Consider the following 144,179-nt stretch of genomic DNA (forward strand, 5'->3'; position numbering starts at 1 on the left):
CCATCCCTTCCACACTGAAGACAAATCCAATCTGTCCCCTGTCCAGCTCCCTGGTTTTGCTGCTTTCAGGTCGTTCCATGATGGAATGAAAGGCACTGTAGTTTTTGACGGCTCTCAGATCCCTTTGACATCCGAAGCGGAGTGAAACAGGGCTGTGTCCTCGCACTTTTTTGCTGTCATGCTGAAGCATTCCTTTGGAACTGCAACAGAAGGTGTCTATCTCTGGACTAGATCAGATGGAAAGCTCTTTAATCTCTCTAGATTGAGAGCAAAGACCAAAGTCCAACTGAAATGCATGCAGGACTTCCTCTTCGCAGATGATGCAGCCATTGTTGCCCACTCTGCTGAAGACCTCCAACAACACATGAATCGTTTTAGCAAGGCCTGCCAGGACTTTGGATTAAGTCAACCTGAAGAAAACACACGTCATGGGCCAGGGCGTGGACTCACCTCCCTCTATTACCATCTCCACACAAGAATTGGAGGTTGTTCATGACTTTGTGTACCTTGGCTCAACCATCTCTGACACCCTCTCTCTAGATGTCGAGCTGGATAAACGCATTGGCAAAGCAGCTACCATGTTCTGTATGATTACATTTCAGTTATTTGAAAAGTGCTATCACATGAACTCCCCTCAGTCTTCTTTGCTCAAGGCCCAATAAGAAAGTTAAAGAAACTACTGGGGAGGCAGGGGGTTCAATTAAAAAAATACTCTGGGACAACCACAGGCTGTTCCTTGTTAAGATTTCTTCTTAATGCTATTTTTCTTTTAACAATTTTGCTTGACGCAAGAGGTGATGTGCTCCCCACTTAGCTAGGTGAGCCGAATGAGTGATTTGAGAAACTTCATAAGGGATAGTTCTATTCTCTTGGCGTTCTAGTGTTTGTCAGGCACAACACAGACAGTTAATTTTGATTAAGATGGGAGCTCCATCTGTCTTGTTCAAAGTACCAGCAGTATAGCGTGCCGTTTCAGACAGCATGGACGTGGCTGAGATATGTGCTCAGCTCCGTATCTCTCAGTATTTTCTGCAGAACACCAAATGATTACAAATGCTGAGAAAGAAGAGGAATAAGGAAGCACTTCAAAAGAATCTTGCCACACTGTGTGGATGAAGAACAAGGTGCCAAATGCAGGTTTAGCTAAGTAAATGTGAAGTGGGAGAGGCAAAACATGGCCTCCAGGGCCTGGTTCAGCCCCCAAACAACCTACACACTGCCCAACACCCTCCCATATCTAAGATTTTTCCCCAAAACAAAATGGTAGACTTCGTTTTTTGACTCCCCGTTTACAAAAAAGTCATACAGAACCAGAGATAGGGACTCACCTTGTGGGAATTGCTGTAAAGTTGGACTTAGGTCACACCTTGCTGATAAAGATCCACATAGTCAAAGCTATAGTTTTTCCTGTCATGATGTATGGAAGGAAGAGCTGGACCATAAAGAATGCTGACTGCCGAAGAATTGATATTTTTGAATTGTGGTGCTGGAGGAGACTCTTGAGAGTCCCCTGGACTGCAAGGAGAACAAACCTATCCATTCTGAAGGAAATCAACCCTGAGTGCTCACTGGAAGGACAGATCCTGAAGCTCAGGCTCCAATATTTTGGCCATCTCATGAGAAGACAAGACTCCCTGGAAAAGCCCCTGATGTTGTGAGTGAAAGCAAGAGGAGAAGGGGACAACAGAGGATGAGATGGTTGGATGAGAGTCATCGAAGTGACCAACATGAATTTGACCCAACTCCGGGAGGCAGTGGAAGACAGGAGGGCCTGGCATGCTCTAGTCCATGGGTTCACGAAGAATTGGACACGACTTAACGACTAAACAACATACCTGTGACTCGGCTCAGAGTTGACTTGGTTTTTTCCCCCCAATGACTTGCACTCAACGTGACTCAGAACCCAGCCACTCGCTCCCTTTTTTTCTTGGGGGGGGGAAGAAACTTCTTTTTAAGATGGACTTGAACTTTGGGGATAGGGACTTGGTACCAAAAACTCAGACTTATGACTTGGTACCACAGACTCATACTCAGATTTGGGACTCAGACCCAAAGATTTACCAACATCCCTGTGCAGAACTAGAACTGCTTAGTGGTGGTGGTGAAGGTGGCAAGCTTGTCTTTCCTTTGCCCTAGAGGGCAGACCAGAACTTTTTCACTGAAGAATTGAATACTTCGGGGGTAAGAGGGGAGAGAATGGCTTTCTGAGTTTGGAGGGGAGGCAGACTTGTGAAAGCTGCCCGCCTTGATATTGAGAGATGGACCTTGAAGCCAAATATTCACATTCTACGCAGAGAAGGTCTGCCCCATAAAGCAGCGAATGGCCAGGAAAGTGAGCTTGTGAAAGAAAAGCATTGATGCCTCATGTGACAGCTGTGAGAATGATGGATTTGATATGCAGGACAATTAGGAAAGGGATTAAAAATAAAAGTGCCAACATTCTAATACCGCTGCATAAATCTGTTTTACAAGCACACTCTGAAAACTAGGCTCTGTTCTGCCCAGTGCACCACAGACAAGATAAATGCGGAGCTGGAAAAGATGTAAGAAAATTGGAGCAAAACAATCATGGAGCTGGAATAACTTTCTAGAAGGCAAGCTTACCAGATCTCCAAATCCATTTGGAGAAAAAAAAGGGACAATATAATAGAGGACACATTTAAAATGTGTGTGGTATTCTGAAAGTGGATAGGGTGATTTTTCTCTCAGGCTTATCATTCAAAAAGCTGGACTCACGCCACGAAGTTGAAAGGTGGAAATTCAGGACAGATGTATCCATGCACTTTTTCACACAGTACATCATTAAAGATGGAGGATTTGCTAGTATCAAAAAGCAAGGACGGCTGCCAAGTTGGACTGCTTTAAAGAAGGATTGGACAAATTCAGGGATGATAAAGCTATCAAGGGCTATTAGGTCACATTGGCCATCATCCGACAGTGAAATGCCATGTGTAGGAGAAATAGCACAAACAGTGTTGCTTGAGCCCATTATTATGTGACCTGCACTCACGGAAGACCGAGAACAGTTCCTGCCCCTCCTTTGTACGACTACATTTCAGGTATTTGAAAAGTACTATCCTATCTCCCCATAGTCTTCTTTTCTCAAGGCCAAACGTGAAAATCAAGGAAACTACTTGGGAGGCAGAGGGTTCAGCTAAAAAATACTCTGGAACAACCATTGGCGATTCCTTGTTTAGATTTCTTCCTAATGCTATTTTTCTTTTAATGATTTTGCTTGATCTGGAAGTTGACTCATGGCAACTGGATTCTTTCTTGTTAGGTTGAAACGTTTCGCTACTCATCCAGGAGATTCCTGATATATCCTCCAGGTTGGTTTCACTTCCCCCTGGTCTGAATAAGCTCATTAGAAGGACTGCACACATCAGAAAGACCACTGTTAATTATCGTTAACGAGCCATGACTATGGGTGGAGGACTGCAGAAGTGGGGTTATCACTCATCCTCAGTCCTTTGTCCTTCTAAGGACCCTATTCAGACCAGGGGGAAGTGAAACCAATGTGGAGGAGATATATCAAAGCTCTCCTACCAACTCTTCTCAGACTGAAGAAGCTGCTTTGATGAGTAGAAAAACGTTTCAGCCTAACAAGAACAGTTGCCATGACTCAACTTCCAGATAACCATACCTGGATGACTGAGAATCTTCACAGATAAATTTTGCTTGATGCAGGTGGTAATGTGCTCCCCACTTAGCTGAGTGAGCTGACCGGGAGACATCATAATAGCTATAGTTCCATTATCTCCAATTAACAGTTTTGCATTTTTCCTGGGTACGCGTTGGGTGGCCAGGCATGTAACTTGAGTGCAATACCGGAACATGTTCCCATGCATGTGTGGAAGCTGGAATTATTGTGCACATCAAGTTATACAGTCTGGGGTTTACACTGTGCAGATCTAATGGGCTTCTGGCCACTGGTTATATGTGACTTAACAATGCTTAGTAGGAAATGACAGCGAGAGAGGGCTCCTTGTTTCCACGTTTTGAGAGGCATCTTTTTGGCCACTGTGAGAAACTCAACAGAATGGACTTGCCTCTGCTTCTTCCAAAGTTCTTCATGTGTCCTGCCTAATTAATTAATTACAATTTTATAGCACCCCACATAGTGAAAACCCACCACTTCGATTTGTTTCCATACAAAGAGAAATCACCCCCACTACCTATCCCCCAACTTTTTTTTAAATGAAATCAATAACCCCTCAAAGGTAAAAGTTCCCCTTCACATTTAATCTCGTTTTCTAACTTCACTATTGTTCACTGACTAGGGGTTGATGAAGCTGATGAGACCTCCTTCACACAAACCTTCAGGGCCTATGGATGGGGAGAGCACATATCTTGTGATGAGATCAGGTCACTTACACAGAAATGGAGCACAAGGCAGTATACTATGGCTAATCACAACTACAACAGACCCGTTGACTCCATGGCCAGCATCTTACTGGTGTGTACATCTGTGTAACCTGCAGCAGCTAATTGCCGCTACTGGGACACATCTTGTTCCTGTTCCTGTGTCCAACGATGCAATCAAGGTGCCCGTCAATTAACTGCAATTAGTGGTGGCAAGTTTCCAATCTTCCGCCAACCCCAAGAGAATTCCGGCCCATGGGATTTACTTAAGGGTTGACCTACTGTTCAGCTGTTGATTTTAAGGCTCTATAGTTTTCATGGTAGTTAAGTTTATCCACACCAAGGAAGAGAGGCTGGGTCCACTGGTTGCGATGCTGCAAATGAGACGCCACACACACACAGACCCAAGTTGTGGCCATTAGTTCAACCCAAATACTGCAGGAAGCCTTTTTTTAAAAAAAGAGCTGCTATCCAAGGTCTTGAAATAACCTTCTTCCAGGCGTATAAATCCACTATTGTTTTCTTCAACAAAGAAGATGGTCTGTTTGCCTTTGTGTCATCCTAATATTCTCTAGTTCAAAAAGGGAACTATGGAGGAAATTGGAAATCCTAAAATTAGCTTGTTCTCCTGGGCTATACAGAGCTATACTGCAACAATCATTGTTGTCTACAAAGGAGGGAAACTGGGTCTTTTGATTAAGAAGGCTACTCTGTTCACAGGGAGCTGCTTTGTTCTTGACTGGTTTTTATCATTGCAATAACCTGGCATGGGGGGAAGACGGAGCCTCCTGCACAGTCGGAACCACAACTGAGTCAGAGGCCTCCATACTGGTGCAAGCTGCTGCGGAAAACAGCAATATTGCTCTTTATAGCCCAGGAGGATAAACTAATTTTAGCATTTCTAGTTTCTGCAAAAAAGACAATACAATCTTTAAAAGTTAAAAAAAGAGAAAAGGTCAGGATGGTCCAGAAGCAACAGAAGCATTTAGAGACGAGTGGCAGGGGGTCAATTGTAGAAGACAGCAGGTTTAGCATGGGATGGTGTTTCAAGATGGATGGGTATGTGATCTCCTAAATGGAAGCTCTATCATGGTAGTAAAGTTTATCCACACCAAGAAAGAGAGGCTGGGTCCACTGGTTGCGGTGCTGCAAATTAGATGCCACATACACACACATACCCAAGTTGTGGCCATTAGTTCAACCCAAATACTGCAGGAAGCCTTTTTTTTTTTAAGAGCTGCTATCCAAGGTCCTGAAATAAACTTCTTCCAGGCGTATAAATCTGCTATTGTTTTCTTCAACAAAGAAGATGGTCTGTTTGCCTTTGTGCCATCCTTATATTCTCTAGTTCAAAAAGGGAACTATGGAGGAAATTGGAAATCCTAAAATTAGCTTGTTCTCCTGGGCTATACAGAGCTATACTGCAGCAATCATTGTTGTCTACAAAGGAGGGAAACTGGGTCTTTTGATTAAGAAGGCTGCTTTGTTCTTGACTGGTTTTTATCATTTCAATAACCTGGCGTGTGGGGAAGACGGAGGCTCCTGCACAGTCAGAAACACAACTGAGTCAGAGGCCTCCATACTGGTGCCAGCTGCTGCGGAAAACAGCAATATTGCTCTTTATAGCCCAGGAGGATAAACTAATTTTAGCATTTCTAATTTCTGCAAAAAGACAACACAATCTTTAAAAAAGTTTTTTAAAAAAGGTCAGGATGGTCCAGAAGCAACAGAAGCATTTAGAGACGAGCGGCAGGGGGTCAATTGTAGAAGACAGTAGGTTTAGCATGGGATGGTGTTTCAAGATGGGTGGGTATGTGATCTCCTAAATGGAAGCTCTATCACGTGCCCCCTGTTAATATCCAGTTCCATTTCTCTCAGATCATACTCCACTTACAACAGTATAGTGTCCATCTCATTATCTATTGTGATGGAATCGAGTAGATGCTCAGAATAATGTTACTACCATAGTAAAGCAAAGTGAGCTGTTTTATAAACCACTATATGGTGCTTAAAGCACACTCTGTCTGATTTACAATTTAAGTCTGCAGGCCACACATTGCTGCCTCCCCACATGAGCTGGGTAATCCATTTACCAACCTTGGAAGGATGGAAGGCTGAGTGAACCTCAAGGTTCCTGAGATTGACCCCAGGTTGTTAGCAGAGTTTTGGTCTCAGTACTGCAGTTTAACCGCTGGGCAATGAAGCGAACCCCCTTCCCCTAAAAATTAATATACAGTAGTAGCTCAGTTTATGAATTTAATGCGTTCTATGGGACGTTACGTAAAGCGAAAAATTCGTAAACCGAAATGCAGATTGCCATAGGAATGGGGGCAGTGCTAGAAAACTCCAAGCACAGTGTATCCTGGGGGAACTTCTTTCGTACTGCAGAAAAAAACCCTAAACGGAGGCGTTATTTTCAATGGATTGTTATTCGTAAATCGAAGCCAAGGCATTCGTAAACCGAGGTACTACTGTAAACCGATTGCATTGATTTCCCCCCCCCCCCCGACTTTACTATTTTGTCACATGGGGAACATCTTTACCATGAAGTAATTATGGGAACATTTCAGGACAGGGTGGATTTTATGTAAATCAGATTAGATTTAAAAAAATCACAATTTAAATTTAAAAATCAGTTCTTTATGATTTAAATTTAAAAATCATTAAAAAATAAATCATGATTTAAATCATGATGCGAACCAATTTGATTTTTTAAAATCACTGATTTTTATCCACCCTGTTTCAAGATTTTCCCATCCTGTAGAATTATCTACCTGCAACAGATGTTATTATACGGCTATGGAACAGAGATTGTAAGGCAAAAATTAGGAATGCAGAGTGAGTAAGACAAATGAAAGGCTAAAAGAAAACATAATTGCACCAGAATAATTTTTATTAAACTTTGAATCTATCGCCATTGCACATTATTCCTTATTGGGAGAGCGAGGTTGCACCTTCTCTCTCTTTTTACAGCCTTTTAAAGGCCATCAGTAATAGATTTTAATTTTATTTCATCCTAGACGGGTTTTTTTTTCTAGCACTCAGTAGAAACATGTCTTTAAACGAGCTGGACATGCATTTGCTTCCTCCTAAGTGGCAATTTTAATGCGTCCTATAAATATATCCAAAATGGCCACTTCAAGTCCATGAAAGAGCAATACTTTTTTTTCCTATAGGTGAAAATGTAAAGTCTGTAATTTATATTTCTACAGGCAGCCCCCAGGCAGTGGTAGGCTTCAGTTTCTTTTCAGCATTAGGCATATAGATATATCACTGAAAACTCTAAGACTTTTTTTCCTCCTCCTCTTCCTCTTTGACTTTGGCAGATGTTGCTCTTGTTTTCCAACTTCACGGTAAAATAGCTAGATGGGGGACGCACTCTGGAACTAATGTGAGTAGAAACTCTTGATGAGGTTTGCTGTTCAGAGCTGCTAGAAGAGTCAACACAATCCGTTGGGTGCCATCTGAAGTAGCTGAAAGAGAGCGTTCTGCGTGGATTCTTGTCTACCGTAGATGCCGACTTTCATTTTCTCCAGTACTAGTTGAGTAGTAAATGAAAACAGAGAGAGAGAGAGAGAATGAACATGAATCATTATCACCATCATCAACATCATCACCATCATTATCATCTTTACTGCACCAGTCAAACTCCATGGCAAGATAGAACAGTTACAATCAGTCAGACTGACATAACAGTAAAAACTGCTAAAACCGGGGCAGGAGACATAATAAATATGCATGCACGTTAGCTACCTTTTCGAACAGTACTTTAGGTACTTTGGAAACAATACTTATGAGATAGATCAATCAGTTACAGGTGCATAAGTTACATAGCAGAGATGGGCACCAACTGCGGTTTCGCCCGGTTCGGCGCCCACATGGGTGTTCTGCATGCTTCTGCCCCCCTCCTCTGAGGGAACTGCCCACCCTCTGGCAGCAGGAGGCGCTTCCATCCTCTGCCTCCTCTGGGTGGTTGCCTGCCCAAAGCAAGTGTTGCAGGCTTCCCTGCCCTGTCTTCTGTGTCTGAGCGGGCAGCCGCTGGAGGAAGTGGAGGATAGGCTGCGGCCAGTGGTGGCCTAGAGGAGGCATGGGGAGGGAAGCAAGCAGCGCCCACGGGACACCTGGGGAGGCCCTGCAGTGATTCGGGCCGGACCGCCCTTTTTTTGCACTTCTTGACACAAAAGCACCAAACTACGGCCTTTTCCCAAATTTCAGGCTGAAGTTGTTCCGGAACTATAGATCTCAGCGGTCCTAGATGGGACAATGGATGCTCATGGTTTCTGGAGCGCCACCTCTGGGATCCACAGGTAAACAACACATCTGTCAAAGATGTGTACCTTAATTTTATTACCATACACGTGACCGCCTGGGGCTGAAGGGCAGATTGCCTAAGGGCACAGAGGGAGTGTGGGGTGCACGTGCGATTCAGACTTGCAACTCCTGGACTTCCTTCTCTCTCACAAAGCTAATAATAATAATAATAATAATAATAATAATAATAATAATAATAATAATAATAATAATAATAATAATAATAATAATAATAATAATAATAATAATAATAATAATAATAATAGAGGTGGGACCTATTTATCTACTTGCTATTTATTTACATGCTTTCGAACTGCTAGGTTGGCAGGAGCTGGGACAAGCAACGGGAGCTCACTCCGTTCCGTGGATTCGATCTTACGATGGCTGGTCTTCCGACCTTGCAGCACAGATGCTTCTGTGGTTTAACCCGCAGTGCCACCATGTCCCTATCAGATACAATACCCTGAGCTAATTCTTACAGAGCTGCAGAGGTTGGCCATACTTATTATGACCCTTGTGAAGACGGGAATATGAGACCAAGTTCTGCAGGCCACCCATGTATTTCTGCACACCACTCAAAGTATTCAAGACACCTTCCAAAGCCCTTTGCAGCCTGGGGAGAAGTGAACAAATTCTCAGCCCAATCTTCCCATGTACTGTATGTCTGCTCATGTCTCCATATTTTTCCAGAGGAAACTTCCAATCCCGTCACACTCACAGGAACATCTGTTGAAGTTTGGCTTGTTTATTTGGTACCTGCTTCCACATAGTGGAACAACCTCCCTAGTAAGGCTGGGCGGTCACCTTCCTTTCTATCTTTCTGCTGACATTGTTATTCAGACATGCCTTTGGCCACTGACTGAAGGTGGAGAAAAATGTTTTAATGCTCCTTGGTATATTCTTTCCCTTTCTTTTCATATTTTTACTTGTTTTCTAAATTGTTTAACTCAGCACTTGTGGAACCCTTGTGAAACATTGGTTCGGCTCAATATCAAAGGGACTAAGAAAGAGAAGGGCTATGAGTAAGAGGTTTGAATCTCAGAAAGAGCGGGAGAGCTGAAGAGGGCGGAGCTGCTGTTGCCAGTTGGACTACTGAAGCCCTTGCCAACTTGGTTTATTTATATGAATACAATTACAAAGAGACTTGTTTTGTGAAATCCTGTTTGAAAGATTTATCAAAAGTAAGCAAATAGCCCTATCAAACTTTAATACATTACATTTGCTTTGAATAGGCTAATCTATTGCCATTTTATATAGTTGTATCTGTGTGTTTTGTTTTTTTTTCCATTTCCCACGCTAGCAAGGTTATGCTCAAAATCCTCCAAGGTAGGCTTCAGCAGTATGTGCACCGAGAACTCCCAGAAGTACAAGCTGAATTTCGAAGGGGCAGAGGAACTCGAGACCAAATTGCTAACTTGCGCTGGATTATGGAGAAAGCCAGAGAGTTCCAGAAAAATATCTACTTCTACTTCATTGACTATGCGAAAGCCTTTGACTGTGTGGACCACAGCAAACTACGGCAAGTCCTTAAAGAAATGGGAGTGCCTGACCACCTTATGAGAAATCTATACGTGGGACAGAAAGCAAGAGTTAAAACTGGATATGGAACAACTGATTGGTTCAAAATTGGGAAAGGAGTAGGACAAGGCTGTATATTGCCTCCTGGCTTCTTTAATTTATATGCAGGATACGACTAAACAACAACAAAAATTTTTTTTTTTACTGTATGTCCTGAGCCGTCTTGAATCCTATACCAGAAGGAAGGTGAGATCTTGGCCAGAATCCTGTTGCCTGACTACACAAAATGTGTAACTCTTAGGAGTGAACTGCTGTAAGCGAAGAAATCTCCAGAGACATTATTTATTTATTTATTTATTTATTTATTTATTTATTTATGTATGTATGTATGTATGTATTTATTTATTTATTTATTTATTTATTTATTTATTTATTTATTTATTTATATCCCGCCTATCTGATCGGGTCAGGACCACTCTATGCGGCTAGAGTGGCATGCTAAGTTGTTTGATTCGGTATGCAACAGACAACGCTTGAAGAACTTTTTTTTTTTTTTAATTTCATGTCAATTTGCCTCTCAAAAGCGATGCCTTTCATATAACTGCACAACAAGATTTTGGCGACGCACACCCCAGTCACTTAACAGGAGTAAGTGAATTCCCAACAAAGATTATGATTAGAATTCCTGATTTGTAACTTCAGCCCTGTTTGTAACGTTCCTGCACTGCCAATTGAAATGACTTCGTCTGAAGCAACTCAGTGTGACTTCTGTTTTTTCCCCCTCCTTGTGCAGAAATCTGCTGGCAGGTTTTTAATTTAGATCATGTTGCAATCCTGAAGTGTAAAACTAGATCGAGAGGACAACCTGAATGTACTTCTTTCCTGCCGCATTTAACCTAATCATCTAGAGAGGCAATACGTTCGGTTCTTGTATTATATATGTTGGTAAATCAGTTCTAGATTAGTTCATTTGGAATGGAAATACTACGGGCTTCAGGTGAGCTGATTCCCGTTTTCCCCCGCTGGTCACATGGCAAAACAGGAAATATGAATCTGCCTGGAGGGTGGCCTGGAACAACAAGGTGGTCATTTGCACCCATGCAGAATGTTCTCCCTTTGAAACTTGGTTCACGCCTCTGTCTGCCTCATTTTCTACTAATCTGCATTAAAGGAGTGTCACTCGGCCAGCTGCCTCCTCCGATACATGGCAATTCTCTCTCATACCACTAGCTCTAGCACAGGCTTTAACAATTCAAAGCATGTTTCTTCCAAACACAGCATCTGGCCCGGAGTGCCAATCTGATTAAAACACAAACACATGCAGACAGAGGAACACACAGCTTTTCTTTCTTTTCTTAAGCGACACGATCGTGCGGACGGGTCCCCAATGGGAATCCGCCTAGTGTTGCTGGAACATTTTTCTAAGGAAAGCACCAAAAACCCACCTGCAAAAACAGAGCTAAGAGGCTTCTGTCGGCAGTTCCTAGTTAATTAAACTCGATATCCATCAGTAATAATATATATTTACTTTTGCAAAAAGAGGCTCATAAACTGTGGTAGGAAAATAATCGGGGCGACGGCGCACACTTGTTGAGATAAGAGGTTTTAATAATGCCAGCTGCTGGTAGAAACCCTTGCATTTCATTAGCTTCACATGTCAGTTTGTGCAGGAGTTGGAGCAGCAATTAATTCTGCTCCTAATTAAAAGATGACCCAAAAGAATAACAAGAAGGAAAAAAAACCATGAGCTTTAGGCAATGTATTACAGCAGGGGTGGGCAATTAATTTCTATGAGGGGCCACATGAAAAATCTGATCTGTGTTCGGGGGCCCGAACCAACTTTACTTAAAAATAAAATGAAACAGTGATGTTATGATTGTTTTTATTTTAAACTTGTTAGGTAAAAGGTAAAGGTTCCCCTTGAAAATTTTTGTCCAGTCGTGTTCGACTCTAGGGGGCGGTGCTCATCCCCGTTTCCAAGCCGTAGAGCCAGCGTTTTGTCCGAAGACAATCTTCCGTGGTCACATGGCCAGTGCGACTTAGACACGGAACACTGTTACCTTCCCACCGAGGTGGTCCCTATTAATCTACTTGCATTTGCATGCTTTCAAACCGCTAGGTTGGCGGGAGCTGGGACAAGCAACGGGCGCTCACTCCGTCACGTGGATTCGATCTTACGACTGCTTGGTCTTCTGACCCTGCAGCACAGGCTTCTGTGGTTTAGCCCGCAGCACCACCACGTCCCTTTTAACTTGTTAATCTTCACAAATACTAAAGAGTTTTTTTGCGGTATGTTAAAGGTAAGCAACTGATCAACTTTAGACAAAAAGCTATAAATGGTCTTGATGTTCAAAACTGTCCGCGGACCGGACAGGAGTGGCTTGCGGGCCGTATGTGGCCCTCGGGCTGCACTTCGCCCAGGTCTGCATTATAGCCTCTGGGTTTGTCTCCAACATGGGTGGCCAACGGCCAAAGTTCCTGGGGGTGGGGGGCCACACAGTCTAGACTTTGTAGAGGGCTGTACATGCTTCTGCCTCTCCGATCCTTTTGATATTTTGACTGGGAGGGGGAGGGAGCCCCATGTGCCCTCTAGTGAGATTGATTTTTAAAAATTAATTTGGAGGCATGGAGGCGGGCCCTCAGGAGTTCTGGGGTTCTGTGCGCTTAAAGATGGCACAATTGCTCCTCCTCCCTCCAAAGGGCAGATCCCCCCCCCCATGTTGGGAGTGTATGGAAGTGCTAGAGACTCTCATTTGGGCCCTTGGGGCTGTGCGGTGTCCACCCCAAGGTACACACTTAGAGGGGGAACACTTAACCTCTGTCCATTCATCCTTGCTTCAGCCACACAAACAGCAACGAGTCTGAAGAGAAAGATCCTGCCCACAGCACAGGTCGACACTTGAGCAAAAAGACATGAGATTTCAGCCCTGTCTTTCTATTCATCCAAACACCCCCTCTCAAAATGGCCACTGATCACAGCCACAGGAGAATTCCATTCCCGGGGGGGGGGGCTCTGTGATTCAAGTTTCCATTGGGGTGGGGTGGGAGGATTCACTGGCAGTTAACCTGTCAATTCCCCCGATGCTCTGAGCTTCTTAGTTCCAGGGATTTAGCAATTGGGAGTCTCCAGGAGAGCTTGGGTCTTTCATTGGCACTGGAACTAGCAATCTCCTTCTCCTTGAGTTGTTCTAGCTCCGTCAGAGTATTACTACCATTATATCCTGTGTTTTGGACAGCTGTGATTTGATTAGTCTAAAGTGCTACTTCTGTTCTTTTACTTTGGACTTGTTCAGGATTGGGCCAAATGCCCAAAATTTGCTTCAGATTCCAAATACTTCTTGAACCTGAAGCAAACCCTCCCTTGAAGGAATGTTTAGCTTGACGCTTACACCCCATTCAGGTGTTTTCTTCCATAACCATGCAGAGGGAATTGGGGGTGCACCTGCCAGCCCTGCCTTCTTTGTTCCTGTCTTCTGAAAAAGCTAAAAAGGAGCTGTGGCCATGTTTTGCTGAACACAAATGCACACTTCACATGGCCTCAAGGCCAGACCTCTCTGATCCCATGGATCTCTGCAACTACATCCCCTTGAACACTGGGTTATAATATCTTTTCAGACCTTACCTGGAAATACAGGAACATGCATGCAAAATGTATTACAAGGCAACATATAACAGGAGTTCAGTCACCAGATCACTACCTTACAGGTTTCACTGCCATAAAAGCAAAGCTTAGAAAAGTTACTCTTTCAAACCCCAGAATTTCCCACATGCCTTCAATGACAGCTAAAGTTCTCTGAAGTTGAAGGTTGGATCAAAACCACTCTGTATCTGAGCTGACGGGACCAGTAAGGCTTCCCGGAGATTCTTACCTGAGCAAACTTGTGTATCTGTTCTACCATGGCTGCAAAGAGTGCATGGACGCTTTCATCGATCAGACTTTGCATGTAATGGACCGCTTCTTCATCAGAAAGATCCAGGCGGAACTTGTCCTGCACCTGGGGAGGAAAAATAAAAGACAAGGAAAAAAGGTAGGAGCCTCTTCCTGGGTATATGTTCCACCTTGATGAACAATAAAATCAGAGCTGGACACATCTGGAATGTGGTGCCGTGGAGAGAGCTTTAAGACTATCTAAAGCTTTCATGGGCTACAAGTCAATGGCACTGGCATCAAATAAGTCCGAACTTCCTCTTTAAAAAATGGCAAAACTGAGGTTGTCGTCATGAAAAGAGACACTGGAAAAGGTCCGGAAAAGCTGAAGGCAGAAGGAGGAATGAATGAATGTGAGATGAAACCACTCAATAAAAGAAGCCACCGCTATTAATGAAATTAATACAGTGGTGCCTCGTATTACAACATTAATTTGTTCCAGCAAAACCGCTGTAGAATGAAAACGTCGTAATGCAAAATAAAAAAGCCCATAGAAATGCATTAAAACCCGATTAATGCATTCCTATGGGCTTGAAACTCACCGTCCAGCGAAGATCCTCCATAGTGCAGCCTTTTTCGCTGCCTGTGCAGTGAGGAATCCATCCCAGAAAAGAGCGGGGAGCCATGTTTTTTTACCCAGCGGCCATTTTTAAACCGCCAATCAGCTGGCCAAAAATCATCGCTTTGCGAGAATTGGTTTCCGAAGCAAGGAACCAATCATCGCAAAGCAAAATTCCCTCAAAGGAAACATCGTTTTGTGATCGCTTTGGTGTGAGATGAATGCCTCACACAAAGAAAAACTCGCAAGATGAGTGTTTTGCGATTTTTTTTGTGACTTGCAAGATGAATTTTCCCCCTTTTTTGGGTTTGTTTTAAATCGCACAACCGTTAGTACCGCGCTTCACAAGATGAAATTTTCGCAATACGACACGACTCGCGGAACAAATTAATTTAGTATTGCGAGGCATCACAGTATTAATGAATGAAAGCTCCCTTTGGAGGTCATTCATTCAAAGGGTTACCACATGTTGGAAGGGACTCAGTAGCATGTAACGACACAAGCACTCCTGCATTCTAGCAGCTGCTAGGATCAGCGACACACTGAGACCCAGACAATGTGGGAGCTTTTACTCCCCCATATAAGCTTTCACCCTGAGTGGCACCTTGACTGAACCAACATCCAGCTAGAGAAAGCCAAAAGAAATGAATGCAAGGATTGTTTTACATGTTCTTTGGCTATGTTTCAGGTGCAAGTGGAAAATAATGTGTCAAACCAGTACGTGAGACAGAGAATGAGAGAGACAGAACGGAAGGGGGGGCAATGATGCTGAAAACAGAGTGGCGCTGCTTAATGTTTAGCAAAAAGTGCCTTTCAGAAAACCTGAAGGCAATTTAAGGAAGGGAACGAGGAAGCAGCAGAACAGATGACAACAGTGGTCTCGCTGTACGGTAGGGAAGAATTAGATTAGCTGGGATTACATTTTTCATCCGTGAATTAGTTAGCTGGAGAGGATGCTATGCTCGTTTCGCCTCTTCTGTCGACAGCCAGGTGGTTTAAATGCAGCGCTGAAAAACTGTCATGCTGGGCTCAGACGGCGTGCAAAGCGAAACAGCCAAAGTCTCACAGACAAAGAGGGAAGGAGACCACCACTTCCAAAGAGGCTGCCTTCTCCCCCCACTCAAGCAACACTACAGCTGATCTATACAGGGGAAAAATATCGCTCAAGGTTTTCTGAATCTCAATGTCCAAGAAAAAATGTTCAGCGCTCAGTGACCTGAACAACCACATAGAAGGATATGGGAGGGAGTCATCAGAAGCAGGTTCGGCCCACATCAAGAAATGTAGTTCATAAAATTGATCTTAAAAACCTGCGTTGACTTATACACAAGTGTATATGGTATATGTAGTCACAAACTTGCTCTTATAGCAACTGATGAAACAAGAAGCTCAGCAGCAGAGAGTGGAGCCTGAGAGACTGTGCCAACTTGCCCCCACATCTAACCTCCTGCCACTTGTCCCACCATGCTCTACTGACTCACTCCACACACATACGCAAACCACTACATAACATACACACTTGCACATTCTGAGCTGCACGGGGTGTTCTTTTGCATCAACACCAACCTGTGTAGGTTGAAGGGAAGGAAGCTCGGTATAGAGTGGAACACTCCATTCTATTGCAGAAGTTTCAAGTGTGTTTGCAGCAACACCAGCCTGGCAGGGATGTGCAGGCAGGGGCGGCACAGCCTCGCCAGACCCAACAAGTTAAAAAAGGACAAAGACACAAGTGAAAAGAAAAACTAACTTGCCTTTTTGCAGCTCTCCTTTCTTCTCCAACACAGTCAGTGAGTTAAGCTTAAAACACACACACACACACACACACACACACAGAGAGAGAGAGAGAGAGAGAGAGAGAGAGAGAGAGAGAGAGAGAGAGAGAGAATGCAATACAGAGAGAAGCAGCTGGCAGCCAATTCACTGCATCCATGGCTGACTTCCAATAAAATCAGGCAATCGCTGGGGAGGGACCTGGCAGAACTACCTCAGCAGATTAGGTTGCCATCACAGCTGGCTTCCAATGAAAAGCTAGTCGGGTGCCTGTGTCAGCAACTGCTGGGGAGGTAGCAGGCAGAGTTGCCTCAAATAGGCTGCAATCATGACTGGCTTCCAATCAAAAACAGGTAGGGTGACTGGCTTCCAATCAAAAAAGTCAAGGTGCCTGCATCAGCAATCACTTGGGAGGCAGCAGGCAGAGTTACCTCTGCTGTGTTCCACATAAGCCATCAAAGCAGCAGAGAAATGCTGCAAAGGGTCAGGCTCATGCAGCTTGGATAGTTCATTGATTCAGTTATCACAAACCCTTGAGGCTTCCCTTCTCATAGATTTCAGTCTGTAGCTCCTTTCAAATGTGCTGAGAATGGCTGGTCTAGATTAAACAACCTGAAGCTGCAGTGAATTAGGTGGGGAAAAGTGTACGTACATGAAATTGACACTCCTGTGCATAGTCCCCCCTCCCGTTCCCACACACAGAGATTTAAAATGCTATAGTTAAATTTTATTGAAGGATCTTATAAATCCTTTAAAATAAAACATGAATTACTTTCCTATGAGAGGTTTGTACAACTCCCTCCCTGAAACACACACACTGACAGCAGGAAAATAACTTTTATATTTATATTTACTTATTTATTTTTTTTGCCCCTAGGAGGCTTAGAACGAACTGGTTGATTAATTTTACTGCTGCAGCTGGTGATTTCTTTCTTTTTAAAAAATTAGCCCTATATTTCCAATGTTCTCATGAAATACCATTTAGAAATGTTTAAAACAAAGAGAAAGCCGCAAGTCCCCATACGGTGGCTCACCTCCTCCGATCCTTCTGGAGGAAGCGCAATTATAAATGGAGAGGGAAAGGGTTGACAAACACATGTGTGCGCCCAGGCCCAGAATGGAAGAAACCTTGGCAAGGTGACAATTTATATCCTGGGAGTCATAATAGGACCAAGATTAATGAACAAAGAATTCCACTTACAAAAGGAATCCATAAAGACAGGTAAGATTTCAGAATAGATTGTGGGCTAGGAGAGGAGGTGGAAGTGAAGCTAATTTAGTCCTCTGTCTTTGAACACCTGTAAAGTCATTTTATCTGAAACAAAGACTATTACAGCCAAGGGACAATGCCCTGCCTCTGGGTACACTCTGCATCCATGTTATTTGAATGTGGTTTTTTTTGCCCTGCTAATTTCTATTAGAACACCCTTTGTTTGCATGGTTATTAAAATTATTAATGCCTTCCTAGCTCACTGTATCTTGCAGGCAGAAGATGGGAAAGCAATTGAGATATAATTCCTCTGTATCTTCCACAGAGGCTGTTACAATTATCTCTCCTACAGCATCTAATTAAATATGGATTTTAGACCATTCATAAGTCCTGATGCTAAAGTGGAAAGAAGAACGAGTAAAGAATTCATAAGAATTCAAGCCGTCGGTCCAACATGGGTGCAAGAATTAACAGATCAGAATTCAGTGTCTTTTATGGGCCAAATTCTGTATGTAGAATTATTATTATTATTATTATTATTATTATTATTATTATTATTATTATTATTATTATTATTATTATTATTATTATTATTATTATTATTACTACTACTACTACTACTACTACTACTACTACTACTACTACTACTACTACAGTGGAGCCCCGCATAATGAGCACTTCGTTTAACGACGAATCCGCATAGCGATGTGTTTTTTGCGATCGCATTGCAATGTTTTAGATGGGAAAACATCACTTTGAGATGATCAGTAAGCATTTTGCTTACTGATTATCACATAATGATGTTTTTTAAACAGCTGATCGGCAGTTCCAAAATGGCCGCCGGGTAAAGAAAATGGTCGCCCGCTGTGTTTTCGCACCCTTTCCTTGCTTACCGGGCAGCGAAAATGGCGGTCGCATGGAGGATTTTCGCAGAACCGTGAGTTTTTTGCCCATAGGAACGCATTAAACGCATTAAAGGCAGGCATCCAAATCTAGGCAGATCTGACACAGGGTTGCCCAATTTTCTCTTGAATTCCTCCAGCATAGAAGTGCTCACCACTTCTCAAGGTCATGGGTTCCATTGCTGTACTGCTTTAACAGTTAAGAAGTTTTTTCCTGATATTCAACCGAAATCTCGCTTTCTGTAACTTGAGCTCATGGTTGCAGGTCCTGCACTCTGGGAAGATTGAAAACAGATCCTGTCCTTCTTTTGTAGAACAGCCTTTCAAGTATTTGAAAAGTGCTGTATTATCTCCCCACAGGCTAAACAGGCCCAATTCTTTCAGTCTTTCCTCGGGGCTTGGTTTCAAGTCCGCTGATCATTCTTGACCTCCTCTGAACTTCTTCCAATTGGCCACCATCCTTCTTGAATTGTTGTGTCTAGAGCTGAATGCAGTACTCTTGTTGTTTAGTCATTAAGTCGTGGCCGACTCTTGTTGACCCCATGGACCAGAGCACGCCAGGCCCTCCTGTCTTCCACTGCCTCCCGGAGTTTGGTCAAATTCATGTTGGTCGCTTCGATGACACTGTCCAACCATCTCGTCCAGTACTCAAGAAGAGGCCTAACCAGCATCAAATAGAGGGAAACTAGTACCTCACGTGATTTGGAGACTATAATTCTGTTTTAGTCCAAAGCATAGACCAGATGTTTCCTTCCTCAACATCTCTGGATCAACAGGTGGACCAAGTTGTGACGAAAGACCTCTCACAACCTTCTGCAATGCACAAATTAAGCCCCACAATGTGTTCTTGCTTGTCCACCAAACTGAAACTATAACTGGCCGACTTAACAATTGCAGCACACATTCGTGAGAGGTATATCTTAAAAAAACAAAGCACACACACTTCTTTTCCTGTGCATTGAAAAATACAAGAACGGTGAAGGCAGTTCTCCCTGATACACATCAAAGCTCCTTAGGCTGCATTCCATCAGAGTCAGATAAAACCACAGATTCCTTTCAGCAGCTTAGGAGATCACAGATAAAAAAGCTACCTTCTTGGTAAGAAAAATATTTTTCCAGCACTTTTAAAAAAACTTTTAGCACAAAATGAACCTTTGGCCAAACGGTGTGACGTGTTGCTTTTCTCCTCAGAGGAAAAAAAAAACAATTCAGGGCTGGCATGGAACGACTGACATGAATGAAACTTTCTGCCTGCTGTTCAAACGCTGGGGGTGTAAACAGAAGTGAACCACGCTCTGTAAAAGCCCAAGCTTGAGGCTTGCTCCACAGAAGGGGGTGAATGCACCAGTCACCTATTCAGCCAGTTGCTGGAATATTTTAATTGCCCACTCATTAACATTTTAATGATACTTCTCGGATCTAAAGCTGAGTCTTGTTCTTTTTTTAAGCATCACGCGGCACTTTGCTGGAAAAGGCAATCCAGCCAAGGAAAAATTGAAGGCAGGAAGAAAAGAGGAAGACGACCAAAATGGGGTGAATTGACTCCGTCAAGTGAACTGGGTTTGCAAGAACAGGGCAGGGTTGGTAATGGGAAGACATTTTGGAGAATTCTTTCAAAAGGCCAACAGGCACGTGCATGTGGTCGAACCAGTGGATATTGTCTATCTGGATTTTCAGAAGGCATTTGATGCGGTCCCTTACCAAAGGCTGCTGAGAAAACTCCACCGTCAGGGGATAAGAGGGCAGGTCCTCTTATGGATTGAGAATTGGTTGAGAAACAGGAAACAGAGAGTAGGTGTCAATGGACAATTTTCACAATGGAGAGAGATGAAAAGTGGTGTGCCCCTGGGATCTATACTAGGACCAATGCTTTTCAACCTGTTCATAAATGACCTAGAGACAGGGATAAGCAGTGAGGTGGCTAAGTTTGCAGATGACACTAAACTTTTCTGGGTGGTGAAGGGATTGTGAAGAGCTCCAGAAGGATATCTCCAAACTGGGAGAATGGGAGGCAAAATGACAAATGTATTTCAATATAAGAACATGTAAAGTAATGCACATTAAGGCAAAAAAAAATTCAAAACTTTACTTAGTAGCTAATGGGTTCTAAACTGTCCGTGATGGATCATGAAAGAAATCTTGGTGTGCTGGTGGACAGTTCAATGAAAGGGTCAACCCAGTGTGCGGTGGCAGTGAAGAAGGCCAATTCTATGCTAGGGATCATTAAAAAAGGGGACTGAAAATAAAACAGCCAACGTTATAAGGCCACGGTACAAAACACAGGTAAGGCTGCACCTGGAGTATTGCATACAGTTCTGGTCACCGCACCCAAAAAAGACACAGTGGAACTGGAAAAGATGTAGAAGAGAGTGACTAAAATGATGACTGGGCTGGGTCATCTCCCTTATGAGGAAAGGCTACAGCGTTTGGGGTTTTTTAGTCTAGAGAAAAGACGCCTGAGGGGGGACTTGTTTGAGACGTCTAAAATGATGAAGAGGATGGATATACGCAATACCAGAACCAGGGGACATTCACTCTAATTGAGTGTTGGGAGAGTGACAACAGACCAAATAAAATATTTTTCTACCCAACATGTTGTTAGCCTAATTTTTGCCACAGGAAGTGGTGATGGCATCTGGCCTAGATGCCTTTAAAAGGAGATTGGACAGATTTCTGCAGGAAAAGTCCATCACAGATTACCAGCCATGAAGGGGAGGAATAATCTCCAGGCTTCAAAGTGAAGGTTGTCTAGCGAAATTTGGTTTGCGAAGCAGGGACCAAACATTGTCCAGCGAAATTCCCCCATAGGAATCACTGTTTTGCAAATCGCTATAGCGATTGCAAAAAGCCAACGTCTAGCGAAAAAACTGTCATGCGGGGTAACTGTCTAGCGAGGCACCACTGTAAATGGTCCCCTCCCTTCACAAGCAGCAGCAACAGAAACAAAGAAAACAGAAGGGAACAAACAGATACAGTAATCTTTATCCTGATGTATCTACCAGCTCAGCAGAAGCAAAATGAATTTCTAGCGGTCACTGAAACAAATGGGGGCAAAGACCCCCCCTATCTTTTGCCTTCAGGCATAAGGCTGCTCGTAAAGTAATAACTTGCCTCAAAGGAGCAATAGATTAAGAAAGGAGGGTTACATGTTCAGGCTCCGTCCTTTCAAGACGAAGGCAAACAGTGCTTGCATCAGCTCCACAAAGCAATTTGGTATCAATGTTTAATGCTCGCTTGTCATGGACTCAGAGTTACGCACCAAAAGGCAAGAGAGCAGTCACACCAAGTCTGCAGCTTGTTGGCCACACCTGCTCTGCCACACATGCCCTCCCACCTCCCGTCATACTTCATTCATAAGACTAATTGCAAGGTAGTCATTCTGAAAGTTACCTGTTGCCACAGCAATCTACTTCCAGCAAGGTTAATAGGCACCGCAGGGTCTTGCTACGAGGAACAAATTTCTTAATAGAAATTTCATTATCACTGCATGAAAGTGCAGGGATGTTACTGTGCAGCAAATCAACATTCTGTGTTGGGATGTTACTGTGCAGCAAACCAACATTCAAAGCAGAGACATCACCTTGCCGACAAAGGTCCACAAAGTCAAAGCTATGGTTTTTCCAGTAGCGATGTATGGAAGCGAGAGCTGGACCATAAAGAAGGCTAACCACCCAAGAATTGATGCTTTTGAATTTTGTGGTGCTGGAGGAGACTCTTGAGAGTCCCCTGGATTGCAAGGAGAGCAAACCTATCCATTCTGAAGGAAATCAACCCTGAGTGCTCGCTGGAAGGACAGATCCTGAAGCCGAGGCTCCAATACTTTGGCCATCTCATGAGAAGAGAAGACTCCCTGGAAAAGACGATGTTGGGAAAGTGTGACGGCAAGAGAAGAAGGGGACGACAGAGGAGGAGATGGTTGGACAGTGTCATTGAAGCGACCAACATGAATTTGATCAAACTACGGGAGGCAGTGGAAGACAGGAGGGCCTGGCGTGCTCTGGTCCATAGGCTTACGAAGAGTCGCACATGACCTAACGACTAAACAATAACAACAAATGAGGCAGTCCCAAGAAAACACTATAACTTTGAAACTTGAGTCTGGATCAGCACCAAGTGTGGCTCAGACAATCTCCTCTTGTTCTGTGCCAAATTTGTGGAATTTTGAGTAAAGGGTTTTTGAGGTATGATTTTCAAAATGTAAAACTGGATCCACCCAGACCATGCTCCTCTGGGTAGCCACTCCAAGAGAGGCCCATAAGACTTTCACAAGCGTTTGGGTCTTCTTTGCAGTGGCACCAACTTTATGGAACCAGTTCCCAGTGGAGCTATCTATGCCTGGGCCCCTCCCTGTAAACATTCAGAAGGCACTTTGAAAAATTGCTCTTCAGGGAGGCTTCCACACCAACCCACCTCGATTTTGTGCCTTCAGTCCTGCTGTCTCCTTGAGAGCCTGTCATTAGCACCAAGTGTTTTGTTTACTAATTGTTTTTGATTTCTTAGTGGTGTATTAGTAGTTTGAACAACAGATGTGTTAGTTATTCTTGTTGTAAACCACACAGAATAGTGCACAGCACTAATGGGCAGTCTGCCTGCCTGCCTGCCTGCCTGCCTGCCTCTCTCTCTCTCTCTCTCTCTCTCTCTCTCTCTCTCTATCTACAAAAATAGTTTTTAAAAAATAATACAAGAAAAGCAGAAAGGAAAAAAAGGAACACACTAGAGAACATAAATGTTTGTACAGGGACTTATCCACCTAAAAGTGTAGTAAGTGCCACAAGCCCGGTTACATTGTGTGAGAAGAAACTCCCAGGTCTGCTGGGACCACTTGAACCTGGCCGTTGCCTTCTGTCTCAGAGATGGATGCTTTCAATACTTGAAATAGAGTTCCTTCGGCCAGACACGGCTGGGTTAGAAGAAAGTAAAGACATGCCCTTAGCAATGTCTGGCCTCCTGATTAAAAAATGAGGCAGCAGCGGCCCCTGCCGTGTGGGATCAGGGAGGTTTTCGAGCTGAACGCCGAGCCAGTCAAGAGCGTTGCGTCGGCGAGAATGCTGGCTGGATCTCTTTTGTCTGGCGAGGAATTGTACCGACCCCGGCTGCTTTCTCAGGGAAAGGTCATGTCGGCTGTGAAAGAGACCTTTGCTGATCTGTATGGCGGTGGAGCTCAAATCGGGAATGAGAGGAAGAGGGAAAAGCGTGAGAGAGTTAAACTCAGTGGTGGGCAAAGCTCCCTGAACCCTGGTAATAAATAACTTGAGGGCAACAGGACAAAGAACCTGAATATATTCACCAACTGATATATGTTTTTAAAATGGTTGTGGAGTTCTGTCTCAAAAGATGGGGAGAAGCCTCACTAATCAAAGACAAGAAGGGCGGGCGGATGTAAACACTGCTTTCCCTCTCAGGGAAGACTAGGTAAAAAAGATGATGATGCAGAAATATCCTGTTCACTTCCCCTGCTAAAGTGGATGGTCACCAAGGCAATATAATAAGCTGATGCCACCACGGAGACGGTCCACATTTTATTACCCCCAGGCCAGCAATGGGGAACCTACGGCACGTGTGCCATAGCTGGCACACAGAGCTCTTTTTGCGGGCACACGAGCCATAAGTCGCCAGATCGCTACTCCGCTGCCCCCCTGGCAGCCAAACTCAGGAGGCAGCTGCCGCTGCGGTGCTGACGCCCCGACAGGTGATGGGCCAAAATCCGGAGCAGCTGGCGTGGGTGGCAGATCTGGAGTGAGGTCCCAAGGCACCTCCATGCTGCCACTTCTGGTTCTGCCGCAGCCCGCTGTTCCCCTCCCCGCCTCCCCCCCATTTGGACACTCGGGCCAAAAAAGGTTCGCTGCCATGGCCCTAGGCCAACGGGAGCATCCACTAGAGGCCAGAGAGCCAGCCTTGAAAACAACTCCTGCAACTCCCATCTGCCCCCCTTTTTGATTAAAAAATAATAACTGGGGATTTTTGCTGTTGTCTAGTGGCCATTTTGAAAGAAAAAAACAAAATTCTGTTGGGGGTTCGAGGATGGGCTGAGTGCCCCCCCAAAAAATCACAAACAAACCAACCAACCAAAAGCAGTATGAATTCTTTTACGCACATCCAAGCAGGCACAAATTTGCAGAGCAATTTTTTTCTCTCCCAAAAACAAAACAAACCCTTGGGGATGCAGTGAGATGCTGGGGCCTCACAGATGTCAAAGGGCCACACACAGGCCCCTGGAAGGCCAGGTTTCCTACCAGCACCGTGTAAGGATCGACAGCCTGGCCTAAGCCGGCCATCGTGGGCTTGACGTTCCTCTGACCGCCCAACTGATCACGTGATCGATCACATCACAGGCCCTGACGGGCCAAAAGAAAACAACAGGGCTTCGGCCAAAGAGTTTAACACATGGGTGTAGCCTGGCATCATACGCTCCCCACCCCCCGTAGGCTGTAGCTCCCAGTTCCTGCATTCTTGGCAACCTGTCCCAGAAGAACATGGCCCACATTATGCGATGGGAGATGATGCTTTGTAGAATTCCGCCTCAAGTTCTTAAAGGATAGCCTGGTTGTTCTCTACTAAGATCAGCCTGCTGTTTGCTCTGGAGACGCTTCCCTCAAATATCAAACCCAGGGAGCAAAATACATCCTGGAAAGTTGAAACAGAACTCCTGGATGGGGCACCCTGAGGTGTTCAGAGATACAAAAAGATGGACCCTCGCCAAGAGAGTATGAAGCCATGAAATGCTGCTTCATGAAACTGGGGAAAAAGCAATGGGAGATTCGGAAGAGCGAAAGGCATGGTCTACTACACCTTCTAATATGCCGTTGGACGACTTCAACAGCCCCATCGGCCTAACCCTTCCACAGGCTGTACCAGTTTCTCCCTATAAATCTAGTTCTACTTATTTTCTTCTCTTGGAAAATGTAGCTGTACAATACAGCATGTGTATGCATGTTTCTATTGGAAGGACTGGCGTGTGATAGTTCAATAGTGACACATTCCAACCAAACAGAATCTGTCTGGTATTAGTCAAGAGATGTTAGGAGCCAGATAGATCTTTAAAGAAAGCAGCAGTTAGCAGTCACATTATATAGGTTTTAGCTGAGCAACAGAAGGTCAAACATGTGATAGTGTTAGGATGGGACCGATAGGTTTAGCTGTTAAATGGCTAGTTGTTTGTTAGAGGAACTATCTCTCTCAAAATTTAATGGATGACATAACTGAGTCCGGCACATGTTGATGTAACAATTACCAAATGTCAAAGCATTTTGATTTTATTCTATTCTACATCTGTTTTAAACAGTAAAAGTTAAAGTTTTTAATAAAGACCAAGTGATCATTTTATGTACTGTACTTTCAACTACTGGCGTATTCACACATACAAGGGAGAATACCAATTTTTGTGGCTTTTCATCACAACAAATGCTTTAAACGACTGTGTGCAAACTATGTCACTGATAAGATTCTGGCCACAGTATCGTGGAGAAAAAATATAGGTGGTTGCAACCTTGCAAAACAGTTAAGGAAGTGAAGATACACTGTGACGTCTTCTGGTAGGTCCACCTTTTTTTTTACTGGTAGACTAGAAAGAACTGACTGAAAGGTTGAATGTTGGTGTGGTTAGGGAAAGTGAAAAAAGAAAGTGCCAAGGGAGGACTGCCTCTGAATGTTAAGACAAAAATCCAGACTCCTGAAGAATTACACAACTTTAACACTGACAATGTTATGTCTCCAAGCCATAGAACCAGCATTTGTCTGTAGACCATATCCATGGTCATGTGGCCAGCGTGACTAGACACAGAACGCCGTGACCTTCCCACCAAGGTGGTACCTATTTATTGACTCGCATATTTACATGCTTTCAAACGGTTAGGTTGTCAGGAGCTGGGATAAGCGATGGGAGCTCACTCCGTCGCGTGGATTCGATCTTACGATGGCTGGTCTTTGACCCTGCAGCACCAAGGCTTCTGCCGTTTAACCCGCAGCACCACCATGTCCCATTATAATTTTGTATACCTTGGTTCAATTATCAATCCAAAGGAAGACTGCACCCAAGAAATCAGGAGAAGACTAAGACTTAGAATGGCAGCAATGAAGAAATTAGAAAATATCATCAAGTGTAAATATCATCAAGTGTAAGGATGTGTCACTAGAGAGGAAGGCCAAGATCATCCATGCTCTTGTATTTCCTATTGCCTTGTATGGATCTGAAACCTGGAGAGTTAAGAAATCTGATAAGAAAAATACAGTGGTGCCTCGCATAGCGAAGTTAATCGGTGCAGCAAAAATCGCTGCAAAGCAATTTTGTCGCTATGCGGTTTTGAAAAGCCCATAGGAATGCATTGAAACCCCTTCAATGCGTTCCTATGGGCTTAAAACTGATCTTTAAGCGAAGATCCTCCATACAGGAAGCGAGGAATCTGTCCCTAAACACAGCGGCGACCATTTTTTTTAACCTGGTGGCCATTTTGGAACCGCCAATCAGCTGGGGGAAAATCATCGCTTTGCGATAATCAGTAAGCGAAACGGTACGATCATCGCAAAGCGATTTTTGCCCATTTTAAACATCGCAATGCGATCGCAAAAAGTTCGTTGATATACGATTTCGTCGTTAAATGGGGCGCCCGTTAAACGACGCACCACTGTAATGGATTCATTTGAAATATGATGCTGGAGGAGAGCTTTGCAGATATACCTGGACTACCAGAGAACTAAACTAGTGGGTCCTAGATGAAATCAAGTCTGAACGATCTCTGAAGGCAAAAATGTTGAAGCTGAGGATGTTCTACTTTGGGCACATCATGAGAAGGCAGGATTCTTTGGAAGACAAAATGTGAGATTGACTGACTCCCTAAAGGAAGCCACAGGCTTGAGTCTACAAGAGTTGAGCAGAGCTGTTGAGGAGAAGACATTCTGGAGTTTGTTCATTCATAGGGTTGCCAAAAGTCGGACACGACTTGATGGAACTTAACAACAACATCATTATCTTTTAAAGCCACAATCCTGCGGCTCTTACTATCATAACCAGGGTCATGTACAGGTCCCCCCAAATTCAAACTGGAGCCCAACTCAGAGGAGACTGGAAGGTTTTCCCACAATAAACTCTTCATCAGCCACTTGCTCCTGAAGTCATGTATGTAAAATGGGTATAAAGATGAGCAACGAGTCTTGCAGGTTTCTCGTGAAGGTGAAAGAGACGCAAGTCTTAAGTCTACCATAAAATGTAAATGTGGCCTAACCAACCCCATTAGAGCATCAAACAACGTTAAGGCTGGTTATTATTCAAGTCCCTGCAGCAGTATAAAAGCACGTATTCTGTCTGTGGTCGTGATGGAACATGGGAGGCTAAGAATGGCAACGTATTCATAATTTTTTTCTCTGCTGGATAATTTTAAATGCTTGGAGCACAAAAAAATATTCCTCATAATTTCTGTGAGTGCGAATGTGTGTTTGTGTGTCATTCTTCAGCCTTTGTCTATTTAAACAGACCAATTTACACCCACTGATATTTAAGAGTGACGCGGGGTTCTGTCTGGCAAAATATTTCTCCTCGCTGGATCACTATAGCAACTGCACACTCCATTAAAAATCATCAAAACTCATAACAATCAGTCTTTTTTTGTTGTTTTTTTTACAACTTTTTTTTAAAATAAAGGAGTGCAACAAAACTCCATACTTCCATCTTTTTCTTCTATACTCCTCAGTATTATTTTCTTCCAATATATCTATTTATCTAAAGGAGGTCATCTGTGAGGGAGGAAAGGAAGGACTCCTGCCTTTGAATTTAAACACGTCTGCTCAGTTGGTATTTGTTGTCACAAACCAGAAGAACCTCCATGGGCAGAGGTAGTATACCTTTGTATACAAGGTGGAAGAGATAAGCAGTTATTGCCTTTTTTAAAAAAATGCCCCCGCATGTAGGATGCACGGAACATTTGGCCGAACTCGGATGGAAAGAGGAAGATGGTGCCCATGGACCTGTAGTCTGAGCTGGCAAGGCTCCCGCGTCCATCCTGCTGCTCATGCCTTCTAGTAGACCTCCATGAAATTAAACTGACGACTTAATAAAGTGACAATGGCCACAAGCTCGGTAAATCCTGTAGTTATTGGCAAAGCTCTCTGGAAATTGGTGTGCTTCTGCTGCTGTAGAATAAGCAGTATCCACAGACCATGGACGGGGGTCTATGTCCCAGCAAGAGGGAACACAGAGACCCTCCAAGCTACTGAGAGCAGCACTACCACCTCTAACATTCAGCGACTGCCGCTCAGATTCCTCCAAAGCGACTGCTTTGGTTCTTTCTTATGCAGGAGGGTTTTCCTGCACCACAGAAGCCTATGAAGAGGCAGGGCAGAACTTCTCCTTCCCTTCTGGAAAGGACACATGAAAGGAACCCATGTTATGGGATGGGAAATGGTGCTTCAGTGGTGGTGGCAGCAGTGGTTAAGTGGAGACAATGGGTCCTGCAAGAATAGCCTGAGACGGAGGGGGGGGATGTCTCCCAATGGACGTGTGCACTCACCCTGTTGGATTCTGTGTTTCTTGGGTAAGGAGACAGTAAAGTGGTGCATATTTCCAAGGGCCATCCATTCACTCCATTAGCAGTGAAAGAAGAACATAGTATAGTGGTGTCTCGCTTAACGATTACCTTGTTAAACGACAAAACCGCTGTACGATGACTGTTTTACAATCACTTTTGCGATTGCAAAACAATGTTTTAATGGCCAAAATTCACTTCCCAACAATCGGTTCCCTGCTTCGGGAACTGATTTTTCGCTAGATGACGTTTTTAAAACAGCTGATCGGCGGCTCTAAAATGGCCACCCGCTGTGCAAAATGGCTTCCCGCTGTGTTTTTGGATGGATTCCTCACTTTACAAGCACCGAAAATGGCTGCCCCTATGGAGGATCTTCGCTGGACAGTGAGTTCTTCAGCCTATTGGAATGCATTGAACAGGTTTTCAATGCGTTTCAATGGGATTTTTTATTGCACTTAACGAGGATTCCGCTCTACAGCGATTTCGCTGGAACGGATTAACCTTGTTAAGCGAGGCACCACTGTATAGCAAGTTATTTCCCAAAGGCAATTTCTAGTATGAGTGGTGATGGCAAGGAGGGTTTTCTCTTGCTACTATCATCCTCATCGTCTTGGAACCGCAAAGCTAGAAGACCTAGCCTGGCATACAGAGACTTTCTAGCCATTATGAGAGTTGTGCTCAGGGAGAACTTGAAATTGGCTGACCTCTTATGCTGGCATTTCTACAGTTGGATGCAAGATCTTCTGTGTTTGTTTCAGTTCTAGGTGATGATAGCAACGGATGTTAGAATTTCCTGCCATGGTTCCCTAACAAGTAAAAACAGAAGCCAGTAGGAAACAAGACACCCGCATCATGGTAATGGGCGCAACACCAGCTTACAAAACGGAGCCTCCAACAAAGCCTTGGAGAAGGCCCGTTGGCTTGCGAGCAAGAGAAGAACAGTTCAGGAATAGCATGGGGATGCAGAGACTTCAACTGGAACTAGAAAAAGACTCGGAAATACAATTGGAATCCAAGATAGGATGTGAATAATCAGGCTCACACAATTGCGGATCAGTGGGAAGGCCCCTTGATCACACCAGCCAGACCTTCACACCAACGGAAGTTCCCAAACGCCTTCAAAGCCATTAAAATCGCAATATAGACCTAAAAATAGTGTTGGCTGCCAGGTACGTTCTCTTCTCTGTCGCCCTCCCTCACTCTGCCCTGTTGGGACCACTTGCATCACGAGAAGAGAAAATCGACTTAAAACGGCCACCTGCATAAAGCAAACCCGTCACATCTGCCTGGTTGCTGGGCAACTGCCGTGTACTTTACCAGACTTTACCCTCAAGCCTCCCTTACCTGAAAGTGGCATTATGGTTGAAAATGGGCTATTGACTTAATTCAAGCACAGACGGGTAATTTAATTTTACAGGTCAAGGCAAAAAGGGATCCTTATCTTGTTCGTTCGAGTTTCTCGAATATATATACTGTATATGGATTTCTTGTTCAGAGAGTCTAAGGGGGGGGGGGGAGAAAATCAATCAAGAGAGCAAAAACATCCCTTTAAATTCTTCTCAATACAACGTACGGTGATATCTTGTTTAAACGAGCTTGATAAAGTTCACCTCTTAAGCCAAAAGGTAGGGAAAAGGACTCCTCAACTCTCAACAACAACAACAACAACAACATGCCATCAAGTCAATTCTGAATGATGGTGATCCCTTCCAGGGTTTTCCCAGTATAGAATAACCAGAAGTGGTTTACTTGCTCCTTTCGTCTAGGGGGAGCCCTGGGACTGTGCCACTGGCCCAAGGCTACACAGGCTTCCCTTTCTGGGGTGCATAGCATGGAACTGAACTCCCAACCTATGGCTCTGTAGGCAGATACAGTGGTGCCTCGCATAACGAGCACACCATTTAACGATGAATCCGCATACCGATGAGGATTTTGCGATCGCTAATGTGATCACATACCGATGTTTCTTCGCATTGCGAGGGGGAACAGCTATTCAGCGGTGGCCGGAACACCCAAAATGGCCGCCGGAACCACCCAAAATGGCCGCCGGAACCACCCAAAATAGACGCCGGAACACCCAAAATGGCCGCCGGATCATGGGGGAGCATCGCAGAACGGTGAGTTTTAGCCCATTTGGGCCCAATGGGTTTTTTTTTTGATCCGTATAGCGATGTTTCCCCATAGCGAAGGTTAATCCGGAACAGATTAACCTCGCTATGCGGGGCACCACTGTACCTAACCACTGAGCTGTCTAACCAGCATAATAATAAGAATCATGTCCCGTCAAGCCAATTCTGACTTACAGCAATCCTTTCCAGAGTTCTCCAGGTCAAGAGTCCTCAGAACTGGTGTAACCTTCTTCTGGAGGGAGCCCTGGGACTGTGAAGCTTCGCCCGACACCACACAAGCCGGCTCTACTCGCAGGAGACACAGTGGGGGAATCAAACTCTCAACCTCTTGGTCTGCAGTCAGAGACCTCCCTAACTCCACTTATAGGTTTGGCAAGTGTAAAGGGGCTCAGCATCTTCTCTAGTAAGATTCATGCATGAAAATAAGTATCTCTTGAATGATTACACTCTAAAACAAGTATCTGCATGGCACGTGATTTACAAAAAAAGAAAGAAAACAAGAGTTTGTTAAGACATGGACCTCAGTCAGCAAAATACAGCCCCCTTTCTTCACGCCACAGGTGGAAACTAGAAAGCTACTTTACACTTGTTCTATCTAGCCCTATATTCCCAACACTGACTGGCAGCAGCTTTCTCCACCGATTACAGGGATCGTGACCAGAAGAGCCACAGCAATAACTCTTGCTTCACCTCACTTGCAGAAAACAGAATTCTGCAGGGCTTGAAAATTTTTGGCCGATACAAGAGTCTTTCAGTGGTGGCCGGGAGTGCCTTTGCACATTTAAAACTAGTGCGCCAGCTGCATCCATCCCTGGAGAGCTCTGATCTGGCCATGACGGTGAATGCCTTAGTTACATCCTGTCGGATTGGTTACTAGGGCTGATCTCAGGGATCATATAACCTCCCTGTTTACAGCAGCTCCACTGGCTGCTGATCCTTTTCAAGACTGAATTCAAAGAACAGTGGTGCCCCGCATAGTGACGTTAATCTGTTCCAGGATTAACGTCGCTATCCAGATTCGTCGCTATGTGGGGGGGAAAACCCATAGGAACACATTAAACTCCCTTTAATGTGTTCCTATTGGGGAAAAACTCACCGGTAAGCGAAGATTCCCCCATCCGGCTGCCATTTTCGCTGCCCGGTAAGCGAGGGCAGTGTGCGAAAATGCTGCGGGCGGCCATTTTCTGCACCCGGCGGCCATTTTGGACCCCCCGATCAGCTGTTTTCTAAACATCGCTATGTAGATTCGGCGTTAAACGGTGCGCTTGTTAAGCGAGGCACCACTATATCGGTTCTATCCTATTCAGCTCTAAACAGCTTGGGCTCAAACTATCTCAAGGAACACATCTTGCCCTATGAGCCTCCATAGGGGTGGAGATCATCAAGAGAGGCCTTTTTCTTATTCCCAACACCTTCACAGGTGGGGACACAGGAGAAGCCCTTCTCTTGTCGCTGCTGCCAGACTCTGGAACTCCCTCCCACCGGAGGCCAGACTTTGCTGTCCTTCTGCAAGCAGGCAAAGACTTTTCTCCTCAGGAAGGCTTTACCTGAATCACGGGTGGCCTGAGAGGGGATTGTTTTTAAATGGATTGTTGCACCTTACTGCTTTGAATGTGTTTTGGACTTGCTTATATTTTTTTAGTATGTTATTTGTTTGATCCTTTTTACTATTTGTAGGACATGGTGGTGCTGCGGGTTAAACTGCAGAAGCCTTTGTGCTGCAAGGTCAGAAGATCATCCGTCATAAGATTGAATCCACACGACGGAGTGAGCACCCGTCGCTTGTCCCAGCTCCTGCCAACCTAGCAGTTCGAAAGCATGTAAATATGAGTAGATATATAGGTACCACCACAGTGGGGAGGTCACGGAGTTCCGTGTCTAGTCACGCTGGCCACGTGACCACGGAAAACTGTCTTCGGACAAACGCTAACTCTATGGGTTGGAAACGGGGATGAGCACCGCGCCTTAGAGTCAGACACAACTGGACTAAATGTCAAGGGGAACCTTTACCTTTCTATTTGTGTACTCACCATTAGCTTTGGATACTTTAAATGCTGTCTTTTAATATCATAAGCTGCCTTGGGTCTTTTTTAAAGAGAAAGGTGGGATTAAAATATTTTAAATCAATCAATCAATCAATCAATCAATCAACAAAAACAAAAAAAAATCATAAAAGGGCATTCTTTACATCCCCAACTACGAGGCACACATTTGAAATGGCGCTATTTTGTACTTTCCAGGAATATATTTCTGTGCATCGTTGGGTAAACCCATAAGGTGTGATTTTCGGCTGTATTTCTTTTCTGAAGTGTTCGGCTGACAATATAAATTAAATCATCACAACAAAGTCAACCAAAAGCCGCTCTCGATTTTTCCAGTCTTTCAATCTTTTGATATTAAGAAAACATTTTGTCACATAAGATGAAGAGCAACTCATTCTTCCACAGATAGATATTGATTACTATATTTAAACAGGCATCATAAAATGTACCACACAAAACGATCCCCCCCCTCCCCGTCTCTCCAACGCTCTGGATTGTTATTCTTTCACACTTTTTTTTAAAAAAAGGGTAGACTTTAAGAAATACAATAGAGATTACCTCTTCTCAGCCCGGTTATTAAAACAGAAAAGTGTGTGACGTGCAACGAAGAGAAACCAGAGGCAGAAACATCGTAATTATGAAATGAGAAAATTCTTTACCCAAAATCAGCAAAACTCAAACAAGCTGCTCCATTCAAACAATCTCACGGCAGTTTATATTTTTAATATAAAATTATATATTTTTTGCCCTGAAGGCAAAGGAGGAGTCCTTAAGAGGGACGGATCTCTTTCAACTCGTGGATGGACAGGCATGGAGTTCAACCAACCCTAAAACATGTACGGTGTTGCCCCTGCATTAAACAGGGAGTCAATTTCAGTTGCAACTTAATTGGCTTGAAAACACAAACAAGGAGATCCTGTTTGATCAGAGAAGGATGTCAGACTCCTGGCAAAGACAGTGTCCGAGATGAACACAAATACCATCACGTCAAGGAACAGTGAACTCCTGACAGAGACGAATGGGATTAAGCTAAATAGAAAGACAGCAGGCAAGCTGAATATGGGGGTTGGGGGTGAAAAAAAGAGAAGAAACGAGACTGAATTCTGAAGTGATTGCCATTTCTGTTCTTTGATGGCCACGTTTCAACCAATTATATATCTCTGACGACCGCCTGAAACATGAACCTCTGCAGGAGAAATCACATAGCCTCCTTCAGAAGTGGCTCATTATTATCGTCTCCCCCAGTAAATTAAAACTGATGTGACTGAATCACGATGAGTTTCTGAATTATCAGAAGACAGTGATGGGACTGTTCTTATTGGACAGGGTGCCCCTTTTTACATTTATAGATTTGTTTTCAAAATATCCAGGGCCACCGCCAATGTGATATTTCTATCTTTGCAATAATCTCTAGTGGCAATGCACACCCCTGGATTTCTCCCATTGGCTGGTACATTCAGCCTGTCCTGGTTATATTTTGTAGACTGTGCAGACAAAGGAAACTGGAGTCACAACTGGGCGTCACAACTGGATGGACACGGACACTAGGGATGCAAAGGGTAATTGCAAGATTTCTTCTTCTTGAGAGCTTTCGTGCTGTTCTCTTTGCCAAGATTCTCCCATAAGCCAGCAAGAATTTTTGGCTTCCTCCAACTTTTTTTTTTTGGCAATACATTGTCAAATTCTGGGCAGCTCAATGTTTGTTCCAAAGAACTTTACATAGGACGCCATTTCATTCGGGAACTGTAACGAATTTGCACAGATCCAGGTTTCTTCCGAGAAAGGAAACGGCGACCCAAAATTCCAAGAAATCCCCATGAGATTTCCCGCAAGATTTATCAGAGAAAAACACACCTTGAACAGATTAACCTTTCATCAAGGAGAAAAGAGACATGCACCCCTTCTCAGTTTCTTGCAAACAGAGATAGAGATGTTGCAAGATTCATACTCCAAATGTACACTATAGAGCTCAATGGACGTAGACCAGAGGTTCCCAACCTTGGGTCCCCGGGTGTCCTTGAACTAAAACTCCCAGAAGCCTTTTCACCACTTCCAGTGCTGGCCAGGATTTCTGGGAGTTGTAGTCCGAGAACCCCCAAGGCTTGGAACTACTGGTGTAGACAGAGCAGATCTATTCTCTCCACCAGAAAAACACAACATAAATATGCTTCTCTTCTAAATATCAAGCCTCATATATGTTAGTGTTCATCTAGCGCATTTCCCAAAGCACAGAGGATGGCATTTTGAAGAGGAACGTTACCTAACCAGATAGGCTAAATCTTCAACCGCTCTGCCATGCCTTTTGTAAAATATTGCCATGGCACTTGCCAGCCAAGATAGATGCTATATTATTTGATTCCAGATGCTAGGAAAGCTCTATGTATTTCCACGTACAGTGGACCCTCGACTTACAGACGGCTCGACTTACAGACTTTTCTAGTTACAGACTTCTCTGACTGCAAAATTTAGATTCGACTTGCAGCCAGAGAATCGACTTACAGACTAGAAAAAAAACAAAATGGGACAAAAATAGAATAAAAACCGCTGGTTATGGGATTAATCGGTTTTAAATGCATTGTAGGTCAATGGAGATTCAACCTACAGACTTTTTGACTTGCAGCCACCATTCCAATACGGATTAATTCCTTAAGTAGAGGGTCCACTGTATACATTTCATCCTTATTTATACTATATATGCTAAGCTTTTGCCAATAGGTTGTAGCTGCTGTGTATAATGTACAGTGGGCCCTCAACTTACAGACGGCTCCACTTACAGACTTTTCGAGTTACAGACTTCTCTGGCTGCAAAATTTAGGTTCGACTTGCAGCCGGAGAATCAACCTACCTACCGGGAAAAAAAAATCAAAATGGAACAAAAACGGCCGGTTACTGATTAATCGGTTTTCAATGCACTGTAGGTCAATGGAGCCTCGACATACAGACTTTTCGACCTGCAGCCACTGTTCCAATACGGATTAATTCCGTAAATGGAGGGTCTACTGTATTTCGCCTCTATGTTAGCTTGACCAATCCGTTCCCTTTTCTCCAGCACTCTTAAGAGCAATGGACAACCACAGAAAATATAAATTCCTTTTTTTAAAAAAAAAATCAGATTGGAACGCAAATGTTCAAAAGGCATTTCTGCAAGCTGATATTCTTTAATCTTAGATATCCTTAATGAATAGAAACAATGATGTTGAGCATCAAGGTAGCTTTCAATGTAGTTTTGATGACCTGCTGGGATGTTTTCAGGAACCACATAAATGTGCCCTCTATCCTAACCCAAGCCTCCATCTCCTGGTATATTGTTTTGATTGTTCAGGATTTTATTTTCTCAATGTTTAACTCAAAAAGTCCTTTTCTACCTGCTAGGAGGTATGGGGGCAATGTTGCTGCATTCTGGCTGCCCAAGAATATTTTACAAGACATACATTGGGACCACAAACAGTGTCATGTAGTAGATAAGAGGGGTGGGCTAGGACTCAGGCGACCTGAGTTCAAATCCCTCCTCAGGCCATGGAAACTCAGAGGGGTGCATGGAACTGGCAGAATTACTCTTTATGTCACTCCTCTGGAAAGGTCTATTAGGGTCACTAGAAGGAGGTTCCAACTTAGCAGCACATGTCGTAGAGGATGCAAAAAGACTGCAAAGCAACCAGCCTGACCACATGTGGAATGGAGTTCTTCAATGCAGCAACTGTTGCTATGCAGAAAGGTCTGTCTCTATTTACACAAACATCTGGTCACTGGAGGAACCATGCGTGATGTCAACCGGGACTCACATGTGGCCAATAATGGGACGGCCGCATGGGGGAATGGCTTCCACGGCCCTCCAGGAATGTGAGAAAGGACCCAAACAAGCAGATAGTCCCACAGTTCTTCCCCACACACAACATCACACATGGCTTCACTTGACCTTTACCCCAACCCTAAAGCGAGCCACATCTGGGTCATTCAAAACGAGGGGAAGGCACCTTCCACAACATGGAGGAGAAAGTTTTGTGTTTGTTAGAACCACTGGAGATAGACACACAGATGCTAGTAGGATGGCATTAATCGGGTGGCCAAGGGTTTGAGCAAGGAGCAGAAAATATGGCAATTCTGGGTCCTCCACAGACTAACAAAGATTCCCCAAAGGGCAAACCCTCCTCTCAAACTGGAAGTGCCTGGAGGTCAACCACTGGTTCTGACACATGGGCATTTGGGAATGTTCAACAGTGCTGGTGAAGAACCTGAGGCCTTCCTGAAAGGAGAATGACTTTTTCTGAAGACTTCTATGTGGAGAAGAGAATGGTGAGACAGCTCAGTGAGTTAGATCTCTAGCTGTGGGACCCGAGGTTGGGAGTTCGATTCCCCACCATGCCTCCTTGACAAGGAGATGGACTCAATGATCCGCAGGGTCTTTTCCAGCTCTGCAGTTCTAAGATTATTTATTAATTAATTTTTTAAAGGAAAACAGGAAAAAGAAGCTTCAAGAGATGGCTACAACAAAGTTACTTCAGGGTTGCATCTCTTTCCAGGACTGTCCTTGGCCCACTTCTGGAACAGAGGAATTAAAATGCTTCCATCATCATCACCATCACCACCACCACCACCATCATCATCATCATCATCATCATCACCACCACCACCACCTACGGAGCAAATCAATATTCCTCCTTTGATATGCCAGGGTTTTCTCAAGAAAAGAATAAATATTTAGATGTGTCATTATCCTTACCAGTAAAACTGGGACCATTTTTGGATTACGGGTTGCCCAAAACTAAGCAGAATAATGGGGTGCAGTGAGGCCAAGACCATGTTAAGGGGATTCCAGGAGTGGTGACCCCATTCTGTAGTCTAGCAATGAGTGAACTCAGAACAGAACTCACGGCATCTGCCTTTCCAAAAGGACAAGAACTCCATCCCTACCTTTTTCACGGTCTTGTCCGGTTCAAGAGCAATGTCCGGAATGTTGGCGTCCACCATGAGGGAGAACAAGTTCAAAATCAAGTTGGAATACCTACAGAAAGGAAGAGGCGATGGGGGGGGGGGGGGGGAAACAACAGGAGACAATATTGGAAAATTATTTTTGTGACAGAAGAGAGGGAACAGGAGACATGCCGGCTGGGTAAATAAACCCCTTGGAGCCTTCCAAATGAACCCGCAGCAACATTCTTTTCTTCACGCAGGGAAACGAGCAGCCCTAACTTGCACAAAATAGGCAAGCTTTTGAGCACCACAGAATTCTTCACCAGGCTAGATGATAAAAATGTGCGAAGGGGAGGAAACCAATGGACTCCTACCTTCCACGCTTCACTGTCCCCTCTCCTCAGCTTTATTTGTTTTTACCGTCTAGCTTGACAAACAGTCAAAACATTGCACCCTCTGCGCATTTACAGTTGGTCTTCATGAAGGTATTTCTTCACTGGTGGGTTGGGCAGTTTGGATTTTGTCCTGCCCCAATGGATCGATGTGGACATATCAGGTTTTTGGACTCGAGAGGAAAACAAGTGACTTCACTGGTGCAATGTTCTTCTAATTATTGTGTTAACATTATTTTTAAAGGGCCCTTTTAGGCCAATTTTGGATGGAAATTATTCACCCTTCATGCCACTTTCTTGTCATTCCTCAAGTCTGTAAAAGTGAGGAACCCTACCAGCTGTTTTCATCAATCAGTCAAGACAACAACTTACTTCCCAAACACAGTAAATAAATGATCATAATTCTTTAAAAAATCTTTCAAAAAGTATGTTTCTAAGCTCTAGATCTTCCACTATTCAAAATAACGAGCAGAGGACTTGAGGAGTTTTTCTCCCATTGGAATAATTTGCATGTGCAGAAGGATGAAGGTGAAGACAGATATCTCTAGTACATGCTCACATCAATCTTTCAATCAATCAATCACAGAATCATTAAGTTGGAAGGGGCCTATAAGGCCATCAAGTCCAACCCCCTGCTCAAGGCAGGGATCCCAATCAAAGTAGATCTGAAAGATGGTTGCCCTATTTACTCCTGAATGCCTCCAGAGCTGGAGAGCTTACCTCCTCTTGAGGATATTGCTTCCACGGTCATACTAATCTAATAGTTAAAAAGTTTTTTCCCCCAACTATTCAACCTAAATCTGGCTTCCTGTATTATGAGCCCATTCTTACATGTCCTGCACTCAGGGATGATCAAGAACAGATTCTCCCTCTCTTCTGTAGAAAAACCTTTCGATTCTTTGAAAAGTGCTATCACCTTTCTCCCTCACTCTTCTTTTCTCGACGCTAAACATGCCCAGTTCTTTCAGTCTTTCCTCAGAGGGCTTGGTTTAGCCGCCCCGAGTAGACCTGGTCTAGAAGGTAAAGGTAAAGGTAAAGGTAAAGGTTCCCCTTGACAATTTTTGTCCAGTCATGTTCGACTCTAGGGGGCGGTGCTCATCCCCGTTTCCAAGCCATAGAGCCAGCGTTTGTCCGAAGACAGTCTCCCATGGTCACATGGCCAGTGCGACATAGACATGGAACGCTGTTACCTTCCCACCAAGGTGGTCCCTATTAATCTACTTGCATTTGCATGCTTTCGAACCGCTAGGTTGGCGGGAGGTGGGACAAGCGACGGGAGCTCACTCCGTTGCATGGATTCGATCTTATGACTGCTTGGTCTTCTGACCCTGCAGCACAGGCTTCTGCGGTTTAGCCCACAGCGCCACCACGTCCCTAGAAGGGCAGGGTATAAATCTAATTAAAGTAAAGTAAAGTAAAGTTACAGTATCAGCCCCCGGATCCTCCTTCTTGCCCTCTTCTGAACTTGCTCCAGTGTGCTGGCATCCTTCTTAAAATGTGGTGTCCAGAACTGGACACAAGACTCCAGATGAGGCCTAACTAGTGCTGAATAGAGAACTATTACTGACGCCTTGCAAATGTAGGCAGAAATCTGCACCTGAGTTACTACAGATCAGTTTCTAAAACACAGTGTTCTAATACGGGGCAACCAGGACAAAGGCAAAGAATTCTTATTCTTATTTCACATCATAGAATCGTCATAGGGTGGGAAGGGACCTTGGAGGTCTTCTAGTCCAACCCGCTGCCCAAGGCAGGAGACCTCGTACTATCCTGGACCTCATACCATCCCAGACACATGGCTGTCCAATCTTTTCTTGAAAACCTCCAGTGATGGGAAACCCACAACATCAGCAGGCAAGCTGTTCCACTGCTTAACGGTTCTCACCAGCGGGAAATTCATCCTTATGTCCAGGCTGAAATCTCCCTCTGATGAGTTTCCATCCCTTGGTTCTTGTCCAACCCTCAGGTGCTGTGGAGAATAAATTGATGCCCTCTTCCCTGTGGCAACCCTTCAGATCTTGGAAGACTGCTATCACGTCTCCCCTCAGTCTTCTCTTCGTTAAGTTAAACATACCTAGCTCTTTGAATTGTGGTGCTGGAGGAGGCTCTTGAGAGTCCCCTGGAATGCAAGGAGAACAAACCTATCTGTTCTGAAGGAAATCAACCCTGAGTGCTCACTGGAAGGACAGATCCTGAAGCTGAGGCTCCAATACTTTGGCCATCTCATGAGAAGAGAAGACTCCCTGGAAAAGACCCTGATGTTAGGAAAGTGTGAAGGCAAGAGGAGAAGGGGACGACAGAGGACAAGATGGTTGGACAGTGTCATTGAAGCGACCAGCATGAATTTGACGGAACTCCGGGAGGCAGTGGAAGGCAGGAGGGCCTGGCATGCTCTGGTCCATGGGGTCACGAAGAGTCGGACATGACTTAACAACTAAACAACAACAACAATAACTGAATATCAGCTGACCAACAAGTCATCTTGTGATTGCCCAGGTACATCCATTTTGCCACCAGGATTAGGTAAAGCCTGGACTCCTGGAGTGGTCCACCAGGGTTGACCTTATTTTCTCAAGGTTTTCAAGTGTTCACTTACATGAACATGACTACCTTCAACTGTTGCACTTCTTGCCTCTCCAGCGTATGCCAGCACGGCCAACAGTGAGGGAGGCTAGGAGCTATGGTCCACCAACATCTTGCCAGGGAGAGGGGGCACCCTCTGCCCACTCCTAGCTTATCCAACAGCCCTCAAAAAAGCTAAGAAAACACAGCTTTCAGTATGAATAGCATTTAAGCTGCATATGTTAAGAAGCATTTATCATTCTTTTGTATTGGACACAAAGGTAATCCAGAAAGCATGGAGCTTTATCATGGTGGGGGGGGGACTTTTTCCCCAGCCTTGCTAAGGGTGGCGGCCAGTGCTTCTAAACCAAAATGCAGTTAATTAGCTCATGGAGAAAAGAGAGCATCACTGTTAAACACTTGACAGTTTCCTGTGACGGGGAAAGAAAAAAATATCATCTCCCCTAAAGACAGAAGATAAAACAGACAGACAAAAAAGGGAGGGGGATGAATAAGAAAAAAGAATAGCTCTTTGAATAAATTCCTTCTTTTCTTTATTTCTAACCATCCATCACCCCCTGCCACTGCTTTCTGTACCTTGCTCATATATTTAAACAACCATTCAAAATTACTCGAGAGACACTACAAAATGCATGCTGGATTTTAAATTAGATAATCTTTTTTTTTTGTTCCTGAATCTTCTCAAATGCTTTGAGCACCAATTTAAAAAAAAAAAAGCCAAGGAGGGGCAGGGTTCACCTTTTCACCAAACTCCTTCCATCTCCTCCCCACCCTTAAAACAAAATCAGCAGGTGTGAATTTTCAAGTGCGTTCCTTTCCTACTATTACGTTTCATATTCCTCACTTGCATGCATTTTATTCCACATAAATCATAAATATCCAATCAAGATGTCTAGGCATTTACATTCCGGCTGCCGAGAGACAAGGGCTACATTTCTAACATGATATTGCACATTAGCGGGAGTGTTTCAAAGGCGTTCGTGTTGTAAATGTAAGATCTGAAAAGTTCTTCACCTTTTAATCTCAGCCCTCCTTTTCCACAAATTTCAAGGACCTGAATGAAGGAGGATGGAATTTTTCCAACACTCGCCGATGGATCATAAGAATTGCCAATTCAAAACTGGCTCTGCTATTGCATCTCATATTGGTCCATGTTCCATTAAGCCACAAAGGCTGACGTCTCAACAAAGATGCTCCATTGCCAGAAACTGTGATGGACCAACTTGTGGTCATTAACAACGTATCCTCCATGCATTCATGCCTGTCTTCTCCTTGGACTTCTCTGGCCTTAATCCAGATGTGGAGGATGGAGTGGCTGTGACCAGCAAATAGTATCAGAGATCCAGAGGTGTCTCTGTGATGACATGACTTTTAGCAAATCACTTTCATTTTAAAGGTACAGTAATGCCTCGCTTAACGATTGCCCCGCATTACGATTAATCTGCTTTACGGCGATCTTTTTGCAATCGCAATTGCGATCGCAAAATGATGGTCTAAATGGGGGAATTTCGCTTAGCGATGATTGGTTCCCTGCTTCGGGAACCGATTTTCGCTTTACGATGATCAAAAACAGCTGATCGTCAGTTTTTCAAAATGGCCGCCGGGTGCTTAAAATGGCTCCCCGCTGTGTTTAGGGATGGATTCCTCGCTATACAGACAGCGAAAATGGCCGCCGTATGGAGGATCTTTGCTGGACGGTGAGTTTTTACCCCATTGGAACGCAATGAACGGGTTTTAATGTGTTTCAATGGGGTTTTTAATTTGGCTTTATGATGTTTTCGCTTAATGGCGATTTTCCTGGAATGCAAGGCACCACTGTAGTGCCAGTGGTTTCGTTATCTAGCTACAGAGCTAGAGTTTGGGAGCTCAATTCCCCACTGTGCCTCTCAAGGGTAGAGCCAACCTGTGTGGCCTTGGGCCAGCTGCACAGTCCCAGCGTGTCCCCAGAAGAAGGGAATCATCAATGACTTCTGAGTATTCTCTACCTGGAAAACCCTGAAAAGGGTCACCATACGTCAGAATTAATTGGACGGGACACGATGATGAGCCTGTCCTTTCAACATAGGTGACAAACACATCCTCCATTTAAAGTACTGCTGCTAAGGATTTTTTTTTTTTTAAATGTAACCCGTGGAACTTGGCCAATGCTCAATGGAAAGAAATCAACCCCAACACGGGGAAGACAACGAGAAAAGAAATCTCTGTGCGGTGCGAGATACACACAGCCACACAGGCTACGTTCCACATAACAAAGTATATATAATTGATTCTCTGAATGTCACCTGCACAAGTTAATCCCTTTGTAATGATTCTCTGGAGAGAATGGGAGTTACTGCAATCTCCGATTAATAACTCAACTTTGTTTCCACGTTCCGCGGAATTGCTGCTAATGCATTATCAACGACAGTTTATAAAAGACAGTTCTTTCTTCTTCCCCACCTCGGATTTCAAAAAGGCAGAGGATCTTGTCCGTTTTCCCCAGACAAGGCTTCTCCATTCTCCCTGCCTTCAAAGATCACCATCTGCTCGGTACGTGTTCCTTTATAGACACTGGACTCTATTCGTACAAGCCAGAGAGCTTCTAGAGTTCACCATTAGCAAAGCGACAGCTGCCACTGGGGCACTCAGCCTGAGAACTATTTTATTCCACCTTGGACTTCCCGTGGTGAGCCTAGGTTCTAACCTTGGTTGGTTCAACACCAGGTATTTGTTCAGTTGGACTTGCTGTCGGGTTGCTGTGCCATCCAGATGAAGGAAGGAAAAACACATAAAAATACCTAGAGATGGGCACGAATTTTGGTTCAAAGGTTCATGCTGGCAGGTACGCATGACGCCACAGGTAGTGCAGGTCCCCTTCCCCCACCTCCCCAGCTGTATCTCACACTGACCAGCTGGCAGATGCTCCTCTCCTCCTCCTCAGCTGTTCGACCAGTCTCCGGCAGGAGCATGGGACTTCCCTGCCCCGCCTCCTCAGCTGATTGCCCACTCAGAGAAGGCTTCCCTGCCCCGCCTCCTCAGCTGATTGCCCACTCAGAGAAGGCTTCCCTGCCCCGCCTCCTCAGCTGATTGCCCACTCAGAGAAGGCTTCCCTGCCCCGCCTCCTCAGCTGATTGCCCACTCAGAGAAGGCTTCCCTGCCCCGCCTCCTCAGCTGATCGCCCACTCAGAGAAGGCTTCCCTGCCCCGCCTCCTCAACTGATTGCCCACTCAGGACAGGCAACCCTGTGCTCCTGTCTGGGACTGGTTGAATTGCTGAAGAAGAGGAGTGTAATCCAAATGATGAGTTGGTCTTTGTCCGGGGAGGGAAGGGAAGGGAACCTGTGTTGCTGTACTTACGAACCGGAACAAATCTCCAAACTGAGCTTTATGCCCATCTCTACAGTGGACCCTCGACATACAGATGGCTCCACTTACAGACTTTTCGAGTTATAGACTTCTCTGGCTGCAAAATTTAGGTTTGACTTGCAGCCGGAAAATCGACCTACAGACCGGAAAAAAACCCAAAATGGAACAAAAACAGCCGGTTACGGGATTAATCGGTTTTCAATGCATTGTAGGTCAATGGAGCCTCGACCTACAGACTTTTTGACCTGCAGCCACCGTTCGAATACAGATTAATTCCATAAGTCGAGGGTCCACTGTACCTAGGAGCCTCGTGGCATAGTGGTCACACTGCAGTACTGCAGTCAAGACTCTGTTCATGACCTGAGTTTGTTCCTAACAACTCCGAGTTGAGTCAGCCTTCCATCCTTCTGAGGTCATCAAACACCCAAGCTTAATTGGGGGGGGGGGCTGAGCATGTGCAGACTGCCTGATTATATTGTAAACCACCTAGGGAGTGCTTTAAGTGCTATGGGGTGGTATATAAGCAGCACACTTTGCTTTATCCCATTGTGACCCACTCGGCTACCCCGGATCCCCATGAGATCCTCCACAGAATACAGTTCATTTTTCACCTATAAGCATGTACAGAGATTTACAGCAATGGTCTTCAACAGGGTAGACCTGACTGATTTCAATCAGATTGATTTAAATCACCATTTATTCATTTTTATTTTGGATTTGTTTATGATTTAAATATTGAAAATTGATTAAAAAAATAAACTGTGATTTAAATCAATTTGATTTAAAAAAAAAAGAAACATTGATTTTTACCCTCCCTAGTCTTTAATACATTCTCTGGGCAATGCATTCAGAGGAGTCTCAAATTCCAAGCTGAATTGGCCTAAATTGGATCGATACAAACCTAATGAACTGGATGGCTGGGACAGGGAGAGTGTTCTAAAATTAAAAAAAATAAAGGTGCGCAGGCATGTGTTTCTTGGACTATGACTCCCAGGATTCCCCAGGCAGCCCTGATTAAGAGCAATGTCTCAGCTCTCAGAAGAATCTGACTACCAGCAACAGCCGACCCAAACAACAGAGAAGGACAAGATACAACCAGTAAGATAATACGCTGCCCAAATCGAACAGTGCCCGTGAAGGCCCTTTTCCACCAGAAAGATGGAGCCCCCCCCCCCTCTCTTCGAAGAAGATTTGCTGTTTAGTCCAGCAGACCAAGTGGAAAAAACAAAATGGTGCAGGATGTGACCTACCTGCGGAGGTGAAGGAAAGCAGTGTAGCACTGCTTGCGAAACTCTTGGTACTGCTCGCTCTGCGTCCCTCCCATGCCTTCCACCATCTCTTTATTCAGCTTCATCGGGGGAGGAAGAGGCTTCGGATCGCGGCCCAGAATGTAGCCGAAATCAATGTGGAAAAGCTTGCCTGCAAGGAAAGGAGAAGAGGAGGACGGGGGAAGAGACCTTTCAGAGAGTTATAGCCAAGAGTGTGAACAGGGTTTGTTGAGTTCCTCTGTATGCCATACATAGCGGGCAAACCGGGAGCCCAAAAAAAAAAAAAAAAAAAAAAAAAAAAAAAAAATAAGGTCCCCTAAGCTGCGTCAAAACATGGCCAGGGAACCCAACCCTGCAGAGGAAGGAACAACGGCCTGCAAGATAATCTGTGCTACAGCTATAGGGCACAGAGGCCCCTCAGGGGACTCCCCAGGAACAGAAGTGGCCTTCTATGGACGCAAGACCATAGGTCCATCATGTAGTCCGACTGCAATGGGGCCATCTCTTCTAGCTTCCACACAGAAGTCTTCCTGGCCCTATTCGGAGGTCCTAACATTCCCTTCTAGTCTCCCACCCAGATAGGACCCAGGTTTGGGCCTCCTTAATGGCTGAAAGCAGAGAGGACAGGGCACGTTCAGGGTGGTATGATGGCCCCTCAGAGCAACCACAGAGCTAACAATGACGGGTTGATATTAATCGGGACCTCCGTGGCTATAAAGAGGAAACCAATAGATTGTTCTTGGGACTGGAGACACAACGCTAACAGCAATGTGCATTAATGAGAGAGATTTTGCAAGAGAGAAAGGCAGACGATAAATTAAATATTTATTTATTTATTTATATTAGATTTATCTACCACCCCATCTAGACCGGGACTAGATTCTTATTATTCTAAATAATAAGAATCTTAGAACTGCAGAGCTGGAAGAAGGGACCCTATAGATCAGCGAGTCCAGGAGGCTCAGTGGGGAATCGAACTCTCAAACTCCGCCTCCACAGCCAGAGGCCTAAACCACTGAAGTATACCAATAAAAACGTTATTTTTAATTCCCTGTTTGACAGCCAATGTCAGATTAGAAGCCAGGAGACCTGGGTTCAAATTGCTGCTCAGTCTCCTCTTCTCTTGAAGGCCTCCAGCACTGGAGCGCTCACCACCTTCCAAAGTCATGGGGGTTCCATTGTTGTACTGCTCTAACAGTTAAGACATTTTTTTCCTGATCTTCAGCCTAAATTTGGCTCCCTGTCACTGGAGCCCATTGTTGGGTGTCCTGCACTCTGGGATGATCGAGGACAGATCCCAACCCTCTTCTGTAGGACTGCCTTTCAAGTATTCAAGAAGTGATGTCAGACCTCCTCTCGGTCTCCTTTTCTCAAGGCTAAACATGCCCAGTTCCTTCCGTCTTTCTTTACAAGGCTTGGCTTCCAGATCCCTAATCATCCTCATTGCCTTTCTCAGGTAGCATGAGATAAGGCAGGCCTCTGCTTCAAACACCACCCAGCCAGAGTTGATAATATGGGGCTAGATGGAGACATGATCTGGTTTGGTTATATGGGTGCTACCTACATAATAACAGAATGATGCTGTGGAAACGTGAAACGAAGCGCAACGAACACATGCGTCAATTGTTCTCAGTTCCCTGTTCTTGGGGGTCTGGGAGGTCCTTTGCCCAAACTAGAGGAGCACCTTGTATGCAGAGGTTTTGTATAAGTATGAGACAACGTCGGAATGGATGTTGATCTTTGGTGGTCTTTTATTCTGGAGGCTAAGGTCTAAGCAGGCAGACTGTTACTGGGAAAATGAACGGAGGTCTCAGGAACTCAAGCGACCGAATTCACTCAAGCATGGTTATGAAAGCTTCTTGGAATGAAAATTCCCATGTCCTGTCATTTTGATAAAGAAACGCTTAGGGAGACACTCCGGGCTTTCATTCCCCTCTGCCAGTCCTCTCTGTTTCCCCCCCCACACACACACTCCGTTGCATTCTTGCACTCCTTTATTTTAAGGCTATTTTCAGGCATTGTCATGTCTGTTGACTCTGACAAATTCGAAATAAGAAATGCACCGAAGAGCAGCCGTCTTTGGGAGGAAACAGTTGATTAAACTGACAGGGACAAATAGCTAAGAGGCATTTCGGCTGGCCCTCCTTAACCCCTTTCTCTACAAATATGCATTGGGGACAACCGTTAAGAAAAAAAGGGGGGGCTCAAGAAGACTTTCATTACGGGAAGGTTGCAGTCCCTGAAGACTGGAAACTCTGAAATATGGAACGTTGATTGTTTGAAACTCATAATCCTATAGGGATGTTCCCTTCACTGGGCTGTGATATTTCTCTTGGTGTGATGACTGGATGAATGTTTCAAAAGGGGGCAATTGAGACTACGTCCCCTATAATATCATCTGGAGGAGGACTGAGTAAATGTTCAAGCTCTACACTGCATGGTTATTATCATCTTATAAATATATCTTAACATTTGTTTGCTTGTTTGCTGGCTGCTTCTTCTGTTTGTCCTGAAACATCTCCGGAAGGGGAAAAACTAAGAACACGAAATTTAGCACAGATGCCACTGACTGCCTGTGTTTTCTTGCTTTGTTTATTTGCTCGGAAAATCTCTGAAACAGAGGCTCCAATCTACTGATGTTTATGTAAGATTGGTGTTAACGACCCATAGCTAATTGACAAGGTGCAAGAATGCACCCAGGCTTGGCCATGAAATCAAGGGCATGGGAGTTTCAGAAATCATGGACTTCAGAAGTCTGTAGAAATTCTCCTAGTCTGGCTTCGGCCAAAACAACAACATCAAAAAGTCATTTCAGGTGTCTGCAATCTGTTTCAATTGAGAAATAATGGTTTCTCTCTGTTTTCATGAAGCTGGAGGAAGTAACGGGGCAAGGCTAAGCTCTGTGGGAACTGCAAGGCATTATGGGCCTGGGAGTCTCCCTGTCTGTTATGCTCCATAAAAGCAAAAAGAAAAGTGTGCTGTTTATACAGGATATTGTCTCATGATGCCTAAAACACTCTCTGGGCAGTTTACAATTTAATCTGGCAATGGACACATTGCCCCCCACCCCCAGTGAGCTGGGTACTCAATTTACCGACCTCAGGAATATGAGAAGCTGAGTCCATCAGGATTGAACTCATGAGTAGAGTTTTGACTGCAGTACTGCAGTTTAGCCAATGTGCCATGAGGATTCTTAAACTGACAAGGTCAAATAGCTAAGAAGCTTGAAAGCCTGGAAATGAGAATATAAATCAATGTCCTGTTTTGGTTTTTTAACATGGTAGCATGCTGATCTGAGTGAGTTCCGTACAGCTAAAAACACCAGCATGGAAGAAACATCGACAGTGCCTCTCAGATAACTACCAGGCCCATAATGCCTTGGATCTCCTAGAGAGCTTAATCTGCCAAGCTACTTCCTCCATTTTCATCATGGCAGAGAGAAGCCATTATTTATCTGCTGGAAATGATGACAGATACCTGAAAGAATACGGTGTGGGTTTGTTTGTGTTAGGGTTTTGTTTTTGTTTTTTTTGCTAAAAAACTGTGACAGTATGGCTGGGAGAATTCCTGCAGACTTCCAGGGAGTGACATAGTCCATGAATTCTGAAACTCCTATGTTTAACCAAGACACAACCCAACACCTTGCCAATCAGCTGTGGCAAGTTAAGCACACCTTACATGAACATCAATAAGATTCTGCCCAATAAGAGCTAGAAACCCATTTTTGACACAAACATCCCAATGCCCTCTCTCACTTCTTCCCCATCCTGAATATTTCTCCCATGCTGGCCTTTTCGCGCTACTACTTTGATACTCTCTCATACCAGCGTTCAACTGTGTTAAAAAAACAAAACAGAACCACCATTTTTAACTACACTCCTCGGCCCTCTTTCTTCACCCTCTTTCTCATGTTCTGTTCCCTTCTGCCTCACAGTACTCCACATTCAACTTCTGCCATCATGGCAAAAAAGTCCAGCAAACGTCTATGATTAAGGGGGACTCAAATCTAATCTCTTAATGGGCCCGGTTGAAACTTGAAGGGGCAGATTTCGAGAGATACCCTGTCCAGTTGTTTAAATCAGGAATTCTGTATCGTGGAATCTTTGTGTTTTTAACTTGGGCAAAAAGCCAAGTATATCCACTAGCTATTACAATTGTTATAAACCCAAGGCCCACTGTTAAGATCCAGGGTGGATCTTAATGGTGGACCTTGGGTTTATAGCAATAGTAATAACTAGTGAACGTACCTGGCCTTTTGCCTGAGGGGATACAGAGGAGAAAAGGCACATTTTAAATTGTTCAGAAGGACAGAAAGCATTATTATAAGAACATCAGAGTTCTTTTAATAACCTAGAATATACCGGAAAGGAAGGCCGGTGGCCATGTTAGATGAGGGACTGCTGCAGTTATAACCCAACAATGATTTTCTTCATCTCTGGTTGTTCACAGGAGAAGCCCATCTATATCCTGCATGAGATGATCCACAGATTAAGATGGCATGCATGCATAAGCTCAACTCTATCCCAAATTTAATGCCAATCAGGATTCTCTAATTTATTTGTGGAGGGGATAACAACAGCCCTTTTGCGGCTGTGGTTATCAGGAAGCCAGTCTGATCTATTGCAAACTGTTCTGGTCCATTTTCTGCTCCTCCATGGTGTTAGAAAGCAGGCTTATAAGTCTCCTGGGTATAGGGCAAAACTCTGTGATCAGGGCTCACCAGTGAACTCTCTAGCCCATTGCTACTAGTGCAACTTTCTCTCCTCTTCCAGATTCCCAGACGTGACTCTTTCCACCACTGCAATTGCTTCGGAGAGGTGTGCTGAATGGCATTTCAGAATGTGACAGAAGCCGCCGCTATACAGATGGAGACTTCTCTTTGTGAAGAAGGTGTCAGGGATATCCCAGTTCCTGCTGGTGGGCCATTTGGCCAACACCTATGAAGAGTTTCCTCATTTCTAATTCAAAGGTGGACGTAAGAGGAGCAACGTCAGAGCCCAAAGAGAAAGAACAATGAGAAACAGAGAGGACAGGGAAAGATCTAGAAAAAGGAGGAGTCTTCAAACAGGAGGGAGGAGAAGAGGGTGAAAGGAAGGAAGAGGAAGAAAAAAGACAGCAGAAGAGATCAACTGGAAGAACACAGAGGAGGAAACAGATTGGGAAGTCTATCAAGTTGAAGTGGAGGGGTGTTGAGAGTGTCTGATCTTCATGATGACTGGGAGTTTGTAGAAGAAAAGGACCTCTGGACCAGGGAAAACTGGGAGTGCCCAAAGCAGAGGCTAAGAGGTTGTGTTGAGTTAAGCTAACTAGAATGCTGTTCTTTCGGGGGGGAACGAGAGAGAAGAGAAAGAAAGAGAGTGAAAGAAATGGGAGACAATCTACTGTCAGAGCTCCGACATCCCAGCCCAGCTCACGGGACAGTCTGCCAAACCCTTTGACTAGGTGAAAAGAAAGGGAAAGATGGGGAAAGTCCCTTCTAGAGGCGTATGTCTTGCCATAAGGAATCCCTGCTGTGCCTGAGGGGGGGGGGGAGCCGTCTTCCAGGTCTTGGTGGAGCAGGAGTTGCCCCCTCTGAAGTCATAAAAAGAGAGGTGGTGGAAATGAAGGCTGGGTTACATGTCTATAAATACATTTGAGTTTTTTGTTAACATTCCTGTTCATAAAATCATTGAATCATGGAGTTGAAAGGGCCCTATAAGGCCACCGAGTCAAACCAAGGCAGGAATCCCGATCAGAGCAGATCTGACAGATGGTTTTCTCCTGAACGTCTCCAGCCTTGGAGCACTCACCACCTCCCAAGGTCATGGGTTTCCTGTTGTATCTCCTAGTTCGAGTTTAATAAACCCGGTTGTTTTAAAGCACCTGCTACTTCCAGTCATGGAGCAAAGTATGGAAGGCAGCAACGGTGGAGATGCATGGGATTTGAGCTGCAACGATTAGGAGGGACCCAGCCGGCTACTTCTCCTCCAAGGTGCACCAAATAAGGGCCTTCTCCTTTTGTCTTGTCCCCACACCACCACCACCACTACGTAGCTCATCATTCTCAGAACAGGACTATTAGACAACATAGGTTGGGAGACAGGTGACCCGCCGGTGAGCTTCCCAGCTCCCAAGGTCGCGAGCTTCTGCTGCAAAATTCTCCCCAAGAATGTTGATCTTCTCAAGTCTATGTGTATAGGTGGGAGAGAGGGTATGGGAGGGCCACCCAGAAGAGTAGGTAGGTACATGTGGCTGCCAGGATAATCGCTGTTGTTTTCTTCAGAACTACTTTTGCAGCTATAAAAAAGGGCAGCCTTGTGGCAGGACACCACGATTTGAAAAAAAATAGCTCTAAAATAAGAGGCAGAGAGTGGGTGAGAGAGAAATACACTGGGATCACAGAATTTCTAATGGGAAAACCATAATTGCTGTGGGTTCGCAACCAACACGTAGATCCTGTAGCATGGGAAGGACCTTAAATTTTAAATAGAAATGGGTTCAAGCCAAACTAAATGAGTTGTATTTTTAAGTTTTCTTGAGATCAATGCAAGACGTTAGGTAAGGTTACGCGAGTTCCCTTTGAAATCAATAGGGATTAAGTGCAAATAGCTTGGATCCAGCCAGACTAGAGAGAAATAAAGAAGCTCTTCTAAATACAAACACGAAAAGTTTCTAGATTATCAACTAACTTTCTGCTATGCCTTCTGATGATGATGTTGTTGTTGTTGTCGTTTAGTCGTGTCCGACTCTTCATGATGCCATGGACCAGAGCACGCCAGGTCCTCCTGTCTTCATTTGATAATGTAGCTCCAGCTAAAATCCTGTTGCACCTTATGTAGTGTAAAAATACACCTCCAAAGGTTCGCAGGGAGTTACACCCAAGCAGTCTGCCCTGCATATCTGATGGTGCAATTACTTGTGCAAAGAACCTGTGGAACTGCTTGCTGGTGAATTTCACAACCCCCTGTGCAACGTACGAGTTACGCACCAGATCTATTGACCCACATAAATTGCAGCACTGTGACCTGTATTGGGGAAGTGTGGATATTTTCTCTACTTCACACAGGTTTTGCATTTTTGTTTTCACATAAATGATACCGTGGCATTCTTGGTTTTGGGAGATGCAGTGACATAGGGGTTCAAATCCCAGGTAGCCGGCTCAAGGTTGACTCAGCCTTCCATCCTTCCGAGGTCGGTAAAATGAGTACCCAGCTTGCTGGGGGGGCAATGTGTAGCCTGTATAATTAAAAAAAAATTGTAAACCGCCCGGAGAGTGCTTGTAGCGCTATGGGGCGGTATATAAGTCCAATAAAATAAATAAATAAATAAATAAATAAATAAGTAAATAAGTAAGTAAATAAGTAAATAAGTAAATAAGTAAATAAGTAAATAAGTAAGTAAGTAAGTAAGTAAGTAAGTAAGTGAGTAAGTAAGTAAGTAAGTAAGTAAATAAATAAATAAATAAATAAATAAATAAATAAATAAATAGAAGACCAGCACTCTAACTACTACTTGTCTAACTCAGGAATTAATGACTGGCTTCTGAGATTTCAATTTGCTTTGCTTTATGAGCTAAGAACTCAACTGGAAGGAAGGAAGGAAGGAAGGAAGGAAGGAAGGAAGGAAGGAAGGAAGGAAGGAAGGAAGGAAGGAAGGAAGGAAGGAAGGAAGGAAGGAAGGAAGGAAGGAAGGAAGGAGCAAGCTAATGATGGATGGATGGATGGATGGATGGATGGATGGATGGATGGAAGGAAGGAAGGAAGGAAGGAAGGAAGGAAGAAGCAAGCTAATGGATGGAAGGAAGGAGCATCCCAGGACACTGAATTCTGCATCAGCTGTCCTATTTTGATCTCTTCTCTGCACAGAATCACATCCTGAGAAACATTTGTAAATTACCATCTATGTATAGAAATTATCTTACAACTTGCAGTGACCCTCTCCAGGATTTTCCAGGCCCTTAATAGCTGCATGGTTTAGGTGTCTGGCTGTGGAGCCAGAGGTTGGGAGTCTGATTCCCCCACTGGGCTTCCTGTGAGGGGATGAGGACTCGAGCCACGAGACTTGATGTCAAGTTGGACTTAAGTCGCATTGGTGACTTGACTCGGACTGTTCCGTCCCCCCAATAACTCAGACTCAACTTAGAACCTATTTGTCCCCTCCTTTCTTTTCCGGGGGGGGAGGGGAAAGAGCTTGTTTTTAAAAGGGACTTAGACTTGGGACTTGGTACCAAAGGCTCGGACATGGATGCGGGACTTGATACCAAAGCTGCACAGTCCGAGGACATCCTCCGAAGAAGGGACTGGTATTCTCTGTGTAGAAAAAACCCTGAAAAGGGGTCATCATAAGTCAGAATGGACTTTATACCACACAATTGTTATTACAGAACTTATCACTTTTTCAGCAAATCCATGCCATCTTTCCCTCCTCCTTCCGGGACCTGAATGAAGTTCTTTTCGGAAACATGCAAGTGGCCATCCTACGCCTGATTTTATTTTACTTTAGCTTTCTTTCTTTCTGGTTATTGTGAATGAGTTCTTGGTTTCCTGAATTTTTAATTCTCAGCTACTCAACTGTGAGATACGGAAGGGGGCACAAACATTCTGAACCAATGGATGGTTTGTATTTGGCTGTTTGCCAAAGGACAACATGCTTTCAAGGGACGGTCCTATCCTGGTTCCCACATCTCCATTTTTTAGTAAGATTCGGCCACTAGAGGGTGGCATTGGCGACTTTAAAAATAAATCAACAATAATCATGTGACAGCCACCACCACCACCCCAAAGTCGATTGTAACTTTACGGCAATCCTTTTCAGAGTTTTCTGAAACTCTGTACAGCTTACCCAAAACAACACAGGCTGGCTTTTCCCCTGGGCACAAGGGGAAATCAAACTTCCAACCACTGGCTCTGAACTAGCTATCCATCAGATTAATCATGTCCTGTGAAGTTAAATCTGATTCATAATTACCCTTTTCAGGGTTTCCCAGTTAGAGAATACCCAAAAGTGGTTTACTTGCTCCCTTCTTCTGTAGGTGTGTTAGGACTGTACAGCTTGCCCAAGGCCACCCAGGCTGGCTCTACTTTGAAGGAGGCCCAAGTAGGGGAATCGAACTCCCAACCTCTGGCTCCACATCCCGATACCTAAACCCCCCGAGATATAGTGCAAGAAAAACTTGTGTAAGGTCTAGGAAAATGAGTGTACACCTAACTCTAGTCTGCACAATTCAGCTTGATAGGAAACTTGATTTCATCTGCCATGTTGCAGTGTTGTGTTCTTTTTTGTAATCAGCTTTTAGAACTGCTTTTATCTACTAGTTTTAATATTTTATTTGTTTAATTCTTTATACTGCAATAATTTATTGTTCCTCAGCTTTTAGCACTGTTTGTTTTTTCAATACTATAAGCACCTTGGGTCCTTTACAGGAGAAAAGTGGGATATACATATTTCAAATAAATCAATATTATAGTCCCTGGGACTTAAGACATGAGGGGCTATTATATCAAGGTGCAGAAACTGGTTGATGTGACTTTTGGTTCTAAATTTTGCTACGAATATTGTTACGAATATGAGCCATTATAACGAATATAATGGCTTCCTTTTCAAGTTCCTCAAACAAACAGCGTATGTAAATGGAGGGCCCTCATTAATTTTTGCTATCTTGTGCCAGTCATTCCTCTTGATGTGACGACAGCTTCTGAAATGCATGAAAGAGAGAAACTGCACAACCATACTGGCTACATATGCAAATGAGGCTGAGATTAATTAACACCTCTTATTCCCTGTGTACAGAACGGGATGCAAAATGTAATTACAAGCAGAAGACAGAGGCTCCTGTCTCTCTTTTCCTGCACTCTTCGCCACAAGTATCTCTAGACTCATCATTACGACGAGCTGAGGGGAAAAAAAATAGGAGCAGACAAAAAAAAACCCATCTAAATGTTCTTAATTAAATAACAAGTGCAAGTTTGCAACACAGATCAGAGCCAAATGGTTTGAAATGTTTCTCACATGCATTTTTTTAACAACAAGTGTGAAATAATCAAATTTACCGTTTGGAGGTGGGAAAGTAACACGGGATTTTATATGATACCGTAAACCTATCTGGTTGTGGGAAAATGAGTTGCTTTGATCATATCCTTAAACTGGCACAATGAAATAGACGGTGGGGTGAGAGGGGTACCTTTGACTGTGGCGATAGAGCATAGTGAAATCAGCACCTCTTGGAGAATGCTTGAGAAGTCACTGATGACGGGCAGTACAAAGGATGAATTTGGAGGTGCTCTGATAATCTCGGACGTGGTGGCGCTGCGGGTTAAACCGCAAAAGCCTCTGTGCTGCAAGGTCAGAAGGCCAGCCGTCATAAGATCGAATCCACACAACGGAGGGAGCTCCCATCACTTATCCCAGCTCCTGCTAACCTAGCAGTTCAAAAGCATGTAAAAACGCGAGTAGATAAATAGGTACCACCTCGATGGGAAGGTCACGGCATTCTGTATCTAGTCACGCTGGCCACGTGACCACGGAAACGGTCTACAGACAAACGCTGGCTCTACGGCTTGGAGACAGGGATGAGCACAGCGCCAAAGAGTCAGACATGACTGACTAAATGTCAAGGGGAACCTTCACCTGATAATCTCAGTGACTGATGTGGAACAGAGCTAAATTGGTATGAAAGCAGACAAATGAAACTCCTACAAGAGTAGGTGAGTGAACACAGAACACAAGTCACCGTATACTGGCTGTGCTGAAATTAATCTGTCCTAGCTTTACTTCCCTTCAAAACATCATTATCATTAAAAAAAATTGTATAGAGAGGAACTACATATTATTGGAAAATTTTAATGTCAAACATTGTAATAAAAAGTTTTGAAATAAAGTCTTGAATTTACTTAAATGTAACTTTTAGACATCATTAAGTGTGTTTTGTTCTCCCTCATCAAATATTTTAGTTCAAATACTTACAGGTTGTTGAGTCCTTAATTTTTTTTGTTTTGTTTAGTATATCTAACTCAAGTAACTAGATTCAGTTAGATCATACTTTCCTTAGGGATACTGGGGAATTTTTAAGAAATGTTTTCCTCTCTGCTGGTTCCCAAAAAACTCTAATCCCTGAAAGGTGGTGATCCTAAAATTTAATTAACCACTCGTCGTGGCACATTCAGAGGACCATCTTATTTTATTGATTGATTGATTAATTGATTGATTGATTGAATTTGTACCCCACCCATTTAGTCAACTGACTACTCTGGGCAGCTAACAACATATAAAATAAACTTTCATATGTGAGAACTTGAGGGTGGCAACTAAACTCGGGGACCCCTTTGTCTCTTTCTTGCTTTCCTTCTTATAGCGAGTGAAGATCTTTCCACATAAGCGGGCATTCAACAATTAATAGGCTCCAATGATAAGATCTCAGCTCATGTTCTGATTTTCATTATTTTAAGATGCGTTGTCAGGAGGCTGTACTGCAATGGGTACAGGAGAATGGGATGAGGCTGACCCCGGACAAGACGGAGGTCTTGAGGGTGGGTGGCCCCTTCATTGGTGGCTTGGGAAACTCCCTCTCCTTCAGGGGGGTGACTCTCGCCGCGAAGAGTGACGTTCGCAGCTTTGGCGTATATCTGGACCTGACGCTCACCATGAAAACCCAGGTGGCGTCCGTGGTCCGCTCCGCCTATTTCCATCTGTGGCGGATTGCCCAGCTGCATCACTATTTTGATGGCGGGGCCCTCACCACTCTGGTCCATGCGCTTGTAATCTCGAGATTAGACCACTGTAATGCACTCTACATGGGGATACCTTTGAGATTGATGCGGAAGCTCCAAATGGTACAGAATGCGGCGGCCAGACTTCTCAGTGGGGTGGCAAAACACCAGCATATCTCTCCCTCTCTGGCTGCCTTGCATTGGCTGCCCATTCATTTCTGCATTGATTTCAAAGTGTTAATGATGACTTATAAAGCCCTAAACGGACTAGGACCTCGATATCTAGCAGAACGCCTTCTCCCACCTAGATCTACCCGAATTACTCGGCATAGCCAGGAGGGTCGGCTGACGGGCCCAACGCTGAGAAAAGCCCAGAAAGAAAGAACTAGAAACCGGGCCTTCTCGGCAGTGGCCCCTCGACTTTGGAATAGCTGGCCATCAGAGATCTGCCTGGCTCCCTCGCTGGCTGTCTTTAAGAGCCAATTAAAGCTCTTTAGGCAGGCCTTCCCTCCTGTCAATACTTGACTCTAACTTTTACTTAGTTCTTTGTTCTATTTTCCTTCTTGATCAATATTAACACTATCAATATAATTCATGGTTTTAATTGTTTTATGAATAATGTTATTGTGAGCCGCCCTGAGTAGACATAGCCTAGAAGGGCGGGATTAAAAAATGTAATAAAAATAAATAAATAAATAAATAAATAAATAAATAAATAAATAAATAAATAAATAAATAAATAAGCTACCCGATAGATTTGTTGCAACACCCACTACCAAAAAACTTGCAGAGGAAGTCTCAGGTACAGAAGAAACCCATAATATTCGATCTTTTCTCAAAAAATGTTTTTTTTCTTAAAAAAAAATATGAAAGATTCCGGATCTCAGTGATTTAAATCATCTCCGTGCTCCACTGTGGCCCCAAAATATTTGCAGATACCTGACAAAAGATTCAGTGTCATGACAGAAAACCGGCTAGAATCCTTTAACAAACGAGCACCACAGGCCCACTCATGGACTCAGAAGTAATTCCCACTGTGTTCAAATGAAATGGCTTTCTATGAGAGTGTGCAGAATTTTGTAGCATATTATCAGATGTTATGCGCTTCCCCACAGCGCTTGAATCTGATGAAGGCAAATAGCAAAAATTATATATATGTATGGTGTGTGTGTGTGTGCGTGCGTGTTTGTACTAATCTTTTAATTCTCACAGCTTTCCCTGGGTCTCTTTTTGCTGCTGCAAAAATATACCGTTCGTGTGCTTTGCAGGAAGAAGCCGAAAGCAGTTCAGCTCTGCTTAACATGCTCAAATACTGCCCCCTACAGCATTCTTGGGGTCACGAAGAGTCGGACACAACTAAACAACTAAACAACAACAGCAGCATCTTTAGGGTATCTCAGTGAAAAACAGGTGTTTGTGTGGGTTCGGATGGAGGTTTGAAATTGTTTGCTCCCTACACTTGCAACTATGAACATAGGAAACTGCCTTCTTCGGCCGCCTTCCTCCTAATCCATTTCGGGGTTCTGCCACTAGCACTATGTCTCTAGAGACTGTGAAAATCTGGTCTTCTCTGCTGCCCACTCCCTGACCTTCTAAAGCAAAGATGCTGTCTATGTGCCATCAAATCCTTTATGATTTATTGCAACCTTATGGATGAATTAATGACATCCCATCATTAGCAGCCCTGACTGTTTCAAATAGAGCTAAGCATCTGGTTAAAGGAAAAATCAGTCTCTACTCTAAGAGGGCAGGACCTCCATGCCATTTCAGAAATGTCCTATTCCTGTTGGTTCCCCTTGTATAAAACATCATTTTGTTGAGAGGACTATTTTGTTAATTTAACCTCAGCCCCTCTAAGAAAAGCGTCCGCAGCTCTGTGCTTTCCATATATGCCAACAGCCATATGGGTAGGAAGATATGAAAATGTCCCTTTTGATCAAAGACTTTGTATCTGTGGATCAGGAGGAGTTGGAAGATATTTCTCGTTATTTGTTAAGATGTCCTCTTATAGAATCACCCCAAGGAGCAAATTCCTTGCAGGCAGACATAGCACTTTGTGTGAAAGCCCTCCCTTGGCTCAACTTTGTATGCTTACTTATGGGTAGGGATGTAATGACTACCCATCAAGTAGCAAAGAAGATTTGTGTCAAGCTTCAAAAATCCTAAAGAAGAGCAGAAGTCATACTTTAAAAAAAAAATTGTGATATGACAGTGTTACATATGTTTGATGCTGTCATTGATATATTGTGATGACCTATATGGTTTAAAACAATCAACCAATACAGTAAAGAAACAGCCCTGATCAGGCCTTCCAAATACAGCCCCTTCATCAACCAGATCAAGTACAGTTTACCTCAGTATTCCCAAAGGCCATTCAAATTACCTAACAGTAAGCTAGAATCTGGAAAATTCTGACCTTTCCTTGTAAGGACTACCCGTTTGGTTCACTTGCACAATATCACTTCAAGAAAAGGAGGGTGAGAGTGTCTTGTAAATGAATGGGCTTCAAAAAACAAAACAAACGTAAATCCTCTGGAGATCGGTTGGAGAGGGCTGTTAACTTTTCCAAAATACAGTGGTGCCTCGCTTAACGAGGATAATCCATTCCAGCGAAATCGCTGAACAGCGAAATCCTCGTTAAGCGAAATAAAAAATCCCATTGAAACGCATTGAAAACCTGTTCAGGGAAGCAGGGAACCGATCGTTGGAAGGCAGATTTTGCCTATTAAAACGTCGTTTTGCAGTCATCGTAGAGCGGTTTTGTTGTTTAACGAAGCAATCGTTAAGCGAGGCACCAATGTAGATGTATTTTTGGATGTAACCCAAAGTTCTGTTTAGCTCTCCTTTTCCTTACAGAGGGTGACTAAACTTTGCCAAACATACCCAATCTTATCTGCTTCAGAAGCTAAAGAAGGTCAGGCTTGGAGGAGATTTGAATAGGACTCCAACGGGACCACTTGGTGTTGCTCTGGGAAGGAAACATAGCTTTGTAGCAGAGAATCTCCATTGCGTTAGAAGGTGGCAATATCTCAAGCTAGGGGTAGGAGAAGAACCTACATGGAGCCTTCAAGCGCTACTACTACCAGCCAGGGTTGGCAAATTTAGGCTAGGCAGAATAATGGTAAGACTCCGTGGCCAAAATCCCACTGCTTAGTGTATTGAGTTGCACTAGAGTAGGCCCACTGGATCAATGAGCATTGAGCAAGTCAACTCTTCCATAAGTTGAATTGAGTCAAATGGACCTACTCTTTGATTTACAATGCTAAAGAAAGAGGCCCATTTGAACCAATGGAGGCTATGGCGGAGGAGGTGAGTAGGTCAAATGGGCCTACTCTAGTAGAATTTACTACACTAAGCAATGGGATTTTGGCTAGTATACAACAGGATTCTATGTTCTTTCAACACAAACAATGAGTAATTAGTCTTGCTACAAGACAATTAATGCTTAGAAAGGTCACCGGAGGCCAGAGAAAAGGACTTTGGGGACCCGATCCATCCCCTCTTGGCCACCAGTTAAACATTCTTGCCTTTTACTGCAAGACTAAATTCTTAAATGCTAAGATTCAGCACTATATATTTATAGGACTTTAAACCCAGCTGCATTAGGGTCTGATTAATGCCATAATTGAGGACCCAACGAGAAGGAAAGAATCTCTTTGTTCAATATGAACGCGATTATGGCCAATATCAATCTAATTAACTAGTACTAATAAATGTTTTTAAATACGCACTGTATTTGGAATGCAGTTGAGTGTATAATAGCTACTAAATCTGACAAAAGTCTTTGGAAAAGCACGACACAGGCATATAATTAACAGATCTTGAAATTGCTTTTGTGATGTGTCTGTGTTATGCACCTGAAAAGTGCCAATTAGCTACATTATTTCATAAAAGAACAAATTAGGAGGTTTGGAAATACTAGCCTTACTTCATTCATTTTGTGCGCCTTATTTTCTCACCCTCATCTGCCAACTTCTCGGCAAGTTAAAACTCCGGAAAAGTTGGCTTGAATTAACGAGCAGCAATCAGATTGTCACACAAATGTTTTCTCAATTTTTGATACACAGTATAATTAGCCACTCAATTTTATCTTTCTGTGTGTTTAGGTTACGTATACAATATGGCTATGTTGATGCATATTTCAGTGATTAAACCAATTAATTAAAAAAATTAAGGTGGACATTTTTTTCAACGTTACTGAGCAATTTAATTGATCTTTAACTCAACTTTGGGGGGAGGATGCATTAAGTTTTCTCCAGCTAGGTATGGGAGAGGGTAGGGAAAGAAAGCTGTTGCTAGGCGACAGGATCACCAAGGAATTGCACAATAAAGACCCAATTTCTCCTCCTCCTCCTCCAAGATCTGTGTTGCTGAAGCTGATGGAGAGTTCTGAAGAAAGGGCATGAGTAAGGATAAGGAGATAAGATTATGAAGGACGGAGAAAGGAAAAGCAAGAGAAGGGTTTAGGGTTGGGGTGGAGAAGAAATGAGATTTTCAAAAATTCTTGCAATTCTTTCCTTCTTCCCAAAGTTCATAATGGGATGGAGTGGGGAGTAAAATTAGGAATAAGACTTTTCACTTTCATTCTCATTAGTACAAGAATGTAATGCAAATCTAAGCCCTAATTCAAATCTTCTGTTTTTTTATGCAAATGCAATCTGGTTAGATTTTGTTTAGTTTATTAACAACTAATTTAAAGTGCAACTGTATTTAACTTTCCAATCTTGCTGGTTAAAACAAAAAAATGGGAGAAAACGTCAACACATTATCCCAGATAATATAAAACAGTATCTCTGTCACTCAGGAAAAGAGAGCCTTCCAGAAATGTTTGGGGCTTTTAGAGAAGATGTCAGGTGCTTACACAGGAAGAAAAGGCAATGACTTTTCCTTTCCAGGATTCTGAAATCTTCCTTCACTATACTACAGAAACACTAAAAGGCTCAATAACAGGCTGGCCATTGAAACCTGATCTTTTATTGCTGCACAGAAGATTCATAAGAGATGGCCGTTAAGTCAGAGACACATAACCAGAACCAGACAGAAGAGGGGAGGAGACGGACGATCAGAAGAGATGGACACTCTTTCCAAGATATGTATAAGAAAGGGGTAGTTTCCTTTTCTGTGCAAAATCATGATCAATCCTAGCCACTCCAGAAATGGTCACATGCATTACAGAGAGTTATTGGCTTTTTATGCATGCTTTGGAGGATGGCACCCATATTTTGACAGGAGGACTCAGTTTTTCCTGCTTGAGATCACTGTATATCCATATTTCCAAAATCGTATTTTCATACTGGAATTGCCCAACTATTAATAGTGGTATATTTCCCTTCCTGTTCTGAGTTTTGACTTTTGAGTATCAAAGTACTTGCCTTCCCTGTGGTTTATACTGAAATTTTCTTGGAATCCTAGATATTTATAAGTTTTCTGCCCTTCTAAACATTGCCATTAGTGACCTTATTGTGGTTGCTGTTGTCATTTATGTTAACTATTATGCCTTGCTAATTATACCTATGTAGAATACATTGCTGTTCTTTGTGCCATGCAGGCCATCACATCGAAAACTGTTGGTTCTCCTGGACCTCTCAGTGGCTTTCGACACCATCGACCACGGTGTCCTTCTGGACAGATTGGCTGGCATGGGAATGGGAGACACCATTTTACGGTGGTTTTGCTCCTGCCTGGCTGATCAGGTCCAGAAGGTGGTGCTGGGGGACAGTAGCTCTGACCCATGGCGGTTGTGTCATGGGGTTCCTCCGGGCTCTATACTGACCCCCATGCTGTTCAATATCTACATGAAACTGCTGGGGGAGGTCAGGTCGTTAGGAGGTTTGGGCTGAGGAGTCAGCAATATGCTGACGGCACCCTGCTCTACCTCTCATTCTCTACCAATCCAGGTATGGCAGTCGCCGTTCTGAACTTGTTCCTGGACCCGATAATGGACTGGATGAGGGTCAATAAACTGAGGCTCAATCCAGACAAGTGCTGTTGGTAGGTGCTCCGCCAGATAGGTTAAAGGGCCATCTCCCTGCCTTAGATGGGGTTACACTCCCCCTAAAGGACAGGGTCCGTAGCTTGGGGGTGCTCCTTGACCCGGGTCTGACCTTGGAAGCTCAGGTGGACTTGGTGTCCAGGGGTGCCTTCTTACAGATGCGGAGAATATATCAACTTCGCCCATAGATGAGTGCTGCCTGGCAACAGTCACTCATGCACTGGTAACAACCAGACTGGACTACTGCAATGCGCTATACATGGGGCAGCCTTTGAAGACGGTCTGGTAACTGCAACTGGCAGAGAACTGGATTGTGCGGCTGGCAATGTTGCCATCACGCAGACTCATATCAAGGCAGTTCTAAATATTTTACACTGGCTGCCGATTGCTGCTCGGGCCCAATTCAAAGTGCTTACTTTGGCATATAAAGCCCTAAACGGCTTAGGACCTGGTTACCTAAAGGACCGCCTTCTTCCATAGGAGCCTGGCCATCCTCTAAAATCAGGCCTGGAGGCCCTTCTGAAGGTGCCATCTCTGAAAGAGGTGAGGGGGATGGCATGTCAAAATAGGGCCTTCTCAGCTGTTGCCCCCCAACTTTGGAACGCCCTCCCTATAGAGATCTGCCTGGCTCCAACACTCTTGGCTTTTCGGCACCAGGCAAAGAGCTTTCTGTTTAGCCAGCATTTTAATTAAATAGTATCCTTTAGCTGGACATATGAGCAGCAGGATTTATTGATATTAATGTTTTAATAACTGTTTTTAATATAGGGTCTTATAATATTGGCTGTTTTTAATGTTTTTAATATTGTTGTATGCCACTCAGAGACCATTGGTAAAGGCACGGCTAAAAAATCTTGTAAATAAATAAATATTTTGCGGTTATTTTAGGGGACAATATTACTGAATGTTCAAAATTGCTGTTATAGGAAGGTAATGGTAGAAAAGGTTTTTAGTCCAAGGCGCAGACACCATACTAGACAATCTTACCTGTTTTGGTGAGCAAAAGGTTATCCAAATGTCTGTCTCCAACACCAAGGATATATGTTATTACACAGTAGCCAGCTGGAAATGAAACAGTAACAGTCACTATCAAAAGTGTTGTCTCTCTTCATCTTAGTTGCACACAGTAAGATTGTGGTATCTGAGGGATCGGTATCTGTGGTTTCACTTATTTGTGGTCTGGAAATATTAAAAATATCAAAGGAAAAAAAGAGAAATATATATTTCCTTAACGTAATTATCAGAACTGGTCACTAGAGGGATCCAGAGACCATTTATGTATAGAATTCACTAATATCCATGGTTTTCGGTTATCCACACTTCGGGGAGCTTGAAACCAATCCCCTGCAGATATGGGGGTCTTACCATACAGAGAATGAAATGAGAAAAGCTCCATTTTTCTCCTTATGGTTATGTATCTATTATGGGGTTCAACTCAGCAACTGGACCGAGAAAGGAAGTACAGCAAGCTTCCAGGTCTGCATTTTTCTTAATTCATTTTATCTGTATCCCACATTTCCGGCAAGAACACGGGACTCCAAGCGACAGACAAAATCAAACCACCAAATGAAAACCATTAAAACCAATGCAATTTAAAATGGCTAAATTAAATCTTAAGCCCAGTCTTTTGAAAAATACAGTGGACTCTTGACTTACAGATGGCTTGATTTACAGACTTTTTGAGTTACAGACTTCTCTGGCCGCAAAATTTAGGTTTGACTTGCAGATTGAGATTTGACTTACAGACCAGAAAAAAACCAAAATGGAACAAAAACAGCCTGTTACGGGATTAATCGGTTTTCAATGCACTGTCGGTCAATGGAGACTTGACCTACAGACTTTTTGACTTGAGAACCGCCTTCCAATGTGGATTAAGTTCTCAAGTCAAGACCCCACTGTATATAAATCAAAGCTCATAAATAGAGGAGGTGAAACTGCCAAGCCTTATATGTCTTGGGTGCAGGCTATTTGAAGGACTGCATCACCCCATATCAGCCTTCTTGGCTTTAAAAATCTTCTAGCTTGTTTGGTGAGGATACGAGAGAGGGCCTCCTCTGTGGCGGCTCCCAGGCTTTGGGACACACTGCCTCAAGAAGACAGTTGCCCCCCCCTCCCTTTTGACCTTCTGTCGCCAAGCAGGCTTTTAGTCCATAAACATATACGGAATGCAACATTTTTTAAAAACACTAGATATTTCAAATTTTAAAAAATTCAAAATTGTTTTTTATCCTGACTATTGTTTAGAGGGACGTGGTGGCACAGCAGGTTAAACTGCAGAAGCCTCTGGGCTGCAAGGTCAGAAGACCAGCCATCGTAAGATCGAATCCACGTGACGGAGGGAGCTCCTGTCGCTCGTCCCAGCTCCTGCCAACCTAGCCGTTCGAAAGCATGTAAAAATGTGAGTAGATAAATGGGTACCACCGTGGTGGGAGCGTCACGGCGTTCCGTGTCTAGTCGCACTGGCTACATGACCACGGAAACTTCTTCGGGCAAACGCTGGCTCTACAGCTTGGAAACAGGGATGAGCACCGTGCCCTAGAATCGGACACAACTGGACTAAATGTCAAGGGGAACCTTTACCTTATGTTTAATTGTTGTTAATATATACTGTATGATTTTAATTGTGAGCTGTTTTGGGTCCTTTATGGGGTTGCAAAAGGGGCACATAAACAAAACCCGTAAACCAACAAACCTCACTGAAATATATTTCTCGAGCCAACCAACTTGATGCTAATTGGGTGATTAAGTAAAATAACTTCATCTGCTGAAGGAAAGACTATAAGGAGAGGCAATCCCAGTCTCTCTTGAGAAGGCTTTCAAGAGTCCAGGACTGGTCCCACCCTAGAACAAACCATAGGGTTCTCAGAAGTCACATATAGCTGTAATTGGGCAACGTCCCTTTCGTAGCAATGCTGAATGAAAAGCTGGGGATAGCCCAGGAAGTGTGACTTGCTCTCTCAGTTTGGAGAGACAATAAATAAATTATAATCAGAACACAGACACAGTTCTCTACCCAGCCACAAGGACCGGTGATCACTGCACACAAAAGCTGATCCCACAGTTATAAATACTAAACTAATTTCTAGATTAGACTACTGTAATGCGCTCTATGTGGGGCTTCCTTTGAAGCTGATGCAGAAACTTCAAGTGGTACAGAATGCGGAGGCCAGACTCCTTACTGGAGTGAGAAAATACCAACATATCTCTCCTACTCTGGCCGCACTGCATTGGCTGCCCATCCGTTTCCGCATTGACTTCAAAGTGTTAATGCTTACGTATAAAGCCCTAAACAGTTTAGGACCTCGATACTTGGCAGAACGCTTACTCCCAACTAGTTCTACCCATGTCACCCACGCGAGCCAGGAGGTGAGGCTGAGGAGCCTGACGCCGAGGGAGGCCCGGAAGGAAAGAAGTAGAAACCAGGCTTTCTCAGCGGTGGCTCCTCGTCTCTGGAATAACCTACCTCCGGAGATTCGTGCTGCACCCTCGCTGGGTACTTTTAAGAACAAACTAAAAACATGGATGTATAGGCAGGCCTTCCCTTCCAGTTAATTCCTGTCCTCTTTCCTTTTTTTCCTCTTTATTTGATTTATTTTTATTTTTCCCATCTTATAGAATCATTTAATTAATTAATTGTTATAAATTGTTTTTAGAACTTGTTATTCTTATGTTGTAAGCCGCCTAGAGTGGTCGAAATGACTAGATAGGTGGGGTATAAATACAATAAATAAATAAATAAATAAATAAATAAATAAATAAATAAATAAATAAATAAATAAATAAATAAATAAATAAATAAATAAATAAATATCCCACACACTACACCAGAACACAGACAGAGTTCTGACTCCTGTCCCCTGAAGAGGCTGGCCACAGAGACGGGCGAAACATTGGGAACAACCACCTCTGGAACACGGCCAGACAACCCAGAAAAACATACAACAACCAATAATTATAGAGTTTCATGAAGATCTGCTGGGGAAGCCTTCCTTGGTGCCCTACCACTGAGAACACTTCATTATGTGGAGACATAGGGGGAAGGATTTTAATTCCATAGCACCCCAACTGTGAAATGCCCACCTCCCCTGGAGGCTCTATCAGCGCTGACCTTGGTGTCATTTTGGCACCAAGTCAAAGTGGAGCCTTGCGGTTAAACTGCAGTACTGCAGTCAAAACTCTGCTCATGATGACCAAGGTTCAATCTCAGGTAACCAGCTTGAGGTGCACTCAGCCTTCCATCCTTTCAAGGTTGGTAAACTGAGTACCCAGCTTGTTGGGGGCCAATGGGTAGCCTGCTTAATTAAACATTATAAACTGCCCAGAGAGTGCTTTAAGCATTATACAATGCCTTTAAAACGTTTTTATTCGACCCTTTGAGGGCTGAGGATCATGGCCTGCACATGTTTTAGTGCAGTGGTTTTACTGATCTTTAACGTTTGAATGTCTTGAGTTTGTGCCGTTTGATTTTCAGTTGTTTTAAATACCTTATGTTTTTAAATTGTTTTATAGAGTTTGTAAGTATATAACTGATTCCAAAAAAGTAATGCTTCCAGGTCTTCGTCTCCACCAGGCTTCACAGTCCCACTTGTCAGCCATCGCTTACCGCAACTTTTGACGTAAGTGTCCATAACTTCCGCACTTATTCCATGTGGCCCCGTCTCGCTTGGCGCATGTTTTCGGAAGAAGTTCTGAAAGAACATCATTAGAACGTTAATTTCTCCTCCCAACAGTTCCGGGGGCCTGGCTGGAAACATGAATGTTTTGCAGCCTTGTAGAAAATCAACGAGCATATGCTATTCGGGCAGAGGTTCCTCACTCCTGCCCTGCAAAACCCAAGATACTTAAAGCATAGGCAAGTAACATTAAGCAAAGAAGAATCAAGCAATTTACATTTCTTTCCCTCAGCGCAACACAGCGACAGTTAAGGGTACATCTGAGCACATTTCTTTAACCTCTGCAGCAGAGAGATTTAAAATCCCTTTCCATTTCACAAGAGTTTCCCATTCTTCAGAATAATCTCATCTTGTTAAGTTTCAAATATAGAGTTATTGCGTAATTAGGAAGAGCGCTAAATGCTTCAAAAGTAGAGAAGACATATGTATATATATTGTGCTCAGGATGCAAAATTTAAACAGCATTAGCAATTCAAAGTGATTCAAACAAAGATACAGGAAGCAAATTACAAAATGTGCATTAACACACTTTTATTTATTTAGGAAAGGGGAAGTGACCGGGGTGGAGATAAGAGAGATATAACTAGAATTCCAGCTGCGAATTGGCTTAGATATACTATGAATGACACACGAGGAAGCCCAAATAGTGGTCCCTCTAGGAAAAGCAAGAAGCAAAAGTGTGCTGCTTATATACGCCCCATTAAAACGTGGCCAACAGTGCTGAAATGGGCATTTTTGAGGCAAATATCATTAAGCAAAGAACTAGCAAGCAAATTACTTTTTTTCTGGGTCATTTACAATTTAATTATGCACACTTGTTCCCTTCCCCCTCCCCAGCGAGCTGGTTACTCAGTTTACCGATCTCAGAAGAATGGAAAGCTGAGTGAATCTTGAGCCGGCTACCTGAGTCCACTGGGATTAAACTCAGGCCCTGAGCAGAGTCTCTGAGTGCAGGACTGCAGTTTAACCATTGTGCCAGAGGGCTCCTTAGAGGACTTCCACAGAGAGAGGTCCCTGTTTTTTGGACCAGGGCTTCCAGTATCCCCATTTACATCTGGGGACTGAAAACACGTCTGCTTCCTTTCGAGCAAGGTGTGCACTTTCCACATACCACACTTATAAGTAGGTATGCCTTTCCAGGAAGGTCCAGGAGTAGAAATCTAATTGTGGCCTTTAAGGAGGAAATGGCCTTGTTAGAATAAATAAAATGAAATAAAAGAACACACCTGTATGCTTTCTTCGGTAGCAAGAACCTCTGCCACAGGGACCGACTGTATGAACTGCATGAAACCTGAACAGGTGGGAAACGGGGAGAGTCACACAATGGAGGATGCGACACTTAGAAGCAACCTACTGGTGGTGGTGGTGGTGGTGGGGGTTTCTTGAGGACAAAAGGGGAATCTGATCCACTTTTGGCTAAGGCTGCTTCACCAGAGTGAAAACAGCAGAGATGGGATGATTGGTTTATTTAACTTATATGCCGCCCGCTCTACACAAAAGTCTCTGGGCGGCTTACAACAATTAAAATAGGGTAAAAAAGATAAAACTACAATTAAAATATATACTCTTAAAAATTGCCATCAGGACCCACAGTTGATATTATTTCAGTTAAAAGCCTTCTGGAACAGGAAGGTTTTGACCTGGCGCCGAAATGTCATCAGTGTCGGCGCCAGACGAATCTCAGTAGGGAGGGCATTCCATAGTCTGGGGGCAGCTGCTGAAAAGTCGCTTTGTCTACAAGCTGTCCCTCTTACCTCCTTGAGGGACGGCTCTTTCAAAATGGCCCCCTGGCTAGATCTTAACTGCCGGGTAGGCTCATATGGAAGGAGGGGTCCTTCAGGTATCCAGGGCCCAAGCTGTTAGGGCTTTATACGTCAAAACAAGCACTTTGAATTGGGCCTGGTCAGCAACTGGTAGCCAATGTAACTTATACAGAGTCGGTTTGATATGTTCCCGGACGGCCACACCACTCACCAGCCACGCAGCTCGATTCTGGACCAGCTGCAGTTGCCAGATTTGTGCGTTTTGACTGGATATACCAGCTTTCCTTTCCCAGGTGGCTTTAAGTCCACAACTCTAGCCAAAAAAAATGCTTTTTCATAGTCTGTGTTCCGCTTTTCCTCAACTTGTCATGAAACCATGAGTATCGCTTTGCTTGCGCGGCAAATGAATGCCGTGGTCCTAGAGCTACTGGTCATCTTGCCATGTTCTTTCTTGCAGAGTGGAAGGCATATAAAATGTTTCCAGTCTGTCAGCCATTGTTTTGTTTTTCATATTTGTGGGCATATTCTTGTTAAAAAGTTCGAAAGATTTCATCCTCAGTAGGTGAACCAGATACTGTACTGTCTTCCCCCAACACCCCCCCCCCCAAATGCATTCAGTTAATATAATCGGAACATTTCAGAATAAAGACCCTGTAAAATACTGATGGTTCTCAGGAATGGAGGAAACATATCCTTACCGTGCTTTGTACTGGTAGCCAAGACCTTGTAAGGAGTCAACTTCAAATCCAGATTTTCCTTGCGCAAAAGCTGCACGTAAAACACAACAGTGAGTGGATGGCAAAGATAACAGTGCTGACTTAAAAACAGGAAATGCAAATCAGACAAATTAGAAACGACATGGCTTTCCTTACAGAGAATGGCTGCAATACAAGGGCATGGGAAAGCAAAAAATAAAAATAAAAAAAGGTATACTATTTTACTCAAGAAGGCCCTCGATAAGACATAGTCTTCAGATTTCTGGAATTTCCAGAAATTCCTCCACCCAAAAATCTGGAAGCGTTAGCCAAGTAATCAAAATCCTCACAGGAGTTTTCAGTTATACAAGGGTGAGGAATGAGGGCTCAGCCAGCCATTAAGTGCCTATGATGAAGAAATGGGTAAGAGCAGCTAAGCTCCATGGGAGCTGCAAGGGATTAAAGCAATGGTGGATTCTCTGCCCATGAGGCTCTGTACAAAAACTATCAGTACAGAAGCAATGTTAAGAAGACACAGAAGAATAGAAATCTTCAGTTTTTCACAAGTCCCTTCTTTAAAGAAGGTGGCTAATGTTTACGCCTTATGAACCTGACTCATCCACGAATGAAGTTCTCTTTAGACTTCTCTCTTTCTCCCCAATCAACAGTTACTGTTATGTGGTCTGAATTCTGACCTGTTTCTAACCTGTGTTCCTTTTCCTTTGTTGCTGTTACCCTTGAACTCCCCTCTCCCCCATGTTTCATTTACTTAATCCATCATCCTATGCAAGAAGCAACTGAAGACTCGTCTTTGCTTCAGTTCCACCATATGGATGTGTGCCTTTATGCATCTCCAAATCTTTTTCTGTGAATGTATGTGAAAAGGGGAGGGGAAGGGAATGGGATGGTGTGGTGAACCACCCAACCCACTTCCAGTGAATCACATAAACACAAACACACATGAGGACCCTAGCCAAAAAGTCAACTTGAGCTTTGCAGATGACTCTTTGGTTGGGGGTGGGTTCACTTGCAAGGTTGGAACTGAGCTAGTTCTTGAACCAGGTAGTGTATGTTGAGCTAGGGCTCACAATATGTGGGTTCTAATCCTGAGTCATGGAAACTTGCAGGGTGTGTCAGGATATTATGACCCATAATAGAGAATTTGCTCTTAGTACATGAAGCAAAGTTTATTAATAGGCTTACTAGTAGGCTTACTAATGCTCCTTACTCTTGAGAGTAGACCTTTGGTCTAGATGGGTGGGATAGAAATCCAATGAATGAATGAATGAATGAATGAATGAATGAATGAATGAATGAATACATACATACATACATACATACATACATACATACATACATAAATAAAATTGAACCAGGTGTGCAGCTACAGAGTCAGTGCATGAGGCTGATGCAATCCTTGAAATGTGTATGGGACATGATGTAACGTCTGGGAGAAGACATCAGGTGAGGTGTCCAGTGATTGGCTCTTCACACTATATAAGTGCTGCACACTGTGATAAAGTTGGAGTGTTGTGTTGGAGAGTTGCTGCGCAAAGTGTTGTTCATTTATTTTCTGAAACTGCATTATTGTGTCTGTTGACTGATGTCCATATTTACATTGTACATAGTCTGTAACAGCAAATTATACCGGCGGCTCTAAGGCAACCAGCCATTGTTTAAGCAAGAAATTGAGGTGCTTCTGGCACTCTTTTGACACCCATGCACACAGCGACCTATTTATAAAAGGTTGTGTTGATTGACAAAAATAGTCACCTTGTCCATGAGCGATATGATCTGGAGAATGAGTTGATCCTGACGCAAATCATCCCCATGTTTAAATATTACAGGGTATTTCCCACCATCTTCAGTCTTGAAGAACAACTGGGCTGGCATAAGGGCACTCTGGTTAGGGAAGAAAGAAAAGAGAAACTAGGCAACATATGGATAAAAAAGAAATTGGCATGGCATCTCTTTCAAGGAAAAATGGAATACAGAGATGAAGCTTCTGCAGTTGAGCATCCTCCCGTTCAGTCTATAGACAATGCCGTTTGACCAATATGAGTTGTCAGCTGGCTTAGATAAAAGACTTTTCTTCGCTGTCCACTTTAAACCCCCTTATCAATGTTTGGATGTGCCCGGCTTCTCACCCAACAATGGCCTCTGAACAATGACCACCAAGAAAATCACCTCCCAATGACTATTGAGCCACTTTTAACAACCACAGTAATGGGAAAATCACCAGGTTGGTGCCTTTTGCATCCATGTTGTGTTTCCCATTCTCCCACCTCACAGCTTCTGTTCTAAACTACTGAGACTGTATTCCATACATCTGAAGAAATGCAGCCCATTAAAAAGTGAATGAGGACTGAAGAATGTGTGTGTTTCCCCCCCCCCCCCCAAGGAGCACTGTGGCTCTTGGTTGCAAGCTATACAATTCTTCCTGCAGTTCCTCCCAACCAGTTAGCCACATATGACTGAACTACATCATCCAAAACCAGGAACAGCTGGCGTGATGAGTCAACATCAACATCAGAGAGCCCATGATTTGGAATTCCTGCTTTAAAGCAGATACTCACACGAGATCATTAGCCCAATGATCTAAGAATCAGAAGAGGTTGAAGAAGGATGAAAAGGAAGCAACACTCTATACTGTACACAGCTCACATTCCTAGTTACCTCTCACTGCCATTCAATTTATTCAAACCGAGGGCCATCTAAGAACTTAAAGCAATTAATTTACCTGTTAGAGCAGTACGACAACGGAACCAATTTCCTTAGCAAGCTCTGAGAAGGATGACAAAGGATGATCAAGGGACTTGAACCCAAGCCATATGGGGAAAGGATTAAAAGAACTGGGCACGTTTAGCCTGCAGAAAAGAAGACTGAGGGGAGATATGATAGCCCTTTTCAAAGACTTGAAAGGCAGTCCTACAGAGGAGGGGCAGGATCTGTTCTCGATCGTCCCAGAGTGCAGGACACGTAATGACAGGCTCAAGATACAGGAAACCAGATTTAGACTCAATACTATCAGGAAAAACGTCCTAACAGGGCAGTACAATAGTGGAACAATTGATCTTGGGAGTGGAGGCATTTAAAAGAAAATTGGACACCCATCTGTCAGATCTGTTTTGATTTGGACTCCTGCACTGAGCAGGCTGTTGGGACCCAATGGCCTTCCTACTCAATGATTCTATAATTCTATGAATGTTTAAGACCTCAGCCTCAATAGAGAAATCTATATGCCAGCTCAGAAGTCCTTGAGGTGGTGGTGGGTCTGCCCTGCCACTAGCACAGCTCGGTGGCAGAAAACTGGTTTAGTCCACCGAAGGTCGCAGGTTCAATTTAGAGCAACTTATGATAAGGACAGGAAAGAGTTCTACTTGAATCTGAGCCACTGTCCGCAGTGTAAAATAAGGGTCTGATTCATCACAAGGCAGTATCCTGGATGCTATATAGAACACAAGATTGATTTCTTTATCACCTCCCTCTCTTGAAGCGAAAAAAGAAGGGGGAAAAAACCCAACAACCCATAAACACAGGGAGGTCTTTCCAAACAGAGAGAATCCTAAAATAGGCATCTCAGGTTTTACGATAAGAGGAAACGTCTCCCTAAAGGCAGAGGATGGCCCTTGGTTAAGTGGATCACTCTACACATGCTTTTAACTGAAGCAGCCCTTGGAAGTCACTAAGCTTCCATTATCTGCCTCCGAGCCTCTCCATGCTACGTAAAAGGCCATGGCAAATTAGCTGAAACTGAAGAGAAGGAGGGAAAAAAAGCCTTAGTCATCTTCTAAACTTAAGAAATGCTAAATGAAGGATAATTTCAAAGCAATTAGCTCTCCACTCTAATTAGCCGAGGGAAGACGGCAATTCTATTTAAGGTGCCCTTTCCGAAAGGGCCTGATTTGTTTAGTTGGCAATTTGTCCCTCATGAAGAAGAAGAAAAAAAATCAATTCCTCCGCAAATAAATATATTTATCTGTTTTTTTACATCCGCCAGCCCTCCCTTGCTCTGCACCTCAGACAAACACAATAGCCGGGGGGGGGGGGGGTTGCTCATATGTTTAGCTGGCCATAAAATCTTTGAAGCAGGAAAGGTGCTGCTCTCACCTATGCCTCGGGCAATGCTAACAGGGAGGTGGCTGCACCCAAGCAGAGACTCTACTGAAGAAAAGTCTTATTCGAGTGCCTTGCACCCAGCTATTTCTAAACTTGGGAATGCAAGGATGGGATTGTTGGGTTTCTTGGACTATAAACCCCATAAATCTTCTACAGTATTGTTGAAATTCTATCTGACACATGCCTTATAAACACTTCAATTTGGCTCACCTGGGAGAACGGCCTTAGCAACCAGGCTGAGGCCTAGCTAGGCCTAGCTCTGTCTAGCTTCCTGTTCAGAAAAAAAAAAGCTTCCAATCTGCACTTGGACAAGAACAGGAAGCTTGGATGCAACTAGGCCTACCTCAGCCTCAAAGCTTTCGAGTCAAGGCCTTTCTCCCAGGTGAGCCGCATCTTGGTGTCTCATAAGGTGTCTCTGTTTATCGGAATGGAGAACTGTGGTATTTGTAGTTCAAAAATCCCATTCCCTATTACCCACATCCTCTTTACAGTATATCTAGGTCTGAGGGGTCAGGGGTTTGCCCCACCAGACAATGAAGGTCACAGACCCACAAAACAGCAGACAAAACACGATTAAACAGACCAGAATCCTGTTGGGGAATTAGAGGTGCATTAAGTTGTGAAATTCAGCTTGACAAATTGCTGCTGATGTCCCGTATAACTCATTAATTTTGTAAACCAAGCTGCTATTGTATAAATCACCAATGAGTATCTGGCTGATGAGAAAGATGCAACAGTGAGATATGCAGGAGACACAAGAAATAGGAGATTAGAACTGGCTGGAATCCAATAGTAAATCAGCATTAGAGCAAAGTCCCTGAATCAGTGGAACCTATAGAGGGGTTTACTTAACAAATCCCCACTAATTCACTGGCCTAACTCTAGTTGCGACTTACTATTGGATTTCAACCACTATTACAAAACAGACAGTGATGTTCGAGTTTTCCACCCCTCCCATTATACTGCTTCAGAAAGTAGGTAAACTATTCCTAAATCCTAAATCATCATCATTGTTGTGCTATCAAGCCAATTCTGACATGAGCACCCTTTTCAGGGTTTTCCAGATTGAGCATACTCCGGTTTATCATCCCCTTCTTCTGGGGTTGTCTTGGGACTGTGCAGCTGGCCCAAGGCCACACAGGCTGGATCTTCTCTTAAGAGGCACAGTGGGGAATCGAACTCCCAGCCTATGCCTCCTCAGCATCGACCTCAATCACTAAGCTATCCAGCCAGCTACAACCCCCCACAAATCTTGCAAAATATCAGAAATTACCTTTTTTTTTTTGTTTGTTTCTAAGCCTATCTGAACTTGCTTCCCCCCCACACACACACACACAGAGGTAGCTTATTAACAAGGGCTAGTAAGGCACTGCCCACCTCAGGCTCAAGAGAGTTCTGCTTAATCAGAGGATCTCTGTATGGGTGTGTGTATGTGTGTGTGTGTGTACCATGTGTGTCTGCCTTGGCCACTTCTGGTTGCAATGCCTTTCACCCCCACCATGCATGCCATCACGGGTGTACACCCCAGTTGTGAAGCACTTTCTTCCCCACCCACATTTTTAGACAAAGAGATTACAAGGGGGAAAAGAGGCTTTATCCCATAAACCCATCAATGGAGGAAAGTTTCAGGTGATTTCCATACGATTAAGGTACAGCATTTCAGGTTATTCACTGCAACAGACAACACAATTTACAAATGCCCTGGGACACCAGAACGATAAACCCAGCCATGCAAGATCAAAGCAATCCTGAACATTCTTCAGAGGCCAAAAGGACTCATCTGAGGTTATTGTAATTGGAGTGGATCATAAGAAGACGAGGCTCATGGGAAAAGACCATAATGCTGGGAAAGTTGAAGGCAGCAAGAAAAAACATGTATACAAGAGGGTTTGACTCATTAACGGAAGAAACCACAGCCTTGTGTTTGTAAGACCAGCTCAGAGCTCCTTGGAGGTGACTCATTCATAAAGTCACCATGACACAGAAGCAACGTGACAGCACACAGTAACAACAACACAATGAAAACATCATTCCAGACGTAAGCTCACTGGTTTGCTATCTGGCTGCGAAGCCAGAGGTTGGGACTTAGATTCCCCACTCTGACTCCTTGGAGAACAGCCAGCCTGGGTGGCCTTGGGCCAGCTGCACACCGTCCCAGGGCGCCCCCAGAAGAAAGGAAAGGTAAAGCACTTCTGTGTGTTCTCTACCTACAGAACCCTGGAAAGGGTCACCCTAAGTTGGAATCAACTTGATGGCATATGATTATTCACCCCATCTTCATTGCAAAATGCCTCCACGTTTCCACGGACTGTTCCCCGGACAAATCAGGTGAGACTCTCTCTCCCTTTCTCTCCGTATGTTTATACTTTTTTTGCTGCTTGTCATTCTAATCAAGATTGGGCTTATCCTTACGAAAAGCAATATGGGATGCAAGCCTAGGTCTTGTGCAAGTCAGGATGGTCTCCCACTTCCACAGGCCCTACCCACTGACCCTCCTAGCCCCGGCCCTTCTGGGACTTGACATCCAAAACACCTGGAGGTTACCCACTGCAATACAAGTGCTTCAGACAGCTACCGGCAAGCCTTATCTCAAGATGTTTGGCCTGATTTCATAGGCTAGCTTTCCCAGGCATGTTGTTGTGGTCACCCTCGACTTATGGCAACCCCATGAACCAGCAAACTCCAAAAGATCCTGTCCTTGACAGCCCTGCTCAGCTCTTGCAAACTCAACTCTAGGGTTTCCTTTAGGGAATCAGTCCATCTCACATTTGGTCCTCCTCCTTTTTCTGCTGCCTTCGACTTTTCCTAGCATTATTGTCTTTTCCAGAGAATCCTGCCTTCTCATGATGCGCTCAAAGTAGGATAGCCTCAGCGTCAACATTTTTTTACTCCAAAGATAGTTCAGGCTTGAGTTGCTCTAGGACCCACTTGTTCGCCTTTCTGATAGTCCAGGGCATCTGCAAAGCTCTCCTCCAGCACCACATTTCAAATGAATCCTTTTTCCAGTCAGTTTTCTTTACTATCCAGCTTTCACACCCAAGTGTGATGATTTGAAATACAGTGGTGCCTTGCTTAACGAGGAAATCGCTGTACTATTAGTTTTTTGCAATCGCTTTTGCGATTGCAAAACGATGGTTTAAATAGGTTTTTTGTTTAACGATGATTGGTTCCTTGCTTCGGGAACCAATTTTCACTTTACGACGATCAGCAAACAGCTGATCGTCGGGTTTCAAAATGGCTGCTGGCTGAAGAAAAAGGCCCCCCGCTGTTTTCTAGGATGGATTCCTCACTTTACAGGCCCTGAAAATGGCCACCACATGGAGGATCTTCGCTGGACGAGCAGGTATTCAGCCCACTGGAACGCATTGAACGGTTTTCAATGCATTTCAATGGGTTTTTTTATTTCGTTTGACAATGTTTTTGCTCTACAGCGATTTTGCTGGAACGAATTAACATTGTTAAGCAAGGCACCACTGTAAAACGGTGAGCAACAGCTAAAGTTGATACTTCAACCACATGGAAGTGGGTTTTGATTCATGGAAGCTTGCTCTGAGACAAGCCTAATGGATCTTAAAACACTCCAATGTGTTGCCATTGGGTTTTCTTGCTCCTTCCAGGTTTTTCATTCCCCCTTCCTCCCCCCCCTTTAATTCTACCATCTTACCTTGAATAGTGTTGCCTTCTCAGGGATTATTCCTCGGATTTTCACCTGAGGTTCCAAAGGCAGAGGGATGGGCTCAATCTCGGATAAATTCATCTTCTCGTTGTCTGCCAGGAGAGCTTGAAGCCTTTCATTCTAGAGGCGGAGCAGAGAGAAGAAAGCATCATCCATGAGGTGCAAATCACTTATTCACTTATTTCTTCATTGCATTTGTAGCCTGTCTTTTTCCCAGTGAAGAAATCCAAAACGATTCACAAAATCACACTAAAAATAAGAGCACAAATACATACACACACAAAGAAAATGATCAACATGAAAGTGAAAGGCAGCAGGACAAAGAGGAAAACCAAAGAGGAGAAGGAGTCACTTGACAGAGAAAACCTTGGCTTTGGTTGGTTAGGGAAACGAGTGTCGTTTTTATATCAGGGAAAAAAAACAATTTATTTTTAATTAATCAAAAAAAATATTTTACTCTCCCTTTCTCCTAAAACAAGGACCCAAGATGGCTTGCCTCGTTAAAAACATTGTATTAAAAACTAAACATAGTAAATTATTCAAATATGAAATAAGAATTAATAATGTTGTATTAAAAAATGTTAGGTAAAAGCATAACTAAAAACAGATTTATAAGTAACAAAATATAAAACAGCCCATTTATTATCACCTAGACAGTCAGTCACTTAAGAAAAGCCTCCCGGAAGAGAAAGGTCTTCACCTGTTTGCGGAAGGAGAGTAAAGATGAGACCAGGCTGGCCTCCAGTGGGAGGGAGTTCCAGAGTCTAGAGAGCACCCACAGAGAAGGCCCTCTCCCATATCCCCAAACAAACACACTTGTGAGGGTGGTGAGACTGAAGAGGAAGGCCTCTCCTGGTGATCTTAATGCCCAAGAAGGCTCATAAGAGGGAGATGTGGTCTTTTGAATAGCTTGGACCCAAGTTGTTTAGAGCTTTATAGGTTAAAACTAGCACAAGCCATTGAGGGCTTTATAGGTCAAAGCAACCACTTTGAATTGTGTCCGGAAACAGATCGGCAGCTGTAACAGAGGGGTTTATGTGATCCCTGTAAGCAGCCCTAGTCAGCCATCCAGTTGCTAAATTTTGCAAGTTTCCTGCTGCATTTTGCAAGTTTCCTGACGCTTTTCATTGGCAGCCCCAACACAGAGCGCATTACAGTAATCTAGGCGGGAAGTAACTAGGGCGGGTGTCGCTATGACCAGATCAGATCTCTCAAGAAACGGAAACAGTGGGCACGCTAGTTTTAAGAGAAGAGTGATGTAACCAGCTGCCGTTCACATAATACTGTATATGAAACGATATGGCCGGGATCTTTCTTCCATCTTCTCTCTCTAGCAAAGCAGCTGGGCATGAGCTACGGAGGGGAAGGGAGGAGAACAGAGGGAAGCTACAGGCCGTTTTGGGGAGTTATAAGACATTTAGGTGCCAATCATACACAAGGAAGTCACACTAGAAGTCCTGGAAAGAAGGACCGCTGAATGCATGGGGGTTCCATGCGAGCCAACATGTACAGGATCTCATTCTTAGTGAAACATCTTTTTTAAAAAAAGTTTTTGATGTCCCAGCAGCCACAGCTGTGTAGGGCAGAGGGGAGTCGTGTGTGGTCCACGGACACTCCGTGAGTGATACCACCTCAAAAAAATAAAAATAAAAAGTGTTTCCCTTCCCCTTGTATTTTTGCATCAAAGCTATAAATGAATGGGAGCTCCCTGATGGTCTGAGAGATAGCCAGAAGACACTGCTCAACCACTGGTATGAAAGGAAGACTCTCTGCCTTGCTCTAGAATAGAATTGCCATTCCCGGAAGCTACCAGGAAGGGCAATCCATGATTTTTGAATTTTCCGGAGGGGGGGGAGGAAGGGCCCATAAAACAGGTTTGGAGGAGCACATGGTCTCATTCTCACTGTATACAGAAGCTGTGTATGTTCCAGTTGTCTTCTTGACATGGGGGGGAGAGTATAACTAGCGATGGGGAGGAATATTAATAAGGATCATTTTTTTCTGTGAAAATAGCTGATTTGTTAAATATTCGCCCCCTTCATATTCGTGGGTTCCAGAGACACCTCACGAATACGAAGGGAGAAATATTTACCCGTTTTTATTTTTCCTTCATATTAAAAAAAACCCTGCCTATCCAGGCTGCTCTTTGCAAAGATGGCGGCTGCAGCTTCCCTACCCTAAACGAAGCCGCGGCTGCCATCTTTGCAAAGGGCAGCCGGTCTGCCTTTTTACATGCCACGGCTGAGAGGCCAGATGGAGACCTCGGCAGCAGTGATTAAGGTAAGGGGGTGTCGGTGAGCGTGGGGGAGACTAAGGAAGGGAGAGAAAGAGGGTGGGGGTAGGCGGGTGGCTGGCTGAGTTTAGGGTGCCAATCAGCTGATCGGCGGCCAGTAGGAAGAATGGTTGTGTGTTTTGGGGTTTTTTTAATAGGAAGAGAGTGTCAGCAGGGGAGTGTAGTGGAGGGGGGCAGTGACGGCACAGTAGCAGGGCATTGACAGCAGGTGTTTTTTTTAATAACCCTCCCACACATCGACAAATAACTTCATTATTCGTCGCTTCATGGGGGCCACTTCGTCAACTTTTGATGACTCACGAAGCGGGAGGACTCGCTCAAATGGTGAGTTGTCCCCGTCTCTAATTATAACACCAGCCCAGCATCCTTTCGATGAGCACGGATGCCTCCGCCGGCTCTGTTCTGTGCCAATCACACCGCTGCGGAAGTGAGCCTACCTTCTAAACTCCCTTCCTGATCAGGCCAAACGGATGTCACTGAACCAAATTCTCCTCATCATGTACCTTCAATTCAATTCTGAGGCGGTTTGCTTTGAATTTTTTTGTTTGTTTTTTGTTTTGTTTTTTAGTATCACTCGCATGTACCATTTCTCAGAGCGGCACTGGTTCGATCCTTCTTAGTATCTGTGTTCTTATGGTTTTAGCTTTCAACATTGTCTTTTAACAATGTCAGCCGTCTTGGGACAAAGGCCAGCTTAAAACAAACAAACAAGCATTTCGTTTTTCTGCGTGCAGCTTGTCCCAAGGCCCCCACAGGCTGGCTCTTCCCCTGAGAAGACACAACAGGAATCCGACTCCTCACCGCTCTGCAGCCAGCTAACCTAACTCACTGAGCTATTCATCCAGCTATTCAAGGAACCTGGGGGCAAAACAGCATCTCTATCAGGCCTCCCTTGTATCTCCAGACTCTGAGAACTGGATCAGAACAGATGGATTGAGCACCGTGTCCTCCATCTGCCAACTCCACAGCCGATCATCACAGGGCACGCTCAGCAAACCAAGAATACTCTTGTACCTACGAAGGTAACTACGAAAGGAGAAGGGACAGAGAGCGACGTGCGCGTCTAATTCTGCATCTTACTTTTTTCTTCCGATTGCCGCTTTCACGCTGCACCGCTTTCATGAGATGGACCAGCCGATCCACGAACGTCTGTTGGGCAGCCAGCAAAGAGCGCATCACTCTGACAGACTTATCACCCTGGGTAAATTGGAAAGAAAAAAAGCAAAATTACTTCTTGCTGCTTTAATTATTCTGCCTCCAGGAGATGGGCAGTAATCCTTCTCAAAGGGCAATAAACACTGGCAACTCACTCAAAAGAAATGCTTCTTGTCTTGGCCCCCGCGCTCTGTGACGGCCTCCAGAAAGTGGAACCAAAGTTCCTTCCAGCAGGTAATTAGTTACCCACTTTCAGCATTTTTATAGCCATGCAAACAATAATCGTTCTGGAGTGTTGAAACTCGTCAGAAAAGTTATTAGAAGGATGAGGGGGAAGCCCAGTACCCCGGAGTGTGGGAGCCATCACCCTTCCTCAGAATTATGTAAAAACACAGGGGGGCCATCATCCACATGAGGGAGAAGACCTCCGAACTGAGCCTTTAAAAATCATGTGTGTGGTCTTATCATGGTTTCGGTCTTATCAGGAGACACTGAATTATGATTTCCTGTTACTTGAGTTCATATCTTTGTGCTCTGTAGGGATCCTTGGCTTTCTCTGGGGCGGCAAAACAAATTTTGTGAAAGAAGAACCTCTAGATCCAGCCAAAGCGAAAGCAGCCTAGAATTATAGCCTCATAAAGCCATGTTTGTATGAAAAATAATCCCAGAATAGCCATTTTTACAGCCAGCCTCAAAACAGTTTTGGAAAGTTTAGGAATCTGGTCTCTTGACAGATGGTGGTCCAATTTTCTCTTGAATGCCTCTCCCTCACAAAGGAGCAATGAACCCAGAAGCAATCCGCCCTCCGCCCCATAGACGTTCTGCACCTTGGACTAGGGATGTGACTTCCATGGTCTTTTTTTAACATTCATTCATTCTTTCATTCATTCATTCATTGGTGCCTTGGTCTTGGCAAAAAAAGGTGAGAAATAAAATCCCATTCCCCCATTTCTCCTTGAAACCAGATTTCTCTTCACAGGATTTTATATATATATATATACATACACACACACTACACAGAACTGAATGATATCATATTAGAATAATGGAGTTGGAAAGGGTCTATAAGGCCATCCAGACCAAAATCAAAGCAGATCTGACAGACGGTTGCCAGTTTTCTCTTGAAGGCCTCCAGCATTGGAGTGCTCACCACCTTCCCCTGAGGTAAATGGTTCCGTTGTCATACTGCTCTAACAGTTAAGAAGTTTTCCCTGATATCCAGCCGAAATTAGGCTTCTTGTAACTTGAGCCCATGATTACATGTCCTGCAATCTGGGGCGTTCCAAAACAAATCCTGCCCCAAATCCGTACTTTTCAAGACTTTGAAAAGTCCTCTCCCATTATCTCCCCTCAGTCTTCTTTTCTCAAGGCTAAACCTGCCCAGTTATTTCCCCCACAGGGCTTGGGTTCCAGTACGAGGATCATCCTTGTTGCCTCTGAAGGCGCTCCAGTTTGTTGCTACCCTTCTTAACGGTTAGAACAGTATGACAAGGATTATGATTCCTAGACAAAATGGCATCAGTCACGTCCAGGATTCTATGGAAAGGGGACAGAGCAGTGCAAAATTGAGGACTGAAAATAACGGCATGAACAAATGAGGATAATGAGGCTGGGATATCATTTTCTCAAGAAACTCAAAAATCTTGTTGGTGCAAAAGAAAGAGTCAGCAAGATGTCACCTCCCCCTTGTGAGACTTGGAAAAATCACCAAGAGGAAGACATTTTTCTATCATTTTTCTTATGGGTTTTTATGTCCAGAACCCAAGTAGGTGGTCCTTAGCCAAGTTTAAGCCTTTGACAAAACAAAAATCTTCACCTTCAACAGAGCTTGACTAAATCTCCGCATGACGTTCAGGTACATCTCGTGAGTCCTCGGGTCTCTCTGCTGCGTGTCTTGGTCTTCACATTCCACAATCACGTACCTTTCCACAAAACAGAAGAAGAAACCAAAGCTTGAGACGGCTAGCGGATAAAACAATGCACAGAACTTAAAACTCATAAAAAAATAATACAATGATTAAAAAAAGAAAAAAATCTGCAAATAATCGCTTTCAACGTTTGCAACAGTGGGATAAAACAGAGCAGATCCTAAAATAATATGGTATGTGGGACCTCTTTGGATGCTGGCCGGCATCCTATTGGTTTCCATGTACAGTTTGTGTAAATTGCCACGGTAACTGATAAAGATGCCAGAGTGCATTTCAGTGGCACAACAGATATGTGACTGGCCACACAACTAAGACACACCCAAGTGTGTGTGTGTGTGTGTTTTGGTGGGTTTGTTGACTTTATATACTGTCCCATTATTGCAATGCACTATCCTGCACGGTTTGCAATGTCAAGCAAAAGAAAAACACGTTCAAGTGTTATAGGAATCAATAAAACAGTCAACCAATGAGACACAGCATCACTCCCAAGAGGCGTAATTTCAAATAAAAGGCAGAGGAAGAGGCTAAAGAATCAACCAGCGTTGCATGGAAAGATCTCTTGTAAAAGCAGCATTTTCAGTAGCCTTCTAAACATTAGGAGGGGAGGAACCAGGCGCAGGAGCTGATTCCAAAGTCTTGGTGCCCCAGCAAAGGCGGCCATGAAATCATCTCATGGATGATCTTTGTGGCCTCCTTCAGAGTGGCAACCCAGAGGAGCACAGCCTAGGAGGATCTGGTGGTCCCCAGCCAATTCATTGATCACAAGTTCCACATATCTTATGCCAACACTGCATACTTTCCCACACCAACCAACCTGCCCTGAGGGAGAGGCCTTTCTCTCGATCCTGGCACATTCAGAAGAACGTTCGGTGAGGACCCAAGGGAGGGCCTCCTCAGGGGCCACTCCTGGACTACGAAACACCCTCCTCAAGGATACACACCCTTTGCCGTTCTTCTACTGGCACACAGAGAGAAAGGCAGAAGAGGAACCCAATCGATAAACAGATTGCTCACAATGCAGCAGGAAAGCACCGTAAGCCGATGAGAATGCATTCAACACGAGCGTATGCCTAGCTCTCGCTTCCTGGTATAGATAGTTCTCGCAACAAACCAGGACTGAGATATCAGAAGCATTGTGTTAAATTTCATGATGCTCATGACAATAGGTCCAGAACCATCCCCTACCAAGATGAATTTTAAAAATAAAGAATACTCCAGCTGGATTGCTTCATATCACTAAATGACAGGCAGGTTTCTTGTAAAGCCACTGGCTCTTAATGTATCATTCAAGACCAACCTATCCAAGATGTAGAGCTACAATGGGAGTAACTGATTGACAGAATGAGGATGTGTTGTCAAGTTGATTACAGTGTACGGCAACTCTTTCTAGGGTACACTGCCCTGGATCTATTGACCCCCCACTGTGAGACACATGGCATGTGCAAGAAGTAAGAAGCACTCTTGACAATTTCTGGCAAAATTCTTCACCCGTTATTCATGCTAGGTACACTCTGGATCAAAGCCATATATAAGACACAAGTACCTATTTAGACATGGGGCCAAATAAAAAAACGGATTGCGATATTCGTAACAAATTGCTGATTCACTAAATATTCATCCCTTCTTATTTGTCAGTGCCAGAGACCCAAACAAATATGAAGGGGCAAATACTGCCCCATTTTGGGCCATATTGCTAGCCTTCCCTCTCTTCCTATGGCCTTCCCGTTTTGCCTATGGGCTTGTCAATCAACTGATCGGCAGGATGACAGGCAGGCGGCCACCCCCACAGCCTAACCCCCGGCCCCATCCTCTCCCTACCTTAGCCGCCAACACCATCCACCACCGTCCGGTGTCACCGTCATCTACTGCCACCTGTTGTGGCCACCATCCGTCGCTGCCCACTGTGGTGGCCTCTGCAGCCACAGCCTGCCTTAAGGGACACTGGCTGCCCTTTGCAAAGATGGCAACTGCGGCTTCTTTTAGGGACTTTGTGGCTTCTTTTTAGGGACTTTGACAGACCACGAAGCAGGATGACTCACCAAAATGGCAATTCGTCCCCCACCTCTAATCTTAATACATAAGGACCCTGTTTCTGTCTACCCCATGCCTTGGTGGGGGTGGTGAGGCCAATCACCCATGCATTTTAGGAACCCATCAACATTCTTCTCCTCTCTGAAAAGGGGGCGGAATGGCTCTGTCTCAGCAATCGTGTCCCAAGTACCTATGAAGGATTACTCTATTCCTTCCCCTCTACCTCTCAATTTTTTCACAATTTCTAACTCCTACCGAAGCGGGTCAACAAACGTGAAGATTTACAGCTCCATTTGCTGGCACTGTAGTTCTGGCATCTAGATTTTGGCACTGGGAAATGGGGGGGAAAAGATGTCTGGAAGAAGGAGGTGAGAAGGGGCTAGCGATAAATTGGCCATTTTTGCCAAGGGCAAAAAAAAAGAAGTTCCAAGGAGATTAGAAAGCCATGGAAAGGGACTGCTTGTGGACATTTTTCATGGTAGAATAATGGGTTAGGTCTGACCTGAAATGTCCATCTCTAATTCACTTCTTCAAGGAAGAACAAAGGAGAAAGAAAGAAACCGGCTCCGACAGAGGGGCTTCATAATGAAGAGGTTGCATGGATATTTTGCAAATGAACAATCGGACAGCAACTGGTGCTGAACTGTGTTATTTCCGTAGGTGAACAAATTTGGAGTTTGTTACACAATGGCAAGACTGGATTTGAATGATCAGCCACAACAACAGACCCTGTGCCCCCTCCAGCAGTACTGTGGTCTCTCCCTCCATTTCTCAACCTGTGAGTTGTATGATATTTCTTCTTAGCGTTTGCTGCTTCTAAATTGCGGCAACGACAGACTCAGATGGCGAACGTCAAAGCTGGCCCCCATTCTCCGTTGTGTGGCTCAGCCAGAAAGGTGCCGACAAGGGGAAAGAGGATGGAGGAGCCATTATTCAGGCACGGGGGTAACAACGTCATCTCCATACGTACCAATATAAATAGTTAGCCAGTGTGGAATTCTTGCAGGCCCGAGAGATCAAGAAGGTACAAAGGTCTTGCTGAAATTAAATGGGGAAGCAAATGTTAGGAACTCTGGCAAAATAGCTCTATTTGCCTCCAGAACAACAGCAACAACAAAATATTCTGATGTCAAGTGGGATAATGGACTCCTCCCCCCCCCTTCTCTGCTGTGGCACCTTGGCCATCAAATGCCCTCCCTTTGCAGGGATCCGTCTGGATCCATTGTTGGTTTTGCTTTGGTGCTGAGATAGAACACAGCTCTTCAACAAGCCTGTTGGGGTCCCAGTGATCCTACTCGGATTGGGGTGTGCATTTCTTTTTTTAAGTAAACACATTGGCTGCCATCCTGTTCAAGTTGGCCTAACTAATATAAAGCAATGATTGCAACCCTTACAACCACGGCACCAGTGCTCCCAATCCATCGTACTTCACGTCCCAGTTGTGTGTTTTGTGTCACAGGTGCGGAACGGATCGTGCCCCACTGCACGGCTCGCAACGTGGCCGTGTCATCCGTAGCACAGTTCATTTCACAATGGTTGCGAACCATGCGTGCGGAAGGGTTCCGTATCTATGACTTCTGCCCTGATGTATTTTTTTCCTATTGCTTCCACAGCTTCACATGACACACAAAGAGATCCAACAGGGTCTCGGCCACTGTGTGCTGTCATAAATGGATTTAAATGGTTCAGGCCGCTTTTACACTGTAGAGAGCAGCATGAAATGTCAATTGGACCAGTTTGTTTCCGTTTGTTTTGTGGCTGAACAAGTGTTTGGCACTTCCAAACTTGTTCGGTGGCTAAATGAATTTGCACGAACCGTCAAGCTGGCGGTTCGTGCCCATCTGGCCTTTTAATTTGTTCAGGGTCATTTTCCTGTCCGGGTCACAACAATCGCGGTATAAATATTTCGTGGCCATGCCATTCTTAGGGTTTGTTACACTGGAGAAAGGAACAGCTCGGAGTAATATCACATGCATTCTGGGCTTCAAGAAAAGGAATTCCAAGAACCCTAAAGAAATGTGTTCATTGTGTGTCATTAAACTGCATCTGACTTACACAGACCCTAATAGGAGTTTTCAAGATCTGAGAGATATTTAAGGGGCACCCTCAGATGGTTTTCCATGGCAGTGTGGGAATTCAAACCAAGGTTCTCTCTTGAGTCTTTAGTCTTTCACTCGATCCACTAAATCACACGGACTCTCAAGGACGTACTGGGTCAGAAACACTCAAAGAGAAGGGAGTCCGCGATCAATGAGAGTTTCTTAAGGATAAGATACCGAGAGCATGACCACAAGCATTTCTGATGAGAAATAAACATGGTAAGACAGGGTTCAGCCTGGCTCTAAAGTCCTAAATGGCTTGGATCCAAGTTCTCTCAAGGACCACGAGGTAGAGTGTTAAGATCATCGGGACAGGCCCTTCTCTCCGTCCCACCACTTTCACAGCCATGCTTGGTGGGGGACACAGGAGAGGGCCTTCTCTGCAGCTGCTCCCAGACTTTGGAACTCCCTCCCACTGGAGGCCAGGTTGGCCCCATCTTAGCTGTCCTTCCACAAACAAATTCTTCTCATCAGGCAGGATTTCCCTGAGTGACTGCCTGACCCATGCCACGGATGACTGTCTGATGGCTAGAGATCTGCCAGCAGCTCCCCCCATGAGTACCTTGAGGTCAGAACTCAACTGAGAACTCGTCCAGCCCCAAACCTCCCTCCTCTTCACCTCAGCACTGACTTCCAAAGTGTTACCCTCACCTCGAGATTCTCACTGTCGGCAGACTCTCCTTTGGCCTTCGCTGAAGACGGTGGGGAGGATATAAGGGGCAATGGGCTCGTGATGATCTGGGAGCTGGGGAAGCAACGGAGTAGAGAGGAAGAGTTTTAGACGATTCATTCAGTCATTCACGGCTCTCACCTACAAAGCTGCTTTGTCTTGGGTGACGTTGGTGGATAAATGAGTGTCGAATTGTTCAGACTTTTGCCTGATCTTATGTTCTGTCAAAAATCACACCCTTCTTGTGTTCTGTCAAAAATCCAGGGACCCTCGGGTTTTCCTGCTCACTCTCTTATACTCGCATCAATGCCAGATTTTTTTCCTCCATCTTGCTTGACCTAGCACAATTCACACCACCTTGTATACCACGAAGAGGAAATCCCTTCAATTTCACAGGTGCTCCCGAGCACTGCATTCCACGGGTGGACAGGCCAAGAATTCCAACATATTTCCCTTTTAAGCTCTTACTGCCGGTAACTAAGCCGTAAAAGAGGCATATTTTTTAAAGCCGTTTAGAACTAGGGAACCTTTACAACATCTGGGAAAACCACTAAAGATTGGTACCATGGGGAAAGGGGGGGAGGTTTTCTGGAAACCCCAGAGGGCCCCCCTTAAGGAGGGCGGAAGGTTTCCTGACTCCCCAAAACACAAGGGCTAGACCCCCTGAACTCTACCTGCAAAACTACAGGAGTTTTTGCTGCATCCCGTTTAGCCACCCCCTCTCCTCTACCTGTCTATTTCTGCCACATTCATGCCAGAGGCAGCCATGCTCTCCGACATGGCGCCCTGACTGTCCTTCTTGGTGGGCTCCAAGCCATTCTTGATGTCATCAAAGTTTTCGTACTTCAGTGCTTGAACTAGCTGCAGCAGGTACATCAGTAGATCCTGAATGGCAAAAAATAGGAAGGGGTGAAAAGGAGAGTCCGCAGTCAGATCATCTCCCAGGATCTCCGCTTTGATACAAGCCCACCTATGTCAAAAGCCAGACAAGAGATGGAAACAGGAAACAGGTGATAGTGGACGGAAATGGGGAGCAAATTAAAAGGTGAATAGTGCCCATGGGTCTATGTTAAAGGGAGGAACCTCAGGCAGTGAGGGTGGTCGTGAAGAACATACAAGGGTTTCGCTGCAGGATCTACTCGTCTGTTCTCAGTGTCTAACATTAAAGGGCAGCAAACTGGCTGTTTTTTTTAAAAAAAATTGTTATTACTGCAATTTAATTCCAGGAAATGGGGATGGTGGAGGTTTTGTGGGATGGCCTGCCTCACATGATAAGGCACTTGTTGTGTGTCTCAATGGTAGGATGACAATGATGATGATGATCATCATCTCAGAACTGCAGAGCTAGGGATGGTAGACATCATTTACTGCTTCGCCTCTGGCAGCAAAATATCTTAGAGCAGCCCCATGCCGGTAAGCAAAGCAGGGAGCACAACACTCAGAAGCCTTCAGGCCACAGAAGGTATGCCCCTGTGCCCCTCATTTAAAAAGACTGACCATTAAAAATCAGTGATTATTTTTTTAAAAAATAAACATCACAACATCTAATCTCGGGTAGTTTTTTTTCCCTCAAAGTCACTCTGTGCAGAGCTTAATGGGCAGAGGCTACCAGACCCATAACCCCTTGCAGCTCCCATGAAATTTAGTCCTGCCGCCTATTTCCCAGTCATCTCCACAGGACAAAAAGGCTGCAGGCGTCTGAAATCACCACCTCTAAGAATTTAAAAACACCTGCCAGGAATTTAATTTTTTGGAATTAAAGCCCCTTGAATTCTAGCTAGGGGAATTCCTTCAAGCTTCTGGGGGACTGCAGTCCAGAAATTCTGGATCTTTTTTAATTTGACCTGGATTTAATTTTTATTCTTAAATTCCTTTTTTTAAAAAAAAAATATATGTGATTACAGCTATAATATTTATTTATTTATTTATTTATATGATTTATATCCCGCCCATCTGGTATAATTATACCACTCTGAGCGGCTATATAATGTCAATATAATGTCAACATATTATCACTGAGAGGTATTATGAGCAAAGGATGATAAATTCTAATTAAATATTATAATCATACATGGGTTTTTTCCTCAATTTTCGTAAGTAGGGTCCAACCGTTCATAGACTATGCCTCGTTTTTAAAATATTCCTTAGGTACAGACTTACTTCCTCTGTCTCAAGTGCATAGAACCTGCAGCATGTGAGAAACAGGAATTATTGGGGGGGGGGGAATAAAAGCATGTTGTGAAACGCCAGGAGAATAAGGGCTGAAAACCCCTTGGCTGCCCTAAAAGGTCCCTCAGAAACACATGTGGATATGACAACTTAAATTATGGTGGACTGAAGTCACTCCCATTCCTCAAACACACACACACAAACAAAGGAGAACCGAGACGTAACCAGACCTCATCATCTGCCTGCTGCAATCTGGCGACCGCATAGCGCCGCACCGTTGGGTTGGTGAAATGGGAGGACAAAAGTTCCAGGGAATCTTCCACATCCATTGGCTTCCATTTCCCTAAAAGCTCCAAGGCTTGCTTGGCCTCTTGTGGGAGATGCCAGTTGACGCACTTCAAGAACTTTGTCAATGCCTGGAAGAAAGGAAACATTCAATTAGCTACACAGCAGATCTTCCTTGTTTCCCAAGGCATGACATGTCAATAACAACAACAACTATCTTAGAATCATAGCGTTGGAAGGGACTCTAAGGATCGTCAAGTCCAGCCCCCTCTCAAGGAGGCACAGTAGGGAATCAAACTGCCAACCTTTGGCTCTGCAGCCAGAGACTTAAATGCAGTATTCATTCAAGTAAGGTAAAGTTTTGCCTTGAAGTTTAGTCCACTCGTGTCCAACTCTAGGGTGTGGTGCTCATCCCCGTCTCCAAGCCATAGAGCCACCGTTTGTCTGAAGACAGTTTCCGTGGTCACATGGCCAGCGCGACTAGACACAGAACACTGTGACCTTCCCACCAAGGTGGTCCCTATTTATCTACTCGCATTTTTACATGCTTTCGAATGGCTAGGTTGGCAGGAACTGGGACAAGCGACGGGAGCTCCCTCCGTCATGTGGATTCGATCTTACGATGGCTGGCCTTCTGACCTTGCAGCACGAAGGCTTCTGTGGTTTAACCCACAGGGCCACCACGTCCCTTGAATTCATTCAAGTAGCATATACTTAAAAGCAAACAAACAAAGTCAACTGTATCCTTGGGCAGAGGGTACTGATTCAGACAAGAGCTACAATGGGAGAAAAGCACTTAAACACCTGCTTTTAAACTTGCACATACAGTATAAGATTTTTTCCCCTCCCAATTAATTTATATTATAATGTGGATTTGGGTTGTTGTTGCTTTAATTCTCAAGAATTAAAAAACTAGAGCATGATGAAAATGGAAATTTAATTTGATCACATACCTTTTCCTGATGAGTTAGGTAATAGCGGAATTTCCAGACAAGATCCTGTTCTTCATAGGTCAACTGCTTGGTTGGGGGATAGCTCACTATGATCTACACAAGAGACATTCACAGTTTTGTGACCGCGTATAAACTTTGGTCATTTTTCTGAGAGTTGTTGTGTGCAGAAGTTCCCAGACCCATAATCCCCTGTAGCTCCCATGGGATTCAGTCCTGCCCACTCATTTCCCCAGTCCTCTCCACAGGACCAAAGTGACAGCCAGAGTCGGAAATCAAATAATCTAAGAACTGAAAAACACCTGCCAGGAATTTAATTTCTTGAATTAAAGTCCCCAGAGTTCTGGATAGGGGAATTCCTGCAGGTTTCGAGAAATTCAACCTTATCTTTTCAGTGAAGAGGGTAAGTTACAGCAGTGGTTCTTAACCTTTGTTACTCAGGTGTTTTTGAACTGCAACTCCCAGAAACCTCATCCAGCAGAGCTGATGGTGAAGGCTTCTGGGAGTTGCAGTCCAAAAACATCTGAGTAACAAAGGTTAAGAACCAGTGAGTTACAGCAGTGGTCCCCAACCTTGGGCCTCCAGATGTTCTTGGACTTCAACTCCCAGAAATCCTGGCCAGCATCCATTCCAATATGACTGAAGAGCACACACTAAAATCCCAAACATACGCTAGAGTTCAATCTCAGTCTCCAGAAGCTTTTCATCTGTTTTTAGAAAAATATGGCCATATATGTATAAAAAGACAACAGTACATGTTTTGAGGGTATGGCTCTCCAAGGTCTGGAAAAGTTAACAAAAGAAGGATTTGCAGGACTCAGCAGGAACATGCTCATGCTCTCCAAGCCACAACCCTTCAAAACCAAACCAAAGGCCACTGTATTTTTGTCCTCCCTCTTCCGTGAAAAGAAGAGTAGAGGGGGTGATGAAGCTTTTTCCCTTCGCTCAAACCGAAGCCGTAACGATCCATGCTGGTGCTTAGGGATTTTGGTTAAGCTTGGACGACAGGAGATTGCCACAGTCAGGAAAAGGACCAACGTGAAAAGAAAAACAGCTGGGTCTCAAGACATAACAGTCCTCCTCCCACCTGTTTCGTACTTCCTCCAGTCGTGGGAGGACTTCCTGGAATAGACACGCCTTGGGCGAGCACGGCTTGCATCATCCCAGCGGCGAATGCCAGGCTCAGGTTTACATCCTTCTAGCAGCTGATTTTCTTCGTCCTCTAACTTTCAGCATCGTGGGTGAAATCCCCAGCTGCCCCGCCCAAGTTGTAACTCTGGCTCAGACACGTTCCTGCTTGTTCAGGAAGCCTAAAAGCAAGGTTTGCTACAAAACTGCCTTTGGGTCCGACCTGCTGCCAGCCAACGGGGATTTAAAAGGGAAGACCCTAACCGGAGATACATTTGCACACCATGGTCTGCCATGTTTATGGGCTAGGATCCGAGCTATCTGAACAGAGAAAACACAGTTACAGCCACTGTTCTGGCAGTGGAAACATTATCCTATGTGGATTATAGTACCCATAATCCCCAGCCAGTGGTGCCACATAGGTGATTTTGGAAAGAGAGAGAGAGACAGAAAGGTAACTTACATTAAGCTGATCTCGGGTAGCTGCATTGGGCTTGAGGTCATGATCAGACGGGCCGCTTCTTAAGCTTCTTGCCAGCTTGTGATGCTTGCTTTCCACTAGGTTTTCCTTTAAAAATATTTTAAACGTATCAGCATATTACTTAAGCATAAATAAATTTTAGTAAATGCACATATTGTGTTTTACATATCAATCTAAGTATTTATATTCACATACAGTGGACCCTTGACTTACAGACGGCTCGACTTACAGACTTTTCGAGTTACAGACTTCTCTGGCTGCAAAATTTAGATTCCACTTGCAGCCAGGGAATTGACCTACAGACCAGAAAAAAACCAAAATGCAACAAAAATGGAACAAAAACGGCCAGTTATGGGATTAATCGGTTCTCAATGCATTGTAGGTCAATGGAGGCTCGACCTACAGACTTTTCGACTTGCAGCCACCATTCCAATACGGATTAATTCCTTAAGTAAAGGGTCCACTGTACTTATATATACATTTACATATATATAAATTACTATGCCCACATACATATATATTTATATATATTTACATTTTATATATGTACTCGCACAATTTATATACATGTGCACACATGTGTACATGGTACATACAGTACAGTATATACAGTACATATTCCATGCTGATGTATGTAAGCATTACGTATATACTGGATACAGTAGTGCCTCGCTTAACAACAATAATCTGTTCCAACAAAATCGCTGTTAAGTGAAAACATCGTAAAGCAAAATTAAAAACCGCACTGAAACGCACTGAATACTGTTCAATGCATTCCAATGGGGTAAAAACTCACCGTCCAGCGAAAATCCTCTATACAGCAGCCATTTTCGGTGCCTGTATAGCAAGGAATCCGTCCCTAAACACAGTGGGGAGCCATTTTAAGGACCCAGCAGCCATTTTGAAAACCCAACGATCAGCTGTTTTTGATCATCGTAAAGTGAAAATCAGTTCCCGAAGCAGGGAACTGATCATCGCTAAGCAAAATCCCCCCATTTAGACCATAGTTTTGCAATCGCAATTGTGATCGCAAAAAGATTATCGTAAAGCGGATTCGTCATAATGTGGGGGAATTGTTAAGCGGGGCACGACTGTATATATTTATCCATATGTATTTTAGCTATTGCATATAATGGCACCGTCTGCTTCCGCAAGGAGAATGACATCCCTCTCAGCAGCAGACTGATCCCAAATGTCACTGTTTGCTTTCTGACTCATTGCCTCCGAACGTTTTGCATCTGGAAATCGAAAAGGGAAGTCTTTCATCACCAGCACCCTGTTGTTGACGCCGGCATCCTTCCTGCAACAGCACAGCCCAAAGATGGATTTTGATCAATCTAATCAATTCCCAACTGCGAATGGGACTCAGGATCTGCCCATTATTTAGAAAAGAGTGGTTCAGTCCTCTTTGTGATGGTGCCCTTTCTCTTCCCAGTATCTCGAAGACCAAAGCACAGCAAACATCTGCATGGCTCCCCATCGAACTTCATCATGCTGTACCTGATGATTGATGCTGTGCAGAAAATGACTCACCATTGACATCTGGGGATCAGGAACCTTGACGATCTCAGAGCTTGTTAGAATCGGAGAGGACTCATCGCCATCCTGGAAGAGGAAGCCATTCAAGAAGGCACATTAAAACACTCAAGTTATCAAGAGCTGTGCAACACACTGACTCTACTTCATGTGCTTCTGGGACAAGGCTGAACACAAAGGTATTCAAAGGTATTGAGTCCCACTGAAATAAGCAGCCAGTGCAACAGGAGACTCTTGAGAGTCCCCTGGACTGCAAAGAGAACAAACCTATCAATTCTAAAGGAAATCAACCCCAAGTGCTCATTGGAAGGACAGACCCTGAAGCTGAGGCTCCAGTACTTTGGCCATCTCATGAGAAGAGAAGACTCCTTGGAAAAGACTTTGATGTTGGGAAAGTGTGAAGGCAAGAGGAGAAGGGGACGACCGAGGATGAGATGGTTGGACAGTGTCATCGAAGCAACCAACATGAATTTGACACAACTCCGGGAGGCAGTGGAAGACAAGTGGGCCTGGCGTGCTTTGGTCCATGGGGTCACGAAGAGTCGGACACGACTAAACGACTGAACACCCAACAGCATGGGTAAAAACAGAGGGGGATCTTGCTGAAACACACACACACACACACAAGACTATACTACAGGTAGTGGCCAAAGCAAGTAGACTATTAACTAAGAAGTTCCCCTGGCTTCCCTCTCTTGTCTGCCATGAAGACAGTGCTGTCTTTCCTCAAGGTATACACGCTGGCCAGAACCACACAATCACAGAATTGGAGACCTGGAAGAGACCCCGAGGGCCACTGGGTTCCGCCCCTGGCCAGTGCAGGAATCCACGGGTAAAACATCCCTGAAAGGTCAGTCTCCGAACTTTGCTTCACAATCTCCCATGAAGTTAAGTCCACCCCCCTCTGCCGAAGCAATCACTGCCACTGTCAAATGGCTCTGGTTGTTAGGAAGTTCTTCCTAACATTAGCTGAAATCTCCTTCCTTTCGTTATGGCCGGTCCTTTCCTCCCGAGCCACAGAAAGCAAGCCCACGGCTTCTATCGGCCCTGAAAATATTTCAAAATGGCTCTGTGTCACTGTGAGGAGGCTGGTGGAGATGCCTCTGGTGAGGTGGAAAGAGGCGGGGAGAGAAGTGGAAGGGATGAGAGGAGAAGGGAAGAGAAGAGAAGAGAAGGGGAGGAGAGGAGAGGAGAGGAGAGGGAAGGGGTGGAGAGGAGAGGGAAGGAAGAGAAGGGAAGAGAAGGGGAGGAGAGGAGACGGAAGGGAAGGGGAGGAGAGGGAAAGGGTGAAGAGGGAAAGGGTGGAGAGGAGAGGGGAGGAGAGGGAAGAGAAGGGGAGGAGAGGGAAAGGGTGAAGAGGAGAGGGGAGGAGAGGGAAGAGAAGGGGAGGAGAGAGAAGGGAAGGGGAGGAGAGGGAAAGGGAGGAGAGGGGAGGAGAGGGAAGAGAAGGGGAGGAGAGGGAAAGGGTGAAGAGGAGAGGGGAGGAGAGGGAAGAGAAGGGGAGGAGAGAGAAGGGAAGGGGAGGAGAGGGAAAGGGAGGAGAGGGGAGGAGAGGGAAGAGAGAAGGGGAGGAGAGGGAAAGGGTGAAAAGGAGAGGGGAGGAGAGGGAAGAGAAGGGGAGGAGAGGGAAAGGGTGGAGAGGGAAAAGGTGGAGAGGAGAGGGGAGGAGAGGGAAGAGAGAAGGGGAGGAGAGGGAAAGGGTGGAGAGGGAAGAAAGAGAAGGGAACAGAAGGGAAGGGGAGGAGAGGGGAGGACAGGGAAGAGAAGGGAAGGGGAAAAGAGGGAAGGGGCGGAGAGGAGAGAGGAGGAAAGAGAAGAGAAGTGAAGGGGAGGAGAGGAGAGGAGAGGGAAGGAGCATTGAGGAGAGGGGAGAAGAGAGGAAGGGGAGGAATAGGTTATCCCGCCCCTACAAAATCTATGTATTTATGACATTTGTATCCTAGCCAAACACAATACTACTCTGGCCAGCTAATGGTAATAGTGACAACAGCAACAACCCTCCCACAACTTAAAACCATGAATAATTTTTTTTAGAAACCCAATAAAAACACTATTGCCCTTTCAATCCACACTTCTACAACAGGACATGGGCCATTAAAATTACAAAATAGGAACAACCTAATAAAAACAGACAAACAACACAATTAAGATATTAGATAAGATGCATGACGTGAAGGCCCATCTAAACAAGCTTCAGTGAAAACAGTTTTCAACCCAGTCCAGGCAATGGAAATCTTGTTTTAGATGCTGCCCCTGCTAAATGCCCTTTCCCATGGACATAGCAAAAGTAGAAAAACAGTGCAAGTGGCCAAGTAAGAGAGCCTGGGAACAAGATCTGGGCACGAACATCCAACTGGGCGGTTCGGCCTGGTTCATGGTTTGGCACCCTACCCCCTTCTGGCGGGCACCCACTCCGAAGCAGCACCCAAAGGAGGCACGATAGGGAAGCTGGGGGCACTGCTTCCGAGTGGGCGCCAAACACCTGTCTTGGTGGTAAACGAACTGGAGGTCCGTGCCCATCTCTATTTGGAACAGACCAAAAACGACCCCTGGAAGTTCACCTGCAGCAAATATTCACCCGCAGCGAATATTCGTCAGTAGCGAATATTCACCAGCAGCGAATATTCACCCACAGCAAATACACACTGCATCTTCTCCTTCTTCCTTCAGAGCTCAATACAACCTACAACAGGCTGTACGAGTTCACCTTTATATCACATTTGAGAGTCAGCTAAAGAGAGAAAACAGGCAAGGACAGATGAGCCATTTCTCTCCCAGAAGACACTGGCTTCCAGGTCTCCTTAGCTATGGGGCAGACCATGTGCACCCTCCACACACACAGAGCATTTCCGGTACCTGAGTAGTACCCATGCAACCTCCTCCCCCCTCCAAAAAAATCCTGGAAGAAAGGAAGAGAATATGTTGCTCAGAAATGTTCTTAGACACCCCCCCCAGGTGGTACTCTTTGTTTTTGCTTTGAGAGCCCACATGACCCTACCCTCCATGTCCTTTTTAGGGCCACTGGAGGCACATAATAGCTTTTTTAGAACAGGAAAAAAAGTTTTTGTAGGAAGAAAAAGTGGGGGTCAGCCCCTGATGTCCAGGGACAGCGGTGTCTGATCCCCAGCCTTCGGAAGGCTTCTCATCCCTGCCCTTGATGACTGTATTTTATTTATAAAATGAGTGAAGGTGACCACATGGCAACTCTCTCTTGGAACAAGCCTCCCTCTGCCATCCACTGATCAGAGAGATAATGGCACATAGCATATTCCTATGAGAGAAACGTGATGTGCCGCCGGGTTCGTGAGACGACGGAGGCGGTAATAAATCCAAGACCGCTCAAAAATCATCCATGCTTATTAAAATTCTATAAATCTGAAGTGCATTCCATGAAAGATTGGGTCCTGTAATCATGTTGTAGCTTTGGCATGTGATTTGCATGCATACCTCAGCACCCACCACATGGCATCCCTCGGCTGCCACCCTGGAAGAAATATTTCATCCCAGCGGGCAGGCGTGTGTGTGTGTGTGTGTGTGTGTGTGTGTGTGTCTGTGTGTCTGTGTGTGTGTGTGTGTGTGTGTTTGGCACTTTATAAAAAAGACAAGTATGACAAAGAACTTGCAAAAAACCTCAAACAAACCATACCTTCTCGTAATATACGATCCCGTATTCTTTGTCATCACTTTTGGCACAGCGGAATTCGATCATCAAGTACATGAAATTAGAACTCCGCTTCTCACTCTGAAATTAAAAGGAGGAAAAGCAGATGACATGGGAAGCCTTAAAGAGAAGTGCCATGTTGAACAGCTCTTCGCAAATCAAGGAGAGAAACATGTCATCTTTGAGCTCTCAAGGGGTGGATCGGGGTCTGGATTTGTAGGAACAAAATAGGTTGGAACACGGGGGAGGGGGGAAGGTTTCCAGAAATCAAGGGACCCATACACCTTCCACTTCCATTTCAACCTACCTCATCCCAAAATTGGGAGCAGCAACCAGACAGTCAACCACACATTTCAGAGAAACAACCAGTTATCCTGGCTGGTTCTCTGCAATAGAGAACAGGATGTGACCCTTTTATGGTACTCATTTTTGCAGAGTTGGACGGGACTTAGGAGAGATGGGAAGCCAAAGGAGATCTCAGGCAACCGGATGGTTACACATTCCTCACTCTGGCTTTAGAATAAGAGAGTGTTTGGAAGAATTACTGCTTTGGACTACACACTCAAAAGGTGTAACTCCAGAATAGCCCATAACCCAGGTGGCCGGTTTTTAACCCGATGTTCAAAGAAAGTACTGTAGAGCAGTGGTCCCCAGCCTTGGGCCTCCAGATGTTCTTGGACTTCAACTCCCAGAAATCCTGGCCAGCAGAGGTGGTGGTGAAAGCTTCTGGGAGTTGTAGTCCAAGAACATCTGGAGGCCCAAGGTTGGGGACCACTGCTGTAGAGGTATGTGTGAAGCAACATCATGGAAGAAGATGACACACGTTCTAGCAAACGTGGGTAAGATGCTGTCTTCTCCCTATAGACCTCCTAAGTGGGCCTGCATAAAGGGTGATCCCTTTTTAAAAAATGTAAACCTGGGAAATAAACCTTTCTTAGACTTTTCAACTGTGGGGAAACATCGCTAAACGTCAATAATAAGGGCCCAGGGGACAACAGGAAGAATTAAGTGTAATAGTTTGGTTGCCATAATCTGGCTGTGCCTGGGCATATTCAAAAAGAGAATTATTAGATACAAATGCAGGAACAGACAGTATCTTTATTGGACCATTAAGAAAACAAACAAACAAAAATAGAGCAAGTTTTCAATGATAATTCACCTTCTTCAGGCTGTGCACCAAATTCTTGTGGGTAGCTCCAAAATTATATTTTACTATTAAAGTCCCAAAAGGTTCATGGGCTGCCGTTGGGAGCCAGGCACAGCTGCTTAGATGGAGATGGCTGTAGTTTGCAGTCTGCAAGAGCCAGTGGTTTGGAATTTATGACCCATCTCTCTAAACAAAAGCTGGCCAGCAATTTGATTTCTCCCTTCCTCTCCCGCTTTCTGCCTTCATTTGAAACCCAAAGAGTTTCTGTTTGGCTAGTGAAAAGCAGCAGGGTAACAGAAGCAAGGCCAGCCTCCATCAGAATTGGGATTAAAAATTTGTTTAAACCATCAGGAACAGCCAATTTCAGCGAAATCAACAGTTTTGCCTGGTGGAAGCTTTCCTCCGCATGCAGTACTGCTTGTCTGGTTCCAGACGTTCATGAAGTTCAAGAACTCATCATGTTGGTCTTCAGGTGTCCTGACCAGCCATTCTGTGGCATTTTACAAAGTTCAGAACAAATAAAGACTACAGGGATGCCTCGCAAGATGAATGCCTCGTGCAACGAAAAACTCACAAGACGAAAGTGTTTTGCAATTTTTCAGTGACTCGCAAAATTAATTTTTCTATGGCCATGCTTCGCAAGATGATTTTTTCCCCCAATGCATTCATATGCATTGAAAATGGATTCCTATGGGAAAATTCGCAAGATGAAATTTTCGCAATACGAAGTGACTCACGGAACAAATTATTTCATCTTGCGAGGCATCACTGTATATGGCCTTGTCCTGATTTTTTTTCAGAACTATTCAAGGTGACCAAACACACAGCTACCACTCTTGCCAAGGAAAACCAGATAAGTATCAAAAGATAAAAGATTCCATTTTCTCGTCAAAAGACCATTTGCAGCTAAACTTCTGGAATCTTAAAGTTGGTAATCATCAAATGCCAGAATTGAGATTGACCAGCAAACAAAAGAAAAAGAACACTCTGAAATGTAACTTGCACAATCCTGGTTTTGCACAATGCAGAAAAACACTAATAGGTTGGATAACGTGTCTTTCACAGAAGTCAATGCTCCATCAGTGATGTTCTCCTTGAGAAAACTCTGGGTTCCCCCAGGTAGATGCTGAGAACCAATAACTTGGAAAATTAAGCTGTTTGTTTGTTTTTTTCAGAATGTGCATGGACTAAAGAAAAAAACTTGGGCACAATCCCTGAATTCTAGATGATTTCATCCAGCAAGATGTCCAAGGTTTGAAAGCTCATTTGTGACAATTCAACCTACCTCGTTGATCATCTCAATTTCTCGAAAGGTCAGTCTGTCCAGCCAGTCTACCTTAACCATGTGACCTTGCCGATGTGACTTGGTGAGCTGCCATCAAGAAATAGAGATAGAGATATATACATATATACACTGTATTTATGTGTCATTTAAAATTCGTGCAGCAAAGGAAAAGAGGCACCCACCACTTTGAAAACAAGCAAAATTATTTCAAATAAACATATAGTTCTGCAAAATATGTGTTTCAGGCTGCTGCAAAAACAGCTCAGACCCTCCTGGAGGGTTCACAAATGTCACAGCATATACAGTGGTGCCTCGCTTAGCGATGTTAATTGATTAAAAAAAAAACATCGCTAAGCAAAACACCATTTCCCATAGGAATGCATTGAAAACCGGATAATCCGTTCCAATGGGAACGGATTACCGTCCTTAAGCGAAAATCGCCATAGTAAGCATCGCTAAGCGAAACGCGGTTCCCCCATTGGAATGCATTTCAATGCATTTCAATGGTTTTGACAGGTCCGTTTTCGCTATTTTTAAAGTGTCTTAAAATGTTCAAAAACGGTTTAAAATGCTTGGAATGTTTTAATAGGCAAAATTCACTTCCCGACAATCGGTTCCTTGCTTCGGGAACCGATTCTTCGCATTACGACATTTTTGAAACAGCTGATTGGGGGCTTCAAAATGGCCACCCGCTGTGTAAAATGGCTCCCCGCTGTGTTTTTGGATTCCTAGCTTTACAGGCACCAAAAATGGCTGCCCCTATGGTGGATCTTCACTGGATGGTGAGTTATTCAGCCCATTGGAATGCACTGAACGGGTTTTCAATGTGTTTCAATGGGATTTTTTATTTAGCTTAATGAGGATTTTGCTGGAACGGATTATCCTCGTTAAGCAAGGCACCACTGTAGTAAGAACCCTCCACAAAAAGACCAGCTTCCACAAACTTACCTCTGCCCCTCTTCAGACATTGAGACTAAACCAATGTATGAAAACATGATACGCCACTATTAAACCTGCAGTGCATCTTGATTTCTTTAAATTTGTTCAGATAAAATCTATGGTTCATCTAATCTTCGCCTTAATACTCCTCACAGCTAAGTGTGAGGGTTTATTTGCTTCAACACTTAAAATTTACATTTAAAAAGGTTGGGTACAAGCATATTTAAAATCTGCACAATTAGGGGGAAAATGAGCATAAAAGAGGATTGTTTAATTTGCACAACACACTTCATCTGTATAATTCTGGCGCAGAGCCCATGCTGTCTGTGGGAGCAGGTAAGAAAAGCCCTAATGCTAGAGATAATAGATTTGTGCAATTATCATGATACATGCTTTTTTAAAAAAAATGATTTAGTTAGAAGCTTTTAAGGTTATCGTCTCTAAAGAAAACCCTGCAGTGTCAGTTCCCAAATGCGCCACATGGGACTTGTAGGAAACATGAAACGACCATGTTAGATCATTCCACCAATGGAGTACTCACACAACTGGAAAGTTATACAGGAGAACCAACAAGAGGTCAGTACTCAATGATTCGCTTATCCACAGTCAGAATATATTAAAAGTTGTGTGTGTCTGTGTCTGTGTCTGTGTGTGTGCGTGTGTGTAAAGAAGTTACCAGAACTGACCACTAGAGGGAGCCACTTTGCTATCCATTTTTAACGGCATCCACAGGGGCTTGGAACTAATCTCATGCCCAGATGGGGATCCTATTGTACTCAGCAAAGGTCAACCAGTATTTGCCAGTGACATCATTATAACACAACATCTACACAGCCTGCACTGATACAATTGTGTGTTACGTAGGGGGTTGGCAGCAGGCAACCCATGTCCTTCATCAAGCAAGTCCAAGGTTGCCCATTTTTTAACTTTGCCATCGTAACACCACTGAATTTTGGCAGTGAGGCAACCAAATACCCTCTGAACACAGAGTTCTGGTCTAAACCAAAGTGTGGGAGCAGCACGCATCTTCTCCTCAAGCCAACGGGTCCTCTCGAATACAGCGTGCATCTAGTTTTCAAGCCACTAAACGCTCCTTGAAACAAGACACACCCACCTGACACATCTTGTTTTAAGGCTGAGCTGATGTTTTAAACAGGGTTACATGTGATACGGGGGACGTGTCCCTTGGGGGACTGAGAAGGGTGCAAATCAAATTCACTGACTTCCAGATGTTGTCCATCTGGTATAAGGGAGCCCCAGGGGCGTCACCCCTGCACAGCCCTACTCCTGAGCCCTGACCCACTGTGAAAAGATGCAGCCAAGAGGTGAATGCATCTCAGCTAAGATAATCTACAGCTGTAATACAGGTTGCCTGTTTCTTATCAGAGAAGTTGGTGAAGAAAATACACATCGTTGGCAAGGGTCTTTCCACTCCAATATTTGTGTGTGTGTGTGTTGTGGGCATTAAGTCTTGCATGATTTAGACACAGCCATTCTCAGACGGGACCATGGGGAGCCCCTGGCACATTTGAAGGGGGCCACAGACTGGAAACAACTCTTTGCACACCACCTTATAAGGTTCATTATGCAGCTTACACAGTCCTGATTCACCTTATATTTCTTTCATATTGTGTTTATGGCTGTGGCCCAAAAAAAAAAGTTTAGAATGGCTGATCAAGAACATGGGTCCACAATTTACAGTCTAAGATTTCTTAGATTCTAAATCCCAGAAGCGATTGTAATTTAATGTACTAGCGAGAGTTTCTTGGGATTGTGGATCCCCAATGTTTAAGGCACCAAGTTTGGGAGCCACTGATCTAAAGAGCTAGACTAGTACACTATTAGAGAAGGGATGGCCAAAGGTATTCTTGGATTGCAACTCCCATGCTCCCTAAACCACAACTCTGCTGACTAAAACTGATGGGAACTGCAGCCTAATAGAGCCTCTCCCTTATCCAGGCCCTAAGTTTGACTCTGCCATGGGGCTCACAGAGCAACCTCAAGCCAGTCCCTACCTCTCAGCCAAACCTAGCACCCAGAAAGGCTGAGGATAAAAATGTAGGCATCCTTTGGTCTCAAGAGACTAGGGTAACATGCTCTTGGAAGAGCGTCTAGTGTGGCTGAGAAGGCCAATTCGAGAGTGACCATCCCTTCCACACTGATGACCAATACAATCTGTCCCCTGTCCAGCTCCCTGGTTTTGCTGCTTTCAGGACAGCCTCTTTGCCTCGGCCTGCTGGACAAGGGTCTCTTCAAATTGGGAGAGGCCATGATGCACCACATGCCTCCAGGCTGAACACTCTGATGTCAGGGTTTCCCATCTGTTGAAGTCCATTCCTAAGGCCTTCAGATCCCACTTGCAGATCTCCTTGTATCGCAGCTGTGGTCTCCCTTTGGGGCGATTTCGCTGCACTAATTCTCCACACAGGAGATCCTTTGGAATCTGACCATCAGCCGTTCTCGCGACGTGCCCGAGCCAACGCAGACGTCGCTGTTTCAAGTAATGTATACATGCTACAAATTCCACCTCGTTCTAGGACTACTTTATCTGTTCATAACTGTAAGTAATAAAACATTTCTATTCTTTTTCCTACAAATGTCTAAGAGTGAGTTATCGCGTTAATGTGCCAGTTAATGAGAAAGAGGTGGACGATTAGGGAACTACTTCTCTGTGAGCCTCTGTACTTTGATTTATGTAGCTAAGAGAATTTTGCCAGAAATTCAAAACTCTACAACCGTTTCTATCTGCTTCTCTCAAACAGATCAAAGGGCTGAAAGGGTTCTTCACAGAAATGCTGACTTTTTTTTTTCTTCTGGAAAGGAGTGTAGCACAATACATCGTTTTGAAAAAAGCTATTCAGCACAGAAGTTCCAAAAGTCCAAACAAAGCCACACAATCCATGCCACACACACACACTTCTGGGTGCATAGTTTTTAGTCCAGGTGATTAAAGGGGTGACAAGCCCAACCTCAAGGGAGCAAATCCATTTCCATCAACCCTCCTATGCTTTAGAGGTCAAAACTGTTCCCAAAGCAGTCATGAGAAGTGTACTCTTCTCTAAGTCATGACCCTTCCATGCTCTATCTTTGGGGAAGGGGGCAAAGTATGATCCCGAGGGGTCATGCAAGAGACCCCAAGGCTGCTTTTCAAGTCTCGTCCAACTTGCATTGCCACGGCACGGGCGCCTCCCAGAGGCAGTGGGGCTGCAAAGCACCAAACCCGTTTGGCCAAAAAGGAATTTGTGCCCATCTCTAGTCCTGTGGTCATTTCAACCGCATTCAGAAAGAGTTTTAGTAAAACGGGGTTGGGGTACCTTAGAAATAAGACAGAGAATTACAGTGGTGCCCCGCTTGACGATTACCCCAGCAGATGATGAAATTGCTTAACGATAATGTTCTTCTTTCGCTTGATGACAATATCGCTTAACAGCGATTTTAACGGAACGTATTAACGTTGTCAAGCAGGGCACCACTGCATTTTCCCTTCTCTGACGTGATACAACTATCTCTTAGATGTGCTTAACTTAGATTTCTTAACTGTTAGAGCAGCACAACAATGGAACCAATGACCTCGAGAAGTGCTCCAATGCTGGAGGCATTCAAGAGAAAATGGGACAACCTTCTTTCAGATCTGCTTTGATGGCATTAAGCAGGGGGTTGGATCTGATGGCCTTATTGGCCCCTTCCAATTCCATTATTCTGTGATTCTATGCAGCTGTTGCACTAAAAATAATACCTCAGAAGAGTTTCTAAGACTCTAAAATTATAAAAACCATTACAAGTCTTTATTTAATATATCCTGAGTGAACAAGCAATGTATTTAGAGTCTTAGAGACCCAATATGAAGTGAAAGAGCTACTATTCGTAAGCAAATGTCTGATCTCTTCCTATGTTTTTTTCTTTAAGTAGAATTATTTAGGGTACTATGGTGGTCCATGGATTGTCCATGAACCAGTTGCATAAAGAAAAAGCCTCCCCCCACAACTTCAGTTTACTTCCCAGAACATTGGAAACTTTCTTCATAAGAGGAAAAGTGGTTGAATTACATTATTAGGGTACTTTTTTCAGTCTAGGAAAGGAAGTCCATGGCTTTCATCATATTCTCAAAGAGGTCAATAACCAAAAAAAGGTTAGGAACCAGTGGAATAATTGACGTAGAGGCATTTGAAGTTGATCTGGGTTTTGAAAGAAAAAATATTCCCTGACAAAATTTGGGTCAACAAACCCACAATAGTGAATTTATGAAGGGCTCTTACAAGCATAGGAGGGTTAAGAGGTATCAAGTCAAACTCCAGAGCTGTATCGAACAGTCTTTATCCGCAGCACAGGGAAAGTTCTCAGATTATTAGGATGTTAGTCGCTAGGAAGTCGAAATCATGCACATTTCTGGAAGACGGGTGTTGGCCAGGCGTGGCCCCTTGTTACTTACTTCCTCCAAACGCTCCTCGTCAGAGGCCTACATTAAAGAGACCCGTTCGTTAGTCACATGTGCTGAAGGAGCAACCATTTCTAGTTCATTAACCACCATCTAATCCAATCTAACCTTCTATCTCTGTGGAAATTTCACATCGATCTAATTGGCCAAAGGCATTTTCTCTGGACTGAGCATTAATGGCGTTCACGTTCCACAGATTCTCAATCAGATGCAAAGTATGTTTTAAGTTCACCCGTTACATGATCACTGTGGTACCAAAGTCACTACAACACAACCCTTCCCCATGGAGTGCAGATGGGCCACTCTGGAATGCGAGGTGAGAGGGGGGAAATGCACCACCAGCACCCCTTGCAAGAGGCACCAGGCCTAGAAAGCTCCAGGCATTTCAACAGGGTCAAACAAATAAATGCTCAGATGTCTACTTCCAGTGATTACTACAGTGGTGCCTCGCAAGACGATGTTAATTCGTTCCATGAAAATCACTGTCTTGCGAAAACATCATCTTGCGGAACGCGGTTCACCATTGGAATGCATTAAAATCTATTTAATGCATTCCAATGGGGGGGAATCATCTTGCGAGGCATCGGTCTTTTTTTAAAAAAAAACCATCTTGTGAAGCATAGACCCAAACAATGTCTTGCAGATTAATCGTCCTGCAAGGCAATCGTCTTGCGAGGCACCACTGTGTTTGGGTTTTATAGGGTAAAAGAGTGGTTTCCAGTCACTGGATACTTTCTAGTCTTGTTGAGATCAATAGGGTTTGCATCTGACTAAATCTCCTTGCACTTTGAGCTGAGATTTTTGTGATAATGGATAACAGCATAATCTCACGTGTGTCTGCTTGAGGTTCAATGAGACTTACCCAGTTTCCCCGAAAATAAGACCTAACCTGAAAATAAGCCCTAGTCGGATTTTTCAGGATGCTCGTAATATAAGCCCTACCCCCAAAATAAGCCCCAGTTAAGTGAAACCCCGCCCTCCGCCCTTGTGCAGCAACCAGAAGAAGATGATAAAAAATGTAGATGTTTGTAGATGAAAAAAAAACATCCCCTGAAAATAAGCCCTAATGCGTTTTTGTTTTGTTTTATTTGTTTTTTTTAGCAAAAATTAATATAAGGCCCTGTCTTATTTTTGGGGAAACACGGTACTTTCTAGCAAATAGGCCTACATTGAGTGTCTAGAACAGTGTCATTCCCTACCTTGGGTAACCCAGACGTTCTTCGACTAAAACTCCCAGAAGCCTTCACCACTAGCAGTGCTGGCCTGGATTTTTGAGAGTTGTAGTCCAATAACATCTGGGGACCCAAGGTTGGGAACCCTTGGAGTAGAGGAATATCCCCAGAAGTCCTAAATACCTGTGGTAATTCACACACTATTGCAACTGATTACAAAAGCAAGCTTGTAATCGGGGGGGGGGGGTTCATTAACGACTATAGGGTGCTCCACCGGACTCTTGAGGCCACAAAAAATAAATCCAGAGTCCCACGTCAAGCCCACAAGCCACAGGTGGCTTCCCTCTGCTGTACTATCTAAATTATGTGACAAGATCCAGGCAACAAGTGAGTGGGTCTAGTCTATTTTGGTAGCCTTATCCTCCATGGCCCAAACCCCCTCTGAAAGCCATCCAACTTGGCCGTCACCTCAACATGCCGAAATCCTTTTAACTGCTTATTACGTGAAGAATGTCTTCTTCTCTGCCCTGAAAAGTGCATCATTTAACTTTACTAAATGATCAACAAAGCTAATTTCTGCATGGCTGCTTGCTGGTGGACTCCATTCTATCACGGAAAGGTGGTTCATGTTGCATGCTACCTTCTCTGTGCTAACAGTTGAAAGAACGGTGACTACAGAAGAACCCCTGCATTCAGAGGCAAAGTGCCTCTGGGCGCTAGTTCCTAAGTGGCAAACAGGTGTCAGAAACTTTCCATTTTACACCTTGCTTGGCCACTTCTAGAGATGGGATGATTAAGATTCCTGAAGGTCAGGGTCTTCTGGAGTGGAGTGGTGTATCCAGTAAAAAAGCACCCCTGTATACATTTCTGGAAATCTCAACAAAGGTTGCAGGGAAGCGCCTCTCCTGAATGGGCTTATCCTGATTCTGTCATGAAAACCATGGGATATACGGCTTTAGGACAACCCTTAAACAATTGGCAATTTTAATTGTATTTTAATCATTTTATCTTTTATTGTATTTTAATTTGAACTTTAATTGTTGTAAGCCACCCAGAGACCTTTGGGTAGAGTGGATGGCATATCAAATAAATAAATAAATAAATAAATAAATAAATAAACAAACAAACAAACAAACAAATACACACACGCACACACACACAAATGCACGCACACGCACGCGCGCGCACAGACACACACGTACATACATACTAAATGATGCAGAATTACCACACCCTCACAGAGGAATTCAAAGTTATTTCACCCAACTAAAAATCTCAGGATTCTACAAATGTGGGAAGTTTTTAGTGGTAAGTTTTAGTCTAAAGTTCCATCTTGTGGCTATTAAGGGATACATCACTGGTGTTTAGCATAATCAAGTTATTGTAGTATAAAGATGCATTGTTCTATGATTCTCTCTCTGCGCATGTGTGGAATGTGTAGACAAGATAAGTTTCTCGACGCCTCTTTGGCTAAAATCTTATCTTTATGCTAATGATGGTACTTAATAAAAAGACATGCCTCCGGGGAAGAAGATAGACATTTTACAGGCAGACATCTTCTTCACCGGTGATATGCTTCATAACTAAAGACTGTAGTCTGTCTTCATTTATGAGAGATCTCTCCCTGGTTTTCATGCAACTGCTACTTGGACTGGCTTCCAAGCAGGGTTCCCTGGGGAATTTCCCCACATACAGAATGGAGTCACAACCAACATACCTTCTAATTTTCATCATCCCACCTTTCTCGCGTGCAACTCCTCCCTTGGTGCGCACATGACTCCACACATCCCACACACCCCGAATGCATATGGGGTTCCATCGCAACTGAAATCAAAGCAACTCCACAGAGGAGGAACGCTGTGTGGAGAGAGGCACAGTGGTGCACACACATGTCGCCATGGACCTTAGAGGGATCCTTGGTCATGACCCTTAAATTATAATCAAAATTGCTATCATTTTATACAGGTGTATCATTTTGTACTCCATGGATTCCTACCAGTATACAGTTGGCTGGGAAACTTTGACAAAAGAAGGTCATCCTTTCTGTAACCCTGCTTGTGATTTCTGCCTAGGCACCTGCTTGGACAACGCAGACAAACAGGGCTGTACGACAAGGTATCTGCACTATACAACACTCTACCTGTCACAGTGATACCCTCTACAATCTGGGATTTGTAGCTGAGCGAGGAACTTACAATTCCGCTTCAAGAGCTGTTGTACTGTGCCAAAGTTGCATTTTCCCTAGGACAGCTCCTGTTGCAATAACTTAGAACTAACCCAAATCTTATATAGCTTGTATGGCAAGCTCTCAGATATGCATCGGGAATTGGCTACAAGCTCAAATGTTTTCTCTATCATTAAGACCTCCTGCATATCCCAAAACTATGTTGAAGTGAAAGCGTCTAGGCCAGATTTGCACACACTGAGATTCGGTCCATAGGGAGTCCTATCAAGAGAACACACCAGAAATGGTGCCATCTCACAACAACCCAGGTTGAAAGGTTCCTGTCTTCACACCAAGTGATCCATATTCTAGAGTCTAGAATAGGTTCCCGACCTCAGGTCCTCAGGATATTCTTGGACTGCAACTCCCAGAAATCCTGGCCAGAAACAGCTAGAGATGAAGATTTATGGAAACGGCAAGCAGTAGTCCTAGCAGTGAAAAGGTACGGCAGAAATGCAATAAAGAATGGGTACTGCATTTCCTTATTGTTTATGTATGCCAGGATAAAAGCATAGTGTCAAAATGGCTGCAAGTGAAGGAGTCACCAGCTGTATGACTCATCACGTGCTAGTCCTATGACTTGGCGCGTGGCAAGGAATATGAACCATGAATCTTTAACAAGTGGCAATATACCAATGTGATTTATCCCATTGTGTTATTATCACTGTACCTAAGCAATAGGATTCTGGTCAATAAGATCTGTTAGGCAATAAGTTGGGGAAAGCTGGTCTACAATAACAGCAAACCTTGACAATCCTTCTCCTGCTTTCTAACTGTGAGAGTGCAGTGGCAGCAGAACTGGGAAGAATAACATGATTTACAGCACTGGTTCTTAACCTTGGGTTACTCAGGAGTTTTGGACTGCAACTCCCAGAAGCCTTCACCACCAGCTGTCCTGACTGGGGTTTCTGGGAGTTGCAGTTCAAAAGCATCCGAGTAACAAAGGTTAAGAACCACTGATGTAGAGCAGTGGTTCTTAACCTTGGGTTACTCAGGTGTTTTTGAACTGCAACTCCAAGAAACCCCAGCCAGCACAGCTGGTGGTGAAGGCTTCTGGGAGTTGCAGTCCAAAAACATCTGAATAACCCAAGGTTAAGAACCACTGATTTAAAAAAGTAAGAGGACAGAAAAGCATCGAATATGGTCACAGCTCTGCATCAGCTCCCTGCCTCTTGTTGTAGAAAATCTTCCTTACCTCTGAAGGGTACAAACCACTCAAAAACAACACACACAGACACACAACATCTGCTTCATTGGAAAATCATCCAGAAAGAAATGGGATATGTAGGGGGCCACATCACAGGAGTGTCAGATGAGACAGGCTTAACGAGCGCTTTCCTACCTAGCATTTAGAAAAAGTACTTTGAAGGAAACGCCCAACTGGCCATGCTACAAATTCTGGAAGCTGTAATCTACAAATGGTCCTATTTCATAAGCTCTGAAGCGACTGGGTTGGGAAACACGTTCTTCTTAAACCACCAGAATGCTGCAGCCAGCATCGTGACCATGCTCGATGGAGGATTTGGTTAGCCAGATCTCTGCTTTCTCCCTTCTCTATGATTTTTTTCCCAGCTGTACCCTTCCTCACAACATATTCAAAATGTTACATTGGGGGACTACAGCCGGCTGGGGATTCTGAGAGTTGTAATCCAAAAAAATTACATTTCCAAGTTTTGGTCTTGTCTACACAGCCTGGTGTTTATAGCTGGTAGGATAGCTGATTGATTGATTGATTGATTGATTGGCTGCTTTTCTCCTGATTAGGGAACTCCAGGCGGCTCACTATATGAAAGAGATAAAATTTAAACCACAGTGAAATAAACGGAATTTAAAACCACACTACACCTCCTTGCAGTACCTCTTCCACACCCATGAGGTTTATTGATTTAGCCCAAGGACATCAAAACCCAAACTACACCCAGGGAAACTGAACGCTGCATCCTCAAGACAATTTAGAAGGCTTCACAGAGACCCACATCCATTTTGCATGTTTTCTTCTTGCTTGTCTTGTTAGAAAAGACCTGTGGGTCAATAAAATTCACCCAAAATCTTCTTCCGCTCCGCCTTTCCTCGGACTTTGCCCTAATACTTTCGGGTGCGTCTTTGCAGCCATAAAACAAATGAGAAGTTTTTATTTAAAAGAGAATTAATCAAAGTGGCTGTGATTCTGATTTTCGGCACACAAGATCAAACTCAAGGTTTGCTTTAGCACACAAGCAGGAAATGCAAATGAACTCACTTGCGCGGCACTTGATAAACTAAAGACTTGCTATGTGTAAGTCTGTGTAACATATTTTTAAAAAAATCATCTTTATCCTTAGTTGATCAATGCCAAAAACTTTGCATGTATGAAAGTAACATTTGCTCTTGACTTCAACCTTGGCTATGTCACAGCAACCCGCTGACTATAAATGTGTGGATTATAATGCATTTTTATTAGAAGTCCAAGGTAAACTAGGCTTATAAGAGGGACGCACAGCTTCTATCCAAGTCCGTTTATGGCCACAGTAAATCTCAAAAAGATCAAACAGACATATTTATAGCCCTGTTCCAGTTGTTCATTTCAATTTGCACAAAGCCAAGGAGAGTCGCCTTGAAACTTAAAAAAAAAAGACGCCCACAATTTTAAAATAAAAGTAAGATCTAACAATTCCCACTGAGCTTGGCATCTAAAGTGAAAAGTAAATAGGCACCAGGGGGAAAAATGCATGCAAATATTACTCAGAGTGGTTGAAACATTGCAGCAGACCTATGGAAGCAGGCTTAATGTGTGAGATAAATGTCAGGAACAGATTTTTGCATCTCAGAGCTTCCTATCTAACATTCATAAAGATAAACATTTTAAACACAGTGTGACTGTAGTTCAGAGCGTCTGAAATCAGGTGGTCTAACTTAACATTGCCTCCCAAGGAGATACTTCAGCAGGGCTCAGCCACCAAGGATGGCTGGATAGATCAGTGGTTTAGGGAACTGGTCGCAGAGCCAGACGTTGGGAGTTCGATTCCCCCACTGTGCCTCCAGGGAGAAAAAGCCAGCCTGCGTGGCTTTGGGCCAGCTGCACAGTCCAAGAGCACCCCCCAGAAGAAGGGGAACGGTGAACCGCTTCTGAGTACTCTAGACCTAGAACATTGTGAAAAAAGTTGCCATGAGTTGGGATGGACTGATGGCATATTATTAATAGGCTTGGTCTAGAGATCATTCAGGATGTTAGGAGGTCAAGGGAGGGAGTCTGGGATTTTTGGCACCCCGTTCTAGCCTTATGACAATCAATGAGGATGCGATCAGGAGACTGGAAACCAAGCCCTAGGAGGACAGACTGAAAGAACTCAGCATGTTTAGCCTTGAGAAAAGAAGACTGAAGGGGAGAAAGCACTTTTTAAAGACCTGAAAGGTAGCCATACAGAGGAGGGGCAGGATCTGTTCTCGATCATCCCAGAGTGCAGGACACATCACAATGGGCTCAAGCTACAGGAAGTCAGATTTGGGCTGAATATCAAGGAAAACTTCTTAACTGTTAGAGCAGTATGATAATGAAACCCATGACCTTGGGAGGTGATGAGTGCTCCAACACCGGAGGCATTCAAGGGAAAACTGGACCACCACCTGTCCGATCTGCTTTGCTTTGGGTTCCTGCCTTGAACAGGGGGTTGGACTCGATGGCCGTAGAGGCCCCTTCCAACTGCATCATTCTACGATCAACATTTCTTTCTGGCCCTAAAGTTACGGACACATGTTACACATGGAAACCCTTGTCTGTGAAATTGGTAAGCAATTTCTCCAATAAAAATGTCTAGCCTTGAACCTCTGCCTCTTTGTGTCCTGCAACTCATCAAGCAAAGTCTATCATCCAAGCAAAACAGGAACCAAGACCTTTCTCTCACCTTGGCTAGTCGGCTCATCTGATCCTCGGAAAAGGTACTGCTGGTCCTCCCGGGAGTCTTGGTGGGCTCGGACCCATCCGCTTCCACATTGGGCCAGACTTTGAGGTCATGCATCCCTTGGCGAAACATCCTGGAGGAGTTTCCGAGCAAGAGCAAAAGGTCGTACACACAGAACCATCACCTTACTGCTCAACTGAATTTTGTCCCCCATCCCACACACACACACCTAGCAACCTACATTTGTTTCCTTTTAGAACAGTGGACAGATCCAGACCAAATCCTGTTCCTTCATTCAGGCCTTGCTGAAAAATGGCTTAAAAATACTTCTAGGAAGTTTGGGGGGGGGGGGACAATTCTGCCATGGATAGCTCAGTGAGTTAGGTCTCTGGCTGCAGAGCCAGAGGTTGGGAATTTGATTCCCCAACTTGCCTACTTGGCAGGGGGTAGACAGGATGATCCAGAGCGTCCCTTCCAGGTCTGCAGTTCTAAAATGATTATGTTCTGAAGGGTCCCAGCACTTCTGTCTCCCCACTAAAAAGGCAGAAGATAACCTTAAAATATTTTTGAACACTAGATGGCATAAGAAAGCTTTGTCAGTATCTATCCCCTGCATTTTTGTTTTTAAAAAGATGGGCAGTGGGGGGGGGGGAGTTTTAACTAGAGCAGGCACAGGCTTCTTAAGAGATCCCACTAACCCTGACCTAACACCATGAAACAGCAGCGACACTTATTTTGATTAACAGTTTGTGGCTTCCCAGAGAAGCAACAGGTGGCTACATAGATGGCTTGTTTTTCCTGCAGTTGGTTCATAGCATCTGGTAGCTACGTCCTGTATATCCCCAAGCATATTCATTCATTCAGTCAGTCAGTCAATCAATCAATCAATCAATCAATCAATCAATCAATCAATCAATCAATCAATCAATCTCTCAGACATAATGATGGTGAGCTAGATCCAGAATCTCTCTCTCTCTCTCAGACAGACAGACAGACACATACATACAGACAGATAGATTCTGGATCTTGCTCACCACCATTATGTCAGTGATGGACTGAATGGAGGCAAAGAAGTGGACGCTATTAGGAAAGCATTACCTACCCGTATTTCCCGAAAAGAGAGACAGTTGTTCCCCCGACGGGCACAGCTTTACCCGGTCCGTAGATGTCCCATATTGTCAAGGCCACCTGGGCGTTCCGTGGCAAATCCGGGTACTTGACTGGCAGTTTTAACCATTCGTTCCAACTACAAAGACAGATCTGATATCAATTCATGACCAAGTATGTAAAAATTACTTTTTCGAACTAAAAAATAAATAAATTCTAGACTGGCACAGCCCATTTGGGTATTGGCCATTTTTGCTGAAAAATGAGGGTGACCCTTTTACTCCCGGGGGCGTTGGATTCAAATCAAATCAATTTAAATCACTTGAGGGTGGAAGAAAAGCAATGATCTTATATATATATATATATATATATATATATATATATATATATATATATATATATATATATATATATATATATATATATATATATATATATATATATATATATATATATACCCTGCAGTTATTTTCATCGTGATTTAAATAATTAATTAAATAATATATTTAAATCAGATTTTATTTAATTTTTAAAAAAAAATCTTTTATTTTTTTAAAAAAATAAGATCTTTATCCATCCTGTAGTGATTTTCATCATGATGTAAATTTGTTTTTTTAATCAAATAATAAGTCAATTAGGAGAGTACATAACTATAGAAGCCCATTGGAACATATGCTGTAAGCCACCCAGAGACCTTCAGGTAGTGTGGGCGGCATATAAGTTAAATAAATAAATAAATAAATAAATAAATAAATAAATAAATAAATAAATAAATAAATAAATAAATCTAAGATGAAGAAGATTGCTCAAAATGATATGTCCTCCATGTGAGGAGAGTTAGAAAACAAATTCTGTTCACACAAGGAAATCCTTCTCAAGCACTCAAGCAGAAAAAGATAAAAACACCCCTGTCCGTATAGCTCTTTTTAGTTTGTGGTGCAGACAAGAAGCAGACTGGGGAGGGAGAGGACAGGATCAGAAAGCAGACAAGAGGGATGTCTTCACAGATACTCATTGGGTGGCCCCGAAGGCATGGCCGCTGTTTGTACCTTAAGACGGGGAGGACTTACTTCCACCTGGTGCTGAAAGCTTTGTAGGATGTTCTCACCGGAAGCGCCAGAGGCTTTCCCTCGGCAAACACCTGGCAGGTCACGTATAAGTCCGAGCAGGTCTCCTGGTACAATCCTGAGAACCTCAACATGGGGTTCTCCAGCACCGCTTTGTAGCTCTTCTGCTCTCGCTTCCCCTCCAAGCTCCCTCTGGAGAGACAAGTATAAAAAGAAGAAGAAGCAGCAGCTCATGAAACACAGTTTTCGCACATCTAGGGCTTAACCAATCAACCGAGTTAAGAGATAGGTAAAGTTTTCCCTTGACATTTAATCCAGTCGTGTCCGACTCTAGAGGGCGGTGCTCATCCCCGTTTCCAAGCTGTAGAGCCAGCATTTGTCTAGAGACTATTTCCATGGTCATGTGGCCAGTGCGACTAGACACAGAACGCCGTGACCTTCCCATCGAGGTGGTACCTATTTATCTACTCGCATTTTCACATGCTTTCAAACAGCTAGGTTGGCGGGAGCTGGGAAAAAGTGATGGGAGCTCCCTCCGTCGCGTGGATTCGATCTTGCGACGGCTGGTCTTCCGACCTTGCAGCACAGAGGCTTCTGCAGTTTAACCTGCAGCGCCACCACGTCCCTACAGTTAAGAGATAGCTTCTATTAATAAACAATAATAAATGTGTGCCGTCAAGTCAATCCTGACTTATGGCGTCTGTTTTCACGGTTTTCCAGGAAAAGAGTACTCAGAAGAGGTTTCCCATTCCCTTTTTTGGAGGATATCCAGGGACTGCGTGCAGTTGGCCCAAGGCCACCCAGGCCGGCTCTACTCCTCAGGAGGCACAGTGGAGCATCGAACTCCCAACCTCTGGCTCCACAGCCAGAGATCCAAACCACGGAGCTTTTTACTTCTCATGGAAGGCAGATAAATGAGCTTTCTTCCTTGCTGCTCAGCACCTCCCACAAGCAAGAATAAAAAGGGGGAGAGAAGAAAACATGTTTATACATAGTATGCCAGCACTGCAGGAAGAAGGGTTCTAACTGTTTGCATTTTTATTTTTATTTTTTACAATATGCTAGTTTGGCACTCAGTGCCATTTTTTAAGAAGCTGAAGATCAGCTGACATACAAAATATAAACAAGGAAATGTTAAAATATTTTTTTGACTGAGGCTCGTGATGGAATCCAATTGAGTGCCAAGACTTGCCCAGATCCATCTACTAAAAATATCTGGAAGCTCCATCCTCCAGATGTTTTGGACTTCACTTCCCAGAAACCCCCAGCAAAGACAGACAAAAAGCAAAGGATTCTGGGAGTTGAAGTCCAAAAGCAGCCAGAAGGCCAAAAGCAGAGAACCACAGGGTTCTCTCTTACAATAACAACAACACACCCATCTTAGGGTTTGTGTTACAGGCTTTCGCAGAGGAAAAGGCACAGCAGGGAGAGGACCATTTAAACATCAAGGCAGCAGCATTAACTGAGAAGCGGAAGTCCTACAGACCAACAAGAGAGACAGGAGCAATAAAATACGGTTACATCAGGAATAAATCCTCCATGAATCCATTTGCTTCCTATTCAACTATTCAATAAGTTTTGACATCTGCAAAAAACAGAGGCTGATATAAATCCAGATTATAACCACACACACACACACAGAGCCTAATCGAGGTAAGATTGCATCTCACCCACTATCCCACACCCCAAAGGTCCACTCCCTCCTCACCTGGGCAAGGGGAGGGGGAGCGATGCCCCCTCTTATTCTCCACACACACACACACACACACACACACCTGGAATGGCAAAGCAAAAAGGATTCTAACAATGGGGTGTCATTGCAAACATTGCAAGTCTGCGTGCATGCATGCATATAACTCTGCAACCACACAGCCTGCATGCATGCGGGCTTGCATGCATGCATGCAACACACACACACACACACACAAACCCCACTCACATCTTGAGCTGCACGTTGATGTCCAGGTCGCAGCTGTAGACATAGTGGAACTTCTCGGCTTCCCCCATGGCGGCTGATCCAGGCACCCTCCCTCCGCGCTCCTCCTCCCGCCCCCGCCAGCTGGTGCCTCCCGAGGCGCTCCTCCCACCGCGCCCTTCCCTTCGACCAATCCCCGGCGCCGGCCGGCCCAGCCCGTCATCGGATTCGCCAGGACGGGTCCCTCCGCCATCTTTCTAAAGGGCAACCCTGCGGCTCCGGGGGAGCTTCGAGGTTCTGCTCTCCGGCCGCATAAAAAGGGATCCCTTGGCCCGATACAAAGATGGCGGGCGCCGCCTGACGCAGAAATGGCTGCGTCCCGAGGGTGGTGACGCCTCTCCGCCTCTAACATGGCCGCCCCCGCGCAGAAGAGCCTTTGTTATTCCGTACAAGGAAGAATTTCCGTACAGAGGAAGGAAAGGAACTCGAGATGGGCGGAGTCGCGCCTCTCTCTCTCTCTCTCTCTCTCTCTCTCTCTCTCTGGACTACAATTCCCAGAAACCAAAGGGGCTCCATTGACCTACTTTGACTTTCAGCTTGCTTCTGAGCTTTTCTTTCCTAGGAAAATAATAAGAATACCAGAAAGAAAAAAAAAAACAGCTTTGAACACTTTTTTTAAAAAAAATCCTGTTTTATCTGCAAAGCAAATCTGTTGGGAAAAAAATATAAATTTTATTTTTTTCTAGATGTGTTTCCTTTTTTCCTTTATGTTTAATAAATTTATTTAAATGCATCTATTTAAAGGAGGACGTAACAGGGCAGGAAAAGCACCCACCAGACTTTGTAAAAGTAACTTTTGTGGGTGGCGGCTCACAGGATGGCACCACATGGCTGGTGTAGCTCAAGATGCACTCTGGAAACCATAATCCACAAAAGCAACTTCTCAAAGGTCTGGTTAAAACAGGTTCGCTTTGAGTCCTGTTTGATCGGCATAGCCCAATCTGTTGCAAAAATAGAAATGTTGGGTTGCTGTTATGTGCCCATTAGTTGCCATGGTGACTGTAGGAATGAGCACTTTCCAAAGTGTCCGGTCTCACCAACGTCTTGCCCAACTCTTGCAAAGTCAAGCCTGTGGCATCCTTGATTATTTATTTAATTTATATGCCTCCCACACTATGCCAAACTTTCATCAATGGCAACTGCTCTTTTATCGCTGAAGGGGCTTTTTTAAATGTAGAAGCATCGGATGGGTTATTTGTGTCTTTATGAGCAATCAGCCTCTCCTTTACTGCTTTCTCTACGTATATGCCTCACATTAGAAAGGGAGAAGACATTAGTGTTTTCTCTTTTTTTCCCTCTTATGAGTCTCGAGAAACTACAGTTACTGGAGTACAGATGCTTAGCGGAAAGCAGGAAGCTCCACTGAACTTGATCCAGCTTGCTGTTATGTGCCGTCAAGTTAATTCCGACACATGGGGACCCTATGTCATGCCGTCCACGAGTAAGACCTCCAGGGAGGTACAGACAACACCTCCCAGGAAAGTACACCAGGGGATACACACCGGGAACTAGAAACAAGTCTGTGAGGTCTAACAATAGCAACCCAAATGGAGGAAGAATTGGCAGGAAGGGAGGAAAGAGGGAGGTCCATGGCAGAGACGGGAATGGGGGTTATAAATAGGGAAGACAGCAATATCCCGGGTGGCTGAGAACTCAGAAGACCCTTGGACTGGGAAATGGGAAAGGGTAAAGGTACCCAGAGAGGAGGCAGATTATTGCCGGAGGAGAGGACTTCCCCAACATCCTTTTTACTGGGGGAGTCAGAGGCGAGAGAGGGGAGGAGGCGACTGAGGGAAGAGAAGGAAGCAGTGGCGAGAGAAGCAGAACGTCGGGCATGGCAAACCGAGGAGGTGCGGAGGATGATGTACCTCCAGGACCGTGGGGACAACTTGCGGGCGAGGGAGACCCAGTATGGCGAGGGGACGAGGATGACAAGACCACCCCATTATTGAGAGACGAAGGGACCGAAACAGATTGTGCTGGGTTATGACCCTTTTCTAGCTGGACCCTGGGACTTTCAATCATTAAACCCGTTTGACTCAGAACGGTGGTTGCCCTTACGCACCCTGTTGGCATCGCAAGAGAAGTTAAGATATGAATCCTTTAAAGAAGTTTGTTTTTCCTTTGCATAAAGAAATACTGTAAATAATAGTTTGGAGTTTGAATTAAAATAGACTCCTGGTTTATTTGAACAAAAAAAAAAAAGAGGGAGGAATACCGAACCTTCACAAATTGTAAAGGGGAAAAATAACTACAAAATGTGGTTGCTTTTGGACTTCACCTCCCAGAACTATCCACATTTTGTGGTCTGATCCTCTCAGAACATCCCAATGTGGCAGAAGTGTTTGGAAAGCCATGATCCTGGAGTCTTATTATTATAGGTTGAATCACCCCAGCCATCCATAGTTAAAGTTTGTTATACAACGGTGCCTCGACTTACGAACGTCCTTACATATGGCCATGTCGAGTTACGACCAGCGTTTCCGATGAGTCTTGCAGTGTTTTTTTGTTGCTGTTGTTGTTGTTTGGTGATTTTTTTTCTTCAGCCGGAACGGATTAATTGCATTTCAATGCATTCCTATGGGAAATGGTGCTTCGACTTACGACCATTTCAAGTTAGGCCTGGGGTTCCGGAACCAACTGAGTTCGTAAGTCGAGGCACTACTGTATTGTCATGTTGCCAATGCAAAGCACAAGCCTGTTGTGTTCACTTACCTGTATGTAAGTGTCTTGGAATTTCATGAGCCTCACCTCTGGGTAGACATTACAGACCTTCATTATCATGTGAATATTCAGCATCATAAAACCCATTTCTAGCAAAGTCTGCATATTTTCCCATTATTCTATATAGTATTTTACTTATCAATGCCTGTATACCGATCGTTTTAAGCTTTTACACATACATTTAAATTAACTAAATATTCAACAAATTCCAGAATTTTTAGCAGAAATTCAGCAAATTAAGTTCCTTTTTTCAGCAGTGCAGCAGGGAGGGAGGGAGAGGTAAGAACATAAAATCATCATTTTAACAATCAAACTAACACCACAGTGCCTCAGAGTATAGGTAGGGGGGAGCGGCCTGCTTAACAATTGTTCAACGAGGCTACTCTTCACATGCTCAGAAGCACTCTCTGCTTACCTTTGAAATAAATTCAAAGTGTGATTATTTCTTTAATCACACTTCCAAAATGTATTGCTTTTCATCATGCACTCTGAATCTGTTGCAAGAGAGGTCAGATTAAAATTATACCTGAAGTGTCTTGCTTAATGCAAACTGTCTTGCAACTCAAACATTAGTATTCCACAAACTGAGTTCTCCGCAATTCATTAATGGATGTTACATCTCTCCAAAGAAACAATTAATGCTTTCTGAGATGGTCAAATATTGCACAGACCAGGAGTCAAAGACCATACCGCTCAGAATAAAAATAAACAGTTGACTGAACACGATGTATTTTGATTGCTAAACACTGCTCAGCTATAAGGTATCAGATAATAAATTCTATGTTCTAGCTCCCTTTCCCCAGTATAATGTGTAATACTGAATTACACTGTAATGGAAAATCATGCTTACTGCTACACAAACCCTAATTTCAGAAAGATATTCTTGCAGTCTTCGGTTGTCCCAATTAATGAGAAGTTCCAGGAGCAACACTGCTAGGTTCACACTTTCATGTGAAAGTCTGGAGGAGAAATATCCTGCAACCGTACCGAATCATCATTGTACTTATTTTATTTACAGCTGTGCAAGATAAATCTTTTGAAAGCAGACTCCTTAAAACAGAAACTGGAATAGGCATGACTCCTGCAAGAAGAGGGGTTAAAAATGTGAGAAAACTGGAAACAAGGTTTTGAACTCAACCGGATTATTCATCAGGGTGCTTCTCAAATGACAACAAAAAATCCAAATCACTTAAGATTAGTGATGTAGTACAGGAGGGCCCTTATATCCACAGGGGATCAGTTCCAAATCTCCCTGCAGAGGCTGAAAGATGCAGATTATAACAAACACTATAATATCAAATTGGTGGGACGTGCTGGAGCTGCGGGTTAAACCGCAGAAGCCTCTGGGCAGCAAGGTCAGAAGACCAGCTGTTGTAAGATCAAATCCATGCAATGGAGTGAGCTCCCATCGCTTGTCCCAGCTCCTGCCAATTTAGCTATTCGAAAGCATGTAAAAATGCGAGCAGATAAATAGGTACCACCACGGTGGGATGGTAATGGCGTTCTGTGTCTAGTCATGCTGGCCACGTGACCACGGAAACTGTCTTTGGACAAACGCTGGCTCTACGACTTGGAAATGGGGATGAGCAGCGAGCCCTAGAGTCGGACATGAGTGGACTAAATGTCAAGGGGAACCTTTACCTTTACCTATAATAGCAAATACTATCCATAGCTCTCTCGCGTGGGCAGTTCTCGTAACTTCATGATAAGAAATACATGTTTTCGGGATTTTTCTTTTAATTTTTTTAATATATTTTCAGACTGGTTAAATGAATCAGCAGACACTAATCCTGCAGATAAAGGGATTCCTACTGTATTCTGTTTATTTTCATAGTATAAACTGTACTGGATCTCTGAGAATTATAAAGTATTAATATACAAGTAAAGATTATAGTGGGGTCTCGACTTACGAACTTAATCCGTATTGGAAGGCAGTTCTCAGGTCGAAAAGTTCTTAAGTCAAATCTGCATTTCCCATAGGATTGCATTGAAAACCATTTAATCCGTATCTGCTCTTTTCGTCCATAATAGGAAGCTGCTATTCCGCCTTCTGCCACTAGAGGGGGATATTTTTTTCTTTTTTCCTTTTAACCTAAGATGACTTAGCTTTAAAAAAAGGAGAAAAAAAAGAGTTCGTAACTCGAATCTAATTTCGTAAGTCGAGTCCATATATTCCTATGAGAGCCGTTCGTAAGTCGAAACGTTCGTATGTCGAGCCGTTCGTAAGTCGAGACCCCACTGTAATGGTTACCAAGGTTATGTTATCTTATGTGCCATCAAGCTGAAACCAACTGATTGCTGTTTATTCATTAAGTCCTGTCCGACTCTTCGTGACCCCATGGACACGACTTAACGACTAAACAACAACAACAGTTAAGAGTGAGACTAGGAAAGGCAGCAATGCAGAAACTAGAAAAGATAATCAAGTGTAAGTATGTGCCGCTGGAGACTAAGATCAAGATCAACCACACTATCTTATTTCCGACCACCATGTACGAGTGTGAAAGCTGAAGAAGACTGACAGGGAAAAAAATTGATTCTCTTGAAATGTTGTGCTGGAGGAGAGTTTTGTAGATACCCTGGCTCGCCAGAAAGACAAACAAGTGGCTCCTAGATCAAATCAAGCTTGAACTCTCTCTGGAGGTAAAAATGCTGACGCTGAAGCTGTCCTATTTTGGACACATCATGAGAAGGCAGGATTCTCTGGAAAAGAAAATAATGTTAGAAAAGTTGAAGGCAGGAGGAAAAGAGGCAGACCACATGTGAGATGGACTGAGTCCTTAAAGGAAGCTATAGGGTTGAGTTTTCAAGAGTTGAGCAAGGCTGTCAAGGAGAAGACCTTCTGGAGATCTTTCATTCATCAGGTTGCCAACAACAACAACAACAAATCAGAGAAAGTAAGCAGACTTTTTTTTTTCAGGAGCTCTTCCAGATGATACCTATGTGGTATACACATCCTGTCGTTCAACGAATACATAGATTGTTAGATTAGAAGCATGACCGTACAGGCAAATGTTCCAAATTACTGCAAAAACTGGCCCTTCTGTTTACGACCTGGGATAACTTTTTTTAAAAACTGGGCCGGCTGTTCCCTCCGCAGCCTCGTTCCGTGGCTCTCCGTCTGCGGAGATCTATCCGAACGTGGACAAGTTAAGATCTGAAATGAAAATTCCAATTACAGGTTTAATGGCTTGGCATGGGTGCCAACGTTAATTCACCTGTTCTGTCTTTTCGCCCCGTGGGGGTTAATCGAGTGGAAACACCTATTCTTATCACAATAGGGGAGAAAAATGAGTAATTATTCCTTCACTATCACCAGAAAGAGAGAGAGAGAGAGAGGGAGGGAGGAGCAGGAAGGACACTTATTTGCATGAAGGAAGGAACCACTAATTAGCATTTTTAAAAAGAGCAGGTAAAGCGGTGCTAGTTTTGAGGTATGTATAAAAATGTTCTTTAACAGCAGCTATTATTGCAGATCTGTTACTGGATTTTCCATAATTATCTTCCCCATATTAGCAATTTGCAGTAAACATGGTTTTCTTTCTTTGGCATCCCCTGAGTGCATGCAAATCTCCTTCGGTTTGCAGGGGAGGATGGAGTAATCTGTTTATGCACGCAGTCCAATATGTATAAACTCTCCTGGTTCTCTGAGAATTATAAACTTCCGAGGCCCTTTCAAGGAAAAAGGTGGGGTAAAAATATTCTAAGTAAAATAAATAATACATGAACAGTTAAAATACAAGTAACCATAAATAGTGACTAAGATTGCATTATGTTATGTCCCATCAACTGTCTTTGTCTATACTAACAGTTTGTTGTTGTTCTGTGTTGTCAAGTGAGAACTGACTTATAGGGACGTGGTGGCTCTGCGGGTTTAACTGCAGAAGTGTCTGTGCTGCAGGGTCAGAAGACCAGCCATCGTAAGATCGAATCCATGTGATGGAGGGAGCTCCCGTCGCTTGGCCCAACTCCTGCCAACTGAGCCGTTCGAAAGCGTGTAAAAATGCGAGTAGATAAATAGGTACCACCTCGGTGGGAAGGTCACGGCATTCTGTGTCTAGTCGCGCTGACCACGTAACCACGGAAACGGTCTACAGACAAACGCTGGCTTGGAGTTGGAGATGAGCACCATGCCCTGGAGTCGGAGATGACTGGACAAATTGTCAAAAGGAACCTTTAGCTGTACCTAATAGGGCTTTCACGTTAAGTTAAATATTTCAAGGAGCGGTTTTACCAGTTTCACACCGGCAGTGAGTTTTCAGGGCTGAGCAGGGGATTCGAACCCAGGCCCTGTCTTTCCTGAAGGACGTCTCCCCTGTCCCTCTGGGATGTGATTTAGCCTTTGGCGTAAAAATAATTGCATATCATCCGATGGATTCCAACTTACGGGAAACCAGAAGTCCTAGATATGGAATACTCAGAAATGGCATACCTGGCCCTCCATCTGGTGGTACGTATTCTGGCATCGGCGCTCAGGTTGCCCATGAACACAGCGATGACAGGGCACTTCGACTCTATCCGCCACCTCCACGCCAATGATCTCAGCTGGGCCCTCTCCTGGAAGGCGCAGGGGAGATTAGAACTCCTGACTCCACCACCACGTTGCCCAACTCATCAAGCGATGCCAGCTCTACTTTCTCTTGTGTTCTTGGGATGTGCCCTCTGTGTGTGGATACCCCTCGCTGGTTCAGGGTTAAAAATCTGGTATTCCAGAGCTGGTCAGGGAACAAAGCACATTTCATAGACTAATTTTCCAGGCTGGCCCTACCGTTTGGCACATGGCGCATGCTATGGAAAGCTCTTAGAGGCAGCAGCTTTGTGTTTGCCCATAAGCCCCACAAGGCACATGGCTTGTTCTTGCCGCCTACGCCAGTGGTTCCCAAACCGGGGTCCCCAGATATTCTTGGACTGCAATTCTTAGAAACCTTTGTCGCTTGGTGGGCTAGCCAGGGCTTCTGGGAGTTGCAGTCCAAGAACATATATACAGTGGTGCCCCGCATGACAGTTTTTTCGCTAGACATTGGCTTTTTGCGATCGCTATAGCGATTTGCAAAACAGTGATTCCTATGGGGGAATTTCGCTGGACAATGTTTGGTCCCTGCTTCGCAAACCGATTTTCGCTAGATGACGATTTTGACAGCTCCCTCCATGCTCGCAAAATGGGTGTTTTCGGGACCTAAGCTTCGTAAGACAGTGATCGGCAGTTCTCAAAGCGGCTTTCCTATGGCCGATCTTCGCTAGACAACCACAATTCTTCCCCACTGGAACGGATTAAACAGGTTTCAATGCATTCCAATGGGGAAATGCTTTTTCGCTAGACAATGATTATCATCATCTAGTGAGGCACCACTGTATGTGTTCTTGGACATATATATTGAATAGGTAGGCAAGCAAATAAATAAGTAAATAAATAAATGAGAATATTTCAGAAATCTCATTACTTCACAACTATCCAGTTCAAAGGGGGGGGGGGAAACCAAAATGAAAACTGGCACAAAGATGATAACGTTAAATTCATGGCCCCTACAGAATGCCAGTTCCTCATGAACCACTAGATGGGAGTAAAACCTAAGAGTTGGAACTTCTTTGCTGCCAAGAAGATTACTGTCTTTAACCTGCGGTTGTCTAAAAGATGATCGTGAGATGGACAGGCGGGCGGACAGATAGTTCTAAAACTTTGCTGCAAAAGAGGAAAGAGGAACACAGAACAACAGAGCTGCCTAACTATGTCTCTGTTCTGTCTTTTTTTTCTTTTTCTTTCCTTTCTTCTCTTCTGTCTTTTTTTTTTTAAACTTAAACAAGAAAAATGGTCATTTCAAAAACGTTGCTGATTAGATTGGAGCCAAAAAAGATGATGCATGGGTTCAGGATGAATCACAGGGTTGCCCAGCTTTCTGTCACCCTGATATAGACCGGAGATGCTCAGCCTGAATTTATCGTGCCGTCTATGAGCTGCAAGACTCTGTTTACTCGTGGGGGGAGAATTGGTTACGGTTTCCAGCCGTTCTTCAGCATGATCTGCTAGTTTATCACTGTGATGAATCTGGAAGATACAATAACTCTCTTTTCTAATACATGGGGCCTACAGTAGATTCTTTATCAGCTCTCTTTGGTTTTAATCTCATCTCTTGGGAAATAAAGAGGCCCGCTCGCTCCCCGTCTTTCAGGTTGACACACACTACAAAGTCACAGGCTCACACACACGTTCATGCAACTCTTCGATGCAGGAAAATCATTTTTTTCATTGGGAAAAAAATCGAGAGACAGATCGTGTGGTTCTCAAACTGTGGACTGCAGTGGGATGGGACTTTTTGCTCAAAAGTTATCGAAGAAAGATAGCAGCCGTGATCTCAAACAGTGGTTCCCCACCTTGGGTCCCCAGATGTTCCTGGACGAAAACTCCCAAAGCTTTCACCACTCGTTGGGCTAACCCTTGGTTTCTGAGAGCTGCAGTCCAAGAACATCTGGAGACCCAACGGTGGGAAGCAGTGACTTACAACTTCGGATAGTCCTCCAGCCTTCCCAGATGTTTGAGAAGACGAGCAAGCATCAGCTTCAGGACGGGACCCATTTGGTCAATCAAGTTTTATAGATGAAAACAGCATCCATGCATTCTCACACCAAAAGTCACGATGGAAACGCCTTCTTTTCATGAGATGCTCACAAGGATTTAGCTCATCCCACTGTAGACGGTTCAAGACCCAGCTTTAGGGGTGGTTTCAGTGGTGGTTAAGTTATCTCCATGACTTGGTTAAATGTAGTATCTCTAATGAGCCAGGTTAAGAAAAAAAAAGTTTTGTGTTGTTTAAGCCCCACCAGCAGCCTGGTTTTACAGATCAAGATAAGGACATGTCAATTTGGACTGCAACCCCCAGAATTCCATTCTACCCAGTGGATTCTGGGAGATGTAGTCCATAAAAATAACCTCTACCTGCAACGGTTTGTGTGTAAAGCACTTACCCCACTATTGACGCAAACGGCAAGGATGGGTAAGAATCACTGCCTTTTCATTAGAATTGACCTAACTTTGTATATTTCTTTATATTGGGAATTTATTTATTTACTTATTTATTTAAATTATTTATCTGCCACCTTTTCCCCTGCAGGCGACCCAAGGTGGACCACAACAGATAAAACAACAGGTTTAAAAATCTCTCTCTCTCTCTCTCTCTCTCTCTCTCTCTCTCTCTCTCTCTCACACACACACACACACACACACACACACACACACACACACACACACGCACACACACACACTCCATATTGTTAAAAAACAAAATTAAAAACAATTCTGAAATATTTAAAAATCTGTATGTTGAAAATCAGTATTCCTCAGAGAATTTACTGCTGAAAAGCCTGCCTGAAGAGGAAGGTCTTTGCCTGACAATGGAAGGACAAGGTTCTCAGGGCAGAGCATCCCAAAGCTTGGGAGCCACCACTGAGAAGACCCTCTCTCCATTAAAACCATTTTCCAGGCACCTATTAAAAGTCTTCCTGGCAAATAGAAGGGGACGATATGGAGGCAGTGACAGATTTTACTTTCCTGGGCGCCATGATCACTGCAGATGGTGACAGCAGCGACGAAATTAAGACGCCTGCTTCTTGGGAGGAAAGCAATGACAAACCTCGATAGCATCTTAAAAAGCAGAGACATCATCTTACCAAGAAAGGTCTGCATAGTCAAAGCTATGGTTTTTCCAGTAGTGATGTATGGAAGTGAGAGCTGGATCATAATGAAGGCTGACCGCCGAAGAATTGATGCTTTTGAAATGTGGTGCTCGATGAGACATTTGAGCGTCCCCTGGACTGCAAAGAGAACAAACCTATCTGTTCTGAAGGAAATCAGTCCTGAGTGCTCACTGGAAGGACAGATCCTGAAGCTGAGGGTGATCAGCGTGTTTTTGTTGTGGATGTACGCTGTTGTGGAATATATGCTCTTAAGTTGTTGTGGAAACACGCTGACAGCCCTATCTCCTGAATAGGACAAAACCTGTTCCCACAGCTATAAATACTCAACTATCCAACAAACAGCAACAGAACATGGACAGAGTTCCTACTCTAGTCCTCTGAAGATGCCGGCCACAGAGACTGGTGAAACATCAGGAAGAACAACCTTCAGAACACGGCCAAAGAGCCCAAAAAACCCACAACAACCATCAGATCCCGGCTGTGAAAGCCTTTGCGAATACATTGATTGACTGATTGATTGATTGATTGAATTGAATTGAATTGAATTGAGTGAATTGATTGAATTGATTGATTTTTCAGGAAAACTTCAACACTGTTATACCAGTAGGAAAAAACAGAACCCATAACCTCTGGAGGTGGTGAGCTCTCCAACGTTGAAGGCCTTCAAGAGAAAACTGGACAACCCTCTGACAGACCTACTTTGATTTGGATTCCTGCCTTGAGTAAGGAGGGGTTGGACTTGGTGGCCTTAGAGGCCCCTTCCCACTCAGTGATTCTTTAACTCTACGATATTTTCAACAGATTGCCATTCAGGATCAACTGGCATTTCATACTGTGCTTCAGTACATTTATTTGCACAATGGACAATTCTTTACCATTATTTGATCCCTGCATCCTCCAGGGCAACATGATTTTGCGAATGCGCGAGGGGCATTAAACACAACAGAGTAAATGCTCTCATTGGGACCAAGGGCCATTTTTCAGATTTGCTGGCAACAGTTCTTGCAAGCAAATGCCATGTTGTGGCAACAAGAGGAAGACATTTGAGGAAAACTGTGCCTTTCTGAGGCTTGTGATGTGTTTCTGGGGGGGAAAACAACAACAACAAATGCGTATAACTGAAGTGACTGAAAAAAGTGAGTACAGTATGCCAGAACAACTCACTCAAACATGCTTTCATCCATTGCTAATCCATTACAAATATATTCCTTAGTTAAGTTACATTTTACAAATGAGCACATCTTGAAAATTTATTTTTTTATTTTATTTTATTTATATACTACCCACCTGGCAGCCAAGGCCACTCTGGGTGGTTTATAACAACAAAAAACAACAACAGGGTAACAAAACAGCAAATAAGGACATGAATACATAGGGGTGAAAAATCAAAAAATCATAAAGTGAAATGAGGATAAAATTATAGTACAATAAATACAATTAAAAGTGTTTTTAAAAAAGTGACACATGCTCAAGCCACACTGGAAAAAAAAGGCTCACAGACTGAAAAACCTCATCAAGAAGAGATGAGAAAGGAAAAGATGGGCTTCTGAGAAATACAGTGAAGATGGGAGTGGTAAAGACAGGCCCACATCGTTGTGTTGATGTAGCTCGGTGGGTTGGGGCACATGATTGAGGAGTTTGTGTCTGGGAGGCTCCTTCTACCTGCCTGGAGAGTGTCCGGCCAAGATTACCGCCCAGCGTATGACCCATGGGGTGATGTCCCCCATCACTTGGTGCCACCATGATCAAGGTGCACTAATCCAGAGTGTCAAGTAAAACACCTTATGCCAAACCTCGCTGCTGTTAAACTCCGGAAGGGTCATCTTAAAGCCTATTTCCACCTTTTGGAACCTAATTATTTTTGATATCACAATCATAATAAAAAAATCAGGTCTAAGACGTTGGACCCTTCTTGATGGTGATTCTGCAGTTTTCTCAGCTCTGGGTGAGCCAGAAAAAAGTCCTCTGCTACAGAAGGAATAGGCCACCCTTTCCATGGCACTGTAATTTCCACTTCTCTATGAGAAGGAGGCATTTTTGGTTTTCCAGGGCCAACCTCCCCCCCCAAAAAAAAAGCATCCACAGACTTGGGGAGATACACATACCCTTTCTTCTTCCATATTTGCATTTTTGTATTCAATAAACATGATATTAGTTGGATACATCTTTAGCTAGGCGTTGCATATTTCTGGCTCCCCGCTAATGTTCATATATTCCATTTTGTAGAGCCTTTGTAAATATAAATATATCCCTCACAGGACAACCATTATTCATTCATTCATTCATTCAATCATTTGCTTACTTATTTACTTATTTACTTACTTACTTGCTTGCTTGCTTGCTTATTTATTTATTTATTTATTTATTTATTTATTTATTTATTTATTTATTTATTTATTTATTTATTTATTTATTTATATGCCACCTTTCTCCCCAAAAGGACCCAAAGCAGCTTACAACACTAAAATAGTATTTAAAAATTAATACATTAAGTATACAAATATTTAAAAAGAATTAAGCAAGGATTATATTAAAATGGTGAATATTAAAACACAAAGTACAACAATCCCTTTAAAACCCGTCTCAGACCACCAGTCATTAATGAAAAGACTGCCTGAAGAGAAAGGTCTTTGCCTGCTTGCAGAAGGACAGCAAAGATGGGGCCAGCCTGGCCTCCAGTGGGAGGGAGTTCCAAAGTCTGGGAGCAGCCACAGAGAAAGCCTTCTCCTGTCTCCCCACCAAATGCATCTGTGAGGATGATGGGACTGAGAGGAAGGCCTCCCCTGATGTTCTTAATACCTGGACATTCTCATAAAGGAAGATGTGTTTTTTGAGATAACTTTTAGGGCTTTCTAGGTTAGATCCAGCGCTTTGAATTGTGCCCAGAAATGAATCATCAGCCAGTGGAGGTGTTGTAACAGGGGTATTACATGTTCCCTGTAACTGTTCCTGTCTTATCTTTGTCTGTCGTCCTGATGCACAACACCAGCCGGAATCAAAATCAAAGCATAAACCAGGCATTGCATAAAGGGCATTGCAATGGTCCTGGCTGTTTTTCATGCGCTCCGATGTACAACACATGAGTTGTGCATGATGCTGCACGCTTCTCCGGGGGCTGAGTCACAGGACAGGTGTCCAGAAAACTGCAGAAAATCTTTATGCATCTCCGCTTATGCCTGCAGTATTTTCCAACTGGGTTTTAGCCACTACAAATATTTGCTTACTTTAGTGTAAAGCAATTATGCACCATCTGTTTGGGCTTTTTTTAAAAAAAAAACATTCAGCCTCTCACTTCTTGTTTCTTTCACATTTTCTCCAGTCACACCTCTTGGTCTGGATTTAGCAGAGTGGATTTATTAACTCAGTACATGCCTGTCCATATTTTAAAAAACACAGTAGTTTGCATATTACATTTTTATATATACCACAGCGATGCTTGTTCGTGATTGTATCGTTGTTGTCCTGTTTGAAGCCCGAGACAAGGAATAAGAAGCTCAGTGAATCTGTGTTGAAAAGATGCAATGATTGCCACGACTTTTAAGTCAGGATCTGACAAACCTAAAGGCTGGCTCTGTACACAGTCATGAGACCCTTTTAGAAAGGCTTTCATTCCAATCCCCTGTTTTCCCCCAGACTTTATCAAACATTCAAAGGTGGGACGCAGCCAAACTGACAAGTTTGCCCATTCTTGGCAAACACCCCCATTCCCAAACTGTCTGTAGGTATTGCAAAGAGCTACCATCAGCCAGAACTGCTTAGATTAGGATTCTTGCCTTGAGCAAGGGGTTGGACTCCGTGGACGGAGAGGCCCCTTCCAACTTCATGATTCTATGATTCTGGACAGGAAATGGCCAGGGGTCTTCAGGAGGGGCTAGCCTGAAACCCTGTGGCCAGTCAGAGTTGACAATATGGGGCTTGACTGAGAAAGGGTCAGACAGTAGAAGGTGACACCTCTGCGCCGAAAAGCACACTCTTACTCTCCCAAAGGTCTCGATCTGGAGAGGACCTTTGGATGCTCAGATCAACGCACCATCTTCTTTTTCTTCTTCTTCTTCTTCTTCTTCTTCTTCTTCTTCTTCTCCTTCTTCTTCTTCTTCTTCTTCTTCTTCTTCTTCTTCTTCTTCTTCTTCTCTCTCTCTCTCTCATCCCAGCCCCCCCACTCTTTTTGGTGTGCATTTGCGCTAATGCTCCGAACATCGACGGCACATAGCTGATGATTATTTGCCAGACAGAGCGACTGAACGCAGATCTACAAGCTGTTCCCATTTGTTAAATGTCAGGAAAACACATGCGAGTCAGTGGCTTTAGCACTTAGCTGCCAGCTGGTACTTTTGAAAGGAGGGGAGAAATGACACTCTATCAAACAGCAGGCTTTCAGAAGAAAAAAAAAAAAAAAGAGGAGACCTGTTCCAGAACTCCAGTTCGGATGTTCTTTTAACAACATAAGCAAGTACTCAAGCCGCTGCTGAACTGAACTTCAGCAGTGTGGCTTGCCTTTGCCTCCCTCCCCGGATAGCATGAAACTTTTGGTATCATGAGATTTGCATAGGAGGAGAGGGGGGAACATTAAGTTATTTAAGAGTCGTTCCCCCCCTCTCCTCTTCCTCTTCCATTGATGGCACCCACCCACCTGCCCTTTATTCTAGTGTGAGTTTATCTGGTCAACTCTGGGGCCGGATAAGAATTTTTCACCCGTACCCTGATTGGCATTTGAGTGCGGGGATTTTTCACCTATCCCACACTGGAACAGGTGCGTTGGCATGCTTAAAGGTGGAAAATTGGTCACACTGGCGGGTAGTGCGGATATAACAGGTTTTGTTGGTGAGTCCCATTGCAAACTCAGGTAAGCTATAGCCCATCGGACCTCCCAGCGCTGCGGATCGTGAGATTACAGTGCTTGCGGGGAAAGACGCTCTCGGGCCACACCCAGACCAAGAAGAAGCTGGCCTGAGACCCGGGGGTGGTCAAATTGGAGCTGGCCGGGTTCTCACAGTCTTTAAGACCACAAGAACTTAGGGCCAAGGACTCACCCATTTGTTGATTAAGGGGTCTTTTGAGACTTCTGTGCTTAAGCCTGATTCCGCCCTACGGCAGGACCCCCCCTTTGCCAAAGGATGGCAACATGCATTATGCTTAATAAAGTGTGGCCCGTGATTAACCCATAATTCTTGTCTCTCATCTTCATTCCAGGGTTGGGAGGGCAAACAAGGAGCATATCCCTCCCGTCCGGGCCACCCCCACACCCCAAGTTTCTCTGCCATTATTTTTCTTGAGACTCTGTCTTTCATTGTGTCTAAAGGTAAAGGTAAAGGTTCCCCTTGAAAATTTTTGTCCAGTCGTGTTTGACTCTAGGGGGCGGTGCTTATCCCCGTTTCCAAGCCATAGAGCCAGCATTTTGTCCGAAGACAATCTTCTGTGGTCACATGGCCAGTGCGACTTAGACACGGAACGCTGTTACCCTCCCACCGAGGTGGTACCTATTTATCTACTCGCATTTTACATGCTTTCGAACTGGTAGGTTGGCGAGGAGCTGGGACACAGCGACGGGCGCTCACTCCATCACGTGGATTCGATCTTACGACTGCTTGGTCTTCTGACCCTGCAGCACAGGCTTCTGCGGTTTAGCCCACAGCGCCACCACGAAACACGATGACAAACCTTGACAGCATCTTAAACAGCAAAGACATCACATTGCCGACAAAGGTCTGCATAGTGAAAGCTATGGTTTTTTCCAGAAGCGATGTATGGAAGTGAGAGCTGGACCATAAAGAAGGCTAACTGCCAAAGAATGGATGCCTTTGAATTGCTGGAAGAGACTCTTGAGAGTCCCCTGGATTGCAAGGAGAACAAACCTATCCATTTTGAAGGAAATCAACCCCGAGTGCTCACAGATCCTGAAGGTGAGGCTCCAATACTTTGGCCATCTCATGAGAAGAGAAGACTCCCTGGAAAAGCCCTTGATGTTGGGAAAGTGTGGAGGCAAGAGGAGAAGGGGATGAAAGAGGATGAGATGGTTGTACAATGTCATTGAAGCAACCAACATGAATTTGACCCAACTCCAGGAGGCAGTGGAAGACAGGGGGGCCTGGCGTGCTCTGGTCCATGGGGTCACGAAGAGTCAGACATGATTTAATGACTAAACAACAACAAAAGCTGTTGTAAGAAATCAATTGCTTCCTGTTAAGATATTTGGTTTGTCCCCCTCAATTAAACGTATTGACACAAAAATGAATAAATAAATCCTGTTTTGTCTTCCAATAAGCTGTGATGTGAGGGGGCAAAATGGTTTTTGGAGAGCTGTCCCCATTCCTGGGGAGCAGACACTGGGTTTCACAGCAGAACGAGGAATGCAAAGTATGAAGGTCAAACCCTGGCCACATCCCTAGCCTTAACCCCAAGCAAGCAAACAAACACATAAACACCACCCTACCATGTCGATTCTGACTTACAGCAAACCTTTCTAGGGTGTACTTTTTCTTGGTCTGGATTACACATAACTGGCTGACCATTCTTTTTTCTCAGGGTGTTTCTGGAACTGTGCAGTTTGCTGAAGACCACCCAGTCTGACTTTTCTCCTGGGAGACACAGTGCGGAACAGAACGTACAACCTCTGGTTCTATAGCCACATACCCAAATATTAGCTACTCTTTGTTTTGCAGCCATGTAAAGGTAAAGGTAAAGGTTCCCCTTGACAATTTTTGTCCAGTCGTGTTCGACTCTAGGGCACGGTGCTCATCCCCGTTTCCAAGCCATAGAGCCAGCATTTTGTCCGAAGACAATCTTCCGTGGTCACATGGCCAGTGCAACTTAGACACGGAATGCTGTTACCTTCCCACCGAAGTGGTCCCTATTTATCTACTTGCATTTGCATGCTTTCGAACTGCTAGGTTGGTGGGAGCTGGGACAAGTGATGGGAGCTCACTCCGTCACGTGGATTCGATCTTACAGCTGCTTGGTCTTCTGACCCTGCAGCGCAGGCTTCTGCGGTTTAGCCCGCAGCGCCACCACGTCCCACTATTGTGGCCATGTATAAATATAATAATCCTACAACTGCAGGGCTGGAAGAGACCCTCTGGATCATTGAGTCCAGACCCTGTCAAAGAGGCACAGTGGGAGGAATCAAACTCCTCACCTCTGGCTCTACAGCCAGAGACCTAAACCTACCCAGCATTTAGATTTCCCATGTGGTCCCACTCTTATTTCTGAGGAAGTAGACTTGTCCATGAAAGTTCACCTTAAAAGATAGCCGTTCGTTTGTAAGGTCCCCAATGTTTTAGTCTTCTTTATTTACTTCTTTCTTTTGTTTTGGCCTCATAGAATATCACAATGCTTTTGTTCTTAATTTTGACACTCACTCTCCCCCCCCCCCCCCGTTTCCCCATCGAACTGCAAACAATGTATGTGGAGGACTGTCTTCATTCCGACCGGTTTCATGGTGGCAACGTGTCACGCTTTCCACAGGTGAGTCAAGGAGGAATATTATGGATAAACAGATCTCCCATTTAGGAACAAGACAGTTTCAGCCGATGGCCTGAAGATACCTGACAAAGTTCATCTGACGTCTTTTAAGACTTTGCCAAAATTAAGCAACGTGGAAGGGGAAAAAATATCTCTCCCACCCCCAAGACTCGAGCCCCAAGACTTTTTCATTCCTGACAATTTTCATAAATCAAGGAAGCATCTGCAAGTGGTAAATGTTAAATAAGTATCCACAGCTAATTCTTAATGAACTAGCAACAGGAACATGTTAATTGAATGCAATTATACAAGTGTGTATATTGTCTCCCTGCTTATTTAACTTATACGCAGAATACATCATGCAAAAGGCTGGACCGGATGAATCCCAAACTGGAATTAAGATTGCCGGAAGAAATATCAACAACCTCTGATATGCAGATGATACCACTCTGATGGCAGAAAGTGAGGAGGAATTAAAGAACCTTGTAATGAGGGTGAAAGAGGAGAGTGCAAAAAACAGCCTGAAACTCAACATGAAAAATACTAAGATCATAGCCACTGGTCCCATCACCTCCTGGCAAATAGAAGGGGAAGATATGGAGGCAGTGACAGATTTTATTTTCCTGGGCTCCATGATCCCTGCAGATGGTGACAGCAGCCAGGAAAATTAAAAGACGCCTGCTTCTTGGGAGGAAAGCAATGACAAACCTAGACAGCATCTTAAAAAGCAGAGACATCACCTTGCCTACAAAGGTCCGCATAGTCAAAGTTATGGTTTTTCCTGTCGTGATGTATGGAAGTGAGAGCTGGACCATAAAGAAGGCTGGCTGCTGAAGAACTGATGGTTTTGAATTGTGGTGCTGGAGGAGGCTCCTGAGAGTCCCCTGGACTGCAAGGAGATCAAACCTATCCGTTTTGAAGGAAATCAACCCCAAGTGCTCACTGGAAGGACAGATCCTGAAGCCGAGGCTCCAGTACTTTGGCCATCTCATGAGAAAAGAAGACTCCCTGGAAAAGACCCTGATGTTGGGAAAGTGTGAAGGCAAGAGGAGAAGGGGACGACAGAGGACGAGATGGTTGGACGGTGTCATCGAAGTGACCAACATGAATTTGACCAAACCCCAGGAGGCCGTGGAAAACAGGAGGGCCTGGTGTGCTCTGGTCCGTGGGTTCACGAAGAGTCAGACATGACTTAACGACTAAACAACAACTTTGGTGCATCAGCTACATCCTCAAGGATGGGAATATTAGCCTTTGTCTTATTGTCCCAGCTCCCTGGAGGAATAAATAAATGCCCTTCCACCTAATCCATGCCGTCTCCAGCACTAGGCAACTTTATGGGTGATAAGATCCATGGGAATCCTAGCTTTGTTGGCATGGAAAATGAATTCTTCATGAGAAATGCAGTTAGCAAAGGACTTCTGAGCTCATGAGAAGCCAGTTCATCCCACAAAAGACGGCTTCTTTGGATTGGATGAAGGGGATATACTATATCCCCCTTTCCCAGGGGCATGGCTAGAATCAGAGTCCTCAAGAGCCTTCCTTGCCTTCCTCTTCTTAGAATAATAATAATAATAATAATAATAATAATAATAATAATAATAATAATAATAATAATAATAATAATAATAATAATAATAATAATAATAATAATAACAACAACAACAACAATAATAATAACAATAACAATAACAATAACAATAACAATAACAATAACAATAACAATAACAACAACAACAATAATAATAATAATAATAATAATAATAATAATAATAATAATAATAATAATAATAATAATAATAATAATAATAATAATAATAATAGTTGTGTGTTGTCACCTCAGTCCTGAGTCATGGTGAGTCAAACTGGGTCATCAGTTTGCCCAAGGCCACACAGGTTGGCCCTAGTTGTAGGGGGCAAAGTGGGGAATCAAACTCCCAAGTAGTGTTTTCTAGGTAGAGAGAACTCGCCAGCGGTTTACCATCCCCTTCTTCATCTGGGAGTGTCCTGGGTCTGTGCAGCTGGCCCAAGGCTACACAGGCTGGCTCTTCTCCAGGGAGACATTGTAGGGAATCAAACTCCCAACTGCTGACTCTGTAGCTAGATAACTAAATTGCTGAGCTCTGCATCCAGCCTAATTGTGCGTCCTCAAGTCAGTTTATGGTGACCCTTTTCAGCAATCTCTAAGTAGACAGTAGCCCAAAGTAGTTTACCATTCCTTTCCTCGGAGGGCACCCTGGGTCTGTGCAGTTTGCCCAAGGCCATATAGGCTGGCTTTGCTTGTAGGCAGCACAGTGGGAATTGAACCCCCAACTTTTTGGCTCTGCCGTCAGATACCTAACTTACTGCACTATATAGCCGAAAAGGAATTCAAGTATTTGAAGACAGTTGCCTCCGTTTGATCTCGGAAGAGTTGTACGCTTCGCTGGCAACCCACCTGCTAGAATCCCTCGCTCAAACATCATCATTTAACCTGGAAATATAGTGGAGAAACCTTAATGCAAAAACTTGAATTCTTCATTTTGATTAAAAGAGAAAAACGGGTGGAGTTGACCCTTTTCTATTAGCAAATGCCCACACGAGTGAGTTTATACCTTCACTGAATTAAATGCATTTGTTCCTATCCCAGATGGCCAATGAATTAATCTTGAAACTAGGGCCATGGAAGCTCTTTGGAACCAGTTCTGATCCAAGATTATTTAGGGGTGCACGTTCCTCGTTTTGAGAGAAAGAAAGAGGCGAAAGAAACTGTGATAAAGGGGGGATAAAGAAAGAAACTTTATTATCTAACAATTCCTTGTCTTCCTGGGGTCTATTTTGATAACAATCTCCAGCCAACTCCAGACTCCTTTCTTGAAAAGAAAGATGGCAGGGATTGGGTCGGGAAAGGGTGATTGACAGAGCAAGTGTAACTGACAGGTCTATCTGTCAACGGAATAATGGTTGACAATGCCTGAAGGCCCACGAATATGGAAACTCCAGCTAATTGGTTGAACTGTGTGGAGGGGGAATGGATGAGGTTCTATTCCAATCGTACATCAGAAGCAAACTCCCAGGGCTGAGGTACCAAAACAGAGGCAAGAAGGAGCTATAAGATTTCCTCGTATTGTTCATCTGACAGAGAGAGAGAGAGAGAGAGAGAGAGAGAGAGAGAGAGAGAGAGAGAGAGAGAGAGAGTACTCTTATCTCCATGGCTCCATTCAAGGAAGAGAAAGTTTTGGATAATAATGAGCAACCTCCTTGTATCACTCATTCTTTTTAAAAAATATTTTTATTAAGTTTCTCATACAAGGGATGCGCTGGGGGGGAAGGAGGTTCAAATAGGAGCAAAGCAGTTTCACAGATTTTTCAAAACAAAGACATTATAGAACTTCCCATTGTTTGTTACCCAATTATTCCTTCACTTATTTATAACGAGTCCTTCCAAGTGGCTATCCACGGTGTCAACATTAGTCCAAATTCAAGAGTGCCCTTATTATTACCCAAATCTCTAGAATTCGAAGCCGCATACCACCGATTCATCTTTTTTTCCCTTGTTCAACAGAAAGGCCAATAAGGGCTTCCAAATTGTTCTAAATTTTGTCAATGATCTGCCCTTAATTAAAGCTGACGGCTTCTGTATCATCCATTCTCTGGCAGTGAAACACCTCTGCAGTGTGGACCTTAAAGATAACCCTCTGTTTTCGCCCACCTTTCATAAGGTAAAGGTTCCCCTTGACGTTTAGTCCAGTTGTGTCCCACTCTAGGACGTGGTGCTCATCCCTGTTTCCAAGCCGTAGAACCAGCGTTTGTCCGAAGACAGTTTCTGTGGTCACGTGGCCAGCGCGACTAGACACGGAACACCGTGATCTTCCCGCCGTGGTGGTACCTATTTACCGACTCACATTTTTACATGCTTTCGAGCGGCTCGGTTGGCAGTTCATACTTAAGAACAAATGTGCAAATTGTTGACTGAATTTTTCCTCTGGACCTACACCTATTCTCACTAATAAGGATTTCCCTTTTGAGTTTCACTTGTACTGGAAGAAAGGAATTAAGGCTGCATTTCTCTCTCTCTCTCTCTCTTTCTCTCTCTCTCTCTTCTGTTAAGCTGATACTCTTTCAACAACTCCGCCATCCATTCTGGCTGCCCAAACAGCAGTTTAATACTTTGCCACAAGGGTCAAGTGCTTTATTATAAGTTAACTTTCTGCCTTCGCCCGGGGTCCCTCCTCCCCAATCCTATTTACTTCAAACGTGATTCTTTTTTACAGCTCCACTTATTATTTCCGGAGGAACACACAGGGACACCAATCTCAATTAGTTTTTGTTTTTGTTTTATTCACGGCTACAAAAGGGAGAACAGATGAGGATGAGGTGGGTACACACCACCTCCATTGTGCTGGCGCTCAGTGCCAGAAGACCTTCAAGTATTTGTGCTTCGCAGATTCCGCTTTGCCATGCTCCCTGGGTGGAGGGAGGAATATAAGGATTAGGTGTAGAGGGTGTGTATCTAGAAAATGGACCACTTCCAGGACTGAAAGCCAAGAAGATAAACTAGATAGCTTTTAAAGATGGCTTTTTCCTCTCCCAGAAACAGAGCCTAAAAACATAGCAGTTTCTCTTCGTCAGGACCAGTATTCCTTCTCTCTATTAATTTTTATTTTCATTTTCGTTTGTGATAAGGTCTTCCCTTACGCATCCCCCCAAAACAGGAGAGAAGAGGACATCAAGTTGCATAAAACTGCACCTATTAATTTCTATGTATCGATGCAAAATTAACAACAGTGTTTTTACTTTAAAAGGCATGACAATACATGACATCCGAGTAAGAAAGGCAGTGCTTAGGTCAGCCGTCTGGCTGCTCAGCCTGCTATAGTGCCAATCTCAGGGTCCCCAGTCTCCTTCTTTTTTTGGTTTTTGGGCAAACCGCAAGCTATAACCAGGCAGAATAACGAGGGCATTGACCTAAGGCACAAAAATGTAGAGGGTATGAAATCAAATCAGGAGAGAGGACAGAAAGGGCATAGTGCCAACATGCCGCTGAAAAAAATTGGCAGTGGCCCTGATGGTTTGGTAGATAAACTGTGGACTCGTCTACACTGACTCATTTGGAGTGGGCTGGTATAAACTAAAAGGGTTGCTTAAGGTCAGGTGGAGGCCTAGTATGTCATTTGGTGTGATCCTTGCATCCAAACGACATACGCACCTCAAACCACCATATTTGGCCCACCTTCCTTAAGAAAAGAAAGAAAAGAAGTCATATAATCCTTCCTTTATTTATTTAAATAACGGCTCTCTCCTCCTGTTTCTGGGAAGAAGTTTTTTTTCCTTAAGCCGCCCCGAGTAGACATGGTCTAGAGGGGCGGGGTAAAAATCAAATAAATAAATAAATAAATAAATAAATAACGCATCAGCGCTGTCCTAATAGCCTTTTTAAAAAAATATTTTGTTTCCTTCCTCTGCCCCTCCATGGAGGAGCAGAGGAAGTGTTTAACTTTCCAGTGAAATGGCTAGGCTGTCTTCGTAAACCACTTAATGACATCGGGGAAATTTAAAGTGGAAGGGAAATTGTCAACCTCAAGCTCTGCTTTGGCTTGATCCCAGGGAACACATTTGCTGGAAATAAACCAAAATGGTTTGATTCTACCTGGACACATCTGATTGCACCACCTGGGGAGAGTTGAATGGATATTGCAGAGAAAGTGAAGGATTCCAAGTGGGATGGAGTTTGTCTTCTCTGTCCCTCATTCTCCCATCTTTTCTTCTTCTTCTAGGGCTTGTTCACACAAAACCTCTAATTCTTCCAGGGTTCTTCTGGGGTTGGTTTGTTCTGTTGTTTCCCCCCCCCCCCCAGATTTGAAAACATCATTGCAGTGCCTACCCTCCGATTTTGCCCCCGCTCTTAGAACTTCTCCCTTCCCTCCTTGTTTTACACAGTCATGGGATGTGGAGGGGTGGATATTGACCAACAGAAACATGCCCGTAAAGAAACACCATCAAAGGGCACCCACCTACCAAGGGCCAGGCTCAGTATGGAATAATGCGGTACTAGGTTCCACATGAGCAGATTTTGAACTGGAGCAAAGCGGAACAAAAATACACCAAAACCTGGAGAGCAAGTGGTTTTTTGGTGGGTTTTTTTTTTGTCCTGTTTTGACTCTCTTGATGCTAGTTTCAGCCTTGTGTAGACACTGGGATGCACTGCCACTATCATACTGTAGGTGAAAGACAAGTTGACCAAAAGCTTATTGTTTATGGACTTTATCTCTCTCGCTACATCTGTCTTCTTGCTCCAGATTCTTTGTTGTTTAGTTGTTAAGTCATGTCCGACTCTTCGTGACCCCATGGACCAGAGCACGCCAGGCCCTCCTATCTTCCACTGCCTCCCAGAGTTGGGTCAAAGTCATGTTGGTTGCTTCGCAGACACTGTCCAGCCATCTCGTCCTCTGCCGTCCCCTTCTCCTCTTGCCTTCACACTTTCCCAACATCAGGGTCTTTTCCAGGGAGTCTTCTCTTCTCATAAGATGGCCAAAGTACTGGAGCTTCAGCTTCAGGATCTGCCCTTCCAGGGAGCGCTCAGGGTTGATTTCCTTCAAAATGGATAGGTTTGAGAGCAAGAGTCTCCTCCAACACCACAGCTCCAGATTCTACGTCCACCCAAACCAGGGCAGAAGCCACGCGGTCAACAGGCTACATGTGGCCGTAGGGCAGGGATGGAGACCTGAGTTGCGGGACGTGCTGTCAAGCCGGACTTAAGTTGCACTGGTGACTCAATTCAGGATGTGTTTTTTTCAATGACTGTGCCTCAACTCAAAACTCAAAACACACACAATCCCTCCCTTTTATTTGAGGGGAAAAAACTTATTCTTAGATGTGTGGCTTGAGACCAAAGACTTGGACTTGGACTTTGGATTCGGGTCCAAAGACTGACCAATGCTCCTTCCCTAGGGACATCTCTCCCCCCCAACCCCCAAAGTGAGAACCTCCACTTCCGGAAATGTCTTTAAAGTATTCTCCCTCAAGATAATCCCCTGTGTGTATTTTTTAAAAAATCAAACCACCATAAAAGAGATTTTATGAAGCTGGTGGTGGACATCCAGCCCAACTGGTGGGTTTTTTTTTAACTCCTATATATATTTACTGTTTTTAAATGTTGCAGCCTACGGCTCTCCGTGGCAGCAAAATGAACCCCATGTTCTCCTCTCCCCACTTTTCTATGGGCCTGGGAGACACAGCCTTTGAGCTGGAGAGAAACAGGCATTCCAGACAAGTAGCTATTGTGTCAGACCTGGTAGACTGGGCCTCAGTTTCCCCAGGAGATATGGTGTCCAGTGGGGATCAGACATCTTGCAAAACCTAAGTCCGCATATAGACACACACTGGCCTCTGTTCTAAAATCTCCCATCTTGGCTCCATGGCGAACATGGCACATTCCGGGGGGGCCTTAATGGAGTTCTTGAGGAATGCTCAACAGGACCTATTTTACAAGCTGGCTGAACAGCGCCACTTAAATGCGATTATGTTGATGGCTCCCGCTGACAATGGTTCAGCAGAAAGCCGAGGTGTCAGACAAAACAGAACAAATGTTTTATTGCAGAAAGGTGGGGGCAGAGGGTGGAATTTAAAATCACGGTTCCCTGGAACTTCCTCTATGCTAACACAGCACTGGGACCTTTTCACCTTGTGGTGAGCACTTCTTCCACTTTTAAAGAAGTGACACATTTGCACAAAAATCGCCTGTTTTGTCATGGAAATGGGCTGAATAAATGAATCCCAAGTAAGGCATTGACAGCTTTCGAACATCAGCATTTTTTTCTGGAATGTAGGCAACTGCTCTTCCCCCAAAAAAAGACTCAATAATAGCAATAACTGCTATACCCCCTATTTCTCCAGAGTCATCATATCTTCTTCCTCCTCCTCTACCGCTTCTTCCTCCTCCTTGCTGAGGGCATGCATTTCTTCACAAGGGCATACATTCTTAACCTCTGCAGTAGTTTTAGTTGAGAGAGCAGCAGCATCCTAAGAACAAAGCTAAGGTTTATGACTAAGATACGTTTGGACCCAACAGAAGTCTCAAAAGGACATCATTTAGGGTTTGGTACCTGATGTTGGTTGCAAGAAATGATTTTAGTTCATAGGACCACAGTTGTATCAGTATATAGGACCACATTTACCAGTACAGGGTGCTGCGTACATCATTTTCTCTTGAATGACTCCAGTGTTGGAGCGCTCACCACCTCCTGAGGTCATGGCTTCCATTGTTGTACTGCTCTAACAGTTAATAAGTTTTTCTTGATTTTCAGCTGAGATCTGACTTCCTGTAGCTTGAGCCTCTAATCATGTGTCCTGCACTCTGGGATGATCGA

General features: G+C 44.1%; 1 protein-coding gene across 2 annotated transcripts; it reads right to left on the reverse strand.

Moving 5' to 3' along the window:
• Positions 1 to 7,237: 7,237 nt before the first annotated feature.
• On the reverse strand, positions 7,238 to 118,076 carry PIK3C3 (phosphatidylinositol 3-kinase catalytic subunit type 3). Of its 2 annotated transcripts, XM_072992986.2 has the most exons (26): positions 117,925 to 118,076; positions 115,989 to 116,177; positions 114,914 to 115,057; positions 113,815 to 113,944; positions 106,532 to 106,558; positions 101,164 to 101,250; positions 98,717 to 98,812; positions 95,068 to 95,139; positions 93,517 to 93,621; positions 91,929 to 92,021; positions 90,921 to 91,106; positions 89,252 to 89,406; positions 88,503 to 88,596; positions 86,723 to 86,790; positions 83,610 to 83,715; positions 81,719 to 81,835; positions 78,334 to 78,465; positions 72,324 to 72,452; positions 70,554 to 70,623; positions 69,319 to 69,383; positions 68,023 to 68,107; positions 64,407 to 64,481; positions 45,726 to 45,894; positions 38,157 to 38,247; positions 14,061 to 14,186; positions 7,238 to 7,900 (listed from the first exon to the last, which is right to left on the reverse strand). In XM_072992986.2, the coding sequence occupies exons 1-26, from the start codon at positions 117,990 to 117,992 to the stop codon at positions 7,886 to 7,888; spliced, it is 2,694 nt and encodes an 897-aa protein (XP_072849087.2). In that variant the 5' UTR covers positions 117,993 to 118,076; the 3' UTR covers positions 7,238 to 7,885. The 2 variants fall into 2 exon arrangements, with proteins under 2 accessions (XP_072849087.2, XP_072849088.2); XM_072992987.2 differs by lacking the exon at positions 106,532 to 106,558.
• Between the last annotated feature and the right edge of the window lie 26,103 nt (positions 118,077 to 144,179).

The sequence above is a fragment of the Pogona vitticeps genome, chromosome 2 (assembly GCF_051106095.1).
Source record: "Pogona vitticeps strain Pit_001003342236 chromosome 2, PviZW2.1, whole genome shotgun sequence".
Classification (NCBI taxonomy): domain Eukaryota; kingdom Metazoa; phylum Chordata; class Lepidosauria; order Squamata; family Agamidae; genus Pogona; species Pogona vitticeps.

Coding starts and splice junctions, on each gene's coding strand:
- PIK3C3 (XM_072992986.2), bottom strand. CDS start 117,992: ATGGGGGAAGCCGAGAAGTTCCACTATGTCTACAGCTGCGACCTGGAC. Junction 116,178..117,924: donor ATCAACGTGCAGCTCAAGAT/GTGAGTGGGGTT, acceptor TTGTCTCTCCAG/AGGGAGCTTGGAGGGGAAGC. Junction 64,482..68,022: donor CACTTACGTCAAAAGTTGCG/GTAAGCGATGGC, acceptor TTTCATTTCCAG/CTGGCTACTGTGTAATAACA.